The 144,179-nt window shown below is 45.6% G+C and overlaps 1 protein-coding gene across 2 annotated transcripts; it reads left to right on the top strand.

Moving 5' to 3' along the window:
* The first annotated feature begins 40,633 nt into the window (after positions 1 to 40,633).
* EIF4G1 (eukaryotic translation initiation factor 4 gamma 1) lies at positions 40,634 to 132,284 on the top strand. Of its 2 annotated transcripts, none has more exons than XM_069726946.1 (31): positions 40,634 to 40,711; positions 88,118 to 88,214; positions 88,486 to 88,572; positions 95,947 to 96,114; positions 96,223 to 96,319; positions 103,739 to 103,845; positions 107,770 to 107,862; positions 108,100 to 108,169; positions 109,537 to 110,412; positions 111,653 to 111,738; positions 112,444 to 112,624; positions 113,001 to 113,134; positions 113,215 to 113,334; positions 113,431 to 113,607; positions 113,851 to 114,048; positions 114,953 to 115,099; positions 115,225 to 115,461; positions 115,698 to 115,802; positions 116,729 to 116,983; positions 117,130 to 117,229; positions 117,309 to 117,411; positions 117,717 to 117,964; positions 118,051 to 118,178; positions 118,254 to 118,426; positions 127,816 to 127,941; positions 128,022 to 128,103; positions 128,179 to 128,277; positions 128,401 to 128,535; positions 129,308 to 129,389; positions 129,488 to 129,628; positions 131,947 to 132,284. In XM_069726946.1, the coding sequence occupies exons 2-31, from the start codon at positions 88,152 to 88,154 to the stop codon at positions 132,135 to 132,137; spliced, it is 4,809 nt and encodes a 1,602-aa protein (XP_069583047.1). In that variant the 5' UTR covers positions 40,634 to 40,711; positions 88,118 to 88,151; the 3' UTR covers positions 132,138 to 132,284. The 2 variants fall into 2 exon arrangements, with proteins under 2 accessions (XP_069583047.1, XP_069583048.1); XM_069726947.1 differs by having other exon boundaries at positions 40,710 to 40,796.
* The last annotated feature ends 11,895 nt before the right edge of the window (positions 132,285 to 144,179 follow it).

Below are 144,179 nucleotides of genomic sequence, written 5' to 3'. Positions count from 1 at the left end.
AGACAGACTTAGTAGGCCTACAATAAAGAAAGTAGGCTCTATGCACTTTTAAGTAGGGTCCAGGGGTACACAGGCAGCATTGGTGTGGTCAGCGGAGGACTATTGGAAGGAGGGACCGAAGACAGACTTAGTAGTCCTAAAATAAATAAATTAGGCTCAATGCAGTTCGAATTATCTTGCAGGGGTACACAGGCAGCATTGGTTTGTTCAGCGGAGGACGATTGGAAGGAGTGTCTGACACAGTTAGTACTCCCCAAAAATAAATAGATGTTAATGTCTCTCAAAACAACTAAACCAAAAAACAAAAGGGTGGCATACTTAGGTGCAGGGGTGGGTTCCTCTGCTGAGTTTCAGACATAGTAATTTGGCGCCGCTAAGTATTTACTGGTGTCAATATAGGACACGGACCTTGACTATTTTAACTATCATCATACATGTCAACAAATTGGTATTGTCAGTGCCAGGCATTGAAGGATGTCAGCGCATAGACTAAACATTGGTGGAGCTGTGAGAGATAATTTTGCAAGTGGTAGAGCACTGTTTGAGCTGGGGGGGAAACTCTCTTGTGGCCGGCGGTACAGGCCCAGGGCCCTTCATGTTACAACGGTGTGTCTGACATTGGTTGCGCGCCACCACCGCCAGAGACACTTTATTGTACTATGAGGGACCCAGTGGCAGTGCCGTCGGCCAAAAGCAGGCACACCAACCTCTTCAGACAAACGGCACTCTCACGGGTTCAAGTGGCGAGACCACGGCCCCGTGGGGGGGAGTTAGCGCATTTAGGGAGGTGTAAACATGTCGTATGCTGGACAAACAGCTGCTGCAGATTAAGAGATTGGAACAGTCAGTAAGACCAGTCCATAAGCAAGACCTTTTTATAGGAAAGCTAGGTGTCAGCCGGGAAAGGTGGGGCAAAATAATTCGAAATCCATGAGTGGTTCATTTTAATGAAGGTTAGATCATCAACATTTTGGGTAGCCAGACGAGTCCTTTTTTCGGTCAATATTGAACCAGCAGCACTGAATACTCTTTCTGATAGCACACTAGCTACTGGGCAAGCAAGCTCCTGCAATGCATATTCTGCCAATTCAGGCCAGGTGTCTATTTTGGATGCCCAGTAATCAAATGGGAATGACGGTTGAGGGAGAACATCGATAAAGCATGAAAAATAGTTAGTAACCATACTGGACAAATGTTGTCTCCTGTCACTTTGAATTGATGCTGCAGTACCTGTCCTGTCTGCGGTCATTGCGAAATCACTCCACAACCTGGTCATAAAACCCCTCTGTCCAACGCCACTTCTGATTTGTGCACCACTAACACCTCTGCCCTGTTGCCCCCTGCACCTCGTGTGAGAACCATCACCGGCGCTGTGTGCTGGGAATGCCTGAATCAAACGGTCTACCAGAGTTGCTTGTTTGGTTGCTTATTTGTTCGAGGTTCTCATGTGGCATGATATTTTGCAATTTGCATTTATAGCGAGGATCAAGGAGGCAGGCCAACCAGTAATCGTCATCGGTCATCATTTTAATAATGCGTGGGTCCCTTTTGAGGATACGTAAGGCATAATCTGCCATGTGGGCCAAAGTTCCAGTTGTGAAATCTGCGGTTGTGCTGGGTTGAGGGGCAGTTTCAGGCAAATTTACATCACTTGTCTCCCTCAAAAAACCTGAACCCGGCCTTGCAACGCCAACAGTTTCTATTGGCCCCTGAGAAGCTTCCTCATTCAAAAAATACTCATCCCCATCATCCTCCTCACCCTCCTCCTCTTCGCCCGCTACCTCGTCCTGTAGACTGCCCTGACCAGACAATGGCTGACTGTCATCAAGGCTATCCTCTTCCTCGGCTGCAGACGCCTGCTCCTTTATGTGCGTCAAACTTTGCATCAGCAGACGCATTAGGGGGATGCTCATGCTTATTATGGCGTTGTCTGCACTAACCAGACGTGTGCATTCCTCAAAACACTGAAGGACTTGACACAGGTCTTGTACCTTTGACCACTGCACACCTGACAACTCCATGTCTGCCATCCAACTGCCTGCCCGTGTATGTGTATCCTCCCACAAATACATAACAGCACGCCTCTGTTCGCACAGTCTCTGAAGCATGTGCAGTGTGGAGTTCCACCTTGTTGCAACGTCGATGATTAGGCGATGCTGGGGAAGGTTCAAAGACTGCTGATGGTTCTGCATACGGCTGGAGTGTATGGGCGAACGGCGGATATGCGCGCAAAGTCTGCGCACTTTGAGGAGCAGGTCGGGTAACCCCGGATAACTTTTCAAGAAGCACTGCACCACCAGGTTTAAAGGGACACTGTCACCTGAATTTGGAGGGAACAATCTTCAGCCATGGAGGCGGGGTTTTGGGGTTTTTGATTCACCCTTTCCTTACCCGCTGGCTGCATGCTGGCTGCAATATTGGATTGAAGTTCATTCTCTGTCCTCCATAGTACACGCCTGCGCAAGGCAAGGTTGCCTTGTGCAGGCATGTACTACAGAGGACAGAGAATGAACTTCAATCCAATATTGCAGCCAGGTGACAGTGTCCCTTTAAGGTGTGAGCCAGGCAAGGAATGTGTTTCAGTTGTGAAAGGGCTATGGCAGCCATAAAATTCCTTCCGTTATCACTCACTACCTTGCCTGCCTCAAGATGTACAGTGCCCAGCCATGACTGAGTTTCTTTCTGCAAGAACTCGGACAGAACTTCCGCGGTGTGTCTGTTGTCGCCCAAACACTTCATTGCCAATACAGCCTACTGACGCTTGCCACTAGCTGTCCCATAATGGGACACCTCGTGTGCAACAGTGGCAGCTGCGGATGGAGTGGTCGTGCATCTGCGGTCTGTGGCCGAGCTCTAGCTTCTGCACGAAGACGAGGAGGAGGAGGAGGGGGGGCGAACGCCTACAGCCAACTGTTTCCTAGACCGTGGGCTAGGCAGAACTGTCCCAATATTGCTGTCCCATGTGGACCGTGCATCCACCACATTAACCCAGTGTGCCGTGATGGACACGTAACGTCCCTGGCCATGCCTACTGGTCCATGCATCTGTTGTCAGGTGCACCTTTGTACTCACAGATTGCCTGAGTGCATGGACGATGTGGTCTTTTACATGCTGGTGGAGGGCTGGGATGGCTTTTCTCGAAAAGAAGTGTCGACTGGGTAGCTCATAGCGTGGTACAGCATAGTCCATCAGGGCTTTGAAAGCTTTGCTTTCAACTAACCGGTAGGGCATCATCTCTAATGTGATTAGTCTAGCAATGTGGGCGTTCAAACCCTGTGTTCGCGGATGCGAGGATGAGTACTTCCTTTTCCTAACGAGAGTCTCATGTAGGGTGAGCTGGACTGGAGAGCTGCAGATGGTGGAACTAGCGGGGGTGCCGGTGGACATGGCAGACTGAGAGAGGGTTGGAGATGGTATTCTTGCTGGTGCCCTAGATGCAGTGTTTCCTACCACGAACCTGGTGATTCCCTGGCTGCTTTGGCCCGGCGACGAAACCTGCACATTTACTGCAGGTGATGCGGTAAACGGTGGGCTTACAGTGAGGGAAGGGATGTAGTGTTGCTGACTAGCTTCATTGGCCGAGGGTGCTACAACCTTAAGGGACGTTTGGTAGTTAGTCCAGGCTTGCAAATGCATGGTGGTTAAATGTCTACGCATGCAACTTGTATTTAGACTTTTAAGATTCTGACCTCTGCTTAAGGTAGTTGAACATTTTTGACAGATGACTTTGCGCTGATCATTTGGATGTTGTTTAAAAAAATGCCAGACTGCACTCTTTCTACTATCGGATACCTTTTCAGGCATTGAAGACTGAGCTTCTTTAAATGGATGGCCACGCTGTCCTACAACTGGTTTTGCCACGCTTTTTTGGCCAGATACGGGCCCGGCAGATGGAACCTGTTGCGATGTTGATGCCTGCTGCGGCTCCTCCTCCTCCGCTTCAGAGCTACTGCCGCCTGCACCCTGTTCCCCCAATGGCTGCCAATCGGGGTCAACAACTGGGTCATCTATGACCTCCTCTTCTATCTCGTGTGCAACTTCGTCTGTGTCACCGTGTAAGCCGGTGGTATAGCGTTCGTGACGGGGCACCATAGTCTCATCAGGGTCTGATTCTGGATCAGTACACTGCGAGGGCAATGTTCTGGTCTGAGTCAAAGGAACAGCAAAGTAATCTAGCTGTGGCTGTGCATCTGTGCACTCCATGTCCGATTCAACTTGTAATGGGCATGGCCTGTTAACTGTTTCACTTTCTAACCCAGGAACGGTATGTGTAAAGAGCTCCATGGAGTAACCCGTTGTGTCGCCTGACGCATCCTTCTCTGTTGTTCTTGGTGAAGAAGACAAGGAAGCGACTTGTCCCTGAACGTGAACATCCACTAACGACGCGCTGCTTTTACATTTAGCAGCTTCAGAAGAGGAGGTGAAAGAGCTAGAGGCTGAGTCAGCAAGGAAAGCCAAAACTTGTTCTTGCTGCTCCGGCTTTAAAAGCGGTTTTCCTACTCCCAGAAAAGGGAGCGTTCGAGGCCTTGTGTAGCCAGACGACGAACCTGGCTCAACAACTCGAGACTTAGGTGCTATATTGCTTTTTCCACGACCACCTGATGCTTCACCACCACTACCATCATTACCAGCTGGCAATGACCGCCCACGGCCACGACCTCTTCCACCAGACTTCCTCATTGTTTGAAAAACGTAACCAAACTAACGGTATTTGTTACTGTAAAATCAGTTACAAGGTGAACTCAAACTTCTGTTGGATTTATATATCCCATTATAGGTGGGTGAGACTGCAGGGAAAATCAGGCCCAATGTATAACAGTACACATCTTCAGTGGCAGACAGATATGCCACTAACAGGACTGACGCTGATGCAGAAACTAACAATTAAAATCTCCCCCTTTTTATTTTTTCTGGGAGAATATTGAAGAAATGTGGCCCACTCTTATACAGTATATGTTCTGTGGCACAAAATTAGAGACAGATGCCACACACAGCACTGGCACTGAGGCAGAATTGCCAATCTTAATCTCCCAGTATTTGTTTTTTTTCCAGGGAGAATTTAAAAGAAATCTGGCCCAGTGTTACACACTAGGTTTAATGTGGCACAAAATTAGAGACAGGTGGCACACACAGGACTGGCATCGAAGCAGAAATGCCAATCTTAATCTCCCACTATTTTTTTTTTCAGGGAGAATTTAAAACAAATCTGGCCCAGTATTACACACTAGGGTTTCTGTGGCACAAAATTAGAGACAGGTGGCACACACAGGACTGGCACCGAAGTAGAAATGCCAATCTTAATCTCCCACTATTTTTTTTTTTCCTGGGAGAATTAAAAAAAAATCTGGCCCAGTATTACACACTAGGGTTTCTGTGGCACAAAATTAGAGACAGATGCCACACACAGCACTGGCACCGAAGCAGAAATGCCAATCTTAATCTCCCACTACAGTGGGGCAAAAAAGTATTTAGTCAGTCAGCAATAGTGCAAGTTCCACCACTTAAAAAGATGAGAGGCGTCTGTAATTTACATCATAGGTAGACCTCAACTATGGGAGACAAACTGAGAAAAAAAAATCCAGAAAATCACATTGTCTGTTTTTTTAACAATTTATTTGCATATTATGGTGGAAAATAAGTATTTGGTCAGAAACAAACAATCAAGATTTCTGGCTCTCACAGACCTGTAACTTCTTCTTTAAGAGTCTCCTCTTTCCTCCACTCATTACCTGTAGTAATGGCACCTGTTTAAACTTGTTATCAGTATAAAAAGACACCTGTGCACACCCTCAAACAGTCTGACTCCAAACTCCACTATGGTGAAGACCAAAGAGCTGTCAAAGGACACCAGAAACAAAATTGTAGCCCTGCACCAGGCTGGGAAGACTGAATCTGCAATAGCCAACCAACTTGGAGTGAAAAAATCAACAGTGGGAGCAATAATTAGAAAATGGAAGACATACAAGACCACTGATAATCTCCCTCGATCTGGGGCTCCACGCAAAATCCCACCCCGTGGGGTCAGAATGATCACAAGAACGGTGAGCAAAAATCCCAGAACCACACGGGGGGACCTAGTGAATGAACTGCAGAGAGCTGGGACCAATGTAACAAGGCCTACCATAAGTAACACACTACGCCACCATGGACTCAGATCCTGCAGTGCCAGACGTGTCCCACTGCTTAAGCCAGTACATGTCTGGGCCCGTCTGAAGTTTGCTAGAGAGTATTTGGATGATCCAAAGGAGTTTTGGGAGAATGTCCTATGGTCTGATGAAACCAAACTGGAACTGTTTGGTAGAAACACAACTTGTTGTGTTTGGAGGGAAAAGAATACTGAGTTGCATCCAACAAACACCATACCTACTGTAAAGCATGGTGGTGGAAACATCATGCTTTGGGGCTGTTTCTCTGCAAAGGGGCCAGGACGACTGATCCGGGTACATGAAAGAATGAATGGGGCCATGTATCGTGAGATTTTGAGTGCAAACCTCCTTCCATCAGCAAGGGCATTGAAGATGAAACATGGCTGGGTCTTTCAACATGACAATGATTTAAAGCACACCGCCAGGGCAACGAAGGAGTGGCTTCGTAAGAAGCATTTCAAGGTCCTGGAGTGGCCTAGCCAGTCTCCAGATCTCAACCCTATAGAAAACCTTTGGAGGGAGTTGAAAGTCCGTGTTGTCAAGCGAAAAGCCAAAAACATCACTGCTCTAGAGGAGATCTGCATGGAGGAATGGGCCAACATACCAACAACAGTGTGTGGCAACCTTGTGAAGACTTACAGAAAACGTTTGACCTCTGTCATTGCCAACAAAGGATATATTACAAAGTATTGAGATGAAATTTTGTTTCTGACCAAATACTTATTTTCCACCATAATATGCAAATAAAATGTTAAAAAAAGAGACAATGTGATTTTCTGGATTTTTTTTTCTCAGTTTGTCTCCCATAGTTGAGGTCTACCTATGATGTAAATTACAGACGCCTCTCATCTTTTTAAGTGGTGGAACTTGCACTATTGCTGACTGACTAAATACTTTTTTGCCCCACTGTAATTTTTTGTATTTATGTGAGAATTGGCAAGAAATCAGGCCCACTGTTAGACTGTATGTTTTCTGTGCCAGAAAATGAGACACAGATGCCACACACAGGACTGCCACTGATGCAGATTTGTCAATTTTAATCTGCACCCTTTATTTTTTTTTTTCTTCAGGGAGACTAGTGAATAAATCTGGGCCACTGTATTAGAGTATATTTTCTGTGGCAGAAAGTGGCTTGAAGAGATATAACGAAAAAAAAAAAAAAGGGACTGTCCTACAATTACTATCTCCCTGCAGTAATCTCAGCAAAGTATGGCAGGCAGCAATAACAAGGAGTGGACTGCTGCACAAAAAAAGTCAAAAGTGTGGACAAACAAACAAGATAGCTGTGCAGAAAGGAAGGAGCAACAGGATTTGTGCTTTGAAAAAAGCAGTTGGTTTGCACAGCGGCGTACACACAGCAATGCAGCTATCAGGGAGCCTTCTAGAGCAGCCCAATGAGCTACAGCGCTGAGGAAAAAAAAATGTAGCCTCCACTGTCCCTGCAAACAAAAGGTGGTGTTGGACAGTGGAAATCGCTACAGCACAAGCGGTTTGGGGGTTAATGTACCCTGCCTAACGCTATCCCTGCTTCTGACGAAGCGGCAGCAACCTCTCCCTATACTCAGATCAGCAGCAGTAAGATAGCGGTCGGCGTGCACGCCCCTTTATGGCCCCTGTGACGCCGCAGAAAGCAAGCCAATCACTGTAATGCCCTTCTCTAAGATGGTGGGAACTGAGACTTATGTCATCACGCTGCCCACACTCTGCGTCCACCTTCATTGGCTGAGAAATGGCGCTTTTCGCGTCATTGAAACGCGACTTTGGCGCGAAAGTCGCGTACCACATGGCCGACCCCACACAGGGATTGGGTCGGGTTTCATGAAACCCGACTTTGCCAAAAGTCGGCGACTTATGAAAATTAACGATCCGTTTCGCTCAACCCTAATCTATACATTACACTGTGATACCCACATGCGAAATATTGCCATAATTTCTGCTAAATGATTACATGATGAACATGTCGATTACTAGACTTCCAGCTAGAGCAACACTGAGGCTATGTGCACACGTTTAAGATTTTTCGCTATAAAAACGCTTTAAATCTGTGAAAAAAAGTTCACATTAAGCATCCTATTATTAGAATGCAATCTGCAATTTTTGTGAACATGTTGCATTTTTTTCCGCGGAGGAATCGCACTCCGAAAAAAACGCATTATGTTCATTCTTTGTGCGGAATTGCGGGGATTCCACACACATAGGAATGCATTGATCCGCTTACTTTCCACATGTGGCTATGCCCACCATGCGGGAAGTAAGCGGATCATGTGCGGTTGGTACCCAGGGTGGAGGAGAGGAGACTCTCCTCCAGGCCCTGGGAACCATATAATAATAAAAAAAAGAATTAAAATAAAAAATAGGTATATTCTCACCCGCCAGCGTCCCTCGCAGCCTTCCCGCTCCTCGCGATGCTCCCGCGCCCAATAATCCCTCACGGCAATGACCTGTGATGACGTAGCGGTCTCACTAACATTAGATCTTTTTACTATTGATGCAGCATAGGCAGCCAAATAAGCTAATTACGCTTGTAAAATGCTAGTGTTTAGCGGGAAAATGTATGCCAATTTTGCATGCGTTTTTCCCGCGGCAGGGAGTTCCGGAATTGCTGTGGAAATTTCTGCGGCAATTCCGGACGTGTGCACATAGCCTGACAAGCGTTTCCAAATGTGCTTGATTTTTCTGTCGTAGGTCGTAAGTGACTTATTTGCTATAGACTTCAGTGCAAGTTACATGCAACTGTAACTCAAAAGCGACTTATCTGTGATTTGGGTGTTTTTTTTGTTAAAAAAACACAAAAAACCTCAAAGTTTCTGCATTAAAAGATTAGCAGCTCAGGAAGCCACAGACAAGTTCACAAATGTTTTCGTCACATGATACATCACTATGTACCCCTACCTAGTCTTAACCCCTTCACCCCGAAGCCTGTTGTCACCTTCCTGACCAGGCCAATTTTTTAAAAATTCTGACTAGTATCAGAGTCATAACTCAGGAACGCTTCAATGGATCCCACTGATTTTGAGATTACTTTTTCGTGACATATTGTACTTCATGTTAGTGATAAAATTTCCTTGATATGACTTACGTTTATTTGTGAAAAAATCAGATATTTGGCAAATTTTGCAATTTTCTTTTAATTTTGATGCCTTTTAATCAGAGAATCATATTGCACAAAATACTTAATAAATAACTTTTCCCATGTGTCTACTTTATATCAGCCCAATTTTGGAAACATAATTATTTTCTGTTAGGAAGTTAGAAGGGTTAAAAGTTGACCAGTGATTTCTCATTTTTACAAAGTTTACAAACCCATTTTTTTAGGGACCACCTCACATTTGAAGTGACTTTGAGGGGTCTATATGACAGAAAGCACCCAAAAGTTACACCATTCTAAAACCTGCACCCCTCAAGGTGCTCAAAACCACATTCAAGAAGTTTATTAACCCTTCTGGTGCTTCACAGGAATTAATGAAATGGGGAAGGAAAAAATAACTTGTTATTAACTTTTTTTCACAAAAATTTTCCTTCAGAACCAATTTTTTTAAAATTTTTTGCAAGGGTAACAGGCAGGGCAGGACTGGGACTAAAATTCAGCCCTGGCATTTGAAGTTACACAGGCCCACTTGTCACATGGTGACTGTATAATATCTTTGTACACTTGTAGGCAGGGCCGGTTTTAGGCAAAGTGGGGCCCTAGGCAAAGTTTAAAATGGGGCCCAAAATGCTAACATATTGCATATCACACAAAAGCATTTCGGTTGTATTTACAAGCGCTGAGTTCAGGCCGCTAAATGAGTTTGATCGACAATACTGAAGTTGTTCAACACTTGTTTCCCGGCCTCTTTCCACCGTCTGAGAAAGAATGATGGGACAGAACGATCACTAACAGATCACTAACCGATCCCCATACAGTATCATGTTATCAGCAGCACATCTACAGTTTACAGCGGCAATGTGCTGCTGAGAACAATGATTTTTGTTCTGGCAAAAACAATCTGAATGTGCAGCATTTTACTTGTTTAGTAAAATACACCCCACAGTCCTCCATATAGTATAATACACTCCCTATAGTCCTCCATATATTAAAATACACTGCTCAGTCCTCCACATAGTATAATACACTCCTCATAGTCCTCCATATAGCATAATACACTCCTCATATTGCTCCATATAGTATAATGCACCGCCATAGTCATCCATGTAGTACAATTCACTTCCCATAGTATAATGCACCCCATAGTTCTTCATATAGTATAACGTATTCCCCATAGTCCTCGATACAGTATAATGCAGCCCACATATAGTATAATGTAGCCACCACCCTACAGAATATAATGCGGCAACCACAGAGTATAATGCAGCCACCCCACAGTATAATGCAGCCACCCCACAGAGTATAATGCAGCTACCCCACAGAGTATAATGTAACCCCATAGAATATAATACAGCCCACCTCCCCATAATATAGTATATAACCGAACCTCCCCCATAGAATATAATATACCCCCACAACAGTATATACCACAGCCACATAGTACATAACATGGCCTCCCCATAGAAGATAATATACTCCCCATAGTATATAGCAAAGCCCGGATAGTATATAGCACAGCCCGCATAGTAGATAACACAGCCCACACAGCAGTATACAGCACAGCCCACACAGTAGTATATACAGCACAGCCCACACAGTAGTATATACAGCACAGCCCACACAGTAGTATATACAGCACAGCCCGCACAGTAGTATATCCAGCACAGCCCGCACAGTGGTATATCCAGCACAGCCCACACAGTGGTATATCCAGCACAGCCCGCACAGTGGTATATCCAGCACAGCCCGCACAGTGGTATATCCAGCACAGCCCGCACAGTGGTATATCTAGCACAGCCCGCAGTAGTATATCCAGCACAGCCCACACAGTGGTATATCCAGCACAGCCCACATCTCTCCTCCTCCCCCCAAGAAGGTCCCCAAAGTCCAGCAAAAAAACAAAACAAAAACACTCTCCTCACCTTTCCTCGTGCCCCGCGTTGCTTCCTGCTCCTGTCTCAGCGGCTGCAGTCTGCACGGGACACAGCAGATGCGAGATGATATGACGTCATCGCGCACCCGCAGTGTCAGAAGCAGAGCGGGGAATGATGGGAGAGGGAGTGTCTGTAGACGCTGTCTCCTCCATCATTGCATTCAACTGTACCGGCGTCATAGACGCCGGTATAGTTGAATGCGACGGCAGGGGGGTGAGTCGGCGGCGGCGGGGGGAGGCAGATCGAGCAGCCCACGACTGGCACCAGCCCTTTGGCATTTGCCAGAAGTGCCCGATGGCCAGTCCGGCCCTGGTAACAGGAGAAAATGGACCATATAATTTGTTGGGCAATTTCTCCTGAACACACCGATACCCCATATGTGGGGGAAACCACTGTTTGGGCGCACAGCAGGGCTCAGAAGGGAAGGAGCACCATTTGAGTTTTTGAATGTAAAATTTGCTGGCAGTGGACACCATGTTGCATTTGGAGAGCCCCTGATGTGCCTAAACAGTGGAAACCCCCACACCTGTGACCCCAGTTTGATAACTAGACTCCTCAGGGAACTTATCTAGATATGTGGTGAGCAACAGTCTGTAAAATCGGATTACACTCATGTCATTCGAGTGTGGTCTGATTTTTCAACAAACTCAATTACTTATTTGGCTGAGTCCAATCTGAAAATCAGATGCAGATAGAGAATTGCTGTAATTTTTTACATCGCGACTCCATAGAGTAACATTACTCCGAGTGCAATCCGGTGTTTTTTCACATCACACTCAGACCAAAAATTCGGTCATTTGCACAAGCCCTTAAAGTCAGTGTACTCAGTCTTTGGATGTCTCCGATCATTGAATGCCTTGTTCACTCTGTGTCTCCATATTATATCCGATGACCATAAAAACTGACATTATGGAATTGGAAGTGGCGAGTGCTGCTTTCTTTTCCTATTTGCTGCCACATTTCAAGTTTGCACACAAGCTGAGCATCCTGGGACATGAGTAAACACGTTGTTTACTGGTTGACTCCTTATGGAATTCACGGTACATAATGCAGTGTTAGCGTTCATCTCTTTGCTACTGTTATATACTGATTTTTTATATACCAATTAACTTATTAGGGCTCCTTCAGCAATAAGCAATGTTTTGTGTACGCAAAAAACAATCTAAGTTTCATCATTGTTCTTGATCACAGAATCATCAGAGTTTAGTCAGCATAAGTTTTTACCATCATAGTTTCATCAGTTCTTCTTGGATTGAAAATGTAATTATGGCAACCTATCAAATTTATTCTATTAAACAGTACATGAAAAACAGACAGCATATGGATGGCTTCTGAATGCCATCCATTTTTTTTTAATTGACCCATAGGCTTACATTTCTGAGTTTGATCCGACATGTCTTCCTGATTTTATGATATAGTTTCATAGACTATAGGCCAGTTTCACACGTCCTGATATTTCCAGTACCGGAAAAACCGGTCCCAGAGATATTCGTGTCCGTGTGTGTACTACATGTGGCACATGTGTGGCAACCGTGTGCCGCATCAGTACCACATGGACGTCCACCGGGGAAGAAGCGCTACAGTAATGCTGAAGCCGGCTCTCATGATTCTCCCCTGCTCTGCCGGCGATCGGTGTGAGCAGAGGAGAATGATGTCCAAACTATGACAGCAGGTGGGGGCTTTTGGGACTCTTACCCCCATCATCCGACACCTGGTGTCGCTAATAATAGTGACAGCAGGAGCCAATGATCGGGGTATTCAACAGCCGCTGCCTGAGATCTAGCTAAATAAATGAATGAAAAACCAGACGTGGGTCCCCCATTTTCTTGAACCAACCAGACAAAACTCACAGCTGGGGGCTGCAACCCTCAGCTGTCTGCTTCTGCAAGGTTGGTTATCAAGAATAAAGGGGTCCCCATGCTGTTTTTTTAATTTAAATAATAAAAAAAATGGCGTTGGGTCAACTCCCATTTTTGACAACCAGCCTTACTAAAGCTCACAGCTGGGAGCTGGTATTCTCAAGCTGATAAGGGGCCATTAACCCCTTTCTGCCATTAGACGTACTATTCCGTCCATGTGGGGTGGGCCTTACTTCCCAAGGACGGAATAGTACGTCATAGGCGATCGGCCGCGCTCACGGGGGGAGCGCGGCCGGGTGTCAGCTGCCGCCCCCGGGGGTCACGGACCGCCCCCGGCACATTAACCCCCAGCACACCGCGATCAAACATGATCGCGATGTGCCGGCGATACAGGGAAGCATCGCGCAGGGAGGGGGCTCCCTGCGGGCTTCCCTGAGCCCCCCGCAGCAACGCGATGTGATCGCGTTGCTCCGGGGGTCTCCTACCTTCCTCCCTGCAGAAAATCCCGGATCCAAGATGGCCGCGGATCTGGGTCCTGCAGGGAGGGAGGTGGCTTACCAAGTGCCTGCTCAGAGCAGGCACTGTGAAGCCTGCAGTGCTGTAAGTCAGATCGGTGATCTGACAGAGTGCTGTGCAAACTGTCAGATCAGCAATCTGTGATGTCTTCCACTGGGACAAAGTAAAAAAGTTAAAAAAAAATTTACAAGTGTGTAAAAAAAAAATATATATTATTCCCATAAATACATTTCTTTATCTAAATAAAAAAAAAAAACAATAAAAGTGCACATATTTAGTATCGCCGCGTCCGTAACGACCCGACCTATAAAACTGTCCCACTAGTTAACCCCTTCAGTAAACACCGTAAGAAAAAAAAAAAAAACGAGGCAAAAAACAACGCTTTATTATCATACCGCCGAACAAAAAGTGGAATAACACACGATCAAAAAGACGGATATAAATAACCATGGTACCGCTGAAAGCGACATCTTGTCCCGCAAAAAACGAGCCACGATACAGCAACATCAGCAAAAAAATAAAAAAGTTATAGTCCTCAGAATAAAGCGATGCAAAAATAATTATTTATTCTATAAAATAGTTTTTATCGTATAAAAGCGCCAAAACATTAAAAAAATGATATAAATGAGGTGTCGCTGTAATCGTACTGACCCGAAGAATAAAACTGCTTTATCAATTTTACCAAACGCGGAACGGTATAAACGCCTCCCCCAAAAGAAATTCATGAATAGCTGGTTTTTGGTCATTCTGCCTCACAAAAATCGGAATAAAAAGCGATCAAAAAATGTCACGTGCCCGAAAATGTTACCAATAAAAACGACAACTCGTCCCGCATAAAACAAGACCTCACATGACTCTGTGGACCAAAATATGGAAAAATTATAGCTCTCAAAATGTGGTAACGCAAAAAATATTTTTTGCAATAAAAAGCGTCTTTCAGTGTGTGACGGCTGCCAATCATAAAAATCTGCTAAATAACCCGCTATAAAAGTAAATCAAACCCCCTTCATCACCCCCTTAGTTAGGGAAAAATAAAAAAATTAAAAAAATGTATTTGTTTCCATTTTCCCATTAGGGTTAGGGCTAGGGTTAGGGCTAGGGTTAGGGCTAGGGTTAGGGTTAGGGCTAGGGTTAGGGCTAGGGTTAGGGTTAGGGTTAGGGCTAGGGTTAGGGCTAGGGTTAGGGCTAGGGTTAGGGCTAGGGTTAGGGTTAGGGTTGGGGCTAGGGTTATGGTTAGGGCTAGGGTTAAGGCTACAGTTAGGGTTAAGGCTACAGTTAGGGTTGGGGCTAAAGTTAGGGTTAGGGTTTGGATTACATTTGCGGTTGGGAATAGGGTTGGGATTAGGGTTAGGGGTGTGTCTGGGTTAGAGGTGTGGTTAGGGTTACCGTTGGAATTGGGGTTAGGGGTGTGTTTGGATTAGGGTTTCAGTTATAATTGGGGGGTTTCCACTGTTTAGACACATCAGGGGCTCTCCAAATGCGACATGGCGTCCGATCTCAATTCCAGCCAATTCTGCGTTGAAAAAGTAAAACAGTGCTCCTTCCCTTCCGAGCTCTCCCGTGTGCCCAAACAGGAGTTTACCCCAACATATGGGGTATCAGCGTACTCAGGACAAATTGGACAACAACTTTTGGGGTCCAATTTCTCCTGTTACCCTTGGGAAAATACAAAACTGGGGGTTAAAAAATAATTTTTGTGGGAAAAAAAGATTTTTTATTTTCACAGCTCTGCGTTATAAACTGTAGTGAAACACTTGGGGGCTCAACGTTCTCACAACACATCTTGATAAGTTCGTGGGGGGGTCTAGTTTCCAATATGGGGTCACTTGTGGGGGGTTTCTACTGTTTAGGTACATTAGAGGTTCTGCAAACGCAATGTGACGCCTGCAGACCATTCCATCTAAGTCTGCATTCCAAATGGCGCTCCTTCCCTTCCGATCCCTCCCATGCGCCCAAACGGTGGTTCCCCCCCACATATGGGGCATCAGTGCACTCAGGACAAATTGGACAACAACTTTTAGGGTCCAATTTCTCCTGTTACCCTCGAGAAAATACAAAACTGGGGGCTAAAAAATAATTTTGGGGGGAATTTTTTTTTTATTTTCACGGCTCTGCGTTAGAAACTGTAGTGAAACACTTGGGGGCTCAAAGTTCTCACAACACATCTAGATAAGTTCCTTGGGGGGTCTAGTTTCCAATATGGGGTCACTTGTGGGGGGTTTCTACTGTTTAGGTACATTAGGGGCTCTGCAAACGCAATGTGACGCCTGCAGACCATTCCATCTAAGTCTGTATTCCAAACGGTGGTTCCCCCCACATATGGGGTATCAGCGCACTCAGGACAAATTGCACAACAACTTTTGGGGTCCAATTTCTCCTGTTACCCTCGGGAAAATACAAAACTGGGGGCTAAAAAATAATTTTTGTGGGAAAAAATTTTAGTTTTATTTTTACGGCTCTGCATTATAAACTTCTGTGAAGCTCTTGATGGGTCAAAGTGCTCACCACACATCTAGATAAGTTCCTTAGGGGATAAAAATCAAGTAATACCTGCGCTGAGCAACAAAAAATCCTCCGAACCACACAATCTATGTTATCCAAAAAAGAATTTTTATAGGTAACTATACCAGAATAACAAGAGCATAACCGCGGTGTGGATAAATATCCTATTTCATGAGGTACCAGCAACGTTTTTGGTTATCAAGTGGGTAAATATAACAAATTGTTACCTTTGAGTAGTCAGTGGAGTTAACCGGCTCCTTGTGATGGTCTTACTGAACCATATCCATTGCGTCCGTAGTATACAAGAAACTGGCAAGCTTCCTATAATTGTCCTATTAGGCTATGTCCACTGCGGTTTTTGTCTTCAGATGAAGCCGCTCTGGGTTTTATCCGCTGCGTCCGTAGTTCCGGTGTGGATCTTCAGGTGGAGCCGCTCTGTGCGCTGCCCCGGCCGGCGGCAGAACGCTCAAAGCACGCTCCCCACTTGGGACTAGTGAGCGCTGGAGTAGCCGCTGGGTCCTCTGCCGAAGCAGGACCTTCCGTGACGTCACGATCACGTGAGTAAACACGTGACTAGGCTAAGGAGAGCAGCGAGGACCAAATCCTACGCGTTTCGGAACTACCGTGTTCCTTCTTCAGGGATGGTCTGTACTGGCAGCTCTCCATCTTATATATCCTCCAACGCTCTTGCAATGCCCTTAATTGGTGAACGCAAACAGCTCTACTTAGCTGTTGAGGCCCCTTGGGGCCAATGTATCCAGTTCAAAAATCATTTTCGTTTCTTCTCTTGACATTTGTCTAATATAGTCACCCTTTCTCCAACTTTTATGTACAGTTTTCAAACCTGTGATACATGTACCACTGGGTGAACTTCCATGATAGGTGAAAAAATGCTTAGATAAAGGGTGACCCTGAAATTTTTTCTTTATGTTCCTAAGATGTTCATTTATCCTCACCTGTAGGGGACGCTTCGTCCTCCCGACGTAGATCTTATCACATGGGCACCCTATGGCGTAAATCACCCCTTCAGTCTTGCAGGAAATATGATCCTTAATACGCCAGTTGGTATTAGCACTTGACAATAAGAATTGTTTTTTGGTGTTTGCAAGATTTACATTTTAGGCAAGGATAGAAACCTGATGGTTTGTAGACAGATGGATATAACTTCACAGCGTAGGAGTGTGGTACAGTGGGGGCTATTTTATTGCCCAGGTTATTTGCCCTTCTGTAAATAAATTTGGGACGATCCGGAATCTTCTCCCCAATTATTTTGTCTTCTTTTAATATGTCCCAATGTCTATTGACTATGCGTTTCAAGAGATACGTGTTCGCATTAAATTGCGTAATAATAGGAGTGATCTCCAATGGGAGTTGTTTTTCTTTCTCTTTTATATTTTTATTCAAAAATTGGGTTCTTGGAATCCCCCCAATTATATTCTTAGTATTGGACAGAGAGTTTTGATTATATCCCTTCTGCACAAATTTCTGTGTCAGGATGTCCACTTCTTTATTAAAATCCTGTGTCCTAGAGCAATTTCTGTGCGCACGTATAAACTGACTCTTGGGAATATTCATTAGCCAACTGGGGAGGTGACAGCTACCCAAGGAGATATAATTATTCACATCAGTGGGCTTATGGAAAGTTTTAGTGCAAATGTGTTTGTCCTCTATAAAAATAGTGAGATCCAAAAAATCTATGGATACGGTGCTGGTGACCGCTGTGAAATTTAAAAAATACGAATTTTTATTTAAATTAGTAATAAAATCCAACAATAAATTAGGGCCACCAGACCAAATAAAAACAATGTCATCAATAAAACGCTGCCAGAGTACCAGGTTCGCACCAAGGGAGCCATTCTCATAAATGGTATGATGCTCCCATTCTCCCACATATAAATTAGCATAACTCGGTGCGAACCTGGTACCCATAGCAGTGCCCCACTGCTGGGAGTAGTAGTGCACATTGTGTTTAAAATAATTATGTGTTAAAATAAACTTCATACAATCTAAAATGAACTCCACTTGCTCACCAGGAACATCCCCCTGTGTATCTAGAAAGAATTTGGTAGCCTCACACCCTTTATCATGCTGTATAACTGTATATAAGGATGTAATGTTCAGGGTTCCCAGGATATAGTGGTCCTTCCATTCTACATCCTCTAGAATTTGCAATATGTGTGTACTGTCCCTTAAATACGAAGGGAGTTTCGGAACCAGTTTCTGTAAATGGCTATCCACGTATTTCGACATGTTAGCTGTTAAACACCCAATCCCTGATATAATTGGTCTCCCAGGGGGATTAATTATACTTTTATGTATTTTAGGGAGATAGTAAAAGAAGGGAGTTCGTGGATGTTCCGTATTAATAAATTCAAATTCATGTTTATTGAGGATCCCTTGTTGGAAACCTCTTTTAATCAGTACCTTCATCAATTGGATATATCCCTCTGATGGGTCCTCTGGTAGGATGCTATATGTTTGTTTATCCCCAAGTATGCGTAGGGCCTCTTTCATATAGTCTTCTAAATCCAAGATAACAATGCCTCCCCCTTTGTCCGCTGGGCGGATTATTATTTCCTTGTTATCTTGAATCCGTTTTATGGCCTTCCGTTCCTCATTTGTCAAATTATTTTTAAATTTGGAACATCTTTTATCAGAAACTTTCTTGATGTCCCCAATGACATTTTTTTGGAAGGCTTCAAATGATTCTGAATATTCTTGAGACGGATTAAAGTTGGATTTGGCTCTTAATGAGGTGTGGATAAATGGATCAGACTTGGGGGCGGGGGGAATTGAGGTAACACTGGCAGTAGAGACCTGATTTTTCATAAAATATTTTTTTATGGCAAGTTGTCTCATAAATTGTTTAATACCAATAAAAGCTTGGAACTTATCAAATTTTGTGTTTGGAGCATATTTTAGTCCCTTATTTAATAAAGAGATTTCATTGGTGTCCAAAGTGTGCTTACTCAGATTAAAAATAGTACATTGTTGTTGATCACTTTTCTCTAGTGCTTTTTGTTTGTATTTCCTCTTTTTTTGGGCATATTTCCCGCCCCTACACCCCCTTTTCCTTGTCTTTTTTGAACCAGCTGAAAAAAAGGATGATTACGATGTTTATTCTTTATTTGTGTAATAGTCTCAGTATGATGATTTTCTGCATTAGTTGTGGCAGATTTTTTCAAACCATTGGTGGTTTTATTGGAGCATTTCCTGATCTGAGATTGATTTTGAATATTATGATCCAGAGTGGCCATTCTACTTGTGCATGGGGAATCGGCATCTCTATCAAGGATCTGATATCTATTTTGAAATGCCTGTGAAGAAATAGGTGTATAAACAGAGATATCATGACCCGAATTCCAGGAACCCCTAGAACTATTGTTCATTACTGATATATTGGACCCCTCTTGGATCTGACTACTTTCCAGATTATCTGTAGGATGAATTGAGAATCTCTCCCAGGATGAGATACTATTCGTAGTTTAATCCAATGTAACAAATTGATCAGAAGTGTTATTTTTATCTTTATCATATACCTCCCTTCTTGCCTCTTTATTACTTGGATGTCCAGAATAACTCTGATTCTCATTGTTCTCAATGTTAATTTCGTTTGTTTTTTATCAAGAATTTATTTTTCTTTTGCAAGGATTCTACTTCTAATACTTTTAGAGAGTTGAATAATATCGGGGTGTTGTTCGAAGGGTGTTATTTCCTCAAACAATTTTGATATATTGTGCTTAAGTACATTAAGATGTTGTCTCCTCTTTTCAATAATAAAGGACACTGTTCTAATTGAGAATTCTCTGAACATACTGTCCCATTCTTTCACTGTCTCTGGGTCACCAATGTCCCCTGATATTGGTTTATAGACTTTTAGACCCTTGGGTATGCAATTAAACGATAAGTATCTTTCCAAAGTTGCTATTTCCCAGAGATCTCTCATTTCTTTAATTAGATGAGTTTCTAAATTTCTCAAGGATCCTAGTGCTTTCGTAATATTATCCTTATTTGATCTCCTTGGGGATACCGAGTGAGCTAAATTAAAATTTTTTCTGATGGTCTGTATTCTCATACTCCTATCAGCACAGAGATCTTTCATGGTGAAGGAAGTTGGGGATGCCGCTGGCTGGAAAGAGTGGAAAAAATGATAAAATCGTGCTTCTATAAAAAGACCAGTAGCGCTTCAACCCTTAAGAAACTCGGCAGCAAGTAATTATACAATTCCACCTTTTTGTATCGTAATCTATAAAAAATAAAAATCAAGTAATACCTGCGCTGAGTAACAAAAAATCCTCCGAACCACACAATCTATGTTATCCAAAAAAGAATTTTTATAGGTAACTATACCAGAATAACAAGAGCATAACCGCGGTGTGGATAAATATCCTATTTCATGAGGTACCAGCAACGTTTTTGGTTATCAAGTGGGTAAATATAACAAATTGTTACCTTTGAGTAGTCAGTGGAGTTAACCGGCTCCTTGTGATGGTCTTACTGAACTGAACTTTATCTAAGCATTTTGTCACCTATCATGGAAGTTCACCCAGTGGTACATGTATCACAGGTTTGAAAACTGTACATAAAAGTTGGAGAAAGGGTGACTATATTAGACAAATGTCAAGAGAAGAAACGAAAATGATTTTTGAACTGGATACATTGGCCCCAAGGGGCCTCAACAGCGAAGTAGAGCTGTGTTATGATAGGCAATTCAGTATCACTATGGACATGGAGGTCAGAGCACATACAGTGATCTGACAATAACCCAAAATAATAGAACGAGCTCTGAGACGTGGGAACTCTGCAGACCGCAATCCCTGATCCACTCCAAACACAACTAGAGGCAGCCGTGGATAGCGCCTAACGCTCCCTATGCAACTCGGCACAGCCTGAGAAACTAACTAGCCTGAAGATAGAAAAAATAAGCCTACCTTGCCTCAGAGAAATACCCCAAAGGAAAAGGCAGCCCCCCACATATAATGACTGTGAGTAAGATGAAAAGACAAACGTAGGGATGAAATAGATTCAGCAAAGTGAGGCCCGATATTCTAGACAGAACGAGGATTGGAAAGATAACTTTACGGTCTACACAAAACCCTAAAGAAAACCACGCAAAGGGGCAAAAAGACCCTCCGTACCGAACTAACGGCACGGAGGTACACCCTTTGCGTCCCAGAGCTTCCAGCAAAACAAATAGACAAGCTGGACAGAAAAAATAGCAACAAATAGCAAAGAAGCACTTAGCTATGCAGAGCAGCAGGCCACAGGAATGATCCAGGGAAAAGCAAGTCCAACACTGGAACATTGACAGGAAGCATGAATCAAAGCATTAGGTGGGGTTAAGTAGAGAAGCACCTAACGACCTCACCAGATCACCTGAGGGAGGAAACTCAGAAGCAGCAGTACCAGTTTCCTCCACAAACGGAAGCTCCCAGAGAGAATCAGCCGAAGTACCACTTGTGACCACAGGAGGGAGCTCTGCCACAGAATTCACAACAGAGCTGTTTGCGTTCACCAATTAAGGGCATTGCAAGAGCGCTGGAGGATATATAAGATGGAGAGCTGCCAGTACAGACCATCCCTGAAGAAGGAACACGGTAGTTCCGAAACGCGTAGGATTTGGTCCTCGCTGCTCTCCTTAGCCTAGTCACGTGTTTACTCACGTGATCGTGACGTCACGGAAGGTCCTGCTTCGGCAGAGGACCCAGCGGCTACTCCAGCGCTCACTAGTCCCAAGTGGGGAGCGTGCTTTGAGCGTTCTGCCGCCGGCCGGGGCAGCGCACAGAGCGGCTCCACCTGAAGATCCACACCGGAACTACGGACGCAGCGGATAAAACCCAGAGCGGCTTCATCTGAAGACAAAAACCGCAGTGGACATAGCCTAATAGGACAATTATAGGAAGCTTGCCAGTTTCTTGTATACTACGGACGCAATGGATATGGTTCAGTAAGACCATCACAAGGAGCCGGTTAACTCCACTGACTACTCAAAGGTAACAATTTGTTATATTTACCCACTTGATAACCAAAAACGTTGCTGGTACCTCATGAAATAGGATATTTATCCACACCGCGGTTATGCTCTTGTTATTCTGGTATAGTTACCTATAAAAATTCTTTTTTGGATAACATAGATTGTGTGGTTCGGAGGATTTTTTGTTACTCAGCGCAGGTATTACTTGATTTTGATTTTTTATAGATTACGATACAAAAAGGTGGAATTGTATCATTACTTGCTGCCGAATTTCTTAAGGGTTGAAGCGCTACTAGTCTTTTTATAGAAACACGAAGTTCCTTAGGGGGTCTACTTTCCAAAATGGTGTCACTTGTGGGGGGTTTCAATGTTTAGGCACATCAGTGGCTCTTCAAACGCAACATGGCATCCCATCTCAATTCCTGTGAATTTTGCATTGAAAGGTCAAACGGCGCTCCTTCCTTTCCTTCCGAGCTCTCCCATGTGCCCAAACAATGGTTTACCCCCACATATGGGGTATCAGAGTACTCAGGACAAATTGTGCAACAACTTTTTGGTTCCAATTTCTTCTCTTACCATTGGGAAAATAAAAAATTGGGGGCGAAAAGATAATTTTTGTGAAAAAAAAATGATTTTTTATTTTTACGGTTCTGCATTATAAACTTCTGTGAAGCACTTGGTGGGTCAAAGTGCTCACCACACCTCTAGATAAGTTCCTTAGGGGGCCTACTTTCCAAAATGGTGTCACTTGTGGGGGGTTTCAATGTTTAGGCTCTCCAAACGCAACATGGCGTCCCATCTCAATTCCAGTCAATTTTGCATTGAAAAGTCAAATGGCACTCCTTCGCTTCCAAGCTCTGTCATGCGCCCAAACAGTGGTTTACCTCCACATATGGGGTATCAGCGTACTCAGGACAAATTGTACAACAAGGTTTGGGGTCCATTTTCTCCTGTAACCCTTGGTAAAATAAAACAAATTGGAGCTGAAGTAAATTTTTTGTGAAAAAAAGTTAAATGTTAATTTTTATTTAAACATTCCAAAAATTCCTGTGAAACACCTGAAGGGTTAATAAACTTCTTGAATGTGGTTTTGAGAACCTTGAGGGGTGCAGTTTTTAGAATGGTGTTACACTTGGGTATTTTCTATCATATAGACCCCTCAAAATGACTTCAAATGAGATGTGGTCCCTAAAATAAAATGGTGTTGTAAAAATGAGAAATTGCTGGTCAACTTTCAACCCTTATAATTCCCTAACAAAAGAAAATTTTGGTTCCAAAATTGTGCTGATGTAAAGTAGACATGTGGGAAATGTTACTTATTAAGTATTTTGTGTGATATATCTCTGTGATTTAATTGCATAAAAATTCAAAGTTGGAAAATTGCAAAATTTTCGCCATATTTCCTTTTTTTTCACAAATAAACGCAGGTAATATCAAAGAAATTTTACCACTGCCATGAAGTACAATATGTCACAAGAAAACAAAGTCAGAATCACCGGGATCCGTTGAAGCGTTCCAGAGTTATAACCTCATAAAGGGACAGTGGTCAGAATTGTAAAAATTGGCCCGGTCCATAACGTGCAAACCACCCTTGGGGGTAAAGGGGTTAATATAGCCCCCCGGCCTAAAAACAGCAGCTCGCAGCTGCTCAGAAAAGGCGCCTCTATTGGATGCGCCAATTTTGGTGCTTTGCCCGGCTCTTCCCACTTGCCCTGTAGCAGTGGCAAGTGGGGTAATATTTGTGACATCAAGCCCACAGCTTAGTAATGGAGAGGCGTCTATAAAACACCCATCCATTACTAATCCTATAGTTGTATTGTTTGTAAATAAAGACACAGCCAGAATAAAGTCCTTTATTTGAGAAAAATGACACAAATTGCTTTATTAATCTCAATTACCCCATACTTACAACCACGCCTAATCCAAGCGAAGCCCTCGATCTGCTGTAATAAAAATAAAATAAAAAAGCAACAATATTCCACACCTGTCCATCTTTGTGTCCCACATCATAATCCATGTCTGGGGGATATACTATTTTCAACCTGGACGATGCCAAGATGCAACCGTCCCAGCTGAAAACCACTGGTCAATGAGATGCTGAGTGCAGCATCATTCACCAACGGTGACATCATCACCGGCATTTTCCCACGGTCCTGAGGTCACCGCAGTTCAGCCCGGCCTCAGTGATGTCATTGATGCTGGTGAATGATGCTGTCATCATGTGTCTATTTTTAATATCAGTGTGTCATCATGTGTCAATTTTTAATATCAGTGTGTCATCGGTGTTTTGACTGTATGGATAAAGAAAGCAATAAAGTACAATGTTCCTCTTATACTTCGCAATGTTAAACACGGATAGCACACATTTTTTAATGGACCCATAAACATGTATTGCCCCTTATGATCCGTGCTGCTGGAAAAAAAATGAACATGTACAGTACAGACCAAAAGATTGGACACACCTTCTCATTTAAAGATTTTTCTATATTTTCATGACTATGAAAATAGTACATTCACACTGAAGGTATCAAAACTATGAATTAACACATGTGGAATTATATACTTAACAAAAAGTGTGAAACAACTGAAATTAGGTCTTATATTCTAGGTTCTTCAAAGTAACCACCTTTTGCTTTGATGACTGCTTTGCACACTTTTGGCATTCTCTTGATGAGCTTCAAGAGGTAGTCACCGGGATTGGTTTTCACTTCACAGGTGTGCCCTGTCAGGTTTAATAAGTGGGATTTCTAGCCTTATAAATGGGGTTGGGACCATCAGTTGTGTTGTGCAGAAGTCTGGTGGATACACAGCTGATAGTCCTACTGAATAAACTGTTAGAATTTGTATTATGGCAAGAAAAAAGCAGCTAAGAAAAAAAAGTGGCCATCATTACTTTAAGAAATGAAGGTCAGTCAGTTCGAAAAATTGGGAAAAGTTTGAAAGTGTCCCCAAGTGCAGTGGCAAAAACCATAAAGCGCTACAAAGAAACTGGCTCACGTGAGGACTGCCCCAGGAAAGGAAGAGCAAGAGTCACCTCTGCTTCTGAGGATAAGTTTATCCAAGTCACCAGCCTCAGAAATCGCAGGTTAACAGCAGCTCAGATTAGAGACCAGGTCAATGCCACACAGAGTTCTAGCAGCAGACACATCTCTACAACAACTGTTAAGAGGAGACTTTGTGCAGCAGGCCTTCATGGTAAAATAGCTGCTAGGAAACCACTACTAAGGACAGGCAACAAGCAGAAGAGACTTGTTTGGGCTAAAGAACACAAGGAATGGACATTAGATCAGTGGAAATCTGTGCATTGGTCTGATGAGTCCAAATTTGAGATCTTTGGTTCCAACCACCGTGTCTTTGTGCGACACAGAAAAGGTGAACGGATGGACTCTAAATGCCTGGTTCCCACCATGAAGCATGGAGGAGGAGGTGTGATGGTGTGGGGGTGCTTTGCTGGTGACACTGTTGGTGATTTATTAAAAATTAAAGGCATACTGAACCAGCATGGCTACCACAGCATCCTGAAGCGGCATGCTATTCCATCCAGTTTGCGTTTAGTTGGACCATCATTTATTTTTCAACAGGACAATGACCCCAAACACACCTCCAGGCTGTGTAAGGGCTATTTGACCAAGAAGGAGAGTGATGGGGTGCTACGCCAGATGACCTGGCCTCCACAGTCACCAGACCTGAACCCAATCGAGATGGTTTGGGATGAGCTGGACCGCAGAGTGAAGGCAAAAGGGCCAAGAAGTGCTAAGCATCTCTGGGAACTCCTTCAAGATTGTTGGAAGACCATTCCCGGTGACTACCTCTTGAAGCTCATCAAGAGAATGCCAAGAGTGTGCAAAGCAGTCATCAAAGCAAAAGGTGGCTACTTTGAAGAACCTAGAAAATAAGACATAATTTCAGTTGTTTCACACCTTTTTATTAAGTATATAATTCCACATGTGTTAATTCATAGTTTTGATGCCTTCAGGGTGAATGTACAATTTTCATAGTCATGAAATACAGAAAAATCTTTAAATGAGAAGGTGTGTCCAAACTTTTGGTCTGTACTGTACATAGAGCCATAGATTATAATGGCTAAATATGTTATTAGTGAAAAAAACGGATACTACACGTACTGGAAACAAGGAGGTCTATAATAAATTGTGCAGTCAAGGAGAGAAGACTATGCCTGCCATACTCAGAGCTTCTTCACGGCATTCCACATGGGTTCTTCTGTTCAGGTTCTGAAGAACGGTTGCCCCTCTGCTGTGCCATACTGCTATTTAAGGGTATGTTCACACAATAATTCTTTAAGACGGGTTTGGAAAGGGTGCACTATGAAGCCTGCCAGAAAAAGCGCCAAGAGTAAGCTCAGTAGACTGAACATAAGGACTTCTAAGTAAAAACTACTTGGTGTTTTTATGCTTAGTTTTCTGAGTGTTTTTTAAAACTGCTTCAAGTTTCTAAAGACAGCAGTTAAAAAAACAAAATGACCTGACCATTCTTCAGGTGGCTTGTGCACTGAAGATTTCTATGCTTTACAATACAAGGCAATGGAAAGCCTTGGAGGTTTCTCAGTGTCTTTGTGAGCATTTTGTCAGTGTTTTTGCTTAAAAAATCACTAGCCATGGACGACAGCAATCCCTGTGTCACTCCCTGGACCCCCTCCTGCATAAGATCACATCTCTCTGCTGCGTTACCTCTGTGCTGATTCTCTGCGCCATCTGGACTTGCCTGGTACTGGGATGTATTCCTCACAGACGGCTCCGAAATAAGTGAGACCCTCTCCGCTCAACTTCAGTGTTAATTCTTTCACTCAGCACAGCTTGTTCAAATACAGGCACTTCAAGTATCAGTTGATTTGTTCCTTTCTGTCCCTTTTCTTCACTATGCTCAGCCCCGGGTCAGACCGAATCTTCCGGTCCTGCAGAATCTATTCCGGAATTCTTGCATCACACGGGGGAGTCCTACACCGCTACGCCCCGATTCTAAGAACTCCCAACCAGGCAAAGACCTGCCACATCTTGCTTGTGCTGCCCGGCTGAACAAACTTCTCTCTCTATGGGGACAGATTCCTTCAGCTGCGTCCGCAGCGTTCCTTTCCTCGGGTAATTCTTTAGTGTGCTGTTCTATGCTGGGCCCCTTCTCTCGCTCGTAACATTGGGGCGCACAGCGACTCCTGGCTAGGCAGCCCACTGAGCGGCATGGGTGCCCAGGCCATGACTAAAACCAGGAAGCCTAACTATTCTTATGCAACTGTGCCCCTCCTACTCTAACTAAATGCTACAGTGCCCCCCTCTAATGGCCGGCTATGGACACTATGCCCCTATCACTACACTGGGCCTGAGGACAAATTTTCCCTATAAAAAGTGTGCAAACAACTGTGCATGTAAAGGCACACAGAAATTTACAGAGCATCTATACAGAAGGTATAGCAATGCTCTTGTACACGGTGGTAATACACGTTATGTGTAGCAGTACCACCGTGTACAAACACATCTATATATATAATTGTCTAAGGGTTTTTCCGTCTGTCTGTCTGTCTGTCTTTCTGTCTGTCTTGGAAATCCTGCGTCTCTGATTGGTCGAGGCCGCCAGGCCTCGACCAATCAGCGACGGGCACAGTATCGACGTAGAAATCCCGCGTCTCTGATTGGTCGAGGCCGCCAGGCCTCGACCAATCAGCGGCGGGCACAGCGACGATGATGTCATAAAGGACGTAGAAATCCCGCGTCTCTGATTGGTCGAGGCCACCAGGCCTCGACCAATCAGCGGCGGGCACAGCGACAATGATGTCATAAAGGACGTAGAAATCCCACGTTTCTGATTCTGCAACGGGCACAGTATCGACGTAGATGTCATAATGGTTGCCATGGCGACGATGTCATAAAGGTTGCCTCGACCAATCAGCGACGGGCACAGTCTCCCGTGAATTCTGGAATCATCATTGTCCATATACTACGGGGACATGCATATTCTAGAATACCCGATGCGTTAGAATAAAATTCTAATTCAAAGTTCATGTTTGTGCAGTGGAGCGATGAGTGAGATTGGTAATCACTTTCCCTATAGTGCGCGGTTCTCTGTATCAGGCTGCAGTGTGAGGAGCCAGATAATACAGGGGGAGAGATCACTGCTGGCCGATACACAAAAGAAAAAAAAAAGGAAACTGATAGTTGCTAATACTTGGAACAATCAAGTTCCAAGATGTGTACAAACACATCTATATATATAATTGTCTAAGGGTTTTTCCGTCTGTCTGTCTGTCTGTCTTTCTGTCTGTCTGTCTGTCCTGGAAATCCTGCGTCTCTGATTGGTCGAGGCCACCAGGCCTTGACCAATCAGCGACGGGCACAGTATCGACGTAGAAACCCGCGTCTCTGATTGGTCGAGGCCGCCAGGCCTTGACCAATCAGCGAAGGGCACAGTATCGACGTAGATGTCATAATGGTTGCCATGGCGACGATGATGTCATAAAGGTTGCCTCGACCAATCAGCGACGGGCACAGTCTGCCGCGAATTCTGGAATCATCATTGTCCATATACTACGGGGACATGCATATTCTAGAATACCCGATGCGTTAGAATCGGGCCACAATCTAGTCTATATATATAATTGTCTAAGGGTTTTTCCGTCTGTCTGTCTGTCTTTTTGTCTGTCTGTCTGTTCTGGAAAGCCACCAGGCCTCGCTCAATCAGCGACGGGCACAGTATCGACGTAGAAATCCCGCGTCTCTGATTGGTCGAGGCCACCAGGCCTCGACCAATCAGCGACGGGCACAGCGACGACGATGTCATAAAGGACGTAGACATCCCGCACAGGGCCGGCTCCAGGTTTTCGAGGGCCCCGGGCGAAAGAGTCTCAGTGGGCCCCCCCTTTAACACATACCCCGATTTATGATGCACAGATACGGCAGAGAAATGTATAGTACAATGCCAGATTTCACTTCTTACATGAGTGACAGCTATTGTAGATTCTGCAGTGTATATATACAGGAGGAAAGGTGCTGTGCAGTGTATATATACAGGAGAGGTGCTGTGCAGTGTATATATACAGGAGGAAAGGTGCTGTGCAGTGTATATATACAGGAGAGGTGCTGTGCAGTGTATATATACAGGAGGAAAGGTGCTGTGCAGTGTATATATACAGTAGAGGTGCTTTTCTGTTTTGAGTTTTTCTATGAAACAAAGACTTTTCTACATAAACAATGTTGTTTGGTTTTGCGGCCCCAACAGATCTGTGCTACAAAGCAACAGGCGGCTCGGCATTAATGAGGGACCTGATGCTGAATCCTTTCCACAAACCCTAATGACCCAATTAGTGCCCTGTCATTAGAAGCTCATTAAACGCCTCCCTGTCCCGAGCAGTCATGTACAGTATGGGGGGATCCTGCAGCCCACCCCCTGACTGCTCCATACCATACACTGCCCTCTGTCGCTCTCACTATTATCCTGTGCATTTCTCTGTCATCGTTACCCCATGTTACACTTGTCACCCCCCACTACAGAGTAGCAGGGCAGCCAATGTCACCCCCTCCCGGACCCTAATGGCAGCAGGAAATGTCTGCTCCTCTATTGGGTTGGAACCTGATTTAATCAAGGAATAATGTGGATTTGTTGCCGGTGGCTGCAGGGGAAGGGTTAAGTGATGCCATGTCCTTGGTGGGAGCAGTGGCAGCTGCTGGGACCTGGACAGAGACAACCAATGTTGCTGTGACTGCACAGTGTGATGTGGAGGAGAGAAGCTGAGACTCCGGAGCAGAAATCACCCACATGCCAGCACTGGGCAGAGTCCCTCCAGTCACCAGTCTGGGGCCACGGGCCCCAACCTACAGCCCACAGCTCAGATTTATCCATGGCAGCAGCTCCCCTTCCTCCTGGCATCTGGTTAACCCCATTTATGCGGGTCGGATTGTTATCTTTAAGGTTCAGCAATAACCTTCATACAGATGGGAAGGGGTTAAGCTTCTTCCTACCCCACTGGTGCAGGTTTGGTGCAGCATGCATGTATTCTGGGTGAGCTGGGCGGCTACAGGCTGCACCCCACCAGCTGCTCCTCCAGACATCACCCACATTTTTAGGCAGCGGAGACAGACAGCAGCAGACTGAGCCACAAGTCCAACTGCAACCACTGCTGGATACCTTTGCACTCACTCAGGCACTGGTAGGACGGAGCTCCTCGGAATCTGCCTGATAAGTTCAGCACTGTCTGCAGCCACCCAGGGGGGAGAGCAGAGAACGTGCTCTCTCCGCCCACAATGTCACACTGGCTGCCTTCTGTTAACCCCTATGTGTGCCTGCCTGGCTGCACTGACTGAGTGAGAAGATGCTTGTGTCAGAGCTGGCACATAGGGGTTAAGAGAACGCAGCCAGCATGACTTTGTGGGGGGAGAGAGCATGTTATCTCCTACTCTGCTCTCCCAGCTGTATCTATGACAGCATGAGTGGGCCCCCCCTCTCCCCAGGGCCCCGGCATTTGCCCGCTGTGTCGGGTGCTGACGCCGGCCCTGATCCCGCATCTCTGATTGGTCGAGGCTGCCAGGCCTCGACCAATCAGCGACGGGCACAGTCTGCCGCGAATTCTGGAATCATCATTGTCCATATACTACGGGGACATGCATATTCTAGAATACCCGATGCGTTAGAATCAGGCCACAATCTAGTTAATAATAAACACTGTACACACTTAAAGGGGTTGGGGAGAAGAGAGAACAACAATACTTTCACATCCCCCTACAAAAACACCAGTAAAACAAAAAGACCCAACAAAAAATGCTAAAACACCATTGCTGGTCAAAAATGTTGAAAAAGCACCCAGGAAACTACCAGAAAACACCAAAAATATTCTTCAGGTTTAGAAAACATCAGAGAAAAGGAGTTTCCTGAAGCCTCTTCCACTTGGAAAACATATGTTTTAGGCTAGCTGAAAAAGACGTGTGAACATACTCCTAGGGTTGATTCGAAATGTAAGATTCCATAAATGTATTATAAGTTAGGAGAGGCATCAAATCCCAATATAGACCCAGACAAGACACATTTAAAGGTTGCAATGGCACCGGGAAAAATTTTATTACTGGGAATAAAAGAAACACAAGATAAAATAGTCAGTACATAGCCACCCCTGTGCTCCTCCACTTCCGCACTTGAGGAATGTCGGATCCAGTAGTATCCCTAGGAAATCAGGACGGTAAACCAACTGAACATGTCTGTTACAAATATGCCTGGATTACTATGACCCGCATGGGTTATAAGGCTATGAGCACACGTTGGGGATTGGGGTGCAGAATTTTTTGCACAAAATCACATCTCCTGGCAGAAAATGCAGGTACGGATTTGACGTGTTTTTTATGCGGATTTTGTGCATTTTTGTTGCGGATTTGATGTGGATTTTGTGCGTATTTTCTGCGTTTTATACCCCTGCGGATTTCTATAATGGAAGGGGTCAGAAATGCTGTAGTTCTGCACAAAAGAAGTGACATGCTACTTCTTTTGATCCGCAGCGGTTTCACCATTAGCACAGCTTTTTTTTTTTCCTTACATTGTACTGTAAATCACTTTGCGGAACTGCAGCTTTCTGCGCGGAAAAAAACGCTGCGGATCCGCATTAAATCCGCATCGTGTGAAAATATTCTGAAAAGTTCCCAGGCTCGAGTTCATATGAGGACATCCAGCAGAGGGCGCCTCCCTGCAACTGAAGGTAACTACAGGTCATTGACCTACATTCTATTCATTCACTGGGGTTTTACAGGCAGGAGCACAGCTGCATTAGCAGAGCTCCTGCTTGTAAAATTAGTTAACCCCTTCAGATGGATTTACAGCGTGGGACGAGACTGATCATCAAAAGGTATGGGATATTGTTGTTTTTTTTATTTTACCTTTTTTACCGAGTGAGGGTCTTGAGGTGGATTACCAGTATAATAAACTATTCCAACAACCTGTGTATTTATTTCATTAAAAGACTTTGTAATAATGTGTGTGTGTGTGTGTTTTTTAACCATTTCATACTATTGGATTAATAATGGATAGGTGTCATAATTGACGCCTCTCCATTATTAATCTGGCTTAATGTCACCTTACAATAGCAAGGTGACATTAACCCTTCATTACCCCATATCCCACCGCTACACGGGAAGGGGAAGAGAGTGGCCAAGTGCCAGAATAGGCGCATCTTCCAGATGTGCCTTTTCTGGGGTGGCTGGGGACAGATGTTTTTAGCCGGGGGGGGGGGGGGAATAACTATGGACCCTCTCCAGGTTATTAATATCTGCCCTCAGTCACTGGCTTTACCATTCTGGCCAATTTTTTCCGCAATTTAACCCTTTAAATTAATAGCTAGAGCGCCCAAATTTTGCACATACACACTACTAACATTAGTAGTGTGGAATATGCAAAAAAAAGGGATATCAAATGGTTTACTGTATGTAAACTATGTCTCATATCATGTCAGGTTTGGGAAGGAGATAGCAAAAGCCGGCAATTGAATTACCGGCTTTTAAGCTATCTAGCGCTGTCTGATATATTAATATATATATCTCACTTACATATACAGTGGGGCAAAAAAGTATTTAGTCAGTCAGCAATAGTGCAAGTTTCACCACTTAAAAAGATGAGAGGCGTCTGTAATTTACATCATAGGTGAACCTCAACTATGGGAGACAAACTGAGAAAAAAAAATCCAGAAAATCACATTGTCTGATTTTTTAACATTTTATTTGCATATTATGGTGGAAAATAAGTATTTGGTCAGAAACAAAATTTCATCTCAATACTTTGTAATATATCCTTTGTTGGCAATGACAGAGGTCAAACGTTTTCTGTAAGTCTTCACAAGGTTGCCACACACTGTTGTTGGTATGTTGGCCCATTCCTCCATGCAGATCTCCTCTAGAGCAGTGGCAACACGGACTTTCAACTCCTTCCAAAGGTTTTCTATAGGGTTGAGATCTGGAGACTGGCTAGGCCACTCCAGGACCTTGAAATGCTTCTTACGAAGCCACTCCTTCATTGCCCTGGTGGTGTGCTTTGGATCATTGTCGTGTTGAAAGACCCAGCCACGTTTCATCTTCAATGCCCTTGCTGATGGAAGGAGGTTTGCACTCAAAATCTCACGATACATGGCCCCATTCATTCTTTCATGTACCCGGATCAGTCGTCCTGGCCCCTTTGCAGAGAATCAGCCCCAAAGCATGATGTTTCCACCACCATGCTTTACAGTGGGTATGGTGTTTGATGGATGCAACTCAGTATTCTTTTTCCTCCAAACACGACAAGTTGTGTTTCTACCAAACAGTTCCAGTTTGGTTTCATCAGACCATAGGACATTCTCCCAAAACTCCTCTGGATCATCCAAATGCTCTCTAGCAAACTTCAGACGGGCCCGGACATGTACTGGCTTAAGCAGTGGGACACGTCTGGCACTGCAGGATCTGAGTCCATGGTGGCGTAGTGTGTTACTTATGGTAGGCCTTGTTACATTGGTCCCAGCTCTCTGCAGTTCATTCACTAGGTCCCCCCGCGTGGTTCTGGGATTTTTGCTCACCGTTCTTGTGATCATTCTGACCCCACGGGGTGGGATTTTGCTTGGAGCTCCAGATCGAGGGAGATTATCAGTGGTCTTGTATGTCTTCCATTTTCTAATTATTGCTCCCACTGTTGATTTCTTCACTCCAAGCTGGTTGGCTATTGCAGATTCAGTCTTCCCAGCCTGGTGCAGGGCTACAATTTTGTTTCTGGTGTCCTTTGACAGCTCTTTGGTCTTCACCATAGTGGAGTTTGGAGTCAGACTGTTTGAGGGTGTGCACAGGTGTCTTTTTATACTGATAACAAGTTTAAACAGGTGTCATTACTACAGGTAATGAGTGGAGGAAAGAGGAGACTCTTAAAGAAGAAGTTACAGGTCTGTGAGAGCCAGAAATCTTGATTGTTTGTTTCTGACCAAATACTTATTTTCCACCATAATATGCAAAAAAATTTATAAAAAAACAGACAATGTGATTTTCTGGATTTTTTTTTCTCAGTTTGTCTCCCATAGTTGAGGTCTACCTACGATGTAAATTACAGACGCCTCTCATCTTTTTAAGTGGTGGAACTTGCACTATTGCTGACTGACTAAATACTTTTTTGCCCCACTGTATATATGTATATATATATAGACAGTATATATGTTTTTACGATTTTTTGAGAACATGGATCCATTGTATGTCCGTATGTCGGTTTTGCAAGCCTGCGAGAAAATCTCGCAGTACGGATGCCATACAGATTACATACGGAGGATGCCATGCGCAAAATACGCTGACACACCCTGCCTACGAATAAGATATGGACCACTATTTTGGGGACTTTTCTGCGTATTACGACCGTAAATTACAGACCGTATTTTTATACGCTGAGTGTGACGCCGGCCTAAGGACGAGATGACAGCTTTCTGCGCGGAAAAAAACGCTGCGGATCCGCACTAAATCCGCATCGTGTGAAAATATTCTGAAAAGTTCCCAGGCTCGAGTTCATATGAGGACATCCAGCAGAGGGCGCCTCACATACGGCAGCAGCCGCTCAGTATTGGGTTATCAGGTGCAGTAATAGGGACACATACGGCAGCAGCGGCTCAGTATTGGGGTATCAGGTGCAGTAATAGGGACAAATACGGCAGCAGCGGCTCAGTATTGGGGTATCAGGTGTAGTAATAGAGACACATACGGCAGCAGCGGCTCAGTATTGGGTTATCAGGTGCAGTAATAGGGACACATACGGCAGCAGCGGCTCAGTATTGGGGTATCAGGTGCAGTAATAGGGACACATACGGCAGCAGCGGCTCAGTATTGGGGTTTCAGGTGTAGTAATAGGGACACATACGGCAGCAGCGGCTCAGTATTGGGGTATCAGGTGCAGTAATAGGGACACATACGGCAGCAGCGGCTCAGTATTGGGGTATCAGGGGCAGTAATAGGGACACATACGGCAGCAGCGGCTCAGTATTGCGGTATCAGGGGCAGTAATAGGGACACATACGGCAGCAGCGGCTCAGTACTGGGGTATCAGGTGCAGTAATAGGGACACATACGGCAGCAGCTCAGTATTGGGGTATCAGGGGCAGTAATAGGGACACATACGGCAGCAGCGGCTCAGGATTGGGGTATCAGGGTCAGTAATAGGGACACATATGGCAGCAGCGGCTCAGTATTATGGTATCAGGTGCAGTAATAGTGACACATACGGCAGCAGAGGCTCAGTATTGGGTTATCAGGTGCAGTAATAGGGACATATACGGCAGCAGCGGCTCAGTATTGGGGTATCAGGTGCAGTAATAGGGACACATTCGGCAGCAGCGGCTCAGTATTGGGTTATCAGGTGCAGTAATAGGGACACATACGGCAGCAGCGGCTCAGTATTGGGTTTTCAGGTGCAGTAATAGGGACATATACGGCAGCAGCGGCTCAGTATTGGGTTATCAGGTGTAGTAATAAGGACACATATGGCAGCAGCGGCTCAGTATTGGGTTATCAGGTGTAGTAATAAGGACACATACGGCAGCAGCGGCTCAGTATTGGGGTATCAGGTGCAGTAATAGGGACACATACGGCAGCAGCGGCTCAGTATTGGGGTATCAGGTGTAGTAATAGGGACACATACGGCAGCAGCGGCTCAGTATTGGGGTATCAGGTGTAGTAATAGGGACACATACGGCAGCAGCGGCTCAGTATTGGGGTATCAGGTGCAGTAATAGGGACACATACGGCAGCAGCGGCTCAGTATTGGGGTATCAGGTGTAGTAATAGGGACACATACGGCAGCAGTGGCTCAGTATTGGGGTATCAGGTGCAGTAATAGGGACACATACGGCAGCAGCGGCTCAGTATTGGAGTATCAGGTGTAGTAATAGGGACACATACGGCAGCAGCGGCTCAGTATTGGGGTATCAGGTGTAGTAATAGGGACATATACGGCAGCAGCGGCTCAGTATTGGGTTATTAGGTGCAGTAATAGGGACACATACGGCAGCAGCGGCTCAGTATTGGGGTATCAGGTGCAGTAATAGGGACACATACGGCAGCAGCGGCTCAGTATTGGGATATCAGGTGCAGTAATAGGGACACATACGGCAGCAGCGGCTCAGTATTGGGGTATCAGGGGCAGTAATAGGGACACATACGGCAGCAGCGGCTCAGTATTGGGATATCAGGTGCAGTAATAGGGACACATACGGCAGCAGCGGCTCAGTATTGGGGTATCAGGGGCAGTAATAGGGACACATACGGCAGCAGCGGCTCAGTATTGGGGTATCAGGTGCAGTAATAGGGACACATACGGCAGCAGCGGCTCAGTATTGGGCTATAAGGGGCAGTAATAGGGACACATATGGCAGCAGCGGCTCAGTATTGGGTTATCAGGGGCAGTAATAGGGTCACATACGGCAGCAGCGGCTCAGGATTGGGGTATCAGGGTCAGTAATAGGGACACATACGGCAGCAGCGGCTCAGTATTATGGTATCAGGTGCAGTAATAGGGACACATACGGCAGCAGAGGCTCAGTATTGGGTTATCAGGTGCAGTAATAGGGACATATACGGCAGCAGCGGCTCAGTATTGGGGTATCAGGGGCAGTAATAGGGACACATACGGCAGCAGTGGCTCAGTATTGGGGTATCAGGTGTAGTAATAGGGACACATACGGCAGCAGCTCAGTATTGGGGTATCAGGGGAAGTAATAGGGACACATACGGCAGCAGCGGCTCAGTATTGGGTTATCAGGTGCAGTAATAGGGACACATACGGCAGCAGCTCAGTATTGGGGTATCAGGGGAAGTAATAGGGACACATACGGCAGCAGCGGCTCAGTATTGGGTTATCAGGTGCAGTAATAGGGACACATACGGCAGCAGCGGCTCAGTATTGGGGTATAAGCAGGATGATGAGTTTGTGCAGGTTGGCATTAGATGGTGATGGCTGGAATGTGAGAAGTGAAATGTGTCTTTGTTCTATTCTCTGCAGCCGTGTCATTGCTGGAAGAAGTTGTCATGTCGGTCTGGGCCAGATGGAAAAGACAGGAAAAGTGACGACTCCATCATAAAGAACGTCAGTGGTAAGTCATTATCTGTAACTGCTGTGATCTCTTATATGCTCTGTTAGGCTGGTATCTACCACTGACCATATGGCGGTAATATCCATATTGGTCGTTATATAGAGATTATCTTCAGTAACAGCGCGGTCACCTGCTGAGGTTCTCCTCCACTATTAGGCCAGCGTCACACTTGCGAGTTTTACGGACGTAAGAGCGCAGAAACTACGTCCGTAAAACTCGCAAAAAATACGGCACAATTATTCTCTATGCCCCTGCACCTATCTGCCGTATTAAACTGATCCGTATTATACGGCTTTCTACGGCTGTAGAAAATCGCAGCATCCTGCGTTTGTCACCGTATTGCGCAAATAAAACGTCAATGAAAGTCTATGGAAGCCCCCAAAATACGGATTACACACGGACCAGCAGTGTGACTTGCAAGGAATACGCAGCGGTGTTAGAGAGAAAAGCCGGTAATTCAATTACCGGCTTTTGCTTTCTCCTTCCTAAACCCGACATGATATGAGACATGGTTACATACAGTAAACCATCTCATATCACCATTTTTTTTGCATATTCCACACTACTGTTAGTAGTGTGTATATGCAAAATTTGGCCGTTCTAGCTAGTAAAATAAGGGGTTAAATGGCGGAAAAAATTGGCGTGGGCTCCCGCACAATTTTCTCCGCCAGAGTAGTAAAGCCAGTGACTGAGGGCAGATATTAATAGCCTGGAAAGGGTCCATGGTTATTGGCCCCCCTGGCTAAAAACATCTGCCCCCAGCCACCCCAGAAAAGGCACATCTGGAAGATGCGCCTATCCTGGCACTTGGCCACTCTCTTCCCATTCCCGTGTAGCGGTGGGATATGGGGTAATGAAGGGTTAATGCCACCTTGCTATTGTAAGGTGACATTAAGCCTAATTAATAATGGAGAGGCGTCAATTATGACACCTATCCATTATTAATCCAATACTAGTAAAGGGTTAAAAAAAAAACACACACATTATTAAAAATTAATTTATTGAAAAAATCACAAAGGCTGTTGTATTAATTTATTCTACTCTAAATCCACTCACTGAAGACCCTCGATCTGTAAATTAAAAAAAAATAATAAACCAACAATATACTTACCGAGGATCTGTAAGGTCCAACGATGTAGATCCATCTGAAGGGGTTAAAATATTTTGCAGACACGAGCTCCGCTAATGCAGGATGCTCATTTCTGCAAAACCCCGGCGAATGAAGCTAAATATAGGTCAACGATCTATATTTAGCTTCATTTGCGGTGAGGCGCCCTATGCTGGCTGTTCCTAGATCGTGGGAACTTTCCTAGAAAGCTCCCTTGCTCGAGATCATAAGAGGGCGCCCTCTGCTGGTTGTCCTCATATGAACTCGAGCCAGGGAGCTTTCTAGGAAAGTTCCCACGATCTAGGAACAGCCAGCAGAGGGCGCCTCACCGCAAATGAAGCTAAATATAGATCATTGACCTATATTTAGCTTCATTCGCGGGGGTTTTGCAGAAATGAGCATCCTGCATTAGCGGAGCTCGTGTCTGCAAAATATTTTAACCCCTTCAGATGGATCTACATCGTTGGACGTGCCAGATCCTCGGAAGGTATGTATATTGTTGGTTTATTAATTTTTTTTAATTTACAGATTGAGGGTCTTCAGTGAGTGGATTGAGAGTAGAATAAATTAATACAACAACCTTTGTGATTTTTTCAATAAATTAATTTTTAATGTGTTTTTTTTTTTAACCCTTTACTAGTATTGGATTAATAATGGATAGGTGTCATAATTGACGCCTCTCCATTATTAATTAGGCTTAATGTCACCTTACAATAGCAAGGTGGCATTAGCCCTTCATTACCCCATATCCCACCGCTACACGGGAATGGGAAGAGAGTGGCCAAGTGCCAGAATAGGCGCATCTTCCAGATGTGCCTTTTCTGGGGTGGCTGGGAGCAGGTGTTTTTAGCCAGGGGGGGGGCCAATAACCGTGGACCCTCTCCAGGCTATTAATATCTGCCCTCAGTCACTGGCTTTACTACTCTGGTGGAGAAAATTGTGCGGGAGCCCACACCAATTTTTTCCGCCATTTAACCCCTTAATTTACTAGCTAGAACGGCCAAATTTTGCATATACACGCTACTAACATTAGTAGTGTGGAATATGCAAAAAAAATGGTGATATGAGATGGTTTATTGTATGTAAACCATGTCTCATATCATGTCGGGTTTAGGAAGGAGAAAGCAAAAGCCGGTAATTGAATTACCGGCTTTTTGCTATCTCGCGCTGTATGAAGTAATAATATATATACATATATGTGTCTCCCTGACATATATATATGTATATATATATAGACAGTATATATGTTTTTTTTTTTTTTAACACATGGATCCCTTGTATAGCGGTATGTCGGTTTTGCAAGCCTGCGATAAAAACACGCAGTACGGATGCCATACGGATTACATACGGAGGATGCCATGCGCAAAAAACGGTGACACACCCTGCCTACGGAGGAGCTACGGACCACTATTTTCGGGACTTTTCAGCGTATTACGGCCGTAATATACGGACCGTATTTTCATACGCTGAGTGTGACACCGGCCTTAGGGTGCGTCATCGAGTTGTAATCAAGGTTACCTGGTTAGTGGCCCATTTAGAACCTTCGCCCCCCCCTGAACCAAAACCCTAGCTACCCCTCTGCTTAGGGGTATATACACCAGATCATTTGGGGGTCAGGATGCTAATCAGCTGTTTTAAGGTAACAATCATCGCTATGGGCCGCGGCTGAGACTGATGGAAACTCCTAGTGGCGGTGCAGCACATCATCCACTGTTAGGCTAGGTTCACACTAGCGTTGCGCCGCCCTGCGTCGGCGACGCAACGCGCGACGCACGTAAAAACGCGCGCGTTTTGCGACGCGTGCGTCGTTTTTGACGAAAATCGGACGCACAGAAAATGCTACAATGTAGCGTTTTCTTGCGTCCGATGCTAGCGTCGGAAACGACGCACGTGGCGAAAAACGCCACCAAAACAACGCACGCGTCCCCTATGTTAAACATAGGGGCGCGTCGCCGCTGCGTCGCCGGCGCAACAGCGACGCACATTGGCGGAACGCCAATGTGAACGTAGCCTTAGCTGCACAAACCTCTAAAAACTGTGATAGCCAATCACAGGTCAACTTTCATTAACCTGCACTGAAAAAATGAGAGCTGAACTGTGATTGGCTGACATGAGCATCAGCGTAGCTTTTCTTTCCGATGTCTTTCCAATTCCGCCCCAGGCTTCTCCTCAGTGCAGGCAGTGGCTGGATGACGCCTCCTACACACAGGCCGCCCGGCGGAGCCCTGCACACCGTGTACCCATCTCTACCAGCTCACACATTGCCTATTTCACACTGACTGAACACTTCCGTCGGTTGCTAGTCATGTGACATCGATCACGCCCTCTACACTGCTCTGTCGCACGCTCATCACGTGTCCGGCATGGAAGGCGACGCAGCGTTTCTAGCGCCCCGCCCCTTCCGCTCATTTCTGTCACGTGGACGTAGTGTGCGCCTGCGTACTGCTGCGCCGGGATCCGGAAATGGGCCATCTGGCTGGTGCGGCTGCGCCCGGCTGCGCGGACTGAGGAGAGCAGGTGAGACCTGGTGGGGCCCGGCTCGCAATCCATCACCATCCGTGGACTCATACGTCCCCACAGGGCCGCGGCCGTTGTCCGCCCGGTACTGCTCGGCTTGTGTTCCCGGTCCAGCATGATGTGTGTGTGTCTGCGGTCCGTTACGTCCTACGTGTCTGGTCGGGGCCCTCCGCCCTGGCAGCCGGCATCTGTGCCCGCACGCGTTCAGTGAGTGCGGCCGTGGCCGGTGTGTGCGCGCGTGCACGGAGTCTCCGGCGTGACCTCTGGCCCGGGCGGCCTCACCGTATGGCAGTGCCCGGCCATGGCTGCCGCCGATCAATGCCATCACGTCACCGCCAGCTGTCAGGCAGCGCCGCTCACTGCGGGCCCATCCGTGCTGCTGACGGGGAACAATGCCGGCATCGCACCATGCCGCCGGTGCCGGCAGCTCCGCCATGCTCCTTACGTCACGGGTGAGGCCTGCACAGGCTGGTGTGCGCGCATCGGGGGCGGCATGGAGCCAGGGCCAGCTCTGCCAGTGGGGGTGTTACTGCCAGGCGCTGCACATTGGCACCGGGTCCTCTGCTGTGCCCTGTCCGGATCTGCCATTATTTGTGCGCTATCCCAGCCCCCGCTTATTGCTGGGGACCCTGGTGTACGGCATCCAGTGTGTGTATATACTAGCCGTATACTGGGGTTGTTCCTGCTTGCACAATAGCCGTGTGCCAATAGCGAGCGATCAGCGTGGCTGAGGGGGCTGTCCGTGTGCCAATAGTGAGCGATCAGCATGGCTGAGGGGGCTGTCCGTGTGCCAATAGTGAGCGATCAGCGTGGCTGAGGGGGCTGTCCGTGTGCCAATAGTGAGCGATCAGCGTGGCTGAGGGGGCTGTCCGTGTGCCAATAGTGAGCGATCAGCATGGCTGAGGGGGCGGTCCGTGTGCCAATAGCGACCGATCAGCATGGCTGAGGGGGCGGTCCGTGTGCCAATAGTGAGCGATCAGCGTGGCTGAGGGGGCTGTCCGTGTGCCAATAGTGACCGATCAGCGTGGCTGAGGGGGCTGTCTGTGTGCCAATAGTGACCGATCAGCGTGGCTGAGGGGGCGGTCCGTGTGCCAATAGCGAGCGATCAGCATGGCTGAGGGGGCGGTCCGTGTGCCAATAGCGAGCGATCAGCATGGCTGAGGGGGCGGTCCGTGTGCCAATAGCGAGCGATCAGCATGGCTGAGGGGGCGGTCCGTGTGCCAATAGCGACCGATCAGCGTGGCTGAGGGGGCGGTCCGTGTGCCAATAGTGAGCGATCAGCGTGGCTGAGGGGGCTGTCCGTGTGCCAATAGTGACCGATCAGCGTGGCTGAGGGGGCTGTCCGTGTGCCAATAGTGACCGATCAGCGTGGCTGAGGGGGCGGTCCGTGTGCCAATAGTGAGCGATCAGCGTGGCTGAGGGGGCGGTCCGTGTGCCAATAGCGACCGATCAGCATGGCTGAGGGGGCGGTCCGTGTGCCAATAGCGAGCGATCAGCATGGCTGAGGGGGCGGTCCGTGTGCCAATAGCGAGCGATCAGCATGGCTGAGGGGGCTGTCCGTGTGCCAATAGTGAGCGATCAGCATGGCTGAGGGGGCTGTCCGTGTGCCAATAGTGAGCGATCAGCGTGGCTGAGGGGGCTGTCCGTGTGCCAATAGTGAGCGATCAGCGTGGCTGAGGGGGCTGTCCGTGTGCCAATAGTGAGCGATCAGCATGGCTGAGGGGGCGGTCCGTGTGCCAATAGCGACCGATCAGCATGGCTGAGGGGGCGGTCCGTGTGCCAATAGTGAGCGATCAGCGTGGCTGAGGGGGCTGTCCGTGTGCCAATAGTGACCGATCAGCGTGGCTGAGGGGGCTGTCTGTGTGCCAATAGTGACCGATCAGCGTGGCTGAGGGGGCGGTCCGTGTGCCAATAGCGAGCGATCAGCATGGCTGAGGGGGCGGTCCGTGTGCCAATAGCGAGCGATCAGCATGGCTGAGGGGGCGGTCCGTGTGCCAATAGCGAGCGATCAGCATGGCTGAGGGGGCGGTCCGTGTGCCAATAGCGACCGATCAGCGTGGCTGAGGGGGCGGTCCGTGTGCCAATAGTGAGCGATCAGCGTGGCTGAGGGGGCTGTCCGTGTGCCAATAGTGAGCGATCAGCGTGGCTGAGGGGGCTGTCCGTGTGCCAATAGTGACCGATCAGCGTGGCTGAGGGGGCGGTCCGTGTGCCAATAGTGAGCGATCAGCGTGGCTGAGGGGGCGGTCCGTGTGCCAATAGCGACCGATCAGCATGGCTGAGGGGGCGGTCCGTGTGCCAATAGCGAGCGATCAGCATGGCTGAGGGGGCGGTCCGTGTGCCAATAGCGAGCGATCAGCATGGCTGAGGGGGCGGTCCGTGTGCCAATAGCGACCGATCAGCGTGGCTGAGGGGGCGGTCCGTGTGCCAATAGTGAGCGATCAGCGTGGCTGAGGGGGCTGTCCGTGTGCCAATAGTGACCGATCAGCGTGGCTGAGGGGGCTGTCCGTGTGCCAATAGTGAGCGATCAGCGTGGCTGAGGGGGCTGTCCGTGTGCCAATAGTGAGCGATCAGCGTGGCTGAGGGGGCGGTCCGTGTGCCAATAGTGACCGATCAGCGTGGCTGAGGGGGCGGTCCGTGTGCCAATAGCGAGCGATCAGCGTGGCTGAGGGGGCTGTCCGTGTGCCAATAGTGACCGATCAGCGTGGCTGAGGGGGCGGTCCGTGTGCCAATAGTGAGCGATCAGCGTGGCTGAGGGGGCTGTCCGTGTGCCAATAGTGAGCGATCAGCGTGGCTGAGGGGGCGGTCCGTGTGCCAATAGTGAGCGATCAGCGTGGCTGAGGGGGCGGTCCGTGTGCCAATAGTGACCGATCAGCGTGGCTGAGGGGGCGGTCCGTGTGCCAATAGTGACCGATCAGCGTGGCTGAGGGGGCTGTCCGTGTGCCAATAGTGAGCGATCAGCGTGGCTGAGGGGGCGGTCCGTGTGCCAATAGTGACCGATCAGCGTGGCTGAGGGGGCTGTCCGTGTGCCAATAGTGAGCGATCAGCGTGGCTGAGGGGGCGGTCCGTGTGCCAATAGTGACCGATCAGCGTGGCTGAGGGGGCGGTCCGTGTGCCAATAGTGAGCGATCAGCGTGGCTGAGGGGGCGGTCCGTGTGCCAATAGTGACCGATCAGCGTGGCTGAGGGGGCTGTCCGTGTGCCAATAGTGAGCGATCAGCGTGGCTGAGGGGGCGGTCCGTGTGCCAATAGTGACCGATCAGCGTGGCTGAGGGGGCTGTCCGTGTGCCAATAGTGAGCGATCAGCGTGGCTGAGTTGGCGGTCCGTGTGCCAATAGTGACCGATCAGCGTGGCTGAGGGGGCGGTCCGTGTGCCAATAGTGAGCGGTCAGCGTGGCTGAGGGGGCTGTCTGTGTGCCAATAGTGACCGATCAGCGTGGCTGAGGGGGCGGTCCGTGTGCCAATAGTGACCGATCAGCGTGGCTGAGGGGGCGGTCCGTGTGCCAATAGTGACCGATCAGGGTGGCATGTGCCAATAGTGAGCGGTCAGCGTGGCTGAGGGGGCGGTCCGTGTGCCAATAGTGACCGATCAGCGTGGCTGAGGGGGCGGTCCGTGTGCCAATAGTGAGCGGTCAGCGTGGCTGAGGGGGCTGTCTGTGTGCCAATAGTGACCGATCAGCGTGGCTGAGGGGGCGGTCCGTGTGCCAATAGTGACCGATCAGCGTGGCTGAGGGGGCGGTCCGTGTGCCAATAGTGACCGATCAGGGTGGCATGTGCCAATAGTGAGCGGTCAGCGTGGCTGAGGGAGCTGTCTGTGTGCCACCAGCCTGGTGAGTGAGCTGCGACATGATATAACTGTGCGGTGCCGGATAGTCCAGACTCCTGTATTCAGCGCTACTTGTGGTGCCGTCTGTACAGCTGGTGGGCACAGTCCTGCGCAGTGGCATATTGGTGGTTGTATTTACGTCAGATGTAACACTGGCCGGAGTAAAGATCCTTCTCCAGTCTAATCCGATCATCTCACTGTTGTCATTCTTTGGGAACTTCCAGTGTGTGTTACTGTATATGTGGATCTGCCTTGTGTGGTACATTTACCCCCTGGTGGTCCCCAAAACACACAAGTGTGAAATATAAATGTTTCAGTGCCCCTCTGTATAGGAAGGTGCAGATTGCTGCTCTATTCTGTACTGCAAGAAAAGCCAGGAGACATCCCATCATACAGTGCACACAGAGGTACTATTGGTGGTCCGCAGAGGGTCTACTTACTCTCAATGACAGAACTGTTTATTGTTCCCCAGGTTTTCTTGTAATATGCACGTTCCTCTATTGTAAAGTTTCCCATTAGCAGCCATGAGGGAGAACTGTGCAGCGATGCAGGCAGCCATTGTATGCTCATAGTGAGTCCCGGCTACTTCACCGAAAACTCTACCAACCAGACAGAAGCCATAAGGACACTGGTTGACTCGTGTATGCCAAGTGTGTGCTCTTTAGGTGTAGATCGGCCTAAACTGATTCTTTGTTTGCCCCATTACAGTTCAGATGGCTGCCATTGGGGAAGAGAAGTATTTATCATTTTGTTCATATAGCGTCATTAATACTACAGCGCTTTACAGGCGTCATCCTCACTGTCCCCATAGGGAATCTAGATTGTGACCCCAATCAGTGTGCCTTTGTAGTGTGGGAATTAACAGCACCAACATGGAGAGATTAGCCAAACTCTTTGCAGATGTTGTCCTTGGTGGGATTTGAACCCCGGATACCAGCGCTGCAAGGCTTAACCACTGAGCCACCGTGCTGCCTGTTCCCAACCTTTACTGGCTTTCATAGGAGCAAGCAGAAGATGCTTCAGGCTGACCGCTATTAATTGTTGCCTGTAATGTGGTTGTTCTGTCAATTAACTCTTAAAACCTGCCTAAAAGGTTAAGACTGTAAGTCCTGTTTGCCTTTGTGATCCCCTGCGGTCCTGTATAATTCCTGCTCCAGTGATGATGTCCCAACATGACACGTAACTGGCATCCCGTCATTAACCCCGGGGCTGACCCGCTGGAGCAGTAAGTGCCTAGCCTGACACATCAGAGCTGGAGCAGCTGCAGATACATAAGATTTCCATTTTTTTATTTTTTTTTTTTTACTTTCTCCCCCATGATTTTTGCTTTATGCACAGGTTGGCCATTTAAGGGTGTGTTCACATGGGACATAGAGTCCGCTGCCTATTTCAGTTGCAGCTTTGTAGGTGAGGATTGTGTGGAGTATATTGAGCAGAATTGCAGATCTGATATCTGCAGCGTGTCCATTTATGCTGCTTATCTTCCCCGCAGATTTCACCCTTTGCAATACTTCTTGATGTAGATTTTCCGCTGCTGAAATTGTGTGGCTGTACCTTTAAGGGTATGTTCACCTGGTGAAGACTTAGTCAAGAGAAGTACGCAACGTGTTAACATACCCTAAATCTGCTACATGTGAACATACCCCTAATATTAGAAAAGCAGTAACACAAATATATGGCCTATGAGGCCTGGAAGGTGGTGATCAGTTCTGGTAAAGCTCTTTATGTCCATTGACAGGGCAGATAACAGTTCTCTGGGACCTTGACATTAAATTGTGGCCCCAGTGCTAAAGTCCCGTCACAGGATCTCCTTTCCTGGACATTGTAACCTCTCGACTAGAGATTGGTCATTACACCCCTACCCCTGTCATTCTGCCAGGGTCGAGTCCGTGCTTCGGCCTGATGTGCTTTCCTTCTAGTGTGGACTTTTTCTGCATGTTTTTAAGCGGTCTATTCAATTGTCAAGTAATTTTTAGGGACATATATATTGGGTATTCCTCAAATGTAATAACTTTAAACACCGCACTCTAAGGCTATGTGCACACTTTGCAGATTCCACTGCGGATTTTTCCGCAGCGGAATTGCAAAATCCGCAGTGAAAACCCATCGCGGTTTTTACTGCGGATTTATCGCGGTTTTTACTGCGTTTTCTTCTGCGGATTTTCAACTGCAGTTTTCTATTGGAGCAGCTGAAAATCCGCAGAAAAGAAGTGACATGCTGCGGAATGTAATCCGCAGCGTTTCCGCGCGGATTTTTCTGCAGCATGTGCACAGCGTTTTTTGTTTCCCATAGGTTTACATTGAAATGTAAACTCATGGGAAACTGCTGCGGATCCGCAGCAAAATCCGCAAAGTGTGAATATAGCCTTACATATTCAGAACTGTTGTCAGAATGTTTAACAATTCGTGCGTTTCACTGGAATTAATACTATGTGGAATTTAACATGTGTATTTTTCTCCCTTTTTAAAATGTTGCCAACATCCTAACAGGCCAGCATAGCTGACTGCTTCTGCGACCATCACTTGGACTCAGGTTGCCATGGCAACCATCAGGACCACACTATTGTGATCGATCATAGTGTGCCGATGGAGATAGAGGGAGAGTTAACCATTTAGATGTCACTGTTGACAGCTCCATTTAGTGGGTCAAATGCACACTAGATCGGTGCCAACACTCATTGTGTCTGTTGCAGCAGGATGCCACCTGTAGTGTACAGCTGACAGCTACTGCATTTTTGCCCGTCGAGGTGGGGTGGCGTTGGCGGTTTATCTTATTCCTCAAGTCAGTAAAGCGTATAGGTGATGAGATAATCATACTTGGTATTAAAGCGGTTGTCCAAAGGCCAAAGTAATTTTCCTCCTAAATCTCTACCTATTTAGTACCATAATCTAAACTATTTTCTAATGTTTTTATATTAAAAATTCCCTATCCATCCCTGACTACGCCATCTAACGCCCTTTCTATTTTTTTTTTTCGTTTGCGAATGCCCAGTGCCTGCTGGGATACGCAAAGCGCCATCAGGGAGCAGAGGCTGCGGTCACTGATTACTGCTGATCTGAGCCAACAACAGAGCTGTCATTGAGCGCAGGAACTTGCCCAGCCCCTGAAATGGCGTCTCTGCTGACCTCTCCCTGCCCCTAATGGTGCTTCATTTTAGTATCCAGCATGCACTGGGATTCTCAAACGAAGCGTCATCAGACCGGAAGCAGGGAGAAAAAAAATAAAAAGCAGTTGGATAGTGTTACAGAAGAATAGGTAATTTTTAATGCAACTATATTAGGAAATAGTTTAGGTTATGAACCTAAATAGATGGGGATTTAGAATGAAAATTACTTTGCCTCCCGACCACCCCTTTAAAGGGGTTTTCCATTACTACTTCATCTAAATGGTTGGCCCTGATAAAAGAAAAAAAGGTTATACTGGGCTCCCTTAGCAGCGCCGCGCCAGCGGTGTCTACACTCGCTCTCCCCTGGGGTCCCGTGCGGTTGTGGTGACACGTGACCCCAGGACCCGATCAGCGCTGGCGTCACTGGCTCCGCCTTCGTACGAATTGAACATGATGAGGAAGTCTGGGCTGCAACTGATCTTTGACTTCATGTTCAGTGCGTACAGAGGTGGGGACAGTGGGGGGTGCTGTTTTTAAAATGGTCTCATTTTCCAATATATGGGACCCCTAAAGTCACTTCAAACCTGAATAGGTCCTTCCAAAAAATACATTTTGTAAATTTTCCTTGAAAAAATGAAAAATTTCTGCTACAATTTTAAACCTCCTAAAATGCAAACAAAATAAAATAACATTTTACAAATGGTGCTGATATAAAGCCGACATGAGGGAAATGTTATTTATGAATGTTTTCTGTGGTAAGATTATCTGAATTAATAAGATAATCATTCAAAGTTTTAAAATTGCTAATTTGTTTACATTGACAAATTTCTGGTGTTTTGTTATTAAAAAAATCGACCTAAATTTACCATGATCATAATTTACAATATGTCACGTAAAAAGTCTGTCATTGGGATTCGTTGAAGCTTTCCAGAGTTATTACCACATAGTGACACTGGTCTGATTCCAAAAGTGTGGCTCCGTCACTACCCATTTGGTGAGATGACCGGAGGATGGCTGGCCCCTATCCGCATTAGGCCCCGGTATAATTGTGCATTCAGTACAGCCCTGGCTTTATCTCTCATGTGCAGTGTAGTGGCTATGTCTGCTAATCTGTCCAAGGAGGATGGTGCGGACTGTACCGGAGTGCACGGTCAGCATGCTTCTCCTTGCTGTGTGAGCAAAGTCATTTAGGTGCATTTACTAATGTAATGGGTACAGGACCATATTTAGTAGGGATAGGGACAATATTGGGATTGTAGCCAATGATTTTGTAGGGGTTTAATGGGACGGTGATTTCTAAAGTCACATGCTTCCAGGCATGACATGAGTGTGTGACTTGCTTTCATGGTGCTCGGGTTTATAGCATGGATCACAAGACTATTGATCGTTTCTTTTAGTGGTAGTAATCCCACTGTGTGTACAAATAAGAAAAAAGGTGATGGAAAACTGGTACAATATATCCTAAAGTTCTGATCTGTTGTAGAATTTTCTGAACCTGAAAGTCCCTTGCATACATGTGAATGGGGTTGCCTCTGCTATGACCGCATGTAGTGCACACACAGTCACAGTTCCCCAGTATTTCCTGGGAAGGTGGGTGGGGGTCACGTGACTCCATATGTACTATTTGCAGGTTTTTGGCTGACTAGCTTCTTTAATTTCAGAGAAGCCAAATGGATGCAGGCCGCTCATGACCACAAGTATGCAGACTGCATATACGTAGCCACGTGACCACCTACTCATGCTGGGGAATCATGACCGTATGCACATCGCACAGTCGCCATTCAGCATTCTTCAGTCACACACAGTGACTGTGGACTCATGGTCCCAAGTCTGAACCCCCTTTTAAGGCAGGTATTTATCTGCTATGTGCCTGTCCTTTAGATTGGAGGGGGTCCTGAAACCTCTAGCTATTGCTCAGAACAGAGTGCACGTCTGAGTAGGGGTTCAATAGCCGGTCTATGGGCTGGACCTATCATATGACCGGTCAGAACGTAAGCTATCATTTTGATGGCAAATTCAGTGCTGCAAGCAATGTTATTCTTAGCATTGAAAGTGACAGACCTCCCAACGGAGTGTCAGCGTGTATGTGAACGGAGGCTAATAGAGCTGGAGTTTCCTCGCCTGTCTGGATGGATGAGTAGAATGTAGTAAAAAAAAAAAAAAGCCTCGTAGGAAAACCTACAGATTAAAAGAGAAGATCTATAATAGTGCAATTCAATTTTTTGCGTCCTTTCCAGCAGCTGTTTTGAGGGTATCTCTACCCAGGAGCTCTGCAGAATGTTTTGCTTGCAAATACTGTAGGACATGTATTAATTACATTTTAATTCTCTGTAGTTGAGTGTAAGGCTATGTGCACACTTTGCAGATTTGACTGTGGAATTTTCTGTGCTGATTCTGCATTTCTTGGCAGAAAACGCAGGTCAGAATCTGCGCCTTTTTTGGTATATGCACACTTTGCATTTTTTTGTGCAGATTTCCTTTTTTTCCCCCTTGCAGATTTCTATTATGGAATGGGTGCAGAAACGCTGCAGATCTGCCCAAAGAATTGACACGGTCCTTTTTTGAATCTGATGCGTTTTCCGTGCAGTTTTTTCCGCACCATGTGCACAGCATTTTTTCCCCCATTGATTTACATTGTACTGTAAATCATTCACTTGCAGACCTGCAGCGTTTCTGCGTGGAAAAAAAGGCTGCAGATCTGCAGGAAATCTGCAACGTGTGTACATACCCTAAGGCCATGTTCACACCATCCTTTTTTTCATGCAGAATCGCCGCGATTTTCCCGCTGCGGGTCCGCAGCTGTTTTCCATGCAGGGTACATTACTATGTACCCTATGGAAAACAGGAACTGCTGTGCCCACATTGCGGAAAATCGCGAAAAATGCCGCGCTGAATAGCCGTGGTAAAAAAGAAGTACCATGTCACTTCTCTTTGCGGAACTGCAGCGGTTCTGCACCCATTGACCTCCATTGTGAGGTCAAACCCGCAGTAAAACCCGCAGATGAAAAAAATATCTGCGGGTTTTCTGCGGTTTGTGGTGCAGAACCGCTGCAGTGTGTCTGCCTCCCCCATGCCCCAATCCCACCCTCCCCATGCTCCGATGCCACCCCCCCCGTGCTCCGACGCCCCCCCGTGCCCTCATCCCCCCCCCCCCCTTATACTTACCCGGCCTCCCGGTGTCCGTCCGGCCGTCTTCTCCCTGGGCGCCGCCATCTTGCAAAATGGCGGGCGCATGCGCAGTGCGCCTGCCGAATCTGCCGGCAGATTCGTTCCAAAGTGCATTTTGATCACTGAGGTTATATCTCAGTGATCAAAATAAAAAAAAATAGTAAATGATCCCCCCCCCCCCCTTTGTCACCCCCATAGGTAGGGACAATAAAAAAATAAAGATTTTTTTTTTTTCCCACTAAAGACCCCTTCACATTAAGCGACGCTGCAGCGATACCGACAACGATCCGGATCGTTGCAGCGTCACTGTTTGGTCGCTGGAGAGCTGTCACACAGACCGCTCTCCAGCGACCAATGATGCCGGTAACCAGGGTAAACATCGGGTAACTAAGCGCAGAGCCGCGCTTAGTAACCCGCTGTTTACCCTGGTTACCATCCTAAAAGTAAAAAAAACAAACAGTATATACTTACCTACCGCTGTCTGTCCCCGGCGCTCTGCTTCTCTGCACTCCTCCTGTACTGGCTGTGAGCACAGCGGCCGGAAAGCAGAGCGTATGTACTGTTTGTTTTTTTTTTTACTTTTAGGATGGTAACCAGGGTAAACATCGGGTTACTAAGCGCGGCCCTGCGCTTAGTTACCCGATGTTTACCCTGGTTACCAGTGAAGACATCGCTGGATCGGTGTCACACACGCCGATCCAGCGATGTCCACGGGAGATCCAGCGACGAAATAAAGTTCTGGACTTTGTTCAGCGACCAACGATGGCACAGCAGGGGCCTGATCGTTGGTCGCTGTCACACATAACGATTTCCTTAAATATATCGTTGCAACGTCACCAAAAGCAATGATATCGTTAACGATATCGTTATGTGTGAAGGTACCTTAAGGTTAGAATAGGGTTAGGGGTAGGGTTAGGGTATTTTCAGCCATTTTAACCCTAAAAAACTTCCTAGAAAACACACAGACTCTGCATAGAAAACCGCATCAAAAAACGCATCAAAAACGCACCAAAAAAGCACCAAAAAAAGGACCTGCGTTTTCTGCCAAGAGCTGCGGTTTTTAGTCCTGAAAAAAAAGGAGGGAAATCAGGAACGTGTGAACATAGCCTAAGGCTATATTCACACTTAGCGGTTTTTACTGCGGAACCGCCGCAATTTTGATGCTGCGGGTCTGCAGCAGTTTCCATAGCGTTTACAGTAACATGTAAACCCTATGGAAACCGCAAACCGCTGTGCACATGCTGCGGGAAAAACCGCGCGGGAACGCAGCGGTTTACAACCCGCAGCATGTCACTTCTTTGTGCAGAATCGCTGCGATTCTGCACCCATAGGAATACATTGAACCGCTTACTTCCCGCATGGGGCTGTGCCCACGTTGCGGGAAGTAAGCGGATAATGTGCGGGTGGTACCGGGGGTGGAGGAGAGGAGACTCTCCTCCAGGCCCTGGGAACCATATTTGGGGTTAAAAAATAAAAAATCTGGTTATACTCACCCTCTGATGTCCGGAGCTCCTGGGCGCTGCACGCGGCCGTCCGGTCAGAGTTGCTGTGCGACCAGGACCTGCGGTGACGTCGCGGTCACATGACCGTGACGTCACGAAGGGTCCTTCTCCCACAGCATCTTAGGAACCGGACTGCCGGGTGCAGCGCCCAGGAGATCCGGACATCAGAGGGTGAGTATAACCAATTTTTATTATTTTTAACATTACTATTGATGCTGCATATTGCTGCATATGCAGCATCAATAGTATAGGCGGAAACCCGCAGCGGAAAACGCGGAACAAACCGCGATAAATCTGCAGGGAGAACCGCAGTTGTTTTGCCCTGCAGATTTATCAAATCCGCTGCGGGAGAACCCGCAGGGACCCGACGCAAGGTGTGAACATAGCCTAAGAGTCCAGCTATTCTCTGGGCACAGCTTATGGTGTGTGTGGAGATATTTTCTCCTGCAAGCAATGAATTTTGGAGTATGTATGAAGTTTAGTTTCCTGACTGTTGTACCTTGTACATGGCATTCAGAGGTGGGTTTGGGGTGCACTGAGGTTCCAGCACAATATTTTTTTATTTTGTTTTATTCACATGCTGTTTGATTGTAGAGAATTCAGCAGCAAAAGCCTTCATAATTTGATGCCGACTTCTTTGCAGATGCTGGTGGAGCCTGTCGGAGCGTACCCTGAGGGTATGTGCACACGCCAGGATTTTCTATCAGAAATTTCCTGACAAAGACCAGACATTTCTGCCAGAAATCCGTATGCGGTTTTTTACGCATTTTTTTGCGCATTTTTGTGCGTTTTTTTGCGTGTTTTCCCAATGCCTAGAATAGCGGGAAAAACGCGAAAAATCCGCAAAATTAATGAACATGCTGCTTTTTTTTTTTTTTACCGCAATGCATTTTTTTTTTTTTGCGGAACAAAAAAAACGCATCATGTGCACAAAAATTGCAGAATGCATTCTGAATGATAGGATGCATATGTCTGCAGTTTGTAATGCGTTTTTATCGCGAAAAAAACCTGAACGTGTGCACATACCCTGAGGGTATGTGCACACGTTGTGGATTTGTCTGCGGATCCACAGTGGATTGGCCGTTGCGGATCCACAGCAGATTTCCATGCGGTGTACAGTACCATATAAACCGATGGAAAACCAAATCCGCTGTGCCCATGGTGCGGAAAATACCGCACTGAAATTCTGCAGTTTATTTTCTGCAGCATGTCAATTCTTTGTGCGGATTCCGTAACGTTTTACACCTGCTCCTCAATAGGAATCCGCGGTAAATCCACAGGTAATCAACAGGTAAAATGCAGTGCGTTTTAACTGCGGATTTTTAAAAAACTGAGCGGAAAAATCCGCCCAGAAATCCGCAACGTGGTTTTGATATTTGCCCCAGTTTTCTTGTCTCTTAAAAGTTGTAGACTGATGGAATATAGTCTACCGAAGGCATGGGCACATTCTGGTCAATTTTAGGAGCCGGCTTCAATAGTTAGGGGTCAATAGTGAGGCGGTGTAAAGCACAGGCCGCCCCCGCAGGTGTGTGTGAACACGGCCTTACAAGTCATTTAGGGTGGTTTGTAGCTGTTTCTCAATAGTGGAATCTTGCAGCAGACGCATCTTTTTGGAGGCAGCCAAGACTAATGCTAGAGGCATATGTCCTTTTTGACTTTGTTAAAATGAATGCTTCTTTGCCCACTAACAAGATGTCATCGGCTCCGCTACTTGGCGATCTTATTGCGCTCCAGTCTGATGTGGCACAGTTCGTGCATTTTCCCAGATGGTCTGAAACCAGTGACATTTCAGCCACCCACATATAAATGTTGTGATCGGTTTTGGAAAATGTTGTCAAATATTGTATGTTGGAATATAACGTACTACATAATAAAGCGGCTGCTCTCTAAATGTGATTTTGCTTTCTCTAGCCACAGTATTCACATGAAGTGCTCCAGAACGTGCCATTGTCCACGCACCTTTGTGCATGCTCAGGGCTATTTAGTACACAAACTTGTTTGTTCATTTATGGTTTTGATAATATGGATGAGCAGATCTTTGGACAGGCTTTTTCTCGTAAATCAAATGAAAAATTTTAAGTTCCACTATGTATCACACAATTTAATACTTATCACTAGAGTTTGAGCAAATTTTTTATTAGTCGGTTCCAATTATGATGAATATTGTTTTTGCAATATTCACCGAACACAGCCGAACGTTGTTGGAGTCAGTGAGTAGAAATTAATGAACATGTTCGGTACCGATCATCAAACTTAAACGCACAATTAGGGTACCAATATGGCACATATATAGTCATTCATCTCTACTTATGACTTGTGTACATTTGGTTACTACTTTTTATTAAATTAGCATTATTGTGATGCCAAGTGCAATTGTAATTCCAAAGAAACAGTGCTGTTTGTTCATTTGGCCTCTAAGTGGCTCCAGAGGGGGCTTAAAGGGAACCTGTCACCCCGTTTTTTGAGATTGAGCTATAAATACTGTTAAATAGGGCCTGCGCTGTGTGTTCCTATAGTGTATGTAGTGTACCCCGATTCCCCATGTATGCTGAGAAATAACTTACCAAAGTCGCCGTTTTCGCCTGTCAATCAGGCTGGTCAGGTCGGGAGGGCGTGGTGACATCGCTGGTTCTTCCTCAGCTTTACGTTGGTGGCGTAGTGGTGAAGACACAGCGCGCGATCTGCGCTGTCATCCCTTTCGTCGGTGGGGGCGGCCATCTTCCTGGGGCCGCGCGTGCGCAGATCGAGTGCTCTGCTGCACGGGGCTTCAGGAAAATGGCCGCGGGATGCCGCGCGTGCGCATTAGAGATCGCGGCGGCCATTTTCCCAAAGCCGAGATGCAAACTCCCCCACCGACGAAAGGGATGACAGCGCAGATCGCGCGCTGTGTCTTCACCACTACGCCACTACGCCACCAACGTAAAGCTGAGGAAGAACCAGCGATGTCACCACGCCCTCCCGACCTGACCAGCCTGATTGACAGGCGAAAACGGCGACTTTGGTAAGTTATTTCTCAGCATACATGGGGAATCGGGGTACACTACATACACTGTAGGAACACACAGCGCAGGCCCTATTTAACAGTATTTATAGCTCAATCTCAAAAAAGGGGGTGACAGGTTCCCTTTAAGGCATGACAATGTTTCTCATGGCACAGTGCTGAGCCCCATTGACCATTGATTGCCTTTTATAATAGAAAACTCCTTTTAATATATAGGCAATTAGTTAAGAAAATCACAGATAATACATAGACAGGTAGAACATAATTGCATCATGTGACTACTCCTATCCAAATGTATCAATAAAGCAGTAAAAGAAGCCCCTAATAACATGAAACTGAAGAAAAAATAGACTGCTGACTTCATAAATATAAACAAATATATTTTTTTATTTCATCAAACTCATAAAGAAATTATATATTGGGCGTACATAAAGAAGAAAACACCAAGTGTCACCTGGGGAGCACTCATACCGTATATACTCGAGTATAAGGTGAGATTTTCAGCCCAAATTTTTGGGCTGAAAGTGCCCCTCTCAGCTTATACTCGAGTCAAGGTGGGTGGCAGGGTCGGCGGGTGAGGGCGCTGAGGCATACTTACCTGCTTCCAGCTATCCTGGTGCTCCCCGCCTGTCCCACGGTCTTCGGTGCTGCAGTTCTTCCTCTATCAGCGGTCACGTGGGACCGCTCATTAGAGAAATGAATAAGCGGCTCCACCTCCCATAGGGGTGGAGCCGCCTATTCATTTCTCTAATCAGCGGTGCCGGTGACCGCTGATAGAGGAAGAAGCTGCGGCACCGAAGACAGCTGTACGGTGGAAGGAGCCGGGAGCAGGTAAGTATCGCATATTTACCTGTCCCCGTTCCGGGCGCCGCTCCATCTTCCCAGCGCCGCTCCATCTTCCCGGCGTCTCCCCACTCTGACCGTTCAGGTCAGAGGGCGCGATGACACATATAGTGTGCGCGGCGCCCTCTGCCTGATCAGTCAGAGCGGAGAGACGCCGGGACCGGACGCTGGGAGCTGCAGGCAAGAAAGGTGAGTATGGCTTTTTTTTTTTTTATTGCTGCTGCTGCAGCAGCAGCAGCAATGGCACAGATATATGTGGAGCATCTATGGGGAAATATGAACGGTGCAGAGCACTATATGGGGCACAGATGTGGGGCAATATGAACGGTGCAGAGCACTATATGGCAGAGCTATGGGGCAATATTAACGGTGCAGAGCACTATATGGGGCACAGCTATGGGGCAATATGAACGGTAAAGAGCACTATATGGCACAGCTATGGGGCAATATGAACGGTGCAGAGCACTATATGGGGCACAGCTATGGGGCAATATGAACGGTAAAGAGCACTATATGGCACAGCTATGGGGCAATAATGAACGGTGCAGAGCACTATATGGCACAGCTATGGGGAAATAATGAACGGTGCAGAGCACTATATGGCACAGCTATGGGGCAATAATGAACGGTGCAGAGCACTATATGGCACATCTATGGGGAAATATGAACGGTGCAGAGCACTATATGGCAGAGCTATGGGGCAATATGAACGGTGCAGAGCACTATATGGCACAGCTATGGGGCAATATGAACGGTAAAGAGCACTATATGGCACAGCTATGGGGCAATAATGAACGGTGCAGAGCACTATATGGCACAGCTATGGGGAAATGAACGGTGCAAAGCACTATATGGCACAGCTATGGGGCAATAATGAACGGTGCAGAGCACTATATGGCAGAGCTATGGGGAAATATGAACGGTGCAGAGCACTATATGGCACAGCTATGGGGCAATAATGAACGGTGCAGAGCACTATATGGCACAGCTATGGGGCAATAATGAACGGTGCAGAGCACTATATGGCACAGCTATGGGGAAATAATGAACGGTGCAGAGCACTATATGGCAGAGCTATGGGGAAATATGAACGGTGCAGAGCACTATATGGCAGAGCTATGGGGAAATATGAACGGTGCAGAGCACTATATGGCAGAGCTATGGGGAAATATGAACGGTGCAGAGCACTATATGGCAGAGCTATGGGGAAATATGAACGGTGCAGAGCACTATATGGCAGAGCTATGGGGAAATATGAACGGTGCAGAGCACTATATGGCAGAGCTATGGGGCAATATGAACGGTGCAGAGCACTATATGGCACAGCTATGGGGCAATATGAACGGTGCAGAGCACTATATGGCACAGCTATGGGGAAATATGAACGGTGCAGAGCACTATATGGCACAGCTATGGGGCAATATGAACGGTAAAGAGCACTATATGGCACAGCTATGGGGCAATAATGAACGGTGCAGAGCACTATATGGCGCAGCTATGGGGCAATAATGAACGGTGCAGAGCACTATATGGCGCAGCTATGGGGCAATAATGAACGGTGCAGAGCACTATATGGCACATCTATGGGGAAATATGAATGGTGCAGAGCACTATATGGCACAGCTATGGGGCAAGAATGATCTATTTTTATTTTTGAAATTCACCAGTAAATGCTGAATTTCCACCCTAGGCTTATACTCGAGTCAATAAGTTTTCCCAGTTTTTTGTGGCAAAATTAGGGGGTCGGCTTATACTCGGGTCGGCTTATACTCGAGTATATACGGTACTTATCCTAAGGGTATGTTTCCACGTGCAGGAAACGCTGCGTGTTTGACGCTGCATAGAGACGCAGCGTCAAACACGCAGCGTCCAGATGTTACAGCATAGTGGAGGGGATTTAATGAAATCCCATCTCCACTATTCGTGGTAACACGCACGCGGCGGCCCTGTGACTCAGGACATGCGGCGCGTCTTTTAAGATCGCAGCATGTCCGTATACCTTGCGGCGACGCTGCGTCGCTGCAAGGTATAACACAGGGCCCTATGGTGGGGTGCAATGATCCCGGATGTGTGCTATGAACACATCCGGCATCATCGCGTCCCAGAAAGGGGGCGGAGCTTAACACAGAGCAGGTTTGCTGCTCCGACGAAACCGCCGGCCATCCTGATCATGGACACATACCCTAAGAGAGGTAATATGTAGTTGTAGCTCACATGTATGTCTAAAGTGCATATTCCTCTAAAGACATGGCTTACCCATATTCAAGGTGCCAGTGCAGACCAGAGATCCTCAGGCACCGCCCTGACGCGCGTTTCTAATTGTGTTCAATACTGATCCATTGGCAGTTACAATGCCAATCGATCAGTAATTTGGAAATCGTGGCCCCTAAATGAAAAATGAAATGAAGCTTTCTCCTGTTTATTTGAATAATCCATGATCATCAACTTTATGCACTTACGGTAGATATATCCATGTGAGCTACCACTACACATTACCTCTATTAGGATAAGTATATACAGAGAAGCTATGGATGTATTTGAGTTATACTGATTATTTGTCTGAGGTGATGTATGTTTAGCCGCTGGTTTTATATTATCCTTTATATACTTTCAATTATTCCTCTGTACTATGACAGCGCAAGCACTGTGAGTGCTCTCCAGGTGACACTTGTTGTTTCCTTCTTGATGTATAAAATATATATATATATCTCCACACACGCACGCACGCACGCGCGCGCACACACATACTAGATGGTGGCCCGATTCTAACGCATCGGGTATTCTAGAATATGCATGTCCACTTAGTATATTGCCCAGTCAAGCAGTATATTGCCCAGCACAAAGCCACGTAGTATAGAGACTTAAAAAAACAAACATATACTCACCTTCCGAAGGCCCGTTGGAAGTCCTTCTATACTCACCCTCCGCCGCCTTTCCCGCTCCCGGGATCGCTCCATTGCAAGCGGCAGCTTCCGGTCCCAGGGCTGGTGTGAGCAGGACCTATGATGATGTCACGGTCACATGACCGTGACGTCACGGCAGGTCCTTGTCGCACACCAGCCCTGGGAGCGGAAGCTGCCGCTTGCAATGGCGCGGTCCCTGGAGCGGGAAAGGCGGCGGATGGCGAGTATAGCAGGTTTTTTGTTTGTTTTTATTATTTTTAACATTAAATATTTTTACTATTGATGCAGCATAGGCAGCATCAATAGTAAATAGTTGGGGACACACAGGGTTAACAGCAGCGGTAACGGAGTGCGTTACACCGCGGGCCGTTACCGCTGCCATTAACCCTGTGTGAGCCGTGAGTGGAGGGGATTCTGGAGCGGGTGCCGGGCAGTGAGTGCAGGGGAGTAGGGGAGGGACTAATCGGACTGTGCCCGTCGCTGATTGGTCGCGGCAGCCATGACAGGCAGCTGGCGAGACCAATCAGTGAATGAATAACTGTGACAGAAAGACAGACAGACGGAAGTGACCGTTAGACAATTTTATATATATATATATATATATATATATTTTATATTTATATATATATATTTATTTTCTTCAGGCAGGTGCCAGTGGTGACGCCTGCACTGCAGATGTAGTGTGTTTATAATTAATTTCTTTGCTGTGATATTTAAAAATAAATAAATCATCCATTTGAACATGGCGCCCGCTAGCGCAGTAACAGCTATCGGTGTGTATAGAGGTAATCCAATAGCTGCTACTGTGCAGGTGAATGAAAAAGTCTTCAAAGATGGCGCCTGTGCAGTAGCAGCTATCAGCGATTGCCCATAGTTGCTATTGCGTAGGCGCAGTCAGCGCAATCCTACTAGAGGAAAAAAAAATTCTCCTTCAAGATGGCGCCATCAGCGCAGTAGCAGCAGTGGTAGCGTTTGCCAATAGCTGATATTGCGCCGGCAGCGCCATCTTGGAGGAGGAGCTACCGTGCCATTTTCAAGTGGATTTTTTTTTTAAAGGAATATCAGGAGAAGATCAAAGAAATTAATTATAAACGCAGTATATATGCCATCAGGCAGCAGTGCCTGCATAAGGTTGTTTTTTTTTCCAAATATAACCTGCTGACAGGTTCCCTTTAAAAGTGACATTTGTAAGTTACCGTATTCCAAAATTGGCAAACTGATGCACACTGCTTGTTTGGATGAGTGTGTGCTATCTGATTACAGCTGTTACAGGGGTTGTGCTGTGCTTAATATTTACGGTGTGGTCACCGGCCAGAAGTGATAAGCTGCAGAACTCCACAGCTCCGTCAACTGTATAGTGGCTGCGGAGGAGTACTGCAGATGTAGGTTCCAATGACGTGGCGTGGATTTGCAGTGCCCCACTGTGGCCATGATACAGCTGACAGCAGGGCTGGGGAGCCTGTTTCCATTTTGGTGTAGTTGAAGCTGGTATAAATGGAATTTTATATCCCTACGTCCATAGTTTGTCTATCCATTTTATTTCATTTTGAGTGTTTTTGACCATTTATTTTGTGCACACATTTTTTCACCATTTTCCTTTGATTCTCCTCATTTTTAATATCACTTTATATGTCCTTTTTTTATGTTCTAAATTGCATTGTAGAGACCGTGCTTTTTATTTATTCTTTGAAGGTGTCAGTATAAAGTATCAGACAACCAGTGATCGGCTACCATGTTTGCTGATCAGCGAGGCTGACCACTGCCACATTGCTAATAATTAGTTTTGTGCGCATAGAATTTCTCTGGACCACACATGTCCAGTTAATATAGTCTGATGTGCTGCTGAAATTGATGACTTCTAAGCAAACTCTTGTTGTAAACCCATTTTATTTTTTCAATATTTTGTGATATAAAACAGGTGTACTCTAATAATTGTGTGTACTTTTTACTCTAAGCGAATTGCCCATTTAAAGTGTCTCGTGAGGCAAATTTTTTTTATATTTCTTCAGATTATTAATTTGTTTAATTTGTGCCAAAAAGTAGTTATTCCCTACTACTGAGACCAAATGTGTTTGCCAGGACTAAAAATCCATCATTATTGCCAGCTACACCTCTTTGGGATCAATGAACGCACCACCCTAGACCAGCGTTTCTCAGCTACAGTCCTCAGACTTCCACCCGGTCAGGATTTCCGTATTATTGGTGGTAATTAAATCCTCGGACATTTCCCCAGCTCTTCTCTCCATAAGGCCACGGTCACACGTTCAGTATTTGGTCAGTATTTGTAAGCCAGAACCAGGAGTGGGTGATAAATACAGAAGTGGTGCATATGTTTCTATTATACTTTTCCTCTAATTGTTCCACTCCTGGTTTTGGCTTACAAATACTGATGTAAAATACTGACCAAATACTGCTAGTGTGACGGCAGCCTAAGAAATCCTCAAATAATTAGTGGAGGACTTCCATGTGGACTGTGGGTGGAGGCACTGCCCTACACCATCATGTGTTTTCTTCTGGTGGACTTACGGTAGTTGTGTATCACATAATGAAGGTTATCCGGAGGGTGGTGAATTGGTAAAAGTTTTTTTTTTTTTTCATTATTTTTTTGTTTGTTTTTAAGTCATTGACCTTTTCAGTTTGTGGTAAATTTTAGAGCGGTGTTTTCCTGCTGCAGAGTTCCGATCTATTGAATAGGTGAATCTGGTTTCATCCTCCCTCGGATTGTGATGGCATTTCTCGGAGAGATTGTTGCTTCCATATCACTCCTGTTCTTCACATTGTTCAAGGTTGCAACACTTATCGCTTATCTCATTGCCCTATGGTTTTTTTTCACCCTGTAGGTCATATAGAAGAGCTAAGTAGGGATTAGTGGCTGATTATGATCAGATCCCAGCTCTGGCTTCTGAGGCTGGAAAGTTAAGGTACCGTTACACTAAACGACTTACCAACGATCACGACCAGCGATACGACCTGGCCGTGATCGTTGGTAAGTCGTTGTGTGGTCGCTGGGGAGCTGTCACACAGACGGCTCTCTCCAGCGACCAACGATCCGGGGAAAGACTTCGGCATCGTTGAAACTGTCTTCAACGATGCCGAAGTCCCCCGGTAACCAGGGTAAACATCGGGTTACTAAGCGCGACCCTCTTTGGTCGCTGATCACCCGCTGTCATCTCTGGATCGGCGTGTAACCAGGGTAAACATCGGGTTACTAAGTGCAGGGTCGCGCTTAGTAACCAGATATTTACCCTGGTTACCATTGTAAAAGTAAAAAAAAAAAAAACAGTACATACTCACATTCCGATGTCTGTCACGTCCCCCGCCGTCAGCTTCTCGCACTGACTGTGTCAGCGCCGGCAGGCCGTAAAGCAGAGCACAGCGGTGACGTCACCGCTGTGCTCTGCTTTCCGGCCGGCGCTGACAGTCAGTGCAAGGAAGCTGACGGCGGGGGACGTGACAGACATCGGAATGTATGTACTGTTTTTTTTTTTACTTTTACAATGGTAACCAGGGTAAATATCGGGTTACTAAGCGCGGCCCTGCACTTAGTAACCCGATGTTTACCCTGGTTACAAGTGAACACATCGCTGGATCGGCGTCACACACGCCGATCCAGCGATGACAGCGGGTGATCAGCGACCAAAAAAAGGTCCTGATCATTCCCCAAGACCAACGATCTCCCAGCAGGGGCCTGATCGTTGGTCGCTGTCACACAACGAGATCGTTAGCGGGATCATAGCTATGTCACAAAAAACATGACGTTGCAACGATATCGTTAACGATATCGTTGTGTGAAGGTACCTTTAGACTTTAACGCTCCATACATGCTAGATGGTTGTCAGCCGAACAATGGTTTTTCCAACAGCTATTTTACCCTACTCCAAGTGCATCTTCTCGTAGAGATCATAAGCATCAGCAGTCTGATATAAGACATTCCGGATCCTCCTATCCCCCAGCAATCATCTGTCCTGTGCCCCCCATGCATGTTGGGCAGTTGGCGGGTTCACATGACGTTAGTCTGATGATTTGGGGGGCCTTTATGTGCAATTACTATTCTCTTCCTTAGGATTCGTTTTTACAAATCTCTTCCTGCCTCCTTTAAAAGAATGTATTTACCATTTATGTATGTAATGTAAAAGGATGAAATGTATTTCCTACAGAAAATGCCAATATGTATATCTTGGATAAGCGTCTTTTATATGAACTGGTCCATATAATTTTTTGTCCTCTTGACCCCCTCTTAATCTGTGCAGGCCGCATTACAATGCATACCTATTGTCATGCTTGGAGTCTGCTCACTGTATAGAATAACCCTCTGTTATACAGAACTTTCTTTTACAGCTATTTAAAGGTTTAGAAAGTTCCAGAAATACAATTTTAGTACAACACATTTAAGGCAAAGCATATCCCATTGGGCCTAGGCCTACATTATGATGTTTATAGCCTTTTCTACTGCAGCCTAATGATTGCTGGGGGCTGAAGATGTGCCACATTCTGTATATAGGGAGGATTCTGGTTCTCTGATGTGAAGAAGTGTTTGGATTCTCTTGCTTTTAGTCACCACCATTTTTGGGGCACATACTATGGGCAGTCGATAGTTTGTGAAACGGTAGTGTAATGGTCTTTTAAAGGGAACCTGACCCGTCTGATAACACTTAATGCACAGATACAGGGGGTAATTTGCAAGTTAATAGCATTAAAAAGGTGCCCTGTTACCATCCTGAAAGCATGGCTCCCTGGAGAAAAGGAACTTTATTCCTCCCAGAAGCTGCTGGCTTTCAGTCATACAGGCAGGGCAGTGTCACTACAGTAAAGCAGTAAGCACACCCCACTACTTTGACTGTCAGCCAGCCTTGCAGGACAGAATCATGGCAGAGCTGGCGTTCAGTCAGTGCCTGGGAGTGCTTGCTTTGCGGTGATTGTGGGCTGCCTATCCCAGATGTCCTGTAGAAAGGATTGGACATGTTTGCATCCAATATGCCTTATTACCGGTACTTTTCATGAGTATGGGTTACTGTAAGTTCACACACATTGGAATGGCTTTTCTTTTCCTGAAGCTGTTTTGGAAGAGTTTTCCTATTACGGTTTCTTTTTACTTTTTGATTTGTCGGAGTGAATTTCATGAGTATCTGCTTCCAAGAAATTAAATGCGCTATTTTTCTTTCTCCGCTGTGTGTTTCAGAAAAAACTCTAAAAAATCAAAAAACAAACTCATGAACTGCAAAAGTGGATATCCTACATATTATGGAAATAAGTTTTTATGGAGGATTTTGTAGTGGATATTTTAAAAGCAGACATGTGAACATAGTCTATTGCCTGCCATACATACCCTATATAATCGAGTATAAGCCGAGACCCCTAATTTTGCCACAGAAAACTGGGAAAACTTAATGACTTGAGTATGAACCTAGGGTGGAAAATGCAGCAGCTACCAGTAAATGTCAAAAATGAAAATAGATATCAATAAAAGTAAAATTAATTGAGATATCAGTAGGTTACATGTTTTTGAATATCCATATTGAATCCGGAGCCCCATATAATGCTCCATACAGTTCATGATGGGCTCCATAAGATGCTCCATACAAAATACGCCTCATATAATGCTCCATAAAGTTTATGATGGGCCCCATATAATGCTGCACAAAGGTTAATAATGGCCCCATAAGATGCTCTATAGACACATTTACCCCATCCAGGGCTGCATAAATGCTGATTATGGCCCCATATAGTGCTCCACAAATGGTGATTATAGCCCCATAAGATGCTCCATAGAGATATTTGCCCCACATGCTGTTGCGATAAAAAAAAAAAAAGACATACTCACCTCGCGTCGCTCAGGCCCCCGGCACTTGCAATATTCACCTGTCCTCGTTCCACCGCCGGGCTCCATCTTCAGCGTCCTCTGCACTGAAGTTCAGGCAGAGGGCACGCACTAACCACGTCATCGCGCCCTCTGACCTGAGCGTCACAGTAGAGGACGCGGAAGACTGAGCGGCGCTCGGCGGTGAAATGAGGACAGTTGAATATCGCGCAATGCTGCTCACTCAACCCATTATACTCACCTGCTCCCAACACGGTCCCTGGCAGCTTCCCTGATGGTCTTCTCCAGGCGCTGACAGCTTCTTCCAGCGTTTGAGCGGTCACCGGGACCGATTATTGCAGTAATGAATATGCGGCTCCACCCCTATGGGAGTGGAGTCGCATCCATATTCATTACTGTAATGAGCAGTACCATGTGACCGCTCAGCGCTGGAAGAAGCTGTCAGCGCCCGGAGACCATCCGAGATGCAGGGACAACGCCAGGAGCAGGTGAGTATGTGACAGCTGCTGCTCCCTCTCCCTCGCCAACCCCCTGGGACAATGACTCGAGTATAAGCCGAGAGGGACACTTTCAGCCTAAAAAAAATGGGCTGAAAATCTCGGCTTATACTCGAGTATATACAGTAGATCTCCGCTGAATAGTCTTCTCCCCCGTACACAGGAACACTCCACTCAACCAAGTGCTCCGATGTTATCCAAATAAGCCGGTATCCAAACCTGGCAGGAACTATTTCCTCAATAACAAACATGTCAATACTCAAACTTTCTGAATACTTTTCTCTCACAACATCAAATGTCTGGAAAAAGTCAGAAGGCCGCCCCTACACGCTAATGTTTTACAGTCCCATTGATATTGGCAAATTTGACAGACTTTTTTTTTTTTTTTTAAGTCTTGTGTTCATGGGAACTTGCCAATAGATTGTGTTCAGTTTTTGCTCTTTATTCCCGTTGTTCCCCCTGATTATTCCAGATTTAGTTTATGAATCCACCATACGGTTTGAGATATGAGCCTTTTTGTTTAAAGCAACTTTTTATGGTCTGAAATCGAACCTGTAGACATGAAAATGCCGTCCAATGTTAGAGAACCGGGGAAATGGAGCAGACCACATGGCGGAGTCAGTAACCCAAACCTCTGACCCCACAGCCCTTCCTCAGTACTGAGCACGTACACCAAGTACAGCACAGATTCATCTCCGCTACAACTCCTTAGCACTGCCTCACTACTGAGCATGTTCATAAAGTGCAGCACAGACTCATCTCAACTACAACTCCACAGCATTGCCTCACTACTGAGCATGTACATAAAGTGCAGCACAGATTCATCTCAACTACAACTCCCCAGCACTGCCTCACTACTGAGCCTGTACATAAATTGCAGCACAGACTCATCTCAACTACACCTCCACAGCACTGCCTCACTACTGAGCATGTACATAAAGTGCAGCACAGATTCATCTCAACTACAACTCCACAGCACTGCCTCACTACTGAGCATGTACATAAAGTGCAGCACAGATTCATCTCAACTACAACTCCCCAGCACTGCCTCACTACTGAGCCTGTACATAAATTGCAGCACAGACTCATCTCAACTACAACTCCCCAGCACTGCCTCACTACTGAGCATGTACATAAAGTGCAGCACAGATTCATCTCAACTACAACTCCCCAGCACTGCCTCACTACTGAGCCTGTACATAAAGTACAGCACAGATTCATCTCAACTACAACTCCCCAGCACTGCCTCACTACTGAGCATGTACATAAAGTACAGCACAGACTCATCTCAACTACAACTCCCCAGCACTGCCTCACTACTAAGCATGTACATAAAGTGCAGGACGGATTCATCTCAACTACAACTCCACAGCACTGTCTCACTACTGAGCATGTACATAAGGTGCAGTACAGATTCATCTCAACTACAACTCCCAGCACTGCCTCACTACTGAGCATGTACATAAAGTGCAGCACAGATTCATCTCAGCTACAACTCCCCAGCACTGCCTCACTACTAAGCATGTACATAAAGTGCAGGACGGATTCATCTCAACTACAACTCCACAGCACTGTCTCACTACTGAGCATGTACATAAAGTGCAGCACAGACTCATCTCATTTACAACTCCCCAGCACTGCCTCACTACTGAGCATGTACATAAAGTGCAGCACAGACTCATCTCAACTACAACTCCCCAGCACTGCCTCACTACTGAGTATGTACAACCCCTAGCAAAAATTATGGAATCACCGGCCTTGGAGGATGTTCATTCAGTTGTTTAATTTTGTAGCAGAAAAGCAGATCAGACATGGCACAAAACTAAAGTCATTTCAAATGCCAACTTTCTTGCTTTAAGAAACACTAAAAGAAAACAAGAACAAAAAAATGTGGTAGTCAGTAATGGTTACTTTTTTTTTTTTTTTTAACCAAGGATAGGGGAAAAAATATGGAATCGCCCTGTAAATTTTCATAACTAAAAAAAACACCTGCATCAAATTAGATCTGCCCGTTAGTCTGCATCTAAAAAGGAGTGATCACACCCTGGAGAGCTGTTGTACCAAGTAGACTGACATGAATCATGGCTCCAACACGAGAGATGCCAATTGAAACAAAGGAGAGGATTATCAAACTCTTAAAAGAGGGTAAATCATTACGCAATGTTGCAAAAGATGTTGGTTGTTCACAGTCAGCTGTGTCTAAAATCTGGACCAAATACAAACATGGGAAGGTTGTTAAAGGCAAACATACTGGTAGACCAAGGAAGACATCAAAGTGTCAAGACCGGAAACTTCAAGCAATATGTCTCCAAAACAGGAAATACACAACAAAACAAATGAGGAACGAATGGGTGGAGACTGGAGTCAATGTCTGTGACCGAACTGTAAGAAACCGCCTAAAGGAAATGGGATTTACATACAGAAAAGCTAAACGAAAGCCATCATTAACACCTAAACAGAAAAAAACAAGGTTACAATGGGCTAAGGAAAAGCAATCGTGGACTGTGGATGACTGGATGAAAGTCCGATTCAGTGATGAATCGCGAATCTGCATTGGGCAAGGTGATGATGCTGGAACTTTTGTTTGGTGCCGTTCCAATGAGATTTATAAAGATGACTACCTGAAGAAAACATGTAAATTTCCACAGTCATTGATGATATGGGGCTGCATGTCAGGTAAAGGCACTGGGGACATGGCTGTCATTACATCTTTAATAAATGCACAAGTTTATGTTGATATTTTGGACGCTTTTCTTATCCCATCAATTGAAAGGATGTTTGGGGATGATTAAATCATTTTTCAAGATAATGCATCCTGCCATAGAGCAAAAACTGTGAAAACATTCCTTAAAAAAGACCCATAATGTCAGTGTCATGGCCTGCAAATAGTCCGGATCTCAATCCAATTGAAAATCTTTGGTGGAAGTTGAAGAAAATGGTCCATGACAAGACTCCAACCTGCAAAGCTGATCTGGCAACAGCAATCAGAGAAAATTGGAGCTAGACTGATGAAGAGTACTGTTAGACACTCATTAAATCCATGCCTCAGAGACTGCGAGCTGTTATAAAAGCCAGAGGTGGTGCAACAAAATACTAGTGATGTTTTGGAGTGTTTTTTTTTTGTTTGTTTTTCATGATTCCATAATTTTTCCTTAGTATTGAGTGACTCTATAATTTTTCCCCTATGCTTGGTTAAAAAAAAGTAACCATTACTGACTACAACATTTTTTGTTCTTGATTTTTTACTGTTTCTTAAAGCCAGAATGTTGCCATTTGAAATTACTTTAGTTTTGTGCCATTTCTGTAATCTGCTTTTTTCTACAAAATTTAAACAAGTGAATGAACATCCTCCAAGGCTGGTGATTACATAATTTTTGCCAGTTGTACATAAAGTGCAACACAGAATCATCTCAACTAAGTCTACTTTCACACTTCCGTCGTTTGGGCTACGTCGCAATGAGTCGTTTTGGAGAAAAAAAACGCATCTTTCAAAGTTGCCCGCAGGATGCGTTTTTTTCTCCATAGACTTGAATGAGCGACGCATTGTGACGTATGGCCACACGTCGCATCCGTCGTGCGACGGATCCGTCTTGTTTTGGCGGACCGTGGGCACAAAAAATGTTCAATGTAACTTTTTTTGTGCGATGTGTCTGCCATTTTCGACCGCGCATGTGCGTCCGAAACTCCGCCCCCTCCTCCCTGCTCATCACAATGGGCAGCTGATGCGTTGTAAAACTTCATCCACTAAATTTAGCACAACGTCCATCGGGCTGACTGTTTGCGACAGCCCCATACCGACGGAAGTGTGAAAGTAGCCTAAAAGCTGAGATCAGGGACAGGACATTTAGAGGACATTTCATAACTTTCCCAAATTATTATGAAAACATTTAGGGTACTTTCACACTAGCATCGGACTTGGCTCATCGCAGTGCGTCGGGCCGAGGTTCCGACGCTAGCAGTGAAACGGAGGCACAACAGAGGCAGCGGATGCATTTTTCCTGCGCATCCGCTGCCCCATTGTAAGGTGGGGGCGGAGTTCCGGCTGCGCATGCGCGGTCGGAAAAAGTGGTCCATCGGCAGCAAAAAAACGTTACATGTAACGTTTTTTGCTCCCGGCGGTCCGCCACAACACGGCGCAACCGTCGCACGACGGTTGCAACGTGTGGCAATGCGTCGCTAATGTTAATCTATGGGCCAAAAACGCATCCTGCAAACAACTTTGCAGGATGCGGTTTTCCCCCTAAACGACGCATTGCGACGTATTGAAAAAAACGCCAGTGTGAAAGTAGCCTTACAGCATATCCTACTGTTCCCAATGTATTGCATATTTTAGGAGTCTGAGTCAGTCCATTTTATACCAACTCCACAGCCCTGTTTATAAACACAATAAATTAAAAAAACAACAACTCTGGAGTAGTGGGAAAAAAGTAAGAGAAAAAAAACACAACTTTTGACCCGGTGACAGGTCCCCTTTATGGGCCCATCCAGACACCCATTTTTCTTGTGCATGTTCTAGTCCTGTTTTTCAAAAAGCATGTACCCATTTTAGTGTATGTTGCTGTTTAAAGGGACACTGTCACCTGAATTTGGAGGGAACAATCTTCAGCCATGGAGGCGGGGTTTTTGGGTGCTTGATTCACCCTTTCCTTCCCCGCTGGCTGCATGCTGGCTGCAATATTGGATTGAAGTTCATTCTCTGTCCTCCTTAGTACACGCCTGCACAAGGTGCAATCTTGCCTTGCACAGGCGTGTACTATGGAGGACAGAGAATGAACTTCAATCCAATATTGCAGCCAGCATGCAGCCAGCGGGTAAGGAAAGGGTGAATCAAACACCCAAAAACCCCGCCTCCATGGATGAAGATTGTTCCCTCCAAATTCAGGTGACAGTGTCCCTTTAAGGCTATGTGCACACGTCAGGATTTTCTGCAGAATTTTCCTGAACAAAACCGGACTTTTTCTGCAGGAAAGCCGCATGCGTTTTTTTCGCGTCTTTTTCCAGAGCTTTCTCAAAGCAATTAAAAAGCCGTAAAAATGCAAAAAATCCGCAAAATCAATGAACGTGCTGCGTTTTTTACCGCAATGCTTTTTATCGCGGAAAAAAGCGCAACATATGCACAAAAATTGCGGAATGCATTATAAATCATGAGATGCATATGTATGCGTTTTTATAGCGAAAAAACACGAAAAATCCTGAACGTGTGCACACAGCCTTAATGTTCAGGTTTTTTATGCAAAAAGACATGTTTCTTTCCAATTCGTCTTACATATCAAAATCTCCCATGCAAGTCAAGGGGTCTGAAAATCATTAATGTCACATGAATGGCTTTGCAAATTATTTTTTCATGTGTGAAAATCACTCTTGAAACAATCAGACTTTTTTTTCATTTCTAAAGTAAAAAATCACTGAATGAGGCTTTACAGTCTGAAATCAGTGGGTTCTTGTATACAAGCAATTTTATGTAATGGGGTAAAAGATTCCACCAGACCTCGTCACTTGGACAACATAGGAAGACCTCTTAGGCTATGTGCGCACGTTGCGGTTTTTACTGCGGATCTGCAGCGTTTTTGACGCTGCGGTTCTGCATCAGGTTTCCATGCGGTGTACAGTACTATGTAAACCTATGGAAAATAAAAACCGCTGTGCACATGCTGCGGAAAAAAACGTGCGGAAACGCAGTGGTTTATTTTCTGCAGCATGTCAATTCTTTGTGCGGATTCCGCAGCGGTTTTGCACCTGCTCCATAATAGAAAACCGCAGGTGTAAAACCGCAGTAGAATCCGCACAAAAAACGCGGTAAATCCGTTGCGTTTTTGCCCTGCGGATTTATCAAAATCAGTGCGGAAAAATCCGCACACCAGTCCGCAGCGTGTGCACATAGCCTTAGGGTATGTGCACATGTTTCGGATTTGACAGCAGTTTTCCATGCAGTGTACAGTACACATGAAAACCAAATCCGCAGTGCACATGCTGCAGAAAATTCTGCATGGAAACGCTGCGGTTTATTTTCCGTGGCATGTCAATTCTTTGTGCGGGTTCCACAGCGTTTTACCTGTTCCATAATAGGAATCCGTAGGTGTAAAAACGCAGGCAAAATCTGCAGGTAAAACGTAGGGCGTTTTACCTGTGGATTTTTCAGAATCTGCGCTGAAAAATCCGCAATGGAATCCGCAACGTGTACACACGGCCTAATGTAGGGGGACAGTACAGACCAAGGAGGAATACTGATCTAGTATGCTTATAACAGTATGTGTAGGATTGTCTGCTGCACTCCCCAGCCTTGAACCTTGTCTTTTTGGTGCCGCATTGGCTGTACTCATTTTATTTTCACAGCAGGAGATGTAGGCTCATTGACTATGAAAGTCCTCTACTAACCGGTTTTCTAGGTGCACCCCATTGTTATGGCACTCTTCCCCCCCCACTGTGACTGACATGCATTGGGACTTGTGGATGGATATCTATGGTAGCACCGGTTTTTGTAAAGCTTTGATGACTTCCATAATTCTGCTCCTTGCACTATGTATGATCCGATCATGGCTATACTCTATACTATAGTTTTTCCTCCATATTGAATCATGGTGGAGAATCCCCAGCATTACTAACACTGTGGCACAGGGAGGCTCCCTTCATTTGCACTTGGAACTCCCCTAAATAATCAGTGGTGGATTATCCAGCGTCGCTCTCTTCCACATTAGGCTACTTTCACACTGGCGTTTTTTTTTTAATATGTCGCAATGCGTCGTTTAGGGGAAAAAACGCATCCTGCAAAGTTGTTTGCAGGATGCGTTTTTGCCCCATAGATTAACATTAGCGACAGTTGCGCCGTGTTGTGGCGGACCGCCGGGAGCAAAAAACGTTAAATGTAACTTTTTTTGCAGCCGACGGACCGCTTTTTCCGTGCCGAGATCGCGGCGGCCATTTTCCCAAAGCCGAGTTTGCATCTCGGCTTTGGGAAAATGGCCGCCGCGAGCTCTTCTGCGCACGCGCGGCATCCCGCGGCCATTTTCCTGAAGCCCCGTGCAGCAGAGCACTCCATCTGCGCATGCGCGGCCCCAGGAAGATGGCCGCCCCACCGATGCAAGGGATTACAGCGCAGATCGCGCGCTGTTTCTTCACGTGCGCGCAGGGAATTCGGAAATTGGACATGCGCACACCACTACGCCACCAACGGAAAGCTGGGGAACAAAAGAGCGATGTCACCACGTCCACCTGACCAGACCAGCCTGATTGACAGGCGAAAACGGCGACTTTGGTAATGTATTTCTCAGCATAGGTGGGGAATCAGGGTACACTACATACACTATAGTAACGCACAGCGCAGGCCCTATTTAACAGTATTTATATCTCAATCTGAAAAAACGGGGTGACAGGTTCCCTTTAAAGAAAAATAGTTTTAAAAATATAAAAGTTTAAATCACCCCCCTTTCGCCCCATTCAAAATAAAACAATACAAAAATCAAACATAGACATATTTGGCATCGCTGTCTTCAGAATCGCCTGATCTTTCAATAAAAAAAAGGATTAACCTGATCGCTAAGTGGCATAGCAAGAAAAAAAAAAAAAATCGAAATTCTAGAATTGAATTAAAGGGAACCTGTCACCCCCCAAAATCGAAGATGAGCTAAGCCCAAAAGCATCAGGGGCTTATCTACAGCATTCTGCAATGCTGTAGATAAGCCCCTGATGTAACCTGAAAGATGAAAAAAAGAGGTTAGATTATACTCACCCAGGGGCGGTCCGGTCCGTTGGGTGTCGCGGTCTGGTGCAACGCCTCCCATCTTTTTACGATGATGTCCTCTTCTTGTCTTCACGCTCCGGCACAGGCGTACTTTGTCTTTCCTGTTGAGGGCAGAGCAACGTACTGCAGTGTACAGGCGCTGGGACTCTGACCTTTCCCGGCTCCTGCGCACTGCAGGACAGACAAAGTACGCCTGCGCCAGAGCGTGAAGACAAGAAGAGGACGTCATCGTAAGAAGATGGGAGGCCCCGGATCGGACCTCCCGCCCAGGTGAGTATAATCTTTTTCTCATCTTTCAGGATACATCGGGGGCTTATCTACAGCATTCCAGAGTGCTCTAGATAAGCCCCTGATGCCGGTGGGCTTAGGTCATCTTTGATTTTGGGGGTGACAGGTTCCCTTTGATACTTTCTTGCGCCACCTTGTGCTGCGATTACAGCTGCAAGTTGCTTGGGGTATGTCTATCAGTTTTGTACATTGAGAGACTGAAATTCTTGCCCATTCTTCCTTGGCAAACAGCTCGAGCTCAGTGAGGTTTGATGGTGATCGTTTGTGAACAGCAGTTTTTGGCCCTTTCCACAGATTCTCAATTGGATTGAGGTCTGGACTTTGACTTGGCCATTCTAACACCTGGATACGTTTATTTGTGAACTATTCCATTGTAGATTTTGCTTTGTTTGGGATCATTGTCTTGTTGGAAGACAAATCTCTGTCCTAGTCTCAGGTCTTTTCTTCAAGAATGGTCCTGTATTTGGCTCCATCCATCTTCCCATCAATTTTAACCATCTTCCCTGTCCCTGCTGAAGAAAAGCAGGCCCAAACCATGATGCTGCCACCACCATGTTTGACAGTGGGGATGGTGTGTTCAGGGTGATGAGCTGTGTTGCCTTTCCGACAAATATATTGTTTGGCATTGTTGCCAAAAAGTTTGATTTTGGTTTCATCTGACCAGAGCAAACTTGTTGCAAACTTTAAGTGACACTTTTTTTATGGATATCTTTGAGAAATGGCTTTCTTCTTGCCACTCTTCCATAAAGGCCAGATTTGTGCAGTGTACGACTGATTGTTGTCCTATGGACAGACTGTCCCACCTCAGCTGTAGATCTCTGCAGTTCATACAGAGTAATCATGGGCCTCTGGGCTGCATCTCTGCTCAGTCTTCTCCTTGTTTGAGATGAGTTTAGATGCCTGTTGTGTTCCTTGGTCTTCATGATGCTCTCTGTGCTTCAAACAGAATCCTGGGACTATCACAGAGCAGGTGCATTTATACGGAGACTTGATTACACACAGGTGGATTATATTTATCATCATTAGGCATTTAGGACAACATTGGATCATTCAGAGATCCACAATGAACTTTTGGAGTGAGTTTGCTGCACTGAAAGTAAAGGGGCCAGTAATATTGCACGCCCCACTTTTCAGTTTTTGAATTTCCACAAAAATTTAAAATAACCAATACATTTTGTTCAACTTCACAATTGTGTTCCACTTGTTGTTGAATCTTCACCAAAAATTTACCTTTGGTATCTTTATGTTTGAAGCATGATATGTGGGAAAAGGTTGAAAAGTTCCAGGGGGCTGAATACTTTTGCAAGGCACTGTATGAGGCCGGTTTCACACGTCAGTGGCTCCGGTACGTGAGGTGACAGTTTCCTTACGTACCGGAGACACTGACTCACGTGGACACATTAAAATCAATGTCTCTGCACATGTCAGCATGTTTTCACGGACCGTGTGTCCGTTTGGAAAACACGGAGACATGTCAGTGTTCGTGGGAGTGCACGGATCACATGGACCCATTAAAGTCAATGGGTCCGTGACCGTGTAAAACACGTACCGCACACGGATGTTGTCCATGTGCAGTCCGTGTGCCGTGCAGGAGACAGCGCTACTGTAAGCGCTGTCCCCCTTCCCCCCCGCGTGTGGTGCTGAAGCCCCATTCATTTCTTCTCTCCAGCAGCGTTCGCTGGAAAGAAGGAATGAATAATCTTTTTTTTTTTTTTAATTTATATTTGTTTTTAAAATAACGTTGCTGGTAATCTGCCCCCTCCCAGCCCGTGCGCCTGCCCGCTGGCATTAAAATACTTACCCAGCTCCCTCGGCGCTTGCATCCTCTCAGCGTCGCTGCTTGTCCTGTATGAGCGGTCACGTGGTGCCTGACATTACAGTGATGAATATGCGGCTCCACCTCCCGTAGGGGTGGAGCCGCATATTCATTACTGTAATAAGCGGCACCACGTGACCGCTCATACAGGAAGAGCTGCGCTTAATTGTAGCACTGTCTCCTGCACGGTGCGTTTGGTACCCAGTCGGCCCACGGATGCCGCACGTGTGCTACACTGATGTGCCACGTGAGCACACGGACACGGATAATTCCGGTACCGATTTTTCAATCAAGGGGAAGTGAGTGGCCAACTTCCACTGCCTCTTATGTCTGAAGGCGGGGGACCGTGACACCAGCGATGATTGGGTGCTATGCTCGCATGTCATAACCGCTCATGAGCCCTGGGACCGCGAGTACCGACACTGCTGTCACTGCGCCAGCATAGGAGGGGAGTATAAGTGTTATTTTATCTTGGCCAAACATGGGGAATTAGAAGGGGATGTCCTAGTAGTGGACAATCTCTTTAACGACCGCTGATGCGCATTAAAATGGCGCTGTTAAGGGACCTTATTCCCTCATTGCTGTCTTAAAACTGCGGTCGGAAATCAGCCTATAGCTCCACCAGCGCCAAAATACCTCCCAGGGTTTCAGCTACCAGGAATAGCTGAGATCCTGGAGAACACGATCATGGACAGTTTTTGCTGTCCCCGAACACGTGATTGCCGTTATTCAAGGAATATTGGTGATTACATGAAAGAAGTGTGCCAGCTATTTAAAAAAAATAAATAAAAAAATCCTGTCTTCTGCCATGGTATACATGTTGGAGAAGAGAGAAAATAGGTCCCCAAGCCCCCTCCCCATGGTACCTCCGCCATCCCCTGGTCCACCCAGCCTGCCTCCTCTTTATGGAAAAAAAAAATGGTGGGCACTTGCACAATGCTCCCACCAAGATCTGCCTGCCAACAGCAGGGATTTTTCCTATTGGTTCATTGTGAACACAGTGATAGACCCTAGCCACCTTATTTTGCTAGCTACTTTAGCACTTTCTCTCCAGCTATGTATGGCATCTTATCTTTGTTTGCTGTGACCATAACAAGCATTGTGTTCTTCAGTCTAATAGGCCATTTCAGGGTGAGAGGAGGTTGTCTAGAAGATAAGGAAATTAGGACAGGAGTCCAGGAAAGCAGGACAGTCTAATGTATGGTGGCCTCCTGATATGTTGGATGTGTTCAGCAAGGAGACCACAAGGGGCGCTCTGCTGAGCTGCTCCTCCTATGTATGGGATAGTCACGATGCCGCATCAGTACTGAGTGGTGGGATGTCGGGTATCGGGGAGTGCAGCCAATAATAAAGCTCTGCCATGTAAATCCAGAGCGGTACCGAGGTATTGGAGTGATTGTAGCATACCTATTGGAGACCACGGAGCGAGAGGCTGCACCCCCTGACACCCTGCCTATCGGCCTTTCCTTTTCCTCTTTTGTCTCTATTTTTGACAATTAGCCCAGTACAGTCCTATACACAGGTACCATAATGGATATTTTCTGCTAACATTACTATATTGATTGATAATGTTACCCTCCCTTCTGTTGAGCTATTTCTATTAGGTGAAAAACACTGCAAAAAATGCTGAAAGTGACATGCTGCAGTTTGCAAAAACACAGCAGTTTTCCAAATCAGTCAGAGGAAAAAAAAAATGTGTATGAGATTTCTGAAATCTCATAGCCTGTGCTGGTACTGTAAAACACAGCTTAAAGTTTGCATAAAAGCTGCAAAAGCTCAATGTGTGAACCTAGCCTTAAGGTACCTTCACACTGAACGATATCGCTAGCGATCCGTGACGTTGCAGCGTCCTGGCTAGCGATATCGTTCAGTTTGACAGGCAGCAGCGATCAGGATCCTGCTGTGATGTCGTTGGTCGCTGCAGAAAGTCCAGCACTTTATTTCGTCGCTGGACTCCCTGCAGACATCGCTGAATCGGTGTGTGTGACACCGATCCAGCGATGTCTTCACTGGTAACCAGGGTAAACATCGGGTTACTAAGCGCAGGGCCGTGCTTAGTAACCCGATATTTACCCTGGTTACCAGCGTAAAAGTTAAAAAAAAACAAACACTAAATACTTACCTTCCGCTGTCTGTCCCTGGCGCTCTGCTTCTCTGCACTGGCTGTGAGCGCCGGCCAGCCGGAAAGCACAGCGGTGACGTCACCGCTCTGCTTTCCTGCTGCTGTGCTCACAGTCAGTGCAGAGAAGCAGAGCGCCGGGGACAGACAGCGAAGGTAAGTATGTAGTGTTTGTTTTTTTTACTTTTACGATGGTAACCAGGGTAAACATCGGGTTACTAAGCGCAGCCCTGCGCTTAGTAACCCGATGTTTACCCTGGTTACCGGCATCGTTGGTCGCTGGAGAACTGTCTGTGTGACAGCTCTCCAGCGACCAAACAGCAACGCTGCAGCGATCGACATAGTTGTCGGTATCGCTGCAGCGTCGCTTAGTGTGAAGGTACCTTTAGAGTGCAGCAGTGCCCTGTATAAAGTGCTGGTGTGACGATCAAGTATCCGTAGTATATGGCCGGAGTCACTACAGTGTAACATGGCTGAGTAGTATACAATACAACATCGCATAGCAGTCGAACCGCTGTTTTCTCATTGATTCGGCAGCGAGACTCGACTTGCTCACACCCATACAAGTGAAACATGGCACTGCACTCAGATGTCAGTGCGATCTATGCTGGCAGCAGAGGAGATGGCAAAACGTATTTCTCCGTGTCCTCCGATCCTGTCAAGCGAGCGGATCCCAGCACTGACGACTCGGCTCACATTTGCAGCAGAGCAGGAGCCGAGGGTCATTAGCAGATCGCATGGGATGCCATACGCTGGTGTGACTCCAGCCACAGGGCTGCACTTATTGCTGGATGCCAGGGTAGTTGGAGGCTCCCGCTCCTGAGTGGCGTCCACCCCGATGTCCGTTTCGGCTGTTGTTCATTTTTGCTATATATGCCTCAGTGTAAGATATAAGGCGGTTATGTAACATCGTATATGGTTGTTTATAATTACTGCCATTGCACGTTACTGTTATAAAAGCCACACATCATTGGAGAGTCATTATATCTTCCCTGGTGTGCGCCCCATGATTTTATATGATCATTGTTATCTTTTATCTTTTGAACTCCAATAAAAGATTAATTGGATTTCATAACTTCTGATTTCTCTGGGCTTTTATGGTCTTTTCTCCTTTTTTTCTTTAAGACTACCAGTCAGCGAGTATGCCACATAGAAAATATATAACTGCCACCTACTGCTGGTGGCAAGTGGCGTTCCCTGGTGCTGATCTGTGGTCACATCCGGCTGCGGCCTAGGAGAGGACCGTGCTGGTTCTCTAGATTTGCACTTCCATTTGGCTGGATTCACTCAGGACCACAGTGACCTTTCTTACGTGACGGGTTAGTCAGGTGAATTGGCTGTTTGGCAGAATATTGCAGCATGTGAGGTAGGCCATGCTGTTGGGACAGGCTGGCACTTCGGCAGGAGACAGGACATGTACCGCTTCTACCTGTGGGATGCAGGCCCTGCAGTGGTTTTGGCCTCTTACTGTCCTCATGGCTGCACTATTGGAGCCCTACAAAATGGTGACTTTACATAGTAACATAGTTAGTAAGGCCGAAAAAAGACATTTTTCCATCCAGTTCAGCCTATATTCCATCATAATAAATCCCCAGATCTACGTCCTTCTACAGAACCTAATAATTGTATGATACAATATTGTTCTGCTCCAGGAAGACATCCAGGCCTCTCTTGAACCCCTCGACTGAGTTCGCCATCACCACCTCCTTAGGCAAGCAATTCCAGATTCTCACCGCCCTAACAGTAAAGAATCCTCTTCTATGTTGGTGGAAAAACCTTCTTTCCTCCAGACGCAAAGAATGCCCCCTTGTGCCCGTCACCTTCCTTGGTATAAACAGATCCTCAGCGAGGTATTTGTATTGTCCCCTTGTATACTTATACATGGTTATTAGATCGCCCCTCAGTCGTCGACTTTATTGTAGGTGCTCAGTTTTGACCATAGTTTCACATGTAAAGCTAGTCAGCTGGCCTTCCAAGATGCACCCTAATGGATGGCCATTTTCCACCTTCTGCCCAGTGAGCTCCTTGGAGGGAGCAGTGTTTTGAAGGTGCAGTTTCTGTTGGAGGGTGGGATTTGTTGCCTAAAATGTTTGTTTTTGGGATGGGGGTAGGAGCCATCTGTGCATGTCTTGCTGCCCCTTTCATATGCAATGAACTAACCCAACTAGGTGTCCTCCCAAATGTTATCTACAGGCAAGGGAGGGCTTTTTGGGGGAAGGGACAGGCCTATATCAGCTTTCAGTGGAGCTCTGAGGGCAGTACACCCTCAATTATTCACTGCAGGAGGAAATGCCTGGCTGACCACCATGTTTCGAAGGTAAGTATGGGCATTGGTAATACTCGTGGCCTTTCCGTTGGGATCCTGGTGTAGCCTCTGCTAGGGCTGCGGAGTCCAATAGTACCTGTACTTGGGGCAGCATCTCCAGCTTTATGCTGCCATGTTATCCAGCTGTTGGCATTGGCAGGCCACACCTTGTACTTTTCTTGTGGTTTCTGCATTGTGTTGGTGAGTTTGGGGTCGGTGTAGGTGCAGCCTTTGCGTCTGGGCCTCGCTGTGTAATGATCAGCAGTTTTTGCTACTTATATGTTAATGTTTTAAAAGTTGTAAGAAATTTAGATATTGCATTTTTCCTAATGCCAAGTAGGTACCTGGCCATGTTCACACATAGTGTAAATGTTTTTACCCCCCCCCCAGGTTTTTTTTTTTATGTTTCCAGCTGATGTCTGCACCATAATGCACAATACCAACCAAGCTTCTCTGATTATTTTTTTTGCTGTTATCTTTAATGTGTTTTCCCCCCTTTGTTGCTTTCTGGGGCAGATTTGAAGCAGTATTTTAATTTTTTATTTATATATATATATCTATCTTTGCTTCTGCACTCGTTATTTACATGGATTTTTTTCTTCAGGCTCCCCATAAAAGCTAGTAGGGAGAAAATGCATTACAGCGTATTTAGGCTATGTGCACACGTTGCTGATTTGCTGCGGATCCGCAGTGTTTTTTGCGGTGCAGAAACGCTGCAGATCCTCAATTGATTTACAGTACCATGTAAATCAATGAGAAAAAAAAAACGCTCTGCAGATGGTGCGGAAAAATCTGTGCCGAAACGCTGCGGATTAAAAGAAGTAGCATGTCACTTCTTTTTTGCGGATCTGCAGCGTTTTTGTACCCATTCCATTATAGAAATCCGCAGGGGTAAAAAACACAGCAAATCCGCAAAAAATCCTCAGCAAAAACGCACAAAAAAGTGACATCCGCAGCTGCGGTTTCTGCCAAGAGATGCAGAATCCGCAACGTGTGCACATAGCCTTAGACGCACAGTGGTATGGGGTTTTCATGATATCACATCCATTTTACTTTCCATGTGAACGCGGGGTCAGATTTTGTGGCCTTCCTGCTGGTAATCTCATTGATGACCACTGCAATTGGCTGCGCACAGAATAATCACGTGCACTCAGCTGAATGGTGCTTGTTCTTGTAAAACCATAAGTGACTTTAAAATTGATCCGGTGTAAATAGTGAAAAAACGGATGCAAACTGATGCACCGGATCCGTTTTTTAGTTGGTTCGGCTCTATGTACTGCGCATATTTTTTTGAGTTCCTGGGCATGGATGTGAGATGGGAGCTGAGGAGCCTGCAGATGTTATAGTCACAGCTCTGCAGTGAGAGCAGGGAGCGGCCATTACACATCACACTGGTAACTGCCCTTCATGTAAAATAAGCTCTGGGGTCTGGAAGACGTCATTTATATGAAGTGATAAAAGATGATTTTTCAGCAACAACACATCTGATAGGAGACGCACAGGTAGGACTTATCAGTAGTCTATATCCTGTATGGCCATATTAAAACCGTTGTCTAGTCAAAATCAAAATGCCTGCAGTTGTGACTTACGAATCCCCCCCCGCAGCGTTTCTGTGCGGTATTTTCCGCACCATGTGCACAGCGGATTTGGTTTTCCATAGGTTTACATGGTACTGTACACCACATGGAAAGCTGCTGCGAATCCACAGCGTCAAATCCGCAACGTGTGCACAGACCCTTATAAATGAGGCAGGTACCTCAGGTCAGGAGACCCAGCGGTCGGGTGCTGTGATCTCAGCCCAGTCCTTGTATCGGCCTCACCCTGGCCACACACGTATGGCTGTTGGTGGACATCTAAGCCCCAGTCTATGCATGTGTTCTCAGCTGGAAGAGGGGGCTAGTTCGCGGTTACTCCTCTGGTGATGGTGGGCAGCTGAAGTCCATCCAGATGGGTCTCCTCCTAGTAAATGGCTCTGATGCAAACCCTGGTGTAGTGCTCCACAGAGAGCACGCTATGTATGTGAACCTTCCTGTACTGGTCAGTTTTCAAAAGGTTTAACGTGCCGAATGATTCCATCGGAGCCACTAGAATACTACATCTTTGCAAGGCTTTTGTGCATAAGACAGGTAACATGCGTTTTATGTACCGGGCAGGGTCTTCCTGACACTTTGGGGACCTCTCCTCACGTATCACCAGATGTATCTACACTAAAGGTACCGTCACACATGACGATATCGTTAACGATATCATTTCAACGTCACGCTTTTTTGTGACGTAGCAACGATCTCGCTAACAATCTCCTTATGTGTGACAGCGACCAACGATCAGGCCCCTGCTGGGAGATCGTTGGTCTTGGGGAATGATCAGGACCTTTTTTTGGTCGCTGATCACCCGCTGTCATCGCTGGATCGGCGTGTGTGACGCCGATCCAGCGATGTGTTCACTTGTAGCCAGGGTAAACATCGGGTTACTAAGTGCAGGGTCGCGCTTAGTAACCCGATATTTACCCTGGTTACCATTGTAAAAGTAAAAAAAAAAAAACCACTACATACTTACATTCCGATGTCTGTCACGTTCCCTACACTGACTGTGTCAGCGCCGGCCGTAAAGCAGAGCACAGCGGTGACGTCACCGCTGTGCTCTGCTTTACGGCCGGCCGGCACTGACACAGTGCAGGGGGGCGTGACAGACATCGGAATGTAAGTATGTACTGTTTTGTTTTTTGTTTTTTAAACTTTTACAATGGTAACCAGGGTAAACATCGGGTTACTAAGCGCGGCCCTGCGCTTAGTAACCCGATGTTTCCCCTTTTACCCGGGGACTTCGGCATCGTTGGTCGCTGGAGAGCTGTCTGTGTGACAGCTCTCCAGCGACCACACAACGACCTAAACAGCGACGCTGCAGCGATTGGCATCGTTGTCTATATCGCTGCAGCGTCGCTAAATGTGACGGTACCTTAAGCGCGGCCCTGCACTTAGTAACCCGATGTTTACCCTGGTTACCCGGGGACTTCGGCATCGCTGAAGACAGTTTCAGCGATGCCGAAGTCGTTCCCCTGATCGTTGGTCGCTGGCGAGAGCTGTCTGTGTGACAGCTCCCCAGCGACCACACAACGACTTGCCAACGATCACGGCCAGGTTGTATCGCTGGTCGTGATCGTTGGTAAGTCGTTTAGTGTAACGGTACCTTAAGGCTTGGTTGGGTAGAATCCATCACTTCTCTCACTTCCTAGTCACAGCTTGGAGGAGAAAAGTATTGGTGTCATGCCTGCCGACCATGTGAGCACTGCTGAAGTGCGTATTCCCAAAAGAGCTGGATCACCAGTGTGGTATGTTGTCATGTGTGCATGCCGCCCTTCCAGAGCATCCCCCATGCAGCAGAGTGTATACATGGCATATGTCCTCAGCAACACGTGACATGTGTGGATCCTTCCCTATGGGGCATGACAAAAAGTGCCCAAAAGCGGGTTTTTTTTTTTTTTTTTGCTGTGAAGAAATGTGGATCCGTCATATTTAATCTTAACTTGTAAGTATTCTGTTTAGGCATGCATCACTCATAGGCTTCTATGTAAAAAAAATAAATAAAAATTAAAGTATGCTGACTAGTGTAACGTTGTTTTATTCCCATCTGGATGACTTGGTATGTAATTGTTTATACTATATAGAGAAAGGCAATACTGACTTAATAATCTATCCAGAGAAAATGTATACCGCTATATATTTTATTTAGAAAAAAATCAAAACCACCATAGATTCCAGATGCAGAAAAGCTAGACCAACATAATACACTTCATAGAGAGGCTATACTACAATTTATTCTGTATAGAGGAAAGATATGCTGCCATATAATATGGAGTATGAAAAAAATATACTGAAGATGTTCTGTAGAGAAAAAGTACGGTATATTGACTTATTGTTTTATACAGAAAAGGAAAAACTACAGCAATATAACCCTATAGAAGAAAAGGGTGTATTGACATTTGATGGAGAAAACGTATTCAACATACTATAATCTATATAGAATTAGGCTGTACCCATATATGTCTATACCGACGTATAATATTCAATATAGGAGGCGGCCATGATGTAATATGCCATGTAGGAGGCGGCCATGACGACGTGTAATACGCCACATAGGAGGCGGCCATGACGACGTGTAATATGCCACATAGGAGGCGGCCATGACGACATGTAATATGCCACGTAGTAGGCGGCCATGATGATGTGCAATATGCCACGTAGGAGGCGGCCATGATGATGTGTAATATTCCATGTAGGAGGCGGCCACAACGACGTGTGATATGCCATGTAGGAGGAGGCAGCCACGACTACTTGTAATATGCCACGTAGGAGGCGGCCATGACGACGTGTAATATGCCACATAGTAGGCGGCCATGACTACGTGTAATATGTCATGTAGGAGGTGGCCATGAAGACGTGTAATATGCATGAAGGAGGCGGCTATGATGACGTGTGATATGCCATGTAGGAGGCAGCCATGACGACGTGTGATATGCCATGTAGGAGGCAGCCATGACGACGTGTGATATGCCATGTAGGAGGCGGCCATGACGACGTGTGATATGCCATGTAGGAGGCGGCCATGACGACGTGTGATTATGCCATGTAGGAGGCGGCCATGACTACGTGTAATATGCCACATAGGAGGCGGCCATGACGACGTGTAATATGCCATGTAGGAGGCAGCCATGATGACGTGTGATATGCCATGTAGGAGGCAGCCATGATGACGTGTGATATGCCATGTAGGAGGCAGCCATGACGACGTGTGATATGCCATGTAGGAGGCGGCCATGACGACGTGTGATATGCCATGTAGGAGGCAGCCATGATGACGTGTGATATGCCATGTAGGAGGCGGCCATGACGACGTGTGATATGCCATGTAGGAGCCGCCATGACGACGTGTGATATGCCATGTAGGAGGCAGCCATGACGACGTGCGATATGCCACGTAGGAGGCGGCCATTTAGATATTCTTGGCATTAGTGTCAGAAAGATGAAAAACACGTGCAAAATAAAGGCACACTTCTAGGAATATTTCTTAATGCATATTTTCCCAAATAATCCCTTTTAATCAAGGATATATTGCTGAGGTCACACACTGTAATCTCTGGGCAGCCCCTATAACTACATACATTACTCAAATCATGGTGGTGATCTTTGTATATTACCTTACAATAGGTAATATGATTAAATGAATACAATGGGTTTTGTAGAGGGAATGCTGTGAGGTATTTCTTGTAATTTTCTGTGATTGCATTAGCTGTGTTTTGGGATCCACAGGCCTCCCCCTGCACAATGCCCCTCTTACACAATGGCTTTCCATATGTATGGCCAGGTGAGATCACCTCCTGCTGGGCTCCTGTCTCTTCCCCTTTGGAATAGTCAATGAACTGCATGATGGAATTATAATCTAGGTACCTTGATGTCTTCCTCTGTCTCCCTGTAGTCTGGGGTTAACCTCTACCTGTCCAATAATTTTCACAAACCCTAAGCATTGCTTTACATGGTGTTTTGTGTTTTTGCAAAGATGTGGTTCCTTAAACCCCTTCACACCGCAGCCCTTCTTCATTTTTTCTTTTGTTTTTCGCTCCCCTTCTTCCCAGACCCATAACTTTTTATTTTTCCGTCAATATGGTAATCTGAGGGGTTTTTTTTGTCAGACGAGTTGTACTTTTGAACGACACCATTGGTTTTACCATGTTGTGTACTCGAAAACAGGAAAAAAACTCTAATTGCGGTGAAATTGCAAAAAAGTGTAATTACACGACTGGTTTTGGATTTTTTTTTTTTTTTTTTTTTTTAATAAAGTTCACCAAATGCTAAAACTGACCTGCCATTATGATTCTCCAGGTCCATTACAAGTTCGTAGATTACCTAACATCTATAGATTTTTTTTTAAAATTATTATTTAAATAGTGGAAAAAATCCAAAGTTTGTTTAAAAGAAAAAAAAGTCACAATTTTCCGAGAGTCTGTCAATCAAAGATGGGGTGGAGATTGAGGGGAAATCCACCAGGTGGGAAGGTGGATTGAAATGATTGGCCCCGCCGTGATGCACTGAGCAGCGGGACTGTGTGACAGTGATTCTGCACTCACAGTCCCTTTAAATCTAAAGTCCCCCTAAACATTATACTAATATCGTTTTTTTCCGAAATTCTGTTATGGGAGCCCTGGACAATTGATTGCTGGGTGAAATATTGATCTGGCGTGTTCCATATCAAACCCCCCATTGCATTGTATCCCAGAGATGTACCGTAACTAGTCACGTCTGGTGGCAGTGCCTCCATAGAGAACACGGACAAGCGTCCCTGTGTATGGGGGAGACAGCTGAACCATTGTTCGATTGACAGACATCTAATGTGTATGGCGGTGTTTAGTCCTAATGTCCACTCATAAAATAGCCACACAACATTGGTTTAATAGAGATTTATTTAGTTTGTGATCTAAAATCCATTGCGATCACCTAATTGTGTAGCTGTGTGTAAAGATGCCCATACAAGTGGTTGGCAAGGCGCTTGTCGGGCCTCTACGCCACTATTTACATACCCTCATGGTTCATGCCTGGTAATTCGGCGTATCCAATCCTTCTCTGTGACGGATCTAATCTTTTGGGAGAAAGGTATTTATTTTTCTAAACACTTAATGTGGCCATCAGTATGCATATTGCAGACGTGGGTCTCCCGGCATCAGGAATCCTCGCAGCGCACCATGATGTGAGGATTCGCAAGTCAGTGACTGCAGACTTGTAGTTTGACCACATAAATCCTTTAAAAAGGGTTATTCCCCAAAAATCTCATACTTGCTGATCGCTGGGGAGTCTGACCTGAACCCCCAGCAATCCCAAGATCAGAGGTTTGGAATCTGATCAAGTGGGTCTGTGCTTCTGTCCTGAATGGAGCCACAGTGCATAAGCACGGCCTTATCCATTCATTGTCTATAGGACTGCGGAGTACTGTGCTGCTGGCAGTCCCATAGACTATAATTGAGCTCATGCGCCTCTGCTCCATTAGGATTGATCTGCAGTGCTCAGTTGTTGGGCTTCCAAAAGTCCCGGTATGGATTAGCTGGGAGGCCAGTGAGGATCATGTTCTGATGGGGGATAATTTGTTAATTTGGGAGTTGCCCGTTAAGGGTCCTTTTATACAAGCTATGGATCATGAAATCTTCTCATGAATTTCCATTAAAAACAGCAGGCAAAAAAGCCAGTATACATGGAGAGATAGAAACCAACAATGACTGACATCAGCAGAAATGATGTGAAACATACGTTGGTATTGGTCTGGTATAGGGCATTTTACTTGGGGTGCGGTACAAGTGGTTTTTACGACCTGGAATGGTCCCCTGTGCAGACCCTCACAGTTGTTTAGACAACATGATTTTATGATCTTGGCAATATATAATATATTCCTGCATCTGGTAATGCTGGTTAGTCCAGGTCCCCGCAGTTTAGACAGTCAATAGCTGTGGAGTCCAGAGTCCCTTGGAGGCTGTTTGCATTCGTTAACATAGTAAGATATGCGCAAGTTTTTCTGCTTGGGTTTCACCTTTTGAATGGTAAAGGCCTGTGCTGCATGTGAATGCCCTCTGTATGTAGAAGCATAGAGCGGGGCACGTTATACAGATGGCATCCTGAGCCCTGAATATAGCTTCTTCCCAGCCTAGCCCGCTGCAGGTGCTTGCATGCTTGTGTCTCCGTCCCCCTCCTCTGCTTTGCTGGTTGACCTCATGAACGAGGAATGCCGACGCTCCACCGAATATTTGAGGAAGCACAATGTCAGCAATGGGTTTGGTGCTTTATAAAATGAGTCCGGATGTCTTCCAGCTGCATTAGGTCTTCACATTAGACTGTTTTCTAATTCTAGGATTCCTGGCCTTGTTCTGACCACAGTATTGAATTTTTGGGAGACTAAGGCGATGTGCACACGTTGTGGATTTTGCTGCGGATCCGCAGCAGTTTTTCATGTGTTGTACAGTACCATGTAAACCTATGGAAAACAAAATCCGCAGTGCACAAACGCGTGGAAAGGTAGATTTTATTCCGCAGCATGTCACTTCTTTTTGTGGATTCCACAGCGGTTTACACCTGCTCCTCAATGGGAATCTGCAGGTGTAAAACTGCAGGTGGAAACCGCACAAAATCCGCAGCACGTGCACATAACCTAATACTTTTCTATTTTCACTTTTATGTTTGTTTTGTGTAAACTTTTTAAAGCAACAGTACACCTAGTACTGAACAATGACATGAAATGGAAGCTAGTGGTCCACTCATCTGTTCCTCCCCTGGATTCTCTGAACACCTGCCAGGCCGCTAAGAGGCGGGGCTATTATAGGGGCGGGGTCAGCGGCCTCCCTGTACTTCTCATCTGGGGTTGTATGTGTTGGCCAGTGTTGAAGATGACACTGTATGTTCTATATTTTTGCTGCTTATCTGACGCCACTGTTGTTTGTTTGCAGACATTACGGGGGACCCTATGCAGCATCCCATGAGATGAGCAAAGCCACACAGCCTATAGGAGGACCCCCTACTGCCCCTTCCCCTGGACTCCCACAGGTATGTGTCCCAGAATCACTCTTCCTCTCTAGTGCTTTCCTCTGCTGGGAAGGCTTCTGAATTAGTAAACCATGTTCCATCAGAAGGTATAGGTAGATGATGAAGCTGAAATTGTACCTAATAATAATGCCGAGGGTTAATGCATGCTTTCCCCCCAACATAGGTGGAAAATACAGACGCTACTTTATGCAAAACTGCAATGTGTTGGATTGTTGTGTGTGAAATCCTTCTGTAATTTTCTTTTTTTTTTTTTTTTTCCATTCCCTTTCAGTCAGCATTCCCCTCTGCCCCCTCTGCCCCTGTGGTGTTTGGGCCTCCACAAACTCCACAAATGAATACACAGTCTCAGCCTCGACAAGTAAGTAGTGTCACATTTCCAGGAATAGGTCATCGGGGGGATGTATTTTTTTGTTTTTTCCATTCTTGAAAAGCTATTTTGATAGTGGCAGAAAAGGGGTTACAATCTTGTCAGCCATCCTTATTCTATACCCTTGTGTCAGTGCTGCCAGCCGGGAGCCTTGTGTGGTGACATTGGTTATAATCATGTCCGTATACTAAGCGGTGGCTAATGGCAACCACCACAACAGCCTTTTGTTGTAGATGGAAACATTTCTCACCAATTTTGTGTTCTGGTGTCTGAAGTCATCGATTAGTGTTATATTATAGGTTTTCCGTTTTTCTTACAAGTCTGCAGTCACCCTATATGGCTGCAGACTGGCGAATGTTGGCTGTGTGCGCCAGCACACTTGCCAGGATTCACTGATATTGCTGGTGAGAGCGGCCGGTCATGTGACCACCTGTGTGATTTGCACGCATGCAGTCACGTGCTGCCGAGACGAGCTCACCTGTATTGATTGGCCAAACACATGAAATAGACATGAAGGCAGACTCTTGAATCCGGACAGTGTGCACACTGCTGATTTACATAGTGACTGCTCAGAAGACCGGACAACCCCTTTAACATTCTCCTGAGTGTCTGGCATGTGCTTGTCTGAATGTCCGGGGGGTGACATGTAGCGGGTTTCATAATCTTGCCAAATTGGTTGGATAGACGCTCCAATGCCTCAGTGTGGCTGTCGTGCCTTCATTCTGTGCACACTACCTTTTACATCCTTAGTTGTATTTGATCATATGATTGTTAGTTTTTTTTCTTCCCAATGTGAATTGCACTGTTACTTTACCTGTTCTATGTTTTTAATTGTTAAAGGGGTTGTCTGGCCTTAAGCTGCAAGTCTGTAGTCTCTCTGTGACTGCAGACTTGTGAATCCTCACACTGCGCACTGTGAAGACTCTCCGATGCCGGCAGCGGGTGGGCACCTGGCCACATGGCCTACTACATGGGTGCAAGTGTATTGAGCGAGGTCAGACAAGTCTAATCTTGTGTAGCTGGAATTATGCAAACCCCACACTTGGGGTCACATGCCCTCCCGGTACTATGCGTGCAGTGTGAGGATTCACAAGTCTGCAGTCGCTGGACAGCCCCTTTTAAAGGTAATGTATCATAACATAATAAGAAAATGACCTGCTGCTCAGCTCGGGTTTTTATGTTAAATGTATTCAAATCTATTAGGGAGATATATATTTATAATATTTTTTAAAATTATTAGCTGTATTTAAAGGGAACCTGTGATATCTGATTACACTATTACCCTGACACTATAAAGTTATTCTGCGAGGTTAAGATATTTAGAAATGTGCCTGGCCGTAGCCCTGAAAGTGCAACACATGGGAGAAAATGAACTTTATTTCTCCTGAGAGCTGTGGGCTTTGTCATGCCCCGGCACCGATTCACAGCCGACTGCAGTCCATCAGTACAGAGCCAGCTGTCAGTCAGTGCCGGGGTGTGGCTACAGCTGCCGCTCTATGCTGTGAACATTGACTGAAAGCCGGCATTTTCTCTCGGGTGCCGCTCTTTCAGTATTGCAGCCGCACACCATAATGCTATTAACTAGTGATGAGCGAATGTGCTCGGATAACGCGTTATCGGAGTATCTGGGCGTGCTCATAGATTGTTCCAGTCCCTGCAGCTGTATGAGTTTTGGCTGTTAGACACATGTGGGAAGTCCATAACAGCCGCAAATCATACAGCCGCAGGGACTGGAACATAATATATGAGCACACCCAGATGCTCGGGTAACCTGGTATCTACTATTATTAGCCTGTATATTAGCCCTTATATATTCAGGCCAGTTCTTGTCGGAAATCCACGTGTACATTAGCAGCAGTAGACTCTCAGACCCTGTATTTTTTTTGTTTTGAAGCAGTTAAGTTTGTCAAAAGGTGGAGGGGGCATGGTCAGCTGTGACGTCACTTATTGTGATTGGTGCCGCCTGTGTTTTCAGCGGGGTATAGAGCTGTTACCTGTCATTGTCGTCCTGTCTCTGATGATAATGAGGCTTCAGAAAACTTCCTAAAGACAGAAAGTCCGAGTCTGAAATGACCCTAGTAGCCAGTATGAAAATTGTAGTAGTTTTCTAGCTATACAGAATGTGATATGAAGAAAAAACATTTAACATAAAAACACGATTCAAATAATAATTTTGTACTGAATCTTTTTTTAAAGGGTTGTTCCCATCCTATAGTGTGTTGCCACATTGCTGGGATATGTTTTATGGTTGGTGGGAGTATGAAGGAGAGCGAGCGTTACACTTGTACTGCTATTCCTTCTTTCTCTCCGGTCCGTGAGTCCTACCTCCAATCATAAAGCGATACTATATCTGATAATGGGGATAACGCTTCCATCTGGGTGCTGACATTCTCCAATCCTGTCCGCATGTGTTGTTCCTATGCTGCTTCCCCCGACCCTGTTACTTAGCTCTTCCGATCACCCCCTCATGTGTAGATTTTCACGTTTGTCTCCTTCACCCTCTGCTTCTTCCTTTTTTCCCCGCTGCTGCTTCTAACAGGCAGGATTCAGATCTATTCAGGTAATGCCTTCATTTGTCTTGTACGACCTAATGCTGTTCCCAGTGAGGCAGAGCAATGGATGCTGTCATTTAGTATTGGGTATAATGGTGGACACTATCCTCGCTTCTAAAACTTGGGGATTGTGTTTTTATTCCTTTCTTTAACAGTTCACACAGTAGTACTAAATATCCATTGGTTTGCATTTTCACTTTTAAGACAGACTACATGGGCTATATTCAGTTACTTGTTTTCTACACAGGATCTGCAACTGAGAATATCCATAAGTGCCATCTAATGCATGCGCATGGGCTGTTGCACTATTGGAAGCCGTGGTTTAAAGTGAACCTGACAGCGGATACATGCTGCCCATGCCACGGGCAGCATGTATCCGACTGCGGCGGTATGATCCAGCAAAGTATGTTTGATTCAGAAGCGCTGCGGCATTTCAGAGAAAAACATTCTGTAAAAGCCGCCAGGGAACGAGCCATCTAGTTCCCCTTTAAAGCATGTCTAGCTTTGCCACCGTTTTTTTTTTTTTTTTAATTGCTCACTAAGGCTACTTTCACACTAGCGTTAACGGCAATCCGTCACAATGCGTCGTTTTGCAGAAAAAACGCATCCTGCAAAAGTGCTTGCAGGATGCATTTTTTCCCCATAGACTTGTATTGACGACGCATTGCGACGGATTGCCACACGTCGCATCCGTCGTGTGACGGATGCGTCGTGCTTTGGCGGACCGTCGGGAGCAAAAAACGCTACATGTAACGTTTTTTTGCTCCTGACGGACCGCTTTTTCCGACCGCGCATGTGCGGCCGGAACTCCGCCCCCACCTCCCCGCACCTCACAATGGGGCAGCGGATGCGCCGGAGAAATGCATCCGCTGCCTCCGTTGTGCAGTGCGTTAAACGCTAGCGTCGGAATCTCTGCCCGACGCATAGCGACGGGGAGATTCCGACGCTAGTGTGAAAGTAGCCTAATCTAAATGAGAAGTTGTGCAGTAGCCTCCTGTGGTCTTCTACCTTTCCCCTATTTCTTTCTGGCCTATGCATTTTTGGGGATCCTAATTGGAGTGTAAATCCAGAATCGGACTGCCAACAGTTTACTATAGAGAACCCTAGGACTGTAAATGGCACCCTGCAGTGTTCATGCCTGATGCCACTTCAAAGGCTATGTTCACACAACTAGGATGTAGTGCAGATTCCACACAGCAATTTTACAGGACAGTACAGATGAATGGGTTTTCAAAGTGCCATTCACGTTGCAGAAAAAAAAATTGTGGATTTATTGCTGATTTGTGGCCACATCCACAGTGGAAATTTTCCTAAAAGCACATTCAGGTGTTTGTGCACTTAAGTCTGAGATTGGATCGCAATGCACGACCTGGGCATGGGTCTCCTGATCCGACGATGACGGCTTCATGTATTTATGAGACTGTCGGCCAGAACGTGCCTTGCGGCCTGATCCCAGACTGATTTGCATGGATGTCTGAGCCCTAAAACACGACCTCAGGGTGATGTGTAGCCGGATTCCTCCTCTGGTTGCACCCAAGGCCGTGGAGGCTGCAGCCTTGTTCATTCAGGCTGCTAGGAAGAATCCTACAGTCCTCCCACACACGCTCTAATATGCAACCTTATTGTTTAGGAGATCACCTTATGCTGAAATCTGAATGACTGAATTTTACCTAAGTTTTTTTTTGCCATAGAAGTATAGCCACGTAGGGTAAAAATCGCAGGCACTGATGTCAGTGTTTTACTTTTTTTTTTTTCTTTAATTTTTTTTTTTTAAAGTTTAATTTCATATTAATTAATTGGTGTAGTCAGAAAGACACACTGACACTGAAAATAAGCATAATAATTTCTATGTTCCTCCATTTTGCTGCTGTTGTCCTTATGTCTTATGGTTTACTGCTCGTTGCCAAGGGAGAATGACTACCGCTGCTGTCTTGGAGCGGTGGCTGAATATGCGCAGCAGCAGTCTAAAAGTTTTTAAATTGAGTCAGTCTTCATGCTAGCCTTTCATCCAGACCATCTCTCTCTCAAGCCCCCCTAATTTTGTATAGGATGCCTTCTATAGTATTGTAGGCGCCCACACGCTGTAAGGGCAAATGTTCTTGCCAGTGGTTCTCCTGAAGAGAACAGATGAGAACAACACTTTGAAGTATGTCTGCTACTTGTAACCTTTTGTATTTCCTCCATGCATCTAAAAAAGGCAAAAACTGGTCTTAATTAAAGGGAACCTGTCACCCCGAAAATCGCGGGTGAGGTAAGCCCACCGGCATCAGGGGCTTATCTACAGCATTCTGTAATGCTGTAGATAAGCCCCCGATGTTACCTGAAAGAGGAGAAAAAGACGTTGATTATACTCACCCAGGGGCGGTCCCGCTGCTGGTCAGGTCGGATGGGCGTCTCCGGTCTGCTGCGGCGCCTCCCATCTTCATTACAAGACGTCCTCTTCTGATCCTCAGCCACGGCTCCGGCGCAGGCGTACTTTGCTCTGCCCTGTTGAGGGCAGAGGATAGTACTGCAGTGCGCAGGCGCCGGAAAGGTCAGAGGCTCGGCGCCTGCGCACTGCAGTACTTTGTCTGCCCTCAACAGGGCAGAGGAAAGTACGCCTGCGCCGGAGCCGTGGCTGAAGATCAGAAGAGGACGTCTTGTAATGAAGATGGGAGGCGCCGCAGCGTTACATTACATAGCATTACAGAATGCTGTAGATAAGCCCCTGATGCCGGTGGGCTTACCTCACCCGCGATTTTCGGGGTGACAAGTTCCCTTTAAAAATATGGATGTTGGCAGTAAGTAGGGAAGAGAAGTACCGTATAAGCCGACCCCCCCCTTCCTAATTTTGCCACAGAAAAACTGGGAAAACTTAATGACTCGAGTATAAGACTAGGGTGGAAAATGCAGCAGCTACCGGTAAATTTAAAAAATAAAAATAGATACCAATAAAAGTAAAATTGAGACATCAGTAGGTTGTTTTTGAATATCTATATTGAATCAGGAGCCCCATATAATGCTCCATACAGTTCATGATGGCCCCATAAGATGCTCCATACAAAATATGCCCCATATAATGCTGCACAAATGTTGATTATGACCCCATAAGATGTTCCATAGACACATTTGCCCCATATAATGCTCCACAAATGTGGATTATGGCCCCATAAGATACTCCATACAGATATTTGCCCCATATAATGCTGCACATGGCCCAATAAGATGCTCCATACAGATACAGTACAGACCAAAAGTTTGGACACACCTCATTTAAAGATTTTTCTGTATTTTCATGACTATGAAAATTGTGCATTCACACTGAAGGCATCAAAACTATGAAGTAACACATGTAGAATTATATACTTAGCAAAAAAGTGTGAAACAACTGAAAATGTGTCTTATATTCTAGATTCTTCAAAGTAGCCACCTTTTGCTTTGATGACTGCTTTGCACACTCTTGGCATTCTCTTGAGTGCCAAGAGAATGCCAATAATACTCACCTGCTCTGGAGTGGTCCCTGGTTCCCCGGCGTCTTCTTCCTGTATTGAGCGGTCACTTGGTACCGCTCATTCCAGTAATGAATATGGACGCGACTCCACTCCCATAGGGGTGGAGCCGCGTATTCATTACTGTAATGAGCGGTACCATGTGACCGCTCACTACAGGAAGAAGGCGCTGGGGAACCAGGGACCGCTCCAGAGCAGGTGAGAATTATTACACAGCTCCGCTCCCCCTTCCCTGCCGACCCCTGGGCAATAAGACACTTAATTTGCAATGAGGCCTGTGCTGGGCATTGTGGTCTTGCATATGCTGGCGAGTATTGGTGCTAATGCACATAGCACTTTAATTTGATGCCCTGGTAGGGTCCTTCTTGTATATTAACATCTTATTATACTGTCCTGTCCGAGCTTTATTGAAGGGTTTTATATGAATTGATTTTTTCTTATTAGCTATTAGTATGTTTATGGCCCTTGATTATTTTTATTATTGATTTTGTGCAAGCACCTTTAAAACCTTCCTTATTTTTGGGCTCTTTTATTATTGGTTTAATATTTAATTATCTCTTGCCATGTTATGATACACTATTGACCACACTGCCTTTCATTTTTGGGGGGTTTTAATTGGGTTTTTTTAAGCCTCCCATCCACCCTTCAAGTTTTCGTATGTTTATTTTTGCATATACCGGTAGTTTTTTCTACAGCATTACTTTATTTTTTTGACAAGTTCGCTATTGGTTATAATTAGTGATGAGCGAGTGTACTCGTTGCTCGGTTTTCCCCGAGCACGGTGTCCTCCGAGTATTTTTTAGTGCTCGGAGATTTAGTTTTCATCGCCTCAGCTGAATGATTTACAGCTAGTAGCCAGGCTGAGTAAATGTGGGGGTTGCCTGGTTGCTAGGGAATCCCCACATGTAATCAAACTGTCTAGTAGTCGCAAATCATCCAGCTGCTGCGAGGAAAACTAAATCTCCGAGCAGTCATAAATACTCGGAGAACACCCGAGCGTGCTCGGGAAATCTCGAGTAACGAGTATACTCTCTCATCTCTAGTTAAATTGCTTTTTGGGTAGCTGATTAATAATAATTTCTTGGTTATTTTAGCATGGGTCTTTGGATCCAGTATTTGTCATTAATTTTCAGATATTTTAGATGTACTGTACAGAGCCCAGTGTACCGCCAATGGGTTACCACAGATGTATAGCTTCTATTTATTGCCTTTTTGCAGTTTATTTGTATTTTCTGATACATCTGTCTTACATAATATAATGGTTGCTATTTTTTTCTCCTTTTTACGGTGAATGTTTTCTGATCCTTCCACTCTTCATCCCTCAGCATTATTACCAGAGCAGGACACAACCTCCTAGCACCGCCACCAGGGTTCCATCTGGATCGACAGCTCGTGCAGTGCCTCCTACCCATGTGTACCCCGCTGGCTCCCAGGTGATGATGATACCCTCACAGTTATCCTACACCTCCCAAGGCTACTATATTCAAGGACAGGTTAGTCCACTGCTTTTAATCCTGATACTTAGCAGTGTCCCTTTTTTGCCATCATAGGCTTAATTTTCCTAAATCACTTTGAGTTTATGATGCATATTTCTTTTATAGGGTCGTTCCTATGTGATGCCCACACAACAGTACCCTGTACAACCAGGCGCCCCTGGGTTCTTTCCAAGTGCCAGCCCCACAGAGTATGGCACCTACGGTAAGGGATTTATTAGACCTTCAAATAGAGACTTGAAAACAAAGAATATGGATTTTTTTTTTTCTTACTAAATCAACATTCAACTTGTTTTGAGCACACCTTTGCTTTCAGTACACTCTTAAGGTGCTGCCTCCCCCTCCTTACAGACTTTAGATTACTGTCCCCCAAACTTTGGCTGATCGGTTGGCCGGCAGCTCTCCGAGTGCTGCTGTGGCAGAGTGCACCAGAGTTGTCGATGAGCGACTTGCTGGCATACATTTCCGGCAGAGTCCTATCTCTTAAAGAACAAAAGGATAGACGGTCCAAAATCTGACAAGCTGGGTTCCCCGCCTGATTGGGCTCCCCATACACATTAGACCATCTGACATTGCTGCGATCAGCCGACATTAGCCTGTGAAAGACCCGTAGTGCTTCCATTTTTTGTGATCTCGGTTTGGGTGAGGGCTTATTTTTTTGCTTGCTGAGCTGACGTTTGTAATGATGCCATTTTGGTGTGGTTGCGATCTTTTTTATTTTTTCATGCAATATTGCGGTGACCATAAAAACAATAATTCTGGTGTTAAGTTTTTTTTTTTGTTTTTTTTGCTTTGCTATGCCGTTTACTGATCGGATGAATTTTTTTATATTGATTGGGCAATTCTGAACCCGGCGATAACAAATGATTTTTTAATTTTGAGCAGGGGTGATTTTGAAAATAAATAAATATATATATATAATACAGGCGATGAATGAGCGTTGACCGCTGGGCGACGTTCATAGCAATCTGGCTCTGACATCCACAGGGGTCTCCTGCAGATGCCGGGTTGTCATGTCAACCCATCGGCAACCTGCGTTCATGTGACATGGGCGGGATTAGTGACACGCTTCCCGCATGATCACATTTAATTCCGCAGTCAGATTTACAGCGGCATTTACCGAGTTAACAGCCGCGGGTGGATTGCAATTCTGCCCCTGGCTGTTAGGGGCACACGTCCGCAGGCATGTGCTGGGAAAGATGGGGGCTCAGCCCCTGAGCCCACATCAAAGGGAGGGACTCGACATGTGCAATGCATGTGCGGCGCATGTCGTGAAAGGGTTAAAGAGAATACTTTTTTGACTCTCCTGGAGTAGTTGGAATAGGAGGAGTGTTGGCCAAACCGCATCCAGAACTTGAGCATTAAATTAATAAGATCTTTTGTCAGATGCATCTCCTGTAGCGCTATTAATACCGGGTTAATCTTTTTGACATATTCATATTGCTTGTCTTTCGGTATTGTCCCTCAAGCCTCTTGTATTCCGATATATAAAATTAACTGTTAAATTTATTCACTACTTTAGTAAGTGGGTGTAACTATACTTGTCAGTGCTACCCATTCCCGATATTTTACCCACGGTATAATCCAGACTTCGGGAGGTTTGCATAATACTCTCTTCCCTCCCCCAAATGGTATGAACCTCCCCTTACCAGTAAGGGATGGGGCCTAAATCCGCACACAACCATTCGGTGCATGCTTCACAATAAAAAGAAAAAAACGCACAGATCAAAATATTCTGTATCGATTGTCTCCTACACACTAAAGATAAAGATAAGCCATATGGCTTCCATATATGCGTCATTAACCAGAACACATTATTGCTCGCAACTTCCACATTGAACCTGTCAGGGAGAGCGTATGTGACAGACTTCAATCATATTAGTCACCAAACCACCAATGTGCTCAAGGATTTAAATAATTTCAGCCCCGTTTTAGCTCGCAGAGCCTCCTGTTGGACCTTCCATGAGAGTCTGGCCATCAGAGTGTTTTTAGGGCATTTAAAGAAAAAATTGGATTAGTTATTTCGCTGGATAAATCATAGAATATTGCAGCCTGAGTGTCCTCATTCTTTAACCCCTTTCCCCCAAAGTCTTCCTGACCAGGCCAATTTTTACAGTTCTGACTAATGTCACGTTATGAGGTAATAGAACACTTCACTGGATCCTGGTGATTCTGACATTTTCTCGTGACATATTGTACTTCATGATGGTGGTAAACCGTCTTCGATATAACTTGCGTTTATTTGTGGAAAAAAAAATGGAAATTTGGTGAGCATTTTGAAAATTTCACAATTTTCCAACTTTTAATTTTTATGCCCTTAAAGCATATCGCAAAAAAATAGTTAATAAATAACATTTCCCACGTGTCTAATTTATATCAGCACAGTTTTTGAAACATATACGGTATTTTTTTTTTTTGTTAGAAAGTTATAAGGGTAAAAAGTTAACCAGCGATTTCTTATTTTTAAAACAAAATTTGGAAAACCATTTTTTTAGGGACCACCTCACATTTATTAAAGTCCCTTTGAGGAGCCTATATGACAGAAAATACCCAAAAGTGACACCATTCTAAAAACTGCACCCCTCAAGGTGCTCAAAACCACATTCAAAAAGCTTAAAGGCCCCTTCACATTAAGCAACGCTGCAGCGATACCGACAACGATCCGGATCGCTGCAGCGTCGCTGTTTGGTCGCTGGAGAGCTGTCACACAGACCGCTCTCCAGCGACCAACGATGCCGGTAACCAGGGAAAACAACGGGTAACTAAGCGCAGGGCCGCGCTTAGTAACCCGATGTTTACCCTGGTTACCATCCTAAAAGTAAAAAAAACAAACACTACATACTTACCTACCGCTGTCTGTCCTCCAGCACTGTGCTCTGCACTCCTCCTGTACTGTCTGTGAGCACAGCGGCCGGAAAGCAGAGCGGTGACGTCACCGCTCTGCTTTCCGGCTGACCGACGCTCACAGCCAGTACAGGAGGAGAGCAGAGCACAGCGCTGGAGGACAGACAGCGGTAGGTAAGTATGTAGTGTTTTTTTTTTTACTTTTAGGATGGTAACCAGGGTAAACATCGGGTTACTAAGCGCGGCCCTGCGCTTAGTTACCCGATGTTTACCCTGGTTACCAGTGAAGACATCGCTGGATCGGTGTCACACACGCCGATCCAGCGATGTCAGCAGGAGTCCAGCGACGAAATAAAGTTCTGGACTTTATTCAGCGACCAACGATCTCCCAGCAGGGGCCTGATCGTTGGTCGCTGTCACACATAACGATTACATTAACGATATCGTTGCTACGTCACAAAAAGCAACGATATCGTTAACAATATCGTTGTGTGAAGGTACCTTAACACTTTAGGTGCTTCACAGGAATTTTTAGAATTTGGAAGGAAATAATAAACATTTACTTTTCTTCCACAAAAATTTTCTTTTAGATCAAATTTTTTTTACTTTCACAAGTGTAAAAGGAGAAAATAAACCATATAATTTGTTGTGCGATTTCTCCTGAGTGCGCATATACCCAACATGTGGAGGCAAACAACTCTTTGGCTCATGGCAGGGCTCAGAAGGGAAGGCGCGTCAGTTGACTTTTTGAATGTAAAATTTGCTGGCATAATTAGCAGACACATTGTCACTTTTGGAGAGCTTCTGATGTGCTTAAACAGTGGAAACCCCCAAGTGACACCACTTTGGAAACTAGACCCCTTTTGGAACTTATCTAGATGTATATTGCGCACCTTGAACCCACAGATGCTTCACAAAAGTTTATAACAGAGCCGTGAAAATAAAACAAATTACATTTTTCCCAGATAAATCTGTTTTAGCTCCAAATTTAGCATTTTCATAAGGGTCAAAGGAGAAAATGCTCTATACAATTTGTTGTGCAATTATTTGTTGTATAATTATTTTTGCATCGCTTTATTCTGAGAGCTATAACTTTTTTATATTTCTGCTGAAGGAGCAGTGTGGCGGCTTGTTTTTTTGCAGGACAAGATGCCGTTTTCAGTGGTACCATTTTTATTTGCATTCATCTTTTTGATCGTGTTTTATTGCACTTTTTGTTCGGCAGTGTGATAAATCATTTTTGGCATCGCCATCTTCACTGAAGAGGTTAACTAGTGGGACCATTTTATAGAGTGGGTCTTTATGGACGCAGCAATACCAAATGTGTATTTTTTTTTTTTTTTTTATATAAAAATGTATTGGAAGAATTTTTGTTTGGGGATTTTTAAATAATATTGTTACTTTTTAATTTTTTTTTTTACTTCCCATCTTGTGACATGACTGTATGGTGTCAGGTTGCTGCAGAGTATCACATCAGCATCTGACAGGCAGGGAAGGAAGCCTGTCAGCGCCTTATCTCTGCAGGCGCTCACAAGCCACCTTCCCTGAAGGACCCCACGGCCATCTTGCGCCTGGGGGTCTCCATGGAGACCATCAGGACTTGCGATCACATCGTGTTCTGATGGAGCACTCAGGGAGCCCCCTCCTTCTGTGCGATCTCCTCGATGTCTCTGCCACTATTGACAGCAGCATCAGAGGGGTTAAACATCTGCGATCGGTGCCAGCACCAATCATATATGTTGCTGCAGGGTGTCAGCTCTCAGACAGAGCTGACACCCGAACCTGATCCGTCTCAGCGTGGGGCCGCGCGATTGGTGCGCCATACCTTATACTGTGGTTTGTGGCAACGCAGTTCCCTCAGAGCAGTACTAGTACTGCTCATGTCGGAAAGGGGTTAATGTCGGTGTAGATGGATCTTCTGCGCTTGACTTCCACAGAGAAGTCTGGGGATAAAAAAGGATACTCTGCACTTTAAGTTATGTTGTTTTTCTCCCATGCCTTCCTCAATATATCCCATTTTTTTTAAATAAAGGAAGCTAATCAGTTAGGCCTAGGAGGTCTGCCCACTGGGCCGGGTCTCATCGGAACCCTGTAGGCCGTTTACATTGCAAACAGAGGAGTGAGGATGACTTTGCCAAAAGTACTTAGCAGCCACGTTTCAGAAAAGTTATTGGGTCTCTCCCTTCCACCTTTTCAGGGACAACCACCAGCCTGATATTGTTACACCTCAGGCTACTTTCCAGGTAATCAGCCTTGGCCATTAAAGCGGCAACTGCTTGCTTGTGACACTAAAGGTCTCTGGACAGTGGGGAAGGCGTCCTCCAGCTCACTGACTCTCCCTTCCACAGCAATTTTGCGCTCCACCATTTTTTGGTACATCATGTTGGATTGTCAGAATAATCTACTGAATATCGCCTACCTGGCCTGTTAGCTTGGCCAGTGTTTAACAATGTTCAAAACATCCATTAGCGATGGGGGTTACCCTGAGTGTTTTTAACCAAGGGTGCTCTCTGCGTGCTTGGAAATCAGCGTTACATTTTTGTGCATCTTGATGCTGTGCCACGAGGGACCATCTCCTAAGGATCTGGGCTTTTAGTTGAGATGAGTCTGTGCTGTACTTTCTGTACATACTCAGTGAGGCAGTACTGTGGAGTTGCAGTTGAGATGAATCTGTGCTGCACTTTCTGTACATACTCAGTAGTGAGGCAGTGTTACGGAGTTGTAGTTGAGATGAATCTGTGCTGCACCTTATGTACATGCTCAGTAGTGAGGCAGTGCTGTGGAGTTGTAGTTGAGATGAATCTGTGCTGTACTTTATGTACATGCTCAGTAGTGAGGCAGTGCTGTGGAGTTGTAGCTGAGATGAGTCTGTGCTGTGCTTTATGTACATGCTCAGTGAGGCACTGCTGTGGAGTTGTAGTTGAGATGAATCTGTGCTGCACTTTATGTACATGCTCAGTAGTGAGGCAGTGCTGGGGAGTTGTAGTTTAGATGAATCTGTGCTGCACTTTCTGTACATGCTCAGTAGTGAGGCAGTGCTGTGGAGTTGTAGTTGAGATGAATCTGTGCTGTACTTTATGTACATGCTCAGTAGTGAGGCAGTGCTGTGGAGTTGTAGCTGAGATGAGTCTGTGCTGTGCTTTATGTACATGCTCAGTGAGGCACTGCTGTGGAGTTGTAGTTGAGATGAATCTGTGCTGCACTTTATGTACATGCTCAGTAGTGAGGCAGTGCTGGGGAGTTGTAGTTTAGATGAATCTGTGCTGCACTTTCTGTACATGCTCAGTAGTGAGGCAGTGCTGGGGAGTTGTAGTTGAGATAAATCTGTGCTGCACTTTATGTACATGCTCAGTAGTGAGGCAGTGCTGTGGAGTTGTAGTTTAGATGAATCTGTGCTGCACTTTCTGTACATGCTCAGTAGTGAGGCAGTGCTGTGGAGTTGTAGTTGAGATAAATCTGTGCTGCACTTTATGTACATGCTCAGTAGTGAGAGTGCTGTGAAATTGTAGCTGAGATGAATCTGTACTGCACTTTATGTACATGCTCAGTAGTGAGGCAGTGCTGGGGAGTTGTAGTTGTGATGAATCTGTGCTGCACTTTATGTACATGCTCAGTAGTGAGGCAGTGCTGTGGAGTTGTAGTTTAGATGAATCTGTGCTGCACTTTATGTACATGCTCAGTAGAGGCAGTGCTGGGGAGTTGTAGTTTAGATGAATCTGTGCTGCACTTTATGTACATGCTCAGTAGAGGCAGCAGTGCAGGGAGAGTCTAAGGTTTGGCTTACAGACTCCACAGCACTGCTTTTTAGTGTAAGCTAATGAGCCTCACATCAAGCCTCTCAAACTTGACCTGAGAAAGTGACTTATGCTCCACACCACTGTTAGCCGACTAATCTGAATTGTAATAGTGTGTGCAGAAAGCATTAAAACCGTGTTTGGAATGGGAGAAGTCAGGACGATCAGTGAGTGTATTAACACATGTGGAGTCTACAACATGTCTTAGGGGCTAAGAAATGACATTTATGGAGGGAATGAATATTCCTTTAGACAATCATTTTCTCATTCCCTCAATGTGCAGCACTACCTGAGCTTGTTTTAATCTGACATCCAATATTTTACTATAATAGTTTAGGTAATTTTTTGCCTTGGAGGTAATCTCTTCTCCTTTTCCTAATGAGCGCATATCTCCCAGCTTCCTACTTTAGTGATGGTGCTTTGCTCCTGAAGATTGACAGTTCATCCAAGTGGTGAGATCTTGTCTCTAGTGTGAGCTGTGCTCCTTACCTAGGTAACCAGCTACTCAGACTGCAGGGTGGTCGGTAACCTAGGAAATCAGCTGCACCCTATAGTATTAAAAATACTCTCTTCCTTAAACAGAGAATTTAGAATTGAAGTTAAATTGCAAACTTGTTTTTAAAAGCACTTTAATTTTAACCATTCAAGAACTCAAGATAACTCCTTTTTAAGTTTGTTTGGTGGCCACCCATTCTGTGTGGTAAGTGCTTTTCCCCTGCGATCTTTCCAGCTGCTTTCTGCACCTCCCCCATTCATGATGTTTATATGGTCGAGCCTTGACTATATTTAGTTCAGTGAGTCTGGGATGTAGAAGGAAAGCTTGGTGTTTCAGGGGGAGCGATACACACATAGTGACAATTTGCAGATGGGCTTTTTAGGACCTGTCTTTATTGCTATTTGTGGGATTACACCTGATATCTAAAGTACTCGTGATATTATTGTTCACCTTTAATTTTTTTTTTCCCTTCCAATTCCTTTTTTTCCAGCTGGAGCATATTACCCGGCCCAGCAGCAGTTTCCTCCTGGGGTACCAGGAACCCAAGTAATGATAAACCAACAGCAAGCGATTCCCCCAAAAAGAGAAAGGAAGACGGTAAGTGTGAAGGGTCTCTGAGCTTTATGGGCAAACACTTTTTTTTCTTTTTCTCGCTGATGCTACTTGTTAATGTACATGGGCACATCAGTGGCAGAGCTGTGTGTTTATATATTTTGCAACCTTTGCTAAGTAAGCTTAGTTCTCCAGAAGCCCTATAGTAAGCAAAAGTCTTACTTCTAAATTCATGTGATCCATACACTTTAGATGAACATCCGTGAACCCACCAATATGGATGGGGGCATCCAGGCTTCCCCCCCAGCTTTCTCATAGAGACCACAGGGGGGTGCTCAGTCAGCTTGAGGATTCAAATGCATGAGGAGGTGGCTGGCAACAAAACTGTTTGGGGTGCTTGTGTACCATTTACAGTTTTTATGGATGAGGTATTCTGGTGTTGATGAGCTGGATATGGTTTAAAGTGAACCTGTCACCCCCAAAATCGATGGTGAGGTGAGCTCACCGTCATCAGGGGCTTATCTACAGCATTCTGGAATGCTGTAGATAAGCCCCCGATGTAACCTGAAAGAGGAGAAAAAGAGGTTCGATTACACTCACCCAGGGGCGGGTGAATGCTACAGAATGCTGTAGATAAGCCCCTGATGACTGAGCTCATCTACAGCATTCTGTAATGCTGTGGATAGGCCCCCTCCCCCCCCCCCCCCCAACCCCCCCCCCGTCACATAAAAGAGGTTAGATTATACTCACCCAGGGGCGGTCCTGCTCACATGGGTGTCTCAGGTCCGGGACAGCACCTCCCATCTTCATTCCATGACGTCCTCTTCTGGTCTTTACACCGCGTCTCCGGCGCAGGCGTACTTTGTCTGCCCTGTTGCGCTGGAGCCGCGGCGTGAAGACCAGAAAAGGACGTCATGGAATGAAGATGGGAGGAGCTGTCCCGGACCTGAGACACCCATGGGAGCAGGACCGCCCCTGGGTGAGTATATTCTAACCTCTTTTTCTCCTCTTTCAGGTAACATAACGTCTTATCTACAGCATTACAGAATGCTGTAGATAAGCCTCTGATGACGGTGAGCTTACCTCACCATCGATTTTGGGGGTGACAGATTCCCTTTAACAATATATGAATGTATATTGCTGGAAAACAATGTTATCAGCTAAACCCCCATTAGTCAGGTGATTTATATTGTAGAGATAATGACTACTGTATTTCTCGGACTATAAGACGCGCCCAAAATTTTCAGAAGGAAAATAGGGAAAAAAACGCGTCAAATGGGGTTCCTTCTTACGGTCTGAATTCCGCTTAAGGCTACTTTTACACTTCCGTCAAAGTGGCTACGTCGCAATGCGTTGTTTTGGAGAAAAAATGCATCCTGCAAAGTTGCCTGCAGGATGCGTTTTTTTTCCATAGACTTGCATTAGCGACGTATTGCGACACGTCGAATCCATCGTGCGACGGATGCGTTGTGTTTTGGCGGACCGTCGGCACAAAAGAACGTTCCATGTAACTTTTTGTGCGACATGTCCGCCATTTCCGACTGCGCATGCGTGGCCGGAACTCCCCCCATCTCCCCGGACATTACAATGGGGCAGCGGATGCGTTGAAAAACTGCATCCGCTGCCCCTGTTGTCCATTTATTTCACAACGTCCATCAGGCTGACGCATGGCGATGGCCCTGTACCGACAGAAGTGTGAAAGTAGCCTTAGGGGGGTGGGATCGGCAGCGCTGGTGGAGCTAGCGTCACAGGAGGTGTTTGGTCCGGCAATGATCTGACTCCCATCGCAGGCTGGGTCAGTAGTGCAGGGGCCCCGTCAACATTTTGTGTAAGCCCGGTGCCCCCGCACTTCCATTGCTGCAGTGCGGTGGCCTCCCTGAAAATGGCTGCCATGCTAAGATTGAGATCTCTGCACGGCGGCCATTTTTCTAAAGGCAACTGCATTGCCGCAATGGAAGTGCGGGGGCACAGGGCTTTCAAAATATGTCGGCAGGGCCCCTGCACCACCGAGTGCCACTAAACCTGCTGCACCAGCCTGGGATGGGAATCAGATCATTGCCCTGCAACGTCAGACCACCGAACACCCCCTCTTCCCAGCCCGGGCCTGCAGAATTGTCCAACTCCTGCTGTCACCACTCTCCTGGTTAGTACATTCTGGCTATAAGACGCATCCCCCTTTTCTCCCAAAGTTTTTTGGGGAAAAAGGTGCGTCTTTATAGTCCGAAAAATACGGTTACATTATTTCTGCTCTGAAGGTTGCATAACAGCAGAATCCCTAATGTATTGCTTCTCCAACCTGGGGTTCTCTACAAGAAGGCACACTTGGACACTTGGCCTGCTCATGCCTGGTATGGGGATTGATAATGCAATCAACAGATCTTGACCAGAACTTAAAAAATAGACTAATTTTACTCTGATGTACGAATTGTAATGAAGCCAGGGTGAAAAATATATTTTTCAGTATATGAGGCACATTGTCCAATTTAAGCATTACTATGACCTGACAAAAGAAAAAAAAAAAAAAAAAAGGTTTTCCCACTATCCATGATTGGTAATAAATGTATGATGGGCAAAACCATTTAAAGGGGCTATTTCCATCTGAGACGTGTGGTTTCCAGACATTTGCTGAATTCCCTGAATTAGTGATGTTGATGTACTGAAGTGAAGCAGAAAGCATTATTTCTGTACTTTTAAAGAAGCTGTCAACTACTTAGACAACTCCTAGTCATACTCCACACATGATCCCGATAAAATAAAAAAGCTTATACTCCCCTCCCGTGTAGGCCCTGGGGCTCCCGTGTGGTTTTTGTGACTTATGACCCTGGCATCCAATCAGCGGTGGCGTCACTCCGCCTTCATATGAATTGAACATGAAGAGGAAGCCGGGGATCAGCTGCAGCCCGGACTGCCCCTTCATGTTCTGTTTGAAGACTGGGAAGATGACGCCAGCAGTGATTGGGTGCCGGGTTTGTGTCGCAACCACACCGGGGTGTGAGTGCCAACACCGCAGGAATGGCACCAGCACGGGATGCGAGTATAGGCTTTTTTATATTTTCTGGGTCAAGCGTGTTGTATGAGAAGGAATTAGTCCTAGCAGTGGACAACCCCTTTAATGTTCTTCAAGTTGTGGAGGTATAAAAGGTTCATAGATACCAGGTTAATGACATAACACTGCTAGACGCTGGAGTCGGGCTGAATTACATTATGATGACACATTGCAGACTGTTAAAACGACTAGATTGGTGACATTAGCTGGCTTGGTGTGGCCTTCCCCAGCATTTCTTAGACTTGTAAAGGTGATCTCCAAATAATAACTAAGGACGGAGGAATTTACAAGGAAAAGTCACAGTAATTACAGCAGATACTCCGCCTCAGCATCTCAGACATGATCACAGAGGTCTGCCAGCTCGGGTATCGGTGAGGTCCATGTACTCTTCTGTGCTTCTAGCTTCTGTTAACTTCCAGTGCTGCCACATTTCTAGACCTTTCACAATGTCTAATTTCCCTTAGTACTTCTTCTTCTGGCTGGTTTTCTACTAAGTTTATATAGGGTGTAGCACGTCCTACCTTCCTGACCTGTAGATCCCGTCATCTGTGTATTTGTACAAAGAGTGACTGGGTGAAACACCTGTATAATGGCACAGTCTGTGTTTGCCCTCCGCACTCTGCTGTCCTGAGGTTGGGTTCTGGCCGATCTCCAGAGAAGGCCTGGCTCTTTTCTTCATTTCCCTTACAACATGTTGCAATACTTTCTCTCCACGTGGCTGTTGCTGGGTCCCGGAAGGTTTTTTTTTTTTCCCAATGCGTGACCCTTAACCTGTCCTATTTTAAAAGCCACGGTGACACAGCAAAAAAAAAAAAGAAGCATAATCTAACTTGTTAATATCAGAATTGTCTTGGTGTCCTGAATTAGAATGCAGTATTGTAGAGCTTGTGGGGTTTAATAAACTTGCTTTATTTCTGAATCAGATAAGGATTAGAGATCCCAACCAAGGCGGAAAAGACGTGACTGATGAGATTTTATCTGGAGGAAGGACATCTTCGACCCCAACACCTCCACAGGTAATGCTAACCCATTCCCAAAAGACCCATAACTTGGCCCTGCACCCTTTCCAATGGTTTGTGTCCTTCAGAAGACTAGTGTAATTTTAGGTCTTGCCATTGTGAAACTTTGGGTGTTGGGGCCTCTTGGATGATAAATGCTTGTGCACTCTGGCATCCTGATGCACTGTGATATACTACACCCTAAACTATTAAAGGCAGTACAAATGGTAATTGCTTTTTATTTCCTCCTTTTAGTCTGCAGCGGGAGGCTCTGAGGTGCAGGCGAATGGAGAGAGTATCCACGTGCCTATTGTAGTACGCCCAGGTAAGCCCAAAATTTAAGTATCCCAACTATTTACTCAGATGTGTTTATTTGTTTTGTTTTTTTGTGTATCTTAGGTGTTGGTCATGCTTTAGTGCAGTTTGACTAGAATTTGCTGTGACATTTAGGACATAATTTACTGATTTAAAGCAGTTTGAGGACTTTTTTTTTCTTAAATGCATGTATTTTAACTACAAATCATTTAGCCTTTTTTTGTTTTGTTTTTTTTATTTGTATTCATTAAAAAATGTGGCTTGTGGATTGAGAATCGACCAGCTCATTCCGACAGTCCAGTGGGATAGTTCTATTCTTTAGCTGATTTATGTTCACAGACCACATTATTGCTGAATGTGCAGGCAATGTAGTGGCAAAACAGTGCAAACATTTTTTTTTGAACACGCAGTTCTAAATTTTTTTTAAATGGCCTCCAGAAGTGGCTATCACTCTTCTTATCCATTGTCCTTTTAGTTTTTGGTTGTTTTGCTGTCAGCTGTTGCATTGTTCTAGGTGTGATTGGCATAGTGTGATTACACCAGAATTGAAGCTCCGATTGCAACACTAGGCCTACATGTGCATGTTGTGCCATTAATAAACCTACTATTTCCACAATTTATTAATTACTACTTGGCTCCACTAAACCGTTTTGAAAAGCAAACATGGCTAAAAAGTCTTAAAATGAGCTGGATTTTTTGTTGCGAAGCATGCCACTCTCGAGGATTACAATAGCAGGTATTTATGCCATGGGCAAGATCTTCGTAGGCTGCGTCCCCATAATCAGGAATAGCAGGGTTTTGGATGCAGTGTGTTTGTGTTACGTCCAAAACGCTGCGTTGTACAGAAAACCCATGTTCACTATGCTTCTATGTAACTCTGCGTAAACTCGCCCGCGGTGTGGGCTTACGAGCCGCAGCAGAGATGCTAGTTTCCCCCATAGCCAGTCATCAGATGCGTTAAATCTGCATAGTTCACTAAGAACATGCAGATTTATCTGATTAGAATGTAGCGTTTTGGAGGCAACGAACATACACGGTGTCCAAAACGCTGCTATTCCTGATCGTGGGCACGTAGCCCAAACACTAATGGGACGTTCAGCACATGGAAACTACCCAGTGTACCCTCAATATTGCCACACTGCCATGATCAGAAATGACTCTTCTCCTGGCAGTGTAACCCTTTAGATCTTTTGGTCAATAGCAAACACAGCGTTTAAGGTGTTGACTGCACCATGGCTGAGGATGCCTCTCAGTGTAACTTACTGTCATGTTGGGCTATGCCCGGCTTTTTTTAATGACCATACATGACCTTCTTTCTCTACTTAACCTTTTGTATCCTTACTAACCTGCAACCCTTATGTATTTTTTTTTATTAAGATGATGGCTCAAAAACCACCCAAGTGCTGACCAAACTATCAGAGAGCCCCTCACCCTCTCCTCCTGCTGAAGCGAATTTGAACATGCCAGTTGTTTGTGAGCAAGACTTGACGCTTGATAACACTATTCCTGAGGTGTCTGTACCTTTGCTGGGGACTCTCAATTCACAGGAAGTGCCCTTGCTAGAAACCCACTCAACTCAGGTATCCGTGCTGCTGCCAGAGGCTCCAACCGATATTCAGGAGATCCCAAATCTGGCGGAATTAAACATTCTAGATACAAGTGTTATTAACCCAATAGAGACGGTTACTGAAGCTTCAGTCATTCAACCCCAGCCGGAGCCTCTAATTCCTACCCAGATTTCTGTGTCTGAGTCACAGGAAACTCCTTTGCCACAAGAGGAGGTTTCTTGTACCCCTCCAGAGATAGACTTTCACACAGAGGCTGCTCCATCCCAAAGTTCTTCAGATTCTTGTCCTGTAGATGCAGAAGAACCTGCTACAGAATCTACACAGGAGCAAAGTCCACCAGAGAGCATTCCAGCTGTAGAGCTCCAAGCTACCAACGGCCTCTCTGAAGAAACGACCGTGCCACCTGCACAGCCAGAACCATCTTCTGTATGCCATTCTGAGCCCTCCTTAGATTCCCCAATTGCTCAACCAGAAGAGCTTCTAATAAACGGAGAGGGATCACCAGACTTGCAGGAAGTTGAGGCTCCGAATACACTGGAGTCTCATGTTAGCCCCATCACCGAGCCTGAGGAAAAGATAGTTGATCCTACACCTGAAATTCTGGATGTTCAAAAGGAACCCCCTGCTGAGCCAGAGCCAGTTCCTTCACAGAGTACAAAGCAGACTGCTGAAGTTCCTGTAGCAGGTAATGGATTATTCATGTTAATAGAAATGTGGTGTAATTGTCTAGAATATTTTGAGATGGAGAGGGCATAAGGTGTTTTTCTCAACTTCATTCATCATGAGCGCACATGCGCTAGGCTTCATGTTTGACTGGAGTGATGGCATGCTGCTGGTCTAAACTATGCGCACTCCAATGCTGCAAGTATAGGCTGTGTTACCTTAGCAGTAGTTGAAGAGCTCAAGGGTAATGAAGCTGGCCAGATCCAGTGATCATGGCCAGCTCCAGAGTATCTGCTTGCAAGCTTTTACTGACAGACCTTGTAAGCACTAAGAAAGCAGCCACTGCTGATAAAACGCAGAGTGGCTGGTAACCTTGACCATCAGCTGTAGACAATAGAACTCGAAATCATTTTGTTCTTGAGAGAGGATTTTTGCAAAGTTTTTGTTAAGTTTATAATAATGCCCTATAAGTAATAGCCTTAGTGAAGGTGATTGTATTGTAAGCTTATTAAAATTTCTCTCGCTTTGGTGATCATTTCCTGTCTATTGTGCATCCGTCAGAGATGATTAGAATGTTCTCATTCTGCAGTGTCTTAGACATCTTGCAATAAAATTGCTCTCACATCTCACAATCTAATTAAAACTACTTTCACACTTCCGTCTTTTGTCCTCCGTCGCAATCCGTCATTATGGGCAAAAAACGGATCCTGCAAATGTGCTTGCAGGATGCGTTTTTTACTAATAAACTTGTATTGGCAACGGATCGCGACGGATGGGCACACGTCGCATCCATCGTGCAACGGATCCATCGTGTTTTGGCGGACGCGATGCACAAAAAAAGTTCAATGTAACTTTTTTTTTGTGCGACATGTCCGCCATTTTTGACTGCGCATGTGCTGCCGAAACTCCGCCCCCTCCTCCCCGGACTGCAGAATGGGCAGCGGATGCGTTGAAAAATTGCATCCGCTGCCCACATCTTGCAGTTATTTCACAACGTCCATCGGTGTTTCGGCCCCGATGCATTGCGATGGGCCCGTACTGACGGAAGTGTGAAAGTAGCATTAATGAATTACGTGACCAAGTATGACATTCCTGTTTTGCATACTGCTTCCTCAGTTGGGTATGGCAGTGCAGTACTTTTACATCACTGTGGCCCTTATCTACATGCCTGAGCTATAAGCTCTTAAGGAGATCCAAAGTTGTATTTGTTTTCTTTGTTTCAATTGCAAAGGCGTTTAAACTTCAGTTTTGTGACCTTCTAGTTGCTGTTTCCGCACCTAAGAAGAGAAGGAAGCTAAAGGAATTAAATAAGAAAGAGGCTGGAGATCTGTTAGATGCTTTTAAGGAGGTAAGACCGGTGTGCAGTTGTATTTAAAAATTATATTTCACCATAACAGGTGTTTGATGATTGGTTGCAGCAGCCATGTGACTAGAAGAGCCTATCGAAGAAACATTACCTTTGTAAATTAATTTTCCAACCATAGACATTTTCCAATATAATGGATAAATGTCTAATAGGTTGGTTTGCCACCTAGGTTGTTCAGGGAACCCTTGGTCCACCCACTAAAGTGACTGGTAGCATCAACTCAGAAGTAAAATCGCTGTTGGACATATGTTTTTATTTACTCTTCTGCTTCTCACAATCCTGTTATACTGTTCAGGATTGAGACATTTCAACCATTTAAATGCTTTGGATTTTTCCCAAGCAAACATCCTGATTTCACCTTTTAAATGTGGCTGGTATATAAGTTACAGTGGGAATGCAGCCTTCTGGCCTAATAGCAGAACTGTCTGGGTCGCCTAGGACCTAGCACCTGTTGTTACAGCGACCACATGAATGTTTGATCAGAAGGATTAAGTGCCGTTAGCATTCAGGAAGGCAAAGATGGTAACAAACCGTCCCTGCCTTCTCTATGGGCTGTTTGGATGTGTTTGCCAGCAGACTCCACACTCCCAGCTGGACAATCGTGTGCAGCTGCTCTACAATTAGAAGACGGTCTGGACCTGTTCATGAACAAGGATAAATTGTTTCATTTCTGTATTTCCCCTTTAGGCAAGTGATGGTACTAATGAAGCAGCAGAGTCCGCAGCTAACCCACCTGCTGCTGCTCCTGAAGTTGACCAGACCCCCACTGTCCCTGTAGAGGAGCAGGACGAAACTTGGGAAGAGAAGGAAGACAAGCTGGATGCTGAAAATATAAAGCCTGGAGATCTTAAGTACAAATACAAAGAGGGTAAGGCACATTCCAATACTTTTTTTGGCCTTTTAAGAATGATCAGCTAACGAAATATTGACTGGTTTGTTTAAGATTTAGATTTTTGGTCTCTTTGGTTTTTGTAAACGGTCTGTACTGAATTTGTAATGTAGTTTTTGTTTTCCCTTGAAAATTATCTAGACAGATGTCTCCTGCCACAGCTATTAATAATTATTTTTCAGCCGTTGTCTGTGGCAGAAATAAAAACATCCTTAACATTCCCTGATTTTTCATCATAGCGAAAAAAGACCTCTGCATGACATGCAAGCTTTGTCCCTGACACTTTTGGATCCGATCAACTTTGTAGGATTGGACATTCAATTAAACATTTCACCAGATTTGCCTTTCTCTACAGAACAATGGAAACCTCTGAATCCCGAGGAGAAGAAAAGTTATGACCGAGAATTCTTACTTGGCTTTCAGTTTATTGTGGCAAGCATGCAGAAACCAGAGGGTCTGCCTCAAATCACCGATGTAGTGTTAGACAAGGTAGGACCTTTTTTTTTTTCCCTTTTTCCCCCGCCCCTTGTTTTTTCAGTTGTTAACCCCAGTTATTTCTTTTCTAACAGGCAAACAAAAACCCCCTTAGACCCCTAGATCCTGCAAGATTAACTGGCATGAATTGTGGGCCAGACTTCACACCGTCATTTGCAAATTTAGGTCGTCCTGCTATGGGAAATCGCGGGCCGGTAAGTTTTAATCTGTCATAAAGTTTATCTTTGGGAAGTGAGTCTTCAAATTGGTGTCCATTCTTTCTGACACTTTTTTTTTTTTTTTTGATTCAGCAAGCAAATCTTGGTGGTGCTCGTCGGTCTCAACAGGGACCCAGAAAAGAGCCACGAAAAATCATTGCTGCTGTGTCATTAAATGAAAATGTACAGTTGAATAAGGCTGAGAAGGCCTGGAAACCAATAAATAAGAGGGCCAGCGATGAAGATGATCCAGAAAATATAAAGACCCGGGTAAGTCGTGCTTTTGCATTTGTACCAATATAGCTATTATTTAGAAGAAAATAAATATTGTGAATGTTATCATCGCCCAGTATATCATCAGTATTTTTCTTGTAAATTGTCGTTATTGCTCTTCGAAGCACAGTATTAAATATTGGATATCTTTCAATTTTGTACCTCGTAACTTTAAATCCAGATTTCTACATGGATGGCGAATGTCTCGACTCTGATTCACACCATGTCCTCCCTTTACAGGAACTGTTCCGCAGAGTGCGCAGTATCCTCAACAAGCTGACCCCACAGATGTTCCAACAGCTAATGAAGCAAGTCACGGACTTGGCCATAGACACCGAGGATAGACTGAAGGGTGTTATTGACCTAATATTTGAGAAGGCCATCTCTGAGCCAAATTTCTCCGTTGCGTATGCCAATATGTGCCGATGCCTTATGGGGGTAAGTCTGCCAGTTCTATAATCTTATTCTTTATTTTATTAAGTTCATATACCTTGGTGTGAACTGCCACGTTGTGTATGCAGTCTAATCTGTGGACAGCCTGGCAGAAGAAGCCAAGCAAAATGATTATGTAGCTGTGATGGAGCAGATTCTGTATAACTTGTATTTTATTAATTGAAATCCCTGGGCCTAGTGATTGACAGCTATTTCTACAAGCACGGTCACATAGCAAAGACTGACAGTCACGAAATAGGACCTCCTACTGGACTCCTACATACAAATGCCAGAGATTTCAATGAATAAAATGCATCTTTTACTAAAACTTTCTCCACAAAAAATGTACATCAATCTGATCCATTCTTCCTGCTCTATAATCTCCTGCCTGCAGATCAGGTCATTTTCTTCGACAGGTTTTCTTTAAATACATAGTAGCTAATAGATGTAGGAATATTTTAAGCAATTATTATTTTGTTGTTGTTGTCCAAAATGCATAATTGAGCATTATTTTAAAGTTGTTTAAACTATGCTAAACGCATCCAGAAGGCTTCATTCACCTGACTGAGGCCAAGTGTGTCTTTGTGACCACTGTTGGGCTGACATGAGTTTACTTGCAGAGCCACTCCACAATAAAAAACAAAAAAACAAATTTGCAGTATGTATTTTTTTTTCCCTTGACGTATAATTCAGTTGGTTTATACAGTGCAATACATCAGAGCCTGCTTATTGAATTGGAAGCTGAAAAATTGGCGCATTCGTTTTGGCTTTACGTATTGCACAACTAGTGAGGGTGACTTCTGTCGTCATATACGGTGTCATAGAAGTCCATCTTTTCTGTTTGTTATGGTCAGACGTGTTAAGTTTTATTAGTTTCCTTCTTTAACATTTCGTTTTTCCTTTTTTTCAGCTTAAGGTCCCAACTACAGACAAGCCGGGAGTGACTGTCAATTTTCGCAAGCTGCTATTGAACCGCTGCCAGAAGGAGTTTGAGAAGGACAAGGATGATGATGAGGTGTTTGAGAAGAAACAGAAGGAGATGGATGCTGCTTCTACGGTATTTGTTCAGCCTGTTTGTTTCACTTTATGCTGTCAGATATTGTTGTATTGAGTTTCTCCTTAAGGTCCTAAACAGGCGCCATGGTCCATAATGCTAAGCACATTTATTTTCTTTGTTTCCAGCCAGAAGAAAAGTCACGACTTAATGACGAGCTCGTAGAAGCCAGGGATAGTGCTAGGCGCAGATCCCTTGGTAATATTAAATTTATTGGTGAGCTATTCAAACTAAAAATGTTAACAGAAGCCATTATGCACGATTGTGTCGTAAAATTACTGAAGAACCATGATGAGGAGTCCTTGGAGTGCCTTTGTCGGCTGTTGTCCACAATTGGGAAGGACTTGGACTTTGAAAGAGCGAAGGTAAGACTATCCATTGCCTTTATTGGCTCCTTTTAATTTTTTTTCTTCATTTTCTTTTTTTTTTTTTGTTCATGTAATTTTTTCTTTTTATTCTTCCCTTGAAAGGTTTGAGTGAGCTCTGTTGTATAGGTCTTTTTTTTTTGTTCCCCTGCCAAGATCTTTGTAATTTTGCTACTCTTCATGTAAGCTTACAATAATGTCTCAGTGCCGTTTAATGCAAGTGTTTCTTTCAACAGCCTCGCATGGATCAGTACTTTAACCAGGTTGACAAAATAATCAAGGAAAGGAAAACGTCTTCTCGTATCCGGTTTATGCTTCAAGATGTCCTTGATTTAAGACTGGTAAGAGATTTATTCTTGCAGGTGTCGTGCTATGTTGTCATTCTATTCATCAGTGCCTCTGTGATGCGATCGTGAGGCAACGATGAATTGATTTGACTACCAGGGGTCAGCTGAAGACCCCGTGCCTGTCATGAAGGTCGTCCGCTTCTGGCTGGTGTTTATATCCTAGGCATCTGTGACTTTTACTACATACAGCAATACTATGATTATGCTGGAAACCTATTTATGGCCACAATTTTGTTGGCACTCCCAAAAATTAAAGAAAACCTACAAGTAAAGGAAGCTAATGCCACTTCAAATTTAAACAAATCCTTTATTAACACATAAACATACAAGTTAAAAAAATAAGGTAAATTATTGGAGTGCTAATAGCCCTAATATGGATTTTATATCCTAGTATAAAGGGATAGTTCATCAATACATTGACAAATATTGTTTGAAATAAATCCGCTTAGTCACCAGATTCAAGACAAAGGGAGTAGAAAAATCTGTACAATCAGTGATATGAATCCCCACATTTGTATTTTTACCTATTTATTAAGGTCCTATATCATTATTTTAAGCCTATGTAAAGTGCCAATGCACACAGTACAATGATAACGTTTTAATATCCGTTTCAAGTGCATAACCAAAATGCATACATAATGGGTAGTGTTCAACGTCTGAGGCAATGCATAATTTGAGAATATCCTGATTATCATACTGCTAGTAGATGCTTAGAAATTGATCAACCTATCGTGATTAATTTCACGTGTAAAAGCTATAAAGGTTCTCAATGTATTAAATACACTCCGTATCGTATAAAGATGCATGAATAAAGATATAGATATAATCTAGATAGATATAATAAAACAGATACAATAAAATGGCCTTGTCAAGAGGGGGGTGAATAAAATGTTTGTATTCCTTTTCATTACCCTCTCTAGTGCAACTGGATACCTCGTCGTGCAGATCAGGGCCCTAAGACTATAGATCAGATCCATAAAGATGCCGAGATGGAAAAGCAACGCGAGCAAGTTAAGGTACAACAGCTAATGTCTAAGCAAGACAAGAGACGGGAGCCACCAGGACGACCTACGGGTGGACGTGGCAGTCAACCAAACGATGATGGCTGGAATACTGTGCCCATTAGTAAAGGAAGTCGTCCTATTGATACCAGTAGGATCACCAAGATTACAAAGGTTAGCGTCTTTTATAGCGTATGCCATTACTAATGTTATGACATCAGCTTGTGATTGCCCACCTCTTTTGGAAGCCACAACCCCTTTTCTGCTCTATACATACATGTATCCGCTGTATATTAAATGTCGCACTCTTTCCCTAATAGCTTGGTGCCATTGATTCTAATCAATTACTGGCACCCGGAGGCCGTTTGAGTTGGGGGAAGGGGAGCAGTGGAGGAACTGGAGCAAAGCCTCCTGAATCCGGTAAGTCAGTAATATGCGGTTATGTGAGGAATGACTGTCATTTTATCAGCATGTTATAATTCTGAAACTTTCCATCTAGCGCCAGAATCTGGCCGGCCGGCAACCAGTACGCTGAATAGGTTCTCTGCCCTGCAACAGTCTGCATCTGCGGAGAGCCAGGACGCCAGACGAGCCGTGCAGAGGTAAGCTGATGTGTCTGCTTCTACCACATCAAAACTTTTACTGTTAATTGTTTTACAATTTTGAGAAGGCAATATGCAGAATTTTATTTTTTATTTTTTTTGCTGCTTTTCAGACATGATCACAAGAGTTTCCAGCTCGTTTAATACTCCTGTGTGTACTTATTTGTAAATGCTGTTTATTTTCTAACTGGAAAAAAACTTTCATTTAACAAGAAGATTGTAATATGAAATGGATTGACCTTTACTATAAACGCTGATGACTGTTACAAAATGCTGAAAAGAACATCCTCCCTTCTCCTCTGCAGAGGAAGCTCAAGCCGTGACCGCGCTGACAAGGACAGGGGGGAAAGATTTGAGAGAGCAGAGAGGTTTGACAAAGGGGATCTTTTTGAGCGTTCTGGCCGCCCGGATCGGGCAAGAGCTGTAATCACAAAGAGGAGCTTTAGTAAAGAGACAGAAGACCACAGCCGAGAGCGAGATAGACAGATTCCACAGGAAGCCGTGAGGAAAGTAGCAAGTATGACTGAACCCAGGGATCGCAGCAAGGACAGCAGTAAGTGTTTTGGGCAGTGAGCGCCTCTCCGTGTGTCTCTTACCTTTCTGTTCACTGTTTTAATACTTGTAACCCCTTGTTTTCAGTTAAACTTGAGCCCCCAATATCAGTTGCTGCCCCCGTTGCAGCCTCCAAGCCTGCCTTGTCAGAGGAAGAATTGGAGAAGAAATGCAAATCGATCATAGAAGAGTATCTCCATATTAATGATATGAAGGTGAGGTACCTTTTCAGGAGTTGTAGATCTGTTGTCTCTGCTGGTCGGTTCTCTGACAGTTTTCTGTCTCTGCAGGAGGCGCTTCAATGTGTGCAAGAGCTTGACAGCCCCTCGCTGCTGTTCATCTTTGTACGAAACAGCATCGAGTCCACGTTGGAGAGAAGCACCATTGCCAGGGAACACATGGGTCTTCTATTGTTCTCGCTGGTGAAGACTGGCGCACTAACTAAGGAACAGTATTATAAGGGGTATTGTATCATTTTTGTTTATAAGATTGATTTTCATTTATTTTTTACATTATTCGTTGTGTGAATATTATGAGTGGAAGATTATACACCTCTAGATTGTACCAAATGGTATGACTTCCATGGTCACTGCAAAAGGAATATGTCTTGCATTTATCAAAACTTGTACTGTTGGTAACTGTTCTTAACCCCTTTACCACCTTAGGCTACGTTCACATTTGCGTTGTGCGGTGCTGCGTCGGCGACGCAACGCACAACGCAAACGCATGCGTTCTTTTTTGGCATGATTTTGGACGCAAAAAAAATGCAACTTGCTGCGTCCTCTGCGCTCTGACGCGTTCGCCAAAAAAGACGCATGCGTCACAAAACGCAATGCAACGCATGTCCATGCACCCCCATGTTAAATATAGGGGCGCATGACGCATGCGTCGCCACGGCTGTGCCCGACGCAGCCCGGCAGAACGCAAATGTGAACGTAGCCTAAGACGTATAGGTACGTCCAAGGTTGGCTCCCCCTGTTTGCTGCGGGCTCCGGCGATAAGCCCGCTGCTTTTCCGACACCTGTCAGCTGATTTCATCAGCTGATTTGTGCCCCTAACTGCCACAAGGGGAATCCCGATCCACCCACGGCTGCTAATGTTAAGGCTATGTGCACACGTTCAGGAATTCATGCAGAAAATTTTTGTGGAAATCCGGACATTTCTGCCAGATTTCCGCATGCGTTTTTTGCGCGGTTTTTCCCGGACATTTCCCAATGCATTAGACAGTGGGAAATCCGCGAAAAAAACGCAAAATTAATGAACAGGTTCATTATTTTTCCGCATGAAAAACGCACATCATGTGCACAGAAATTGCAGATTCCGTTATAAATGATGGAATGCTTAATGTATGCAGATTATTTGCGGTTTTATAGCGTTTTTATAGCGCAAAAACGCTAAAAAACCGCAAATCTGCAACGTGTGCACATAGCCTAAATGGCGCTGTCAATCTCTGAGAGCGGCATTTAACATACTTGTGCCGGAAAGCAAACCCCACCCATTGGCGCCCATGGCTTGGCATGACAACCCAGGGTCTACAGGAGACCCCTGTGGTTGTCATTTCTGGATAGCAAGTGAGCATTTCTGCTACACAGAGCAGGGCTGAATGATCGCAGCTTCTAGTCTCCTGAAGCAAGTGTAAAGTAAAATAAAAAAAAGTTAGTCACTCCCCATTCAAAATAAAATGATAAAAAAAATACACACATTTGGTATCGCCGCTTTCAGAATCGCCAAATCAATATATAAAAAGAATTAATCCGATTGGTAAACGGTGTAGCGAGAGAGAAACAAACGCCAGAATTAAGTGGTTTTTTTTTGTCTCCACAACATTGCATTAAAATGAAAAAAAGATGTTATCTACATCAAAAGATCATATCTACACAAAAATGGTATCAATAAAAATGTCAGATTGGCGCACAAATAAGACCTCACCCAGCCCAAAATCACAAAAAATGGAGACACTAAAGGTGTTGGAAAATGGCGCCTTTTTAAAAAAAAACAAAAAAAACTTTTTTCCACCTCTTAACCCCTTCATGACCCAGCCTATTTTGACCCTAAAGACCTTGCCGTTTTTTGCAATTCTGACCAGTGTCCCTTTATGAGGTAATAACTCAGGAACGCTTCAACGGATCCTAGCGGTTCTGAGATTGTTTTTTCGTGACATATTGGGATTCATGTTAGTGGTAAATTTAGGTCAATAAATTCTGCGTTCATTTGTGATAAAAACGGAAATTTGGCGAAAATTTTGAAAATTTCACAATTTTCACATTTTGAATTTTTATTCTGTTAAACCAGAGAGATATGCGACACAAAATAGTTAATAAATAACATTTCCCACATGTTTACTTTACATCAGCACAATTTTGAAAACAAAATTTTTTTTTTGTTAGGAAGTTATAAGGGTTAAAATTTGACCAGCGATTTGTCATTTTTTACAACGAAATTTACAAGACCATTTTTTTTAGGGACCACCTCACATTTGAAGTCAGTTTGAGGGGTCTATATGGCTGAAAATACCCAAAAGTGACAACATTCTAAAAACTGCACCCCTCAAGGTACTCAAAACCACATTCAAGAAGTTTATTAACCCTTCAGGTGCTTCACAGCAGCAGAAGCAACATGGAAGGAAAAAATGAACATTTAACTTTTTAGTCACAAAAATTATCTTTTAGCAACAATTTTTTTATTTTCCCAATGGTAAAAGGAGAAACTGAACCACGAAAGTTGTTGTCCAATTTGTCCTGAGTACGCTGATACCTCATATGTGGGGGTAAACCACTGTTTGGGCGCACGGCAGGGCTTGGAAGGGAAGGAGCGCCATTTGACTTTTTGAATCAAAAATTGGCTCCACTCTTTAGCGGACACCATGTCACGTTTGGAGAGCCCCCGTGTGCCTAAAAATTGGAGCTCCCCCATTTTGGAAACTAGACGCCCCAAGGAACTTATCTAGATGCATAGTGAGCACTTTGAACCCCCAGGTGCTTCACAAATTGATCCGTAAAAATGAAAAAGTACTTTTTTTTCACAAAAAAATTCTTTTAGCCTCAATTTTTTCATTTTCACATGGGCAACAGGATAAAATGGATCCTAAAATGTATTGGGCAATTTCTCCTGAGTACATCAATACCTCACATGTGGGGGTAAACCACTGTTTGGGCACATGGTAAGGCTCGGAAGGGAAGGAGCGCCATTTGACTTTTTGAATGAAAAATTATTTCCATCGTTAGCGGACACCATGTCGCGTTTGGATAGCTCCTGTGTGCCTAAACATTGGCGCTCCCCCACAAGTGACCCCATTTTGGAAACTAGACCCCCCCAAGGAACTTATTTAGATGCCTAGTGAGCACTTTAAGGCTATGTGCACACGTAGGAAATGTGGTGCAGAATTTTCTGCACTAAAACTGCATCTGCAGATTTGATGCAGTTTCTGTGCAGTTTCTGTGCAGTACAATGTAAATGTAAATCAATGTGAAAAGAAAAAAGCTGTGCACATGGTTGTTGTGAATTCTGTGGCAGAGTTCACTCCTGTGGTCACAAGTGGTACTTCGGCTGATTCTCTCTGGGATCTTCCGTTTGTGGAGGAAAGTGGTACTGCAGCTTCTGAGTTTCCTCCCTCAGGTGATCTGGTGAGCTCGTTAGCTTCTTCTCTACTTAACTCCACCTGATGCTTTGATCCATGCTTCCTGTCAATGTTTCAGTGTGGGACTTGTTTTTTCCCTGGATCATTCCTGTGGCCTGCTGCTCTGCAAAGCTAAGTTTTGCTTTTGTTATTTTGTTGCTATTTTTCAGTCCAGCTTGCTTTATTGGTTTTTCTCGCCTGCTGGAAGCTCTGAGACGCAGAGGGACTACCTCCGTACCGTTAGTCGGTGCGGAGGGTCTTTTTGTCCCCTCTGCGTGGTTATTTATAGGTTTTTGTGCTGACCGCAAAGTTATCTTCCCTATCCTCGTTCTGTTCAGCTAGTCGGGCCTCACTTTGCTAAATCTGTTTCATCTCTATGTTTGTGTTTTCATCTTACTCACAGTCATTATATGTGGGGGGCTGCCTTTTCCTTTGGGGAATTTCTCTGAGGCAAGGTAGGCTTAATTTTCTATCTTCAGGACTAGCTAGTTTCTCAGGCTGTGACGAGGCGCCTAGGTTCTGGTCAGGAGCGCTCCACGGCTACCTTTAGTGTGGTTTGATAGGATCAGGGATTGCGGTCTGCAGAGTTCCCACGTCTCAGAGCTCGTTCTATTATTTTGGGTTATTGTCAGATCACTGTATGTGCTCTGACCTCCATGTCCATTGTGATTCTGAATTGCCTTTCAACACATGGTGCAGAAAAATCTGCTGCAGAAACGCTGCAGAACTGCACAAAAGAAGTGACATGCACTTCTTTGAAATCTGCAGCGTTTCTGCGCAGATTTTTCTGCACCATGTGCACAGCTTTTTTCTTTTCACATTGATTTACATTGTACTGTAAATCACAGTGCAGTTCTGCAGCGTTTCTGCAGCAGAAAAATCTGCTGCAGTTCTGCACCAATTCTGCACTAAATCTGCATCGTGTGCACATACCCTAAACCCTCAGGTGCTTCACAAATTGATCTGTAAAAATGAAAGTACTTTTTTTTCACAAAAAAATTATTTTCGCCTCAATTTTTTCATTTTCACATGGGCAGTAGGATAAAATGGATCATAAAATTTGTTGGGCAATTTCTCCCGAGTATGTCGATACCTCATATGTGGGGGTAAACCACTGTTTGGGAACTCGGCAGGGCTCGGAAGGGAAGGCGCGCCATTTGACTTTTTGAATGGAAAATTAGCTCCAATTGTTAGCGGACACCATGTCGCGTTTGGAGAGCCCCTGTGTGCCTAAACATTGGAGCTCCCCCACAAGTGACCCCATTTTGGAAACTAGACCCCCCAAGGAACTTATCTAGATGCATATTGAGCACTTTAAACCCCCAGGTGCTTCACAGAAGTTTATAACGCAGAGCCATGAAAATAAAAAATAATTTTTCTTTCCTCAAAAATGATTTTTTAGCCTGGAATTTCCTATTTTGCCAAGGATAATAGGAGAAATTGGACCCCAAATATTGTTGTCCAGTTTGTCCTGAGTACGCTGATACCCCATATGTGGGGGTAAACCACTGTTTGGGCGCACGGCAGGGCTCGGAAGGGATGGCACGCCATTTGGCTTTTTAAATGGTAAATTAGCTCCAATCATTAGCGGACACCATGTCACGTTTGGAGAGCCCCTGTGTGCCTAAACATTGGAGATCCCCCAGAAATGACACCATTTTGGAAACTAGACCCCCAAAGGAACTAATCTAGATGTGTGGTGAGGACTTTGAACCCCCAAGTGCTTCACAGAAGTTTATAACGCAGAGCCATGAAAATAAAAAAAAAAAATTATTTTCTCAAAAATGATCTTTTAGCCTGCAATTTTTTATTTTCCCAAGGGTAACAGGAGAAATTTGACCCCAAAAGTTGTTGTCCAGTTTCTCCTGAGTACGCTGATACCCCATATGTGGGGGTAAATCACTGTTTGGGCACATGCCGGGGCTCGGAAGTGAAGTAGTGACGTTTTGAAATGCAGACTTTGATGGAATGCTCTGTGGGCGTCACGTTGCGTTTGCAGAGCCCCTGATGTGCCTAAACAGTAGAAACCCCCCACAAGTGACCCCATTTTGGAAACTAGACCCCGAAAGGAACTTATCTAGATGTGTGGTGAGCACTTTGAACCCCCAAGCGCTTCATAGAAGTTTATAATGCAGAGCCGTGAAAATAATAAATACGTTTTCTTTCCTCAAAAATAATTATTTAGCCCAGAATTTTTTAATTTTCCCAAGGGTAACAGGAGAAATTTGACCCCAATATTTGTTGTCCAGTTTCTCCTGAGTACGGTGATACCCCATATGTGGGGGTAAACTACTGTTTGGGCACATGCCGGGGCTTGGAATTGAAGTAGTGACGTTTTGAAATGCAGACTTTGATGGAATGCTCTGCGGGCGTCACCTTGCGTTTGCAGAGCCCCTGATGTGCCTAAACAGTAGAAACCCCCCACAAGTGACCCCATTTTGGAAACTAGACCCCGAAAGGAACTTATCTAGATGTGTGGTGAGCACTTTGAACCCCCAAGTGCTTCACAGACGTTTACAACGCAGAGCCGTGAAAATAAAAAATCATTTTTCTTTCCTCAAAAATTATGTTTTAGCAAGCATTTTTTTAGATTCACAAGGGTAACAGGAGAAATTGGACCCCAGTAATTGTTGCGCAGTTTGTCCTGAGTATGCTGGTACCCCATATGTGGGGGTAAACCACTGTTTGGGCACACGTCAGGGCTCGGAAGTGAGGGAGCACCATTTGACTCTTTGAATATGAGATTGGCTGGAATCAATGGTGGCGCCATGTTGCGTTTGGAGACCCCTGATGTGCCTAAACAGTGGTAACCCCTCAATTCTAACTCCAACACTAACCCCCCCCACACCCCTAACCCTAATCCCAACTGTAGCCATAACACTAATCACAACCCTAACCACAACCCTAATTCCAACCCTAACCCTAAGGCTATGTGCCCACGTTGCGGATTCGTGTGAGATATTTCCGCACCATTTTTGAAAAATCCGCGGGTAAAAGGCACTGCGTTTTACCTGCGGATTTTCCGCGGATTTCCAGTGTTTTTTGTGCGGATTTCACCTGCGGATTCCTATTGAGGAACAGGTGTAAAACGCTGCGGAATCCGCACAAAGAATTGACATGCTGCGGAAAATACAATGCAGCGTTTCCGCACGGTATTTTCCGCACCATGGGCACAGCGGATTTGGTTTTTCATATGTTTACATGGTACTGTAAACCTGATGGAACACTGCTGCGAATCCGCAGCCAAATCCGCACCATGTGCACATAGCCTAATTCTAAAGGTATGTGCACACGCTGCGGAAAACGCTGCGGATCCGCAGCAGTTTCCCATGAGTTTACAGTTCAATGTAAACCTACGGGAAACAAAAATCGCTGCACACATGCTGCGGATAAACTGCACGGAAACGCAGCGGTTTACATTCCGCAGCATGTCACTTCTTTGTGCGGATTCCGCAGCGGTTTTACAACTGCTCCAATAGAAAATCGCAGTTGTAAAACCGCAGTGAAATGCGCAGAAAAAAACGCGGTAAATCCGCCATAAATCCGCAGCGGTTTAGCACTGCGGATTTATCAAATCCGCAGCGGAAAAATCCGCAGAGGACCAGAATACGTGTGCACATACCGAAACCCTACCCCTACCTCTAGCCCTACCCCTAGCCCTACCCCTACCCCTAACCCTATTCTAACATTAGTGGGAAAAAAAAAATTCTTTATTTTTTTATTGTCCCTACCTATGGGGGTGACAAAGGGGGGCGGGGGGGTCATTTATTATTTTTTTTATTTTGATCACTGAGATAGATTATATCTCAGTGATCAAAATGCACTTTGGAACGAATCTGCCGGCCGGCAGATTCGGCGGGCGCACTGCACATGCGCCCGCCATTTTGGAAGATGGCGGCGCCCAGGGAGAAGACGGACGGGACCCCGGCTGGATCGGTAAGTATGATGGGGTGGGGGGGGACCACGGGGGGGGGGGGGGGGTGAATCGGAGCACGGGGGGGGGGGCGTGGAACGGAGCACGGGGGGGTGGAACGGAGCACCGGGGGGGGGGTGGATCGGAGTGCAGGGGGGGTGATTGGAGCACGGGGGGAGCGGACAAGAGCACGGGGGGGAGCGGAGCACTGGACGGAGGGGAGCCGGAGCAGTGTACCGGCCAGATCGGGGGGCTGGGGGGGCGATCGGTGGGGTGGGGTGGGGGCACATTAGTATTTCCAGCCATGGCCGATGATATTTCAGCATCGGCCATGGCTGGATTGTAATATTTCACCCGTTATAATAGGTGAAATATTACAAATCGCTCTGATTGGCAGTTTCACTTTCAACAGCCAATCAGAGCGATCGTAGCCACGAGGGGGTGAAGCCACCCCCCCTGGGCTAAACTACCACTCCCCCTGTCCCTGCAGATCGGGTGAAATGGGAGTTAACCCTTTCACCCGATCTGCAGGGACGCGATCTTTCCATGACGCCACGTAGGCGTCATGGGTCGGATTGGCACCGACTTTCATGACGCCTACGTGGCGTCAAAGGCCGGGAAGGGGTTAAAAAAAGAACCTTGACATGTTTGGTATGTACAAACTCTTAATGACCTGTGGAATTGCACTAATTTTTCCAATTTCACAGCCTTTTTTATTTTTTTTCCCATTTTCTAGTACACTTTATGGCAAAAGTGTCATTCAAAACTACAACTCGTCCCGCAAAAAAATAAGCGGTCACATGGCCACATTGATGGAAAAATAAAGTTATGGCTTTGGGAAGGGGAGCAAGAAACTAAAAAAACCATGAAAAATCCAAGGTGCTGAAGGGGTTAAAAAAGGCTCTGCATGCACATTGCTACTCCATTCACATTCTATTGTCATTGGCTCTGACAGTCAAGTACATTGCTTGGCTGCCTCCGTCCCTTAGGCAATGTACCAAAGTGTGTGACCATCGCTCTTTAAAAGAGGGGCACCTGACTCCTATTGTGACTAGGGGGGTCCCAGCGATTGGGCTGGGTTCACATTGCCTTATGGCAGTATGTTAGATGGACTGTTACACCGCTGCATAACGCGGTGTAACGCAGTCTGTGAATGCTGCCATTAACCCCTATTATCGGGCGCATCGCCAACGCATGCCATAATTGGCATGCACTAGTGATGTGCCGTCATTCAGAGACGGAGCCTTGGACGCGGCTGCAGCATCTGAGGCTCCGTCACCGCTAGCACAGATGAATCATCTGTGCCAGCGGTATAGCATAGCGCAGTGGCGTGTATACTATATCGTTAACGCAGCCCGTCAACGCTATGTGTTGAACGGGCTGCTGTTACGCAGTCTGAACCTGGCCTTATTCATTTATGACATAATCCTGCACATGTGTAATAATTGTGGTTCATGGACCAGCCACTTTAAAGGGAAACTATCAGCAGATTTTTGCTATTTATTTTGAGCAGCATATAATGTAGGTTCAGAGAGCCTGATTTTATTTGCTCAGCAGCTTGCTATAGTTTTAATACAATCAGTGTTTAATCAACAGATTGGCAGCTTGCTGACAGTGTTCTCCGGAAGCTGCCTATCAGGGATGTGGGCGGGGTTTTACACAGCTCCGCATTACTGCAACAGCAGGAAAAACAGGGATTCTATCCTAACTACACCAAGCAGACCGGTAAGGCTTCTTTCACACTAGCGTCGGGCTCGGCCCGTCGCAGTGCGTCGGGCCGAGGTTACCGACGCTAGCGTTGCCTCCGCCGCACAACGGGTGCAGCGGATGCTGCTTTTCAGCGCATCCGCTGCCCCATTGTGAGGTGCGGGGAGGTGGGGGAGGAGTTCCGGCCACGCATGCGCGGTCGGAAAAGACGGTCCGTCGGCTGCAAATTTTTTTACATGGAACGTTTTTTGCGGCCGACGGTCGGCCGAAACACGGCGCAACCGTCGCGCGACGGTTGCGACGTGTGGCAATCCGTCGCAATGCGTCGCGTAATGTTAGTCAATGGAGAAAAAACGCATCCTGCAAACACTTTTGCAGGATGCGTTTTTTCTGCAAAACGACGCATTGTGACGGATTGCTGTTAACGCTAGTGTGAAAGTAGCCTAAGTGATACATGGCTGGAGTCAAAGTGTATCTGTCCTTATCAGGCTGCTCTCACATTTCATAGCAAAAACCTGCTGACAGATTCCTTTTAAGGCAGCTGTTCTTTGTTCACTTTGACATTTGTTACTAAGAGTTTTGCGCTTACGTGTTTATCAAATTGTTCTCATGTCAGAGTCCTAGAAGTACTTGAAGTCGCTGAAGATATGGAGATAGACATTCCTCATATCTGGCTGTACTTAGCCGAACTCATCAGTCCAGTCTTGATGGAGGGAGGAATCCCAATGGGAGAGTTGTTCAGGTAATGCACAAATTCAGTTTGTTGGATGTTGATTTTCTGTCTGGTGTGGATCTTACAATAAAGGTTTCTTGTATTTTTAGAGAGTTGACCAAACCATTAATTGCCATTGGGAAGGCTGGTGTGCTGCTAGCAGAGATCCTCGGTTTGCAGTGTAAAGGAATGGTGAGTCTTCTGCCACTAAATTTGGCAGACTATTAGATCTTTCAGACTCTTGTAACCACCTTGTTTCCGTTTCAGTCCCATAAGAAAGCGGGTGCCCTGTGGCAGGAATCGGGTCTAAGCTGGAACGAGTTCTTGTCAAAAGATGAGGATCTGAACAAGTTTATCAGCGACAATGTAAGGATGTAGAAAACCAGCCGTCCTATTTCTGCACTTATCCGTGTGTTTCCTGTTTACCGTGGCGTCTGTAAGCTATGGATTAAGGTAACAGCATCCTTACCTTGTTCTTTCTCATTGCAGAAACTTGAATACACATTAGGAGAGGAGTCCGAGACGCCCAGTAAGAAGGACATCTCCCCAGCTGAGCTTGAAAAAATGCTCTCTAAACTATTAAAAGAGAACTGTAGTAACCAGAAGATATTTGACTGGATAGAAGTAAGAATGGAAGAGAAGCTATTTTGCCTTTTTTTTTTATAATTGTAAATCGATAACATCCGTCCTCTTCTCGCGTGTAAAAGAATTCTCCGGGAAATCCCAGCATGTTAGACATGAGCTGGACTTATTTGTACACAACCAGATCCATTATGACATGAGTAAAGGAAACGCAGCATGCGGTAACCATGTCACACCATACGGTCTGTCTGTACGTCAGAAACAGATCTGTGGCATAACTGATGTGAACACATTGATTGTTATGGGGTTCTATTATGTAAGCAGAATGTAGGAGACAGTACTTCAACGTTCAGTTGCAAGTGTGAAAGGCTTTATTTCACTTTTTACAATTGATGATTGATAGTAACGACCATATCCTCTTGGAACCCAGGCCAAACCTCTCTCAAGTGGAATTATCAGCCCCAATTTTTTTTCATAAACTCAATTAAGTTTCCGTGTTTAGAACATAAAAAAAATGCAGCATGTAATACATCAGTTCCAAAGCTGCCACCTAACTGAAACCAGGCGGTCTCCAAAATAAATGGGGCTCCCTCTGCTCCCATTTGCATTAGTTAAGCAATTCATCCCTTTTTTTTTTTTTAAAGATTAAATACATTTCTCATCTGAAATCCGATTAAAATTGAGAACGTAGCCTAACAAAGGGGCAAGCGCTTAGTTCACTTCTGCATCTGATTTACAAACTGGTTAATAAAATGATTTCTTATGAAGCTGTCGGAAGCTTTGGAATAACCATTTGACTCCTCTCTTCCCACAGGCCAGCTTGTCCGATCAACAGTTGTCATCAAATACATTTATCAGAACGCTCATGGGTTCTGTTTGCAACTCTGCTATTATCTGTAAGTGTGGGACTTTAGATGTTGTCTCATGCTTGGGTTTAAAGACATTTATTAGTAGCGTCTGAAAATGACTTTTTTAATTTATTTATTTTTTTTAGTTGAGAATCCTTGTAGAGTCGATGTTAACGTGATCCACACCAGAGCCAAGCTGCTTCAAAAATACTTTAACAATGAAACCAAGGAACTACAAGCTCTGTACGCCTTGCAAGCTCTTGTTGTGAAGCTTGATCAGCCCCCTAGTAAGTTGCCATTTTTTTAATTGGGATGTGGGATTGGTTAGGTGGCAGGTGCAGATGTGAAAGTGCAATCATTAATCTGTTATTGGTCGCATCAGAGACCATATTGAACATGCATCATTAGGTCTTTGACCCCACATAGGAAACTGTAGAAATAACAGCATACTAAACGGGTACCAACAAACTGCAGGATTCATTTTGACTTGCTCTTTGTAACGTACAGTCACTCATGATAAGCGAGGAGGAGATCTTAAAAGCACTTGAAAGGAGTATGTCCAAATTCAGTTTCTGAATTTTAGAATACTTCACCAAAAATGTGGTGTTTTTTTTCTCTTGGGTATGTGTGTGTACATGGTCACACCCATTACACCTGCTAACCCCTTCACGACCTTTGACGTACCCATGGTTGAATAGTGCTGCCTGACCTTGACATGCTGATCGCGCAGGAGCTGTGCCTGCACGAACGCCACTGGGAACTCGGCTTAAGTTGAAGGGACCTGGCTCTGACAGCTAGGAGCTGGCCTCTGAGCGACGACATCGGGAGAGCCTGATCGTTGCTATGGCAACCCAAGGTCATCCTGACCATCTCCAGTCCGCCAGCTTCGGCAAGCCTGTTGGACCATGCCAGACGCATGGTCTAAGAGGTGTCTGTCAGTGCAGCACTGATAAGTATAATGCATTGCCATCGATCAGAGTAAAAAATGTAGTTAGTCCTATAGAGGGACAAAGTAAAAAAATATGCATTTAAAAAAAAATCACTAAAAAAACTTTATTTTTTTCTTAAACATGATACCAATAAAAACACATATGAAAAAAAATAAGTACATGTTTGGTATCGCCACCTCTAGAACAACTCTACATGTAAAACTGTCACTCTGTATAACCCTTTCAGTGAACACCGTAAAAAAATAATAAAACAAAGTGGCAACAAACTTTGCATTTTCATCATCTTGGTGAACAAAAAGTTGAATAAAATGCGATCAAAAAGTCGAATTGAAGTAAAATGGTATTTTTGAAAACACCATCTTGTCCGGCATTAAAACAAGGTGCCATATAGCTCCATCAGCAGAAAAATGTTCGCTCTCAGAATAACACGAAACAAAATAGTTTTTATCATGTAAAGCTGTCAAAACATAAAAAAGATATAAATGTGGTATCGCTGTAATCATACTGACCCGCAGAATAAAGCGGTCTTAATCAATTTTACCACACAGTCAACAGCATTAAAAAAAAATGTTGCTCGATTTTTGTTCATTCTGCCTCCAAAAAATCTGGACAGAAAGCAATAAAAAAAAAAGTTGTGCCTGAAAATATTACCAATAAAAACGTCTACTAATCCCGCAAAAAAAATATCAAGTCTATCAACAGAAATGTAGAAAAATTATAGCTCTTAAAATATGGCTATGCAAAAACTTGTTTTTGCAATAAAGAGCGTCTTTGTTTGTGACAGTAGCCAAACATAAAAACTCGATATAAATCTGGTATCCCTGTAATCGTACCGACCCGAAGTATAAAGTCATCTAATCACTTATACCGCACTAGGAACGCTGTAAACAATTCTTCACCTGCTGTTGATTTTTGCATTCTGCCTCCCAAAGATCGTAGTAAGGCTCTGCGCACATTTATCCTGCGCTCTACGCTGAGCGCTTACACTAGGGTTTTCCTGAGATATGCGATTTAGACGGAAACATCGGCACCACTCTGGGCAGTGAGGGTCGAGTGTCAACTGTGATGTTCGCTGAACACCAAACGGTGATCGCACCCAGAAGAAGGGATCACCATGGCGTACATAGACTTCATTGGACGGGAAGTACTTCCCTTCCATAACGTCTGTTTATATACTTCAAATGTCCTGAAGGAGTTAAAGCACCACCCCAATTTTTTGTTTTGTTTTTTTAATTTTAGTGCTGGAGTGGTGCTTTTAATCTAAGGTCTCTGCCCCGAATCTTAAACTTACCCTCAACCATTACACCTTTTTACCTACTATTGCCACTGATCATATTGGTCTGCAGCAGTTTGTGACCTGCCACATTTCCCCAGTGTTTGCTGGGACAAGCCAGAGGTGTCTTTTCAATGCAAGTCTATGAGCTCCTCGAGCTGCGCTTTCATAGACTTGCATTAAGAGCTTGGGACCTTTACTTTTGACAAAGCGTTTGAAAAAAAAACAAACGCTGGTGTGGTTCTTTAAGTGCAAGGAGAATTTCTGTACAGGGCGGGAGGATGTGATGGCGTGATATTAAAGAATGAACATATAGTAAAAGAGCTGTTAGCTGTGTTTTACATTTGTGTAACGTACTAACCAGTGTTGTGTTCTCTCATAGACCTCTTAAGGATGTTCTTTGATGCGTTATATGACGAGGATGTGATAAAGGAAGAACCATTTTACAAGTGGGAATCTAGCAAGGACGCATCGGAGCAGCAAGGCAAAGGTGTCGCCCTAAAATCAGTCACAGCCTTCTTCACATGGTTGCGAGAAGCAGAGGATGAATCGGACACTGATCACAAGGACTAGAAATTTGCCTTTATGCTTGCTCTCATTTTCTTTGGGGCTTCCAGTTTTTTTTTTTTTTTGTTTTGTTTTTTTTCCCCCAGCAGACTTTTAACAAAGAAACACATGAATCCCAATGATTTTGCATTTGTGAGAATGTATTGACTCTTTGCTGAATGATAAAGCCTGACAGAGGGTGGGAGGTAACCTAGCACCTGGTATTTGCAGGCAGTTGATAGAAGCCTTGGCCACACGGGCAGTCGGCAATGGTTGTTTTATTTTTTTTCTGTTAATGCAACAATCTCTTGGGGTTTCACTTAGTAAGTATACAGAATACTTGAGGTATTTTGGGACTGCTGAAAGAAGGGTGGAAAGCTGTTCCCCCTACATCACATAAGTGGGGGGTACACAGGCAGTCCTTTCACTTGTGCAGACTTTTTTTTGTTTTTCCTCCTCCCTTTTCCTGAAGAGCAGTTGGAGCCTTCATGCTTCAGTGGGACGGAGCACTCGAGCTTCTGTATTGCTCTTTATGGCTGAAATATAGATATATAAATATATATATATAAATATATATAATTATTACAAATTGTTTCTGGTTTGAAGATGGCAGCAAGCCATTTTTGAATCGTGTGTTTTGTTCTCCAGTTCATACTGGGGTTCAGGACACTGACCGAATACATTTTTTTTTTTCCCTTCAATAAAACAATGAACTTCTAATTGATCTGTAATAATTCATGGATTTTTTTTCTTTTTATCAGATCTCCCTTCTGAGTGGAGTAGATCATTTTATTTCTATTCAGATCACCATGTGTTGAAAAGAGGCGACTCTCAACCCTAGCAAATTCTGTATTTATAGAGAAAGCAAAGCCTTTTGGTTATTTGTCCTTCCAAATGTTTTGGAGGTTCTTGTAATTATTAAACCAAGTAAGAATGAAATTTGTAAATACTTTTTGCTTTCTTTATTAAGTATTTAATGATTCTGACATACAAAACTTCCCCAGAACCTCTTTTCACAGAAACTGGAAATAAATGAGAACCTTACATTATGCGTCTTGTATTTCTGTGTGCTAATTAGGCCTCAGACTTCCATATTGGTACATGGATCATGAACACAATCCCCATGTTCTAAAGTTTAATTTGTTATTTTTTTATTTTATTTTTTTACTGCTAGAAATAATTCAATCATGATTTCATGGAACCTTATTTCATGAGAAATGAAGAAGTTTGTTTCAAATATGCCTAGGTAATTAAGATCTAGCATATATTTAGAGGTTAACTGGAGAAGGATACTTATGTGTTACTTATTAAAGGGGCTCTCCACCTTTGAGAACAATTTTGTTTCTTAAATGCATCTTTCTCCTTCGCCACATTGGGGGACACAGGACCATGGGTGTATGCTGCTGCCACTAGGAGGCTGACACTAAGTTGAGACAAAAAAAGTTAGCTCCTCCCCTGCAGTATACACCCTAATGCTGGCTTCCAGAGACCCAGTTCAAGCTTAGTGTCCGTAGGAGGCACATTGGATTTAAACCTTCTTTCTCCTTCGCCTCATTGGGGGACACAGACCGTGGTGTATGCTGCTGCCACTAGGAGGCTGACACTGATAAAGAAAGTTCGCTCCTGCAGTATACACCCTCCTGCCGGCTCTCAGCTAACCAGTTCTTGCTTAGTGTCTGTAGGAGGCACATGGGTCTGTTTCAGATCCCAACATTTTTATTTTACCTTTTACTTTTTTGTAAATTTTAATTTTTTAATTAACGGAGTGAAGGGGGCGACTGTTCCTTTCAAGGTTCTGATCTCCCCCCTAACCATCAACAGGCAAGCACGGCGAGTATACCTCCCCGTACCCTCTCCTGCGACGTGGGAAGCCATGCCTGAGCTCACTTCAGGGGAGACGGGTTCCTTTCATGGTCCCAATCTCCCCACACCAGCAGCAGGCGACCACATGGAGTGTCGCCTCCATGTATCCTCTCCTGGAGCCAGGCCTAATGCCGGACAACTGGCCCTGTCCACCCGGGTCTGAACTCTGTGGATGTACAGAGGCCACTCTCTATGGCGTCCGAGCAGCCCCCACTGTCCCACCACTGTTAAAGCGGATGGCACAAGGAGGCGGACGGTTCCTCTCCACCTCCCTAACAAAGAGATGATGGATTGAGGTTTATCCCTGCACCGTCCACGCTGCACAGAACAGTGCTGAAACCCACATCCGTGGGGCTCCATGCCAGGACGTGCATCAATGGTGAGTGGATCCATCTTCAGTGGGATATTCACATGCTGACAGGCAGCCTCAGCCGCTTCCCTGTGGCCCACCTCCCTGAGGTAACGCTCCAGTCGGCTGCAAAAATTTAGCCCCCTGCTTCGGCCGATGTGTAGGCCGCATCCCGGAAGCCTCACCTGCACTATGGCGCCCTAAGGCGGCTCCGCCTGCTTTTCTGGCGCTTCTCGCCTGGAACGCCCCTTACTTCTACCGCTGGTGTCACCTGCCGGCTACAGAAATTTAGGCCCAGGCTTGGGCCTATTCAACATAGTGTCCGTGGCTCTGGCTCCAGAATTGGCGCTTCTCGCTCTCTGCAAGATTTTTATCAACTCTGCAACTCCCCGTTGGCCATCTTGGTCCACCTGGCCGGCCCAAGCTGGGACGGCGGTTTCTGCATTAAAGGGGCACATCGACTCTACATCAGTACCTGACCAGTCCCTCGACAAGTATAAAGGCACAATGACCAGTATTCCCTGGTCTTAAAGGTGCATGTCCAGTATTCCTTGGTCTTAAAGGCGCATGTCCAGTATTCTCTGGTCTTAAAAGCGTATGACCTGTATTCCCTGGTCTTAAAGGCACATGACCAGTATTCCCTGGTCTTAAAGGTGCATGACCAGTATTCTCTGGTATTAAAGGGGCATGACCAGTATTCTCTGGTCTTAAAGGGGCATGACCAGTATTCCCTGGTCTTAAAGGCGCATGACCAGTATTCTCTGGTATTAAAGGCGCATGACCAGTATTCCCTGGTCTTAAAGGCTTATCCCTGGTCTTAAAGGGCATGACCAGTATTCCCTGGTCTTAAAGGTGCATCCCTGGTCTTAAAGGCGCATGACTAGTATTCCCTGGTCTTAAAGGTGCATGTCCAGTATTCCTTGGTCTTAAAGGCGCATGTCCAGTATTCTCTGGTCTTAAAGGCGCACGACCAGTATTCCCTGGTCTTAAAAGCGTATGACCTGTATTCCCTGGTCTTAAAGGCACATGACCAGTATTCCCTGGTCTTAAAGGTGCATGACCAGTATTCTCTGGTCTTAAAGGCGCATGACCAGTATTCTCTGGTATTAAAGGGGCATGACCAGTATTCTCTGGTCTTAAAGGGGCATGACCAGTATTCCCTGGTCTTAAAGGCGCATGACCAGTATTCTCTGGTATTAAAGGCGCATGACCAGTATTCCCTGGTCTTAAAGGCTCATCCCTGGTCTTAAAGGCGCATGACTAGTATTCCCTGGTCTTAAGGGTGCATGATCAATCTGAGGAGCCCTCCGCCGCCAACCCCAGCTTACCCCAGAGTACCTAGTTCCCCTCAGTGGACTTAGTCACTGACCGAAATCCATGGTTCTCTGACCAAGAGATTGAATCCCTCCGTGTACACTCTGTGGCTTGGGGTGCTCGCAGGACCGATATACATGGTCCCTGTCCTACATGGGAGCCTTCGGCTAGCAGGGGCCGCAAGTATTATAGAAACGTACAGGTGTCTAGAAACATACAGGCATCTAGAAAATGGAAGTTTTTGTTTCCTGCTCCCTCACCAATGACTTGATGACAACAAGTCTCTGAATATGGATCGGTTATTGACTGAACTTGCCAGAGCTTCAGAGAAGAGTAACCAATCTCGGTACATTGACGAAGACTCTGGCTCTGCTCTAGACTACACACTGTCCCTCATAAGGTGACTAAACTCCCTCGTAGAGCATTTGCATTCAGTCTGGATAAGCGATTCACTGAACAGAAGCCTCTACGTGGGATGCCAGTTTCCTCTCTGCACCAGGCCTAACGCCAGACAACCTGTCCTGTCCACCCAGAGACCTGAACTCTGGATGTACAAAGGCTCCCTTTTTGGCGTACGAGCACCCCCCTCTGCATCACCACTATTTAGCGGATGATGCAAGAAGCCGGACAATTCCTCTCCACTTCCCTGGTAAGAGGTTGATGAATCGAGGGTTCCTAATTTTTATCTCTGCACCGTCAAAAGAGAGCGGCGATGGCAAGAGACTATCTGACCTGCTGGATGCATCCACGCATTCTGCCACTGGGCAGATTAACCGGGTAGAATCTCCTGTGGTATACCTATTAGTATACCCGCCCGATGTATCATCAGTTAAAAATACCACGGGCTGTCAGATAGCAAATCTGGTTCGTTGCGGCTTCGGGTTCAGCGCTCTATCCTCCCTAGCCGCCACATGGATTGCTAGAGCAATAGTCTCCTGGCTGGAGACCTTAACTACCTTGATTCACACCAGTAACAACTGGCCAATCAAATCTTTTGAGCGAGAGACTGACAAGATCTAAGCGATCTTGGTTCCAAAAAGGAACGAAAAGTAACACCGACCCTGGACCTCACACTTCTAACAACCTTTGACATGGTCCTCCTTCGGATGGAGTTCCTCTGCTCAGCCGTTACTTCAACAGAAAAAGGTGCAGTTTTCAGCATCAATCGACATTCGGGATGCTTACCCTCCAAAAATTCCTTCGCTTTTCCATTCGAGAACAGCATTTTCAAGTCACAACCTTGTCCTTCGGCCTTGCTTCCGCACCGAGTGTTCGCAAGGGTCATGGTGGATGTCATGTTTCTCTTGCATCCTTGAGGGGTGCTCGTCCTGCCCTGTTTGGTCGACTGTCTAGCCGCCCTTCCAGGACTACGCTGAGTCGTCTATATCACTTGCGATACCCTCCCACCTGGACTGGCAGCTAAACTTAGACAAGTTCTCATTTCCAGCCCAGCAGATATCCTTTGAGGATGATCCTGCATACTTCCAGAAGGATGGTAATTCCCCCTCATGACAAGGTCACGGCCCTTCAACAGGGAGCTCGCGCACTTGATTACTCATCCCCTCTTTTCATTCAATTTGCTAGGAGGGTTCTGAGGAAAAATGGTGACAATGGAAGCAGTTTCCTTCGCTCGGCTCGTTTTCAGCAAGTCTGACACTTTCAGACGATAGTCTCTGAGCTCCTTCATCCAGAGCCTTTCTCCCTGTTCAGTGGTTATTAGTAACTACCAATGCCAGTCTTCTCGCTATCATTGCTCTGGGCATCCAAACGGTAGTCCTACAGCAGGTCCACTGCCTTCTGGCGGGTCACCCTATCCGAATTCAATTGGATAATGGTGCCATACGTAAATCATCTAGCAGGTACTCACGGTCAGGCTCCATGACCGAGGTTCCTCACATTCTCTGATGGGCCGAGACCTATCATTCAGTGATCTCCTCAGTATATATCCCAGGAGTAGAACTCTGGACGGCAAACAAATTCAGCCGTCAGGGCTCCGCCTCAAGTCAGTGGGAACTTCATCCTGAGGTCTTCCATCAGATCTGCCTTCACCGGAGCTCTCCAGTTGTAGATCGGACGGCGTCTAGACTGAATGCCAATGTACTCGAGTTCGTGGTTCGGCCTCGAGATCCAAGAGCCATCGCACTGCATGCTCTGGTTCTGACTTGGTACCAGTTTCCATAACTCCCCTTCCACTACGTCCGAGAGCCTTTCGGATGCAGAAAGGGCCCCAGTGATCCTCCAAGATCCACACTGACCACGTCCGTTTTTGTTTGCGGAGCTAGTATCTTCCCGCCTTATTGCAGCAAAACTGCAAGTAGGGACTTTCTCACAGAATGTGTTCACATGTAGTTCTTCCCTATCGCATGCCATTAGATCATTGAGACCTTAATGGTCCTAGGAGTCTTACAGTAGACTCCTTTTCATCCGGGCAGACTTTTCTATGAGGGAAGTTGCCCCTTTTTTCTCTGCGATATCCTCACTCTGACGAGTCTTTGGAGCTAGCTCCCTGCTCTTTCAGACTTTTTTCCCTTATTACCTTCAAGGCAAGGTTGTCCTCAGGCCATCCCCATCCTTTGTTACCAAGGTGGCATTGTATTACCACTGTTATGAGGGCATAGTTCTTCCCTCATCTCTTTCGGCACCAGTCCACAAAATGGAATGAGTTCGCCATATTCTGGACGAAGTGAGTGTTCTGAGTAGGTACGTCCCGAGGACGGCATCCTTCCAAAGGTTGGACACTTTATTTGGGCTTCCTGATGGTAAGAGGAAGGCTTCCTGATGTTTCAGGAAGGGTTTAGCCGTTTCATCGGCCATGATAGCATGGTGGATTCTTTTGACCATCCAGGAGTCCTTCCGTGCTAGATGTCAGCCTATCTCAGAGTTCTAGGCACCAGGCGTCGGCACGGCACGCCTGCAAGCTTGCGGATTAGTCCAGTCCACATGCATGCTTGAAGCACTATAATTCCCACACTTCCACACAGGTGAGTCTGGGCAGGCGGACTCTGCAGGCCATGGTGGCGCACTTGTAAGTAGCGGTAACACAGGGCCTGTTCTGATGTTGTCCCCACCCAGGGACTGCTTTGGGACGTCCCACAGTCTGTGTCCCCTCAATGAGGCGAAGGAGAAATAGGGATTTTTGTATACTCACCGTAAAATCCTTTTCTCCGAGCCATTCATTGGGGGACACAGCTCCCACCCTGGTATTAGCTTATGCTTGTTTTTATAATCTAATATGCTATACTCTCATATATAATATGACATTCTGTAAGCTCAATCTGATATGCTATACTCTCATATATAATATGACATGCTTGTTATTGATCTCCTGCTTTTGCACCGAACTGGTTATACTGCAGGGGAGGAGCTAACTTTCTTTGTGTCACTTAGTGTCAGCCTCCTAGTGGCAGCAGCATACACCCACAGTCTGTGTCCCCCAAGATTTTACGGTGAGTACACAAAAATCCCTATTTTCTGGACGAACGGGTGTCGGATTCTTTCATGTTCCCATCTCTCCGAACCAACAACAGGTGAGCCCAGAGTTTTACCTCTCCGTATCCTCTCCTGCGACGTGGGATGCCACTGCCTGAGCTGACTTTTGGGGCGACGGGCCCCTTCAAGGGCACAGATCTCCCCCCTGTTTTACAGACGAGCACTGGAGTGTCACCTCCAGTATCCTCTTCTGCAGCCAGGCCTTATTGCCGGACATCTGCCCTGCCCACCATGTCTTCGGCTGTTCAGAGGCACTCTTCCACCGTGGCGTCCGTGCAGCCCACACTGCATCACCACTGAAAAAGTGGATAATGGAAGGAGGTGGACGGTTCCTCTCCCCCCTTTTAAGGGGACGGTGGATAGAGGCTCCCCTAACCCTGCACTGTCCTATCTACCTTGAATCCCACATCAAGGAGATCCGAGGTTTTCAGGCCCCCCTCCATTGGGGTAAGTGCAGATAAGGGGTCGTGTTTTCTGGCATTTTGGGAGGGCTCCATGGCGGTAAGGGCCCGCAGCGTTTTTCCGGCGATCCACGGGTGCACGCTGGCCAAAGCTGAAAATTTAGTCCCCGGCTTCGGCCTAGTACAGGCCGCATCCCGGTAAGCCCCGCCAACACTCGCGTCATTCTTGTGGCTCCGCCTCCTGTCCTGGTGCTTCTCGCTCCCTGCGAGACTACCCCACAAACTCGGCAGCCATCTTCCCTTTGCATAGCAGTGCCGGCCAGCTTCTTCCACATGCCAGCAGCTCTGGAGGTTCTTTTCCACGCCTCCTATCCAACTTGTGGGGCACAGAACCTGGGTAAGGAGACCGCACTAAGTGCTTCCCTGCAGCGTTACCCCTCAGCTTCCACTAGCAGCCTTTTTTTTTTTTTCTTATATTGGGGTACATGTCGCAGTCAAGGGTTAAAAAGACCACTAAGGTACTGTACATACCACCTTTTTTACTGCGGGTACCACCTGCCAGGCTCCTCTCCCTCGGCCTCAAAGCTCCCCTCTTCCCTGCCTGATGCCCAATGTGCCCAAGAGCCCTCTGCCGCTACCGACCCCAGTGTATCTAGGCCCCCTGAGTGGGCCGCGTCACTGTCACAATCCATGGCTTTGCTAGCCAAAGCGATTGAATCCCTTCATGACCCCTCTGGGGTGCGGGGCGTTTGTTTTCCTGGGTTAAGAGACCCCTCTATAACAGGGGAATCATCGGCCAGCAGGGGCCGCTCTCACCCGAAAGAGGTATGACCATCCAAAAAACAGATCCGCACTACCTCTCCTGAGCATTAACCACACCATTTAGCCTCTGGTAGCTCGACTTCTCGCTCACCCTCTCCAGGGGCTCGAAGCGATCACAACTCTGAGTCTGAGGCGTCCCTGGACCCGGATTCTCCGGAGTTCTGATCAACTGTTTACTCTCTCATTGCCTCAATCATGCGCTAAAGGTTAATGATGACCCTAATTCAGCTCCGGATCACGCAGTTTCCTTTACGAGAACCAAGTGATCCCATAAGGTGTTCGCCTCCCATCCAGACTTCCTAGAGATAGTTCAGCGACACAGGGAGCGACCGGATAAACGCTTTATAGGTTAAAAAAAAAAAAAAAAAAAAGACCCTGCAAAGTATCCCTTTTCCGCAGATCTGGTCAAAGATTGGACGGAGCCACCGCTGGTATCATGCTTGGCTTCCAAAACGCTTTTATCAGTACCTGACGGGGCTTCAATCAAAAATACCATAGAACGCCAGTTAGATTCTCTGGCGCGCTCAGTGTATGAAGCCTCAGGTTCCTCCCTATCTCCCTCCTTCGCTGCGGCATGGGTCGCCAAAGCAATGGTTTTCTGGGCAGATGCCCTTGCAAAATCCATTCAGGACCAGACTTTTCCATCTGAGGTGGCGGACCTCGCCCAACAAATTGCTCTGGCTGCAGATTGTGATGTACGCGTCATTAGATGCAGCGGACTGTGCGGCAACTGCGGCTTCAAACGCCATCACCATCTGGAGAGCAATTTGGCTTAGAGTGGCGTGCGAATTCTTCCTAAAAAAAAGTCTCTCCATTCCCTTTAAGAGCGACCGTCTGTTTGGAGAAAAATTGGAACAGCTTATTTCCGATGCTACAGGAGGGAAAAGCAAGTTCCTCCCTCAACACAGGCCTAAAGCTGCCTTTCAGCGCCAACAACATTTTCGTTTTAGCTCCTTTCGCAGTAGCCCTTTCTGGTCCAACTCCGCAGCATCGTCCAGATCTGATCAATCTACACGCACAGACAGAGACTCTCGGCCTTCTTACAGACCGAATCAGTCCTGGCGAGGAAAACCTAGACAACCCAGAACCAGATGTTCCAGGCCTTCCAGATTTCCTTCACGATGACTCTGGGGGCATTCCAGTCGACACCACCGAGGTAAGCGGACGCCTACTTCTTTTTCGACCTGTTTGGCTTTCCGTCATCCACGACGAATGGGTCAGAGACCTGGTGTCTTCTGGTTACAAAATAGAATTCTCTGCCTCCCCTCCAGCACGTTTTTTATCCCTCTCATCTCCCAGGTTTGGGAGCTCAGTCTCACGCTCTTCACTACGCCATCGAATCCCTCCGCCAAAACAGGGTCATCGTTCCAGTTCCGGAACATGAGAGATTCAGAGGTTTTTACTCAAACCTCTTCCTTGTGCCAAAAAAGGACAGGACGGTGCGCCACATTTTGGACCTGAAGCTCCTAAACAAGTACGTAAAAGTACGGCACTTCAGGATGGAATCCCTCCGGTCGGTCATCTCCACGATGGAGAGAGGCGAGTTACTAGCATCAATAAACCTCAAAGATGCTTATCTTCATATCCCAGTCTTTCCGCCACATCAAAGGTTCCTCCGTTTCGCCATCCTAGAGGACCATTTTCAATTCACGGCCTTACCCTTCGGTCTTGCCACTGCGCCCAGTGTATACACAAAGGTCATGGCCATTTTACATTCCCGGGGAGTGGTCGTGTTGCCATACTTAGACGACCTTCTGATCAAAGGTCCGTCTTATCATGCCTGCGAAGCAAGTGTCCGCATTACGTTGGATTCCCTTTCGCGCCTGTGCTGGTTAATCAACTTGGACAAGTCCTCCCCTGTTCCAGCTCGACGGATCTCTTTCCTAGGCATGATCCTGGACACATCCAAGGGGCTGGTTTTACTTCCTCGGTCCAAGGCCCAAGCGCTTCAGCAGGGAGCCCGGACACACTGTCGCCCTTGTCCGCAGTCCATTCGGTTTGCCATGAAGATCCTGGGGAAGATGGTGGCCACAATGGAAGCGGTCCCCTTCGCTCAACTGTATCTCCATCCCCTCCAACAGGCCCTGCTAGACAATTGGGACAGGAGTCCCTTAAATCGACCGGCCATGTCCTCTGCCCCGCGGATCAGGCAAGCGTTAAAATGGTGGACTTTGGAATCATCTCTCAACCAGGGGAGGTCTTTTCTCCTGATCCATTGGCTGGTGGTGACTACCGACGCCAGTCTCCTCGGTTGGGGAGCGGTGTTTTGCCACCACACTGCCCAGGGGCGATGGACGATTCGGAAGACGAAACTTCCCATAAATATCTTGGAGATCCGAGCTATCAGATTTGCCCTGAGACACTTTAATTTCCTGCTCGCGGGTCACCCAATCCGAATTCAATCGGACATCGTCACAGCGGTGGTGTACATAAACCATCAGGGGGTACCCGCAGCAGGGCGGCGACGCAGGAAGTCTCCCACATTCTCCGTTGGGTTGAGACCAACCTCTCCACCATTTCTGCAGTTCACATTCCAGGCATCGAGAACTGGGCGGCGGACTTTCTCAGCCGTCAGGGTCTCGCCTCAGGGGAGTGGGAACTCCATCCAGAGGTTTTTCAACAAATCTGCCTTCGCTGGGGAACTCCGGACATGGACCTGATGGCGTCCAGACTGAACGCCAAGGTCCCCAACTTCGTAGCACGTTCTCGGGATCCTCGGGCCGTCGGGGTGGATGCACTGATATCCCCATGGCACTGGTTTCAATTCCTATATGTGTTCCCTCCACTTCCTTTGTTGCCGAAAGTGATCCGAAAAATCAAGATGGAGGGGTTTTAGGGGATTCTTATCGCCTCAGATTGGCCACGTCGCGCATGGTATGCGGAGCTCGTTCATCTCGTATCCAACGTCCCCTGACGGTTACCAGACCGCCCAGATCTGCTTCGCCAAGGACCGATCTACCACCAGTGCTCAGGGGTCCTATGTTTAACGGCGTGGCTGTTGAAACCTGGATCCTAACTCGAGCAGGATTCTCCCAGTAGGTCATCGCCACCATGATCAGTGCTCGCAAGACGTCTTCCGTTCGCATCTATCACCGCACCTGGAAAGCTTTCTCATGGTGCAGGCTCCGTGGTCGCCCTCCTCGTTTTCTCCATTCTGGAATTTCTCCAGTCCGGCTTGGATTCCGGCCTGGCGCTCAGTTCCCTCAAGGGTCCGATCTCAGCATTATCGGTGTTGTTCCAACGAAAGATTGCTGCTAACTTGCAAGTCAGGACTTTTATTCAAGGGGTTTCCCACGTGGTACCCCCCTACAGAATGCCGTTAGAGACCTGGGATCTCAATTTGGTCCTGAGCGTCCTTCAGGAATCTCCGTTTGAACCTCTGCAGGATGTCTCGCTGACCATCCTCTCCTGGAAGGTTGCCTTCCTTGTGGCAGTAACATCTATCAGGCACGTCTGGGAGTTGGCTGCACTATCCTGCCGGGGGCCCTTCCTTTCCTTCCACCAGGACAAAGTAGTCCTACACCCATCTCCGGCTTTTCTCCCTAAGGTGGTTTCATCCTTCCACCTTAATGAAGATATCATTCTTCCCTCCTTCTTCCCACAGCCGAGAAATAGGGTCGAAAAGGCCCTTCACACCTTGGACGTGGTACGGGCCTTCAGGAGGTACGTTTCTAGGACTGCTCCCTTCCGCAAGTCGGACTCCCTCTTTGTCCTCCCGGAGGGTCACAGAAAGGGTTCAGCCGTGTCTAAGGCCACGATAGCCAGATGGATCCAATTGGCTATCCAAGAATCTTATCGGGTCAGGGGCAGACCTATCCCGGCCGGGGTGAG

The sequence above is a fragment of the Ranitomeya imitator genome, chromosome 5 (genome assembly GCF_032444005.1).
Source record: "Ranitomeya imitator isolate aRanImi1 chromosome 5, aRanImi1.pri, whole genome shotgun sequence".
In the NCBI taxonomy this organism is placed as follows: Eukaryota; Metazoa; Chordata; class Amphibia; order Anura; family Dendrobatidae; genus Ranitomeya; species Ranitomeya imitator.
Note: the sequence above shows the minus strand (reverse complement) of the source record. Positions and strands in the feature narration are given on the sequence as shown.

What these genes read in the sequence shown, in the direction of transcription:
- EIF4G1 (XM_069726946.1), top strand. Translation starts at nt 88,152, where the DNA reads ATGAGCAAAGCCACACAGCCTATAGGAGGACCCCCTACTGCCCCTTCC. An exon ending in TGCTGAAGTTCCTGTAGCAG is followed by an intron (nt 110,413 to 111,652) that starts GTAATGGATTAT and finishes GTGACCTTCTAG; the next exon opens with TTGCTGTTTCCGCACCTAAG. An exon ending in TAAGTACAAATACAAAGAGG is followed by an intron (nt 112,625 to 113,000) that starts GTAAGGCACATT and finishes CTTTCTCTACAG; the next exon opens with AACAATGGAAACCTCTGAAT.